We start from the raw sequence: 126804 nt of genomic DNA on the forward strand, positions 1-126804 counted from the left end.
CTTTGTCTGTTCTTGCAATAAGCAATTTATTCCCTTGCCTAAAAATATCCGTTTTGCTCCTGGGAATAAAAATTTGAACATGTGAATCAAAGAAAGTTAAATCTGCAAAACGAATGTTTACAAGTTCATTGAACCTCAAGAAACCTGCAAATGCTAAACTAAACATGCAATAAATTCTAAGATCAGATAAATCGGATGATACACCATAAAGATCGTACAACTTCTTCATAATATCAACAGTGATAGGTTCTTTCTTTGTAATAGGTTTAGATAAAAATTTTCTAGCGCCATCCACCGTAAAAAATAGCAAACTTTTCCTCACAAGGATTTTTTAACAAATGATAATTATGTTTCCAAGAAATGCTGAAAAAATTGGAATTCAAAACAGAAACCGAAGCGTTTTTCTGAACCAAATATGAAATATATAAAACCACAGTACAAACGTCTGCCGGAAGTGCTGAAAATTTGTAATGACAACACCATTCTGTAAACTTCTTGAAGTTTAAATCATACTGTTTATTTGTATTCTCCGATTTACCGGCCCTGACTATCGCTTAAACATCTTCTACTAATGGTGCTCAAACAGGATTGTCAATCTTTATCTTTTGTAAATCCGCCCATTGAGTAGTGGAAGGAGACAACTCCTGTAAAATACAAACATGATCTAATAATGAAACAACAAAATAATAAACCTTACACAAAACAAAATACAATTAATAATATAACTATAAAGTTTATTTAATACAAAATATTCTTTAAACATAGCGTCCACCTGCATATAACAACAATGCACAAAATACACGTAGCGCTATAGATGCATGATAGCGCACCGAAAACATAGAATGACGAAGATATATATAGATGTATGACGTAGCGCATCAAAATACATAGAATAATGGCATAATAAATGCGCAGAAACAATAAGATTGCATCTAATCTCAAAACAACAACATTAAACACAACATTTTTCTCATGGAAAACACTATTCCGCTGGGAACCTCTGACAAAAAATCTAGATGGCTCTTTAAATTCTACACACTCTTTAACAACATCTTTAAAAGTACCGTCATTGTTCACTATTCAAGACCAAAATGGAGAAGAAGTCCATTTCGCTGCGACAAGTACCCCAGTAGCTTTACACGCAATCAAATGGGAATTACTCTACTTATTAATCTTACCGGTAGAACAATCCAATTGTTATCAAACTTCTAATCAAACGAAAATGCATCAATCCCAGTTGACAAACCATCTACAAACTTTGAATAAAATTTCTTTACCTTGAAATTGGAAGAATTTGCAAATAAGTTACACGTAAATGGACCCCACTTCCTGTTAAATAATTTGAAAATTTTACGAGTTAATTTTATCATAATTACGAGAAAAGATCTCGTTATTACGAGTTAATTATCTCGTTATAACGAGAAAAGATCTCGTTATTACGAGTTAATTTTCTCGTAATTACGAGAAAAGATCTCGTTATTACGACTTAATTATCTCGTTATAACGAGAAAAGATCTCGATATTACGAGTTAATTTTCTCGTAATTACGAGAAAAGATCTCGTCATTACGATTTAATTTTCTCGTAATTTCGAGAAACGATCTCGTTATTATGAGAAAAGATCTTTTCAAAATGGCGCATTTCATTATTCTATTCTCTTTATGTCAAGTGTATGAACTACTGCAATGTCTTTTATTATACACATACTTAGCATAATCATCGCTTAGAAGCATAAACAGAATTTGACATAAAATCGGACCAATCAGTTTTAACGAAATTTCAGAAGAAGGAGCAAAGCAGGTTGATTGATGAATTGATTGAACTATTTATTGATTAGAAGGATACATGTAATTTGTTTTCAGACTCCAAAATGTTGATATACAAAATCAATTATTTTCAATATACATATAGGTTGTGTATGAACACAATTACCCTTTTTTTCCAAACAGTCTTTTATCTGAATTTCACATTTGGGAATGGAATAGATATATTAGTGAAATTTGACTTAAAGGACAAAATATATGAATTTTGAATATACTAAAGCAATTTACAATAAAATGTATCTATATGCATAAACATACAAAATTAAATTATTATAATGTTCTTGATGAGTTTTTAAATGCTTGCATTAAAATCATATCATTGAAAAATAGAGAACAGACAATATTTCATCATGCATTCAATTGCATGGATTAAGAAGGAAACTGATACAACATTGTATTTATAGTTTATAAATGTATGATTAGCTTGATTGTTTTCCTTCTCACTTTTGTACTAATGAAATGTCAGTTTTAAATTGCAGGCCACATTTTATGCATCCAGCGACAAACGGTGTTCAAATATTACATCTACATGCATTTTGCAACCGGATGATTTTTAAAACACGATAACAAGAATATGTGGGGGTGGGGTAGATAGCTTTAAAATATTTGTATGTACACTACTTTATATAATTAATTCTGGATGAAGTGGAAATTCACAAGTTGTACCACTTAATTAACTGATATTGGAGAGCGTATTCAAATAATAATGAAAAACTTGAACCATGGCATTAATTCTAAAGGGTTTAATGTGCCATCAAACTCTATATATATAAAATATTTATACCCATTATAAACAATTGTTTGACAAATTTAAAAAAAGAAATAGAAAAAAAAATCTGGGGAAAAACGATTCTCCATCATCGATAGGAGTAGTACCAATATCACAGAGGGTTCTGTGTGTTAATATATTTATTACTCTCAAAGGTCAAAAGAATTCATCATTTTACAATAACGGTATTATGATTCCGGGAGCTTAATATCAGTGAAAACAAGATATTAAACTGTGCACGCACAGGTCGAATTAGATAAAAATCATTTGAAAAGGGGACAATTAAAGTATTGGCGAAACCACGCCTTTTCCACCATCCTTTAGTTCGGAAGTTTTTCTTACAATAGGCTTTATATATAGGCGGAGATCATGGAAAACAATGACCCGCCCCTACGCATGGGTTGGTTGGTTGGTTTTCATCCACTCCGGAGATTTTTTTTTCATACGGTTCAAAAAAGTTAAATTTTGTGCGTTTATGGGATATTTTCTACTTTTTTTTCCTTTTTGTAAACTTTTTCAAACTAAATTATGTCTTTTCCTGCAACTACCAAGCGTACCCCCCTCCCCCGAAAAAAAATTTATCAAACATCCGACATCAAAACATTTGGTGTGTGATTACCCCACTGCAAATAATATTTTACAGAAAAAATGTGGTGTGCAAAGATTGTTTTCATGTTTTGAATGTATATTCACTAATTGTTTTGATAAAAAAAATGTTAGTTCCCTATACGTGTCTACCTCCTCCCCCTCACAACCAGCGAATCCAAATTGGTTAGGGTCATAGAAAAAAAACATTTTTATTGATATCGTTGGGCATCTTAAAATATTTTAAGATATCGTCCTTTAGCCCCTACCTTGAAATAGTTACAGAGTTAATGCCCTTTGAGCAGGACATACTTGTTACCGCCACTCCTCTGAAACTGTAAGAAATAGAAACTTGAAACTTTTACCAATATCTTTAGTACATTCAAAGGGTTCAACAATGTATTTATTCTGAAAGGACCTGAGGCCACCTTATAGTAGTCATTGCCCATGAAAGTATTGAATTTCCACAAAATCACTTACAACGTTTTAACTATCTATCGTAGAGATTTCGCACTACTTGGGATAGGAGCGTCTTCTTGTAAAGTCTCAATAGTTTGCTTGATTGGGCAATATGATATACAATTTGGTCAAACATATATCACATTAGGTTCTGTGCCTTCTCAAGTGTAAATTGTTTTAGAAGTAAAACCATTTATTATGTGCGAAGACGGCAAGCCTCTAGAACAGTCTCTTCTATTGTAAGGATTTCTATTATAGGCTTGTGTACAGAATTTTCACCTGGCAAGCGCATCAGTTTTGTTCAAAGTAAGTGAAAAAAAAATCAGAAGATATAATTTTAACGACATTTTCGACAAACAGTAGGAAATTCTTAAAGCAATGGTTTGAAATAAGAAGAAATTCTCTTAAAAATCACTGATGATGGTTTCCTCTATTTCTTGTACCACATATATCACTGTAAGAATAATTTTTTGCTGTAACTGTATATTTAGTTCAAAGTACAACAACAATGTTTCAAAAACTAAGGTGAAAAGTATAACAACAAAATGCAAATGTTGACTAGATATAGCTGACTTTATCTTCATTGTTTTATACCTGAATAATCACACAACATAATTCAGCAATAAATGTCATACCTTGCTGACCAAATTGTATACCCTATTGAGCATCTAGCAAGATATTCTGTTCCGCACCGTAAACATAAAATAATGATAAGGTGGAAAGACCTCTATTTGTTCGAAAACAATTAGTCTACCAGTCTTAAGAAAGGATTTCTTCCAATGACTTAAATCTATCTGATACGGAAGCTTAAATTGACGATTACAAAGTTTTGATTTATTACCATTAAGATCTCCAATTTGTATAACTCATTTTTGCTATTAATAGATTAATTAGCCTAAAATAAAAATTCCGATTGGAATATTTATGTTGCACTGTTCATAATATTTAAAACAATTGACAGTTCTATACCGAGTTAATGGTAATAAAGCACAAAATATCAAGTGCATTATTTTGTATAGTACATGAAGTATAAATTGGTCATTTTCCGAGGTGGTTATCATGACAATTGTTGCTATTTATGTATTTTTTGCGATTGTCTTTTTTGCCGACTAATAGCCACTTTTATATTGCGCCTTTTAATACAGTTTTAATCAGCTACTTGTATATCATTACTTGCTGTTTTTAATTTCGTTTTTTAAAGATAATTAATCATGAAGAAAGGACTTAAGGTAACTCCATATCTATAAAATGATGGGTTCAAAGTTAAAAACTAAACTTTTTTTTAACTTATTGGACTTGAATTTCATCAATAAATAAATAAAATATATATGTATCCATACTATTTACGATGTAAGGTAATAAAAACCAAAGACTGAAATTATCATCTGAAAATCACACTTTTTTTGTTTAAAAATTATATATAAGTGGATGGATACTTGTTTGTCTATTTAAATTTTATTGCTTACTATGCCAGAAAACTAAAATTAATTTAAAAAAAAGAAAAAAATTGTTTACACTAGAAAAATTATAGCATTTAGATATATCACTTAGAGAAAAGTAGAAAAGAGTTATTTCCCTTTGTAATTATTGAATTATGTCCAATATAAGGATGAAAACGCTTATTAGATATCTCCAAGTAAACAATGATTTGAGTTTTTGATGTGCACCTATAATAACATAGAAATTACAAATCTACTTGCAAGAATTTTTATGAATTCATGGTTTATGTAAAATGTATGACGTCACAGGAGGGTGGATTAACTTTAAAGGAAACCTTAAATACGATGGTTGTTTGTGAATTATTGAGTCAACCCAAGTCCCTTTCAAATTGACAAACTATTGTAAACATCGAACAGATTGAAACAAAAAATTGAACAAAGTAATTGCTAAAAATATGTTATATGAATGACAAAAGCTATGTCATTTCTTTGCTATATTTTTTAGTCGAAAACCAACATATTTTAAAAAATTAAAACGCCATCCCTTAAACAATTTTTAAAATATCTCAATTCATTTGTTTAGAATTTTTGCAATTGTACTGGCATAGTTTACTTAAGTTCCTCAGAAAATGTGTCAACAATCCAAAGTAAGATTTTCAGCTTGCATTATGCAAATGATATGTAGAAGAAATCTAAAGAATATCTTTATGATGTGTTTGAAAAACTAAATTTCACTAATGTGTTCACAAAAACTATTTCAATGTATGTCAAAATGTGCATAATGAATTTCCTCAAAATCAGACAAAAGAATGAGATCAGAATACGTTTGAAATATAGGGAAAAAGAATAAATTGACTTGTTTTTGGCAGGTATGTTTGCCTATTTTACAATATTGGAATAATAATTCGTCTGAATAATTAATCAAAACTGTCTACATTTAATCATTCTTAAATTACATTCCGATAGTTTTTCTATAAACTAAAGATGAATATGGTGTATGAAAACTTTTACATCTTTAAAATGCTATCATTAAAGCCAACAACGACTCCGCCACGTCCATAATGTGATCAGATACCAAATACACAGCTAGATGAAATACCTATTAATTCAATATATAGAGAAAATTGAATTAAATAACGACACATCAATTTTTCTAAAATATATAGATAACTAGACACTTGTTGCAAAAGCAACAAAAAGGTCTTCCGTTTTGATATACATGTATCAATTTAACTGTAAGACATTGCTTCTCTCACATAGAAAAAGAAGTGGATATGATAATTATTGTGAATGATATATCCAGACGTTACTTACATGTAAAACAACGAGAATGAAAAAAAAATCAATTTTTGAAGTACTTTCTGTGACGACCGGAAGCAACGCCGATCTAAACAAAAATGTTAACCATTTGTACAATCATAAGTTAATCCTTCCTCAGAGTTTGGTTGTTCACGTCTCTGCCAAATCTAAGATCTCTTTGAAACAATAGTTTTTGTCTCGGGACCGGAAACAGACAAACGGAAGTGATTAATAAAAACAGAAGCTGGTATTTCTCGTACATTTACTTAGCGTACATCACTGTTTATCAGGCTGGATGAAACACCCAATAAAATCAGTTAAACTTGTTAAAAACATGATTTGTTTGAACCCTTCCGGTAACCGGTTCTTAAAGTTGACAGAATTAAACCCATTAAACACATCCCCAATCAAATTTTTATTAATCAAGAGAGCTTCGTGTCTGAATCACTTACAGTGACAAAAATCTCGCGGACATCAAATTTGTAAAGATGAAAGTTACACAGATATATTTGAGATTTCTCACCGGAAGTAAAATTTATTTGCTAATTTAACATTATATAGATGACATATGTAAGATTATATACTGATATTTTCTTTTTATGTAAAATGAATAATATTTGAAAAAAAACCCAAATTTTTAAAGTGCTTCCGGTGACGACCGGAAGTTACGCCGAACAATACATTATAGTGTAAACACATGTACATACATACTTCTATCACCCCACAAAGTTTGATTATTCAAGTCATCACCGTTTTTAAGATCTCTAGGAATCAAGGTTTTTTGTTTCGGGACAGGAAACGGACAAACGGAAGTGTTTGATGAAAATGAAAGTTAGTATTTCTTAACCATTACACAACAGGACTTTATTGGCTATCAATTTGTCTTACATTGTCAAACAAAAACAGTTAAACTCTTAACCACCTTGAATTGTTTGAACTCTTCGGATGTGGACCGGAAGTGACGGTTGACAAAATGAGAGCGGTTAAACACATCTTCTATCAAATGTCTACCAGCCATGTAAGCTTTGTGTCTTGGTCACTTACAGTTTATGAGATCTCGCTGTAATAATAGTTGTTTTAAAAAGAGTACCTGAGATATTTGAGATATCTCACCGGAAGTATTTTTTTTTTGTTTATTAATCATCGGATAGATGACATATGAAAGCGCTTATACTTATATTTCAATTTTGTGTTAAAGAAATAAAATGTGTAAAAACATAATTTTTGAAGTGCTTCCGGTGACGACCGGAAGTTACGACGAACACAACAAAATAGTTTAAACACATCTACAACTATAGGTCTATCATCCCTCAAAGTTTGGATGTTCAAGTCTTTATCGTTTCTGAGATCTCATTGTCCATAGCTTTTTGTTGCGGGACAGGAAACGGACGACAGGAAGTGAATTTTGAAAAAATGAAAAAAAACTCCTTTAGATTTTATTGTTCCCTATCAGTCCTAAAAAATTCAAGAAAATCCATCCATGCATCTCTGAGAAATCGGGTTAAACTTTTAAAAAACTTGATTTGTTTGAACTCTTCCTGTGTGGACCGGAAGTGACGGTCGACAAAATAAAAACGGTTAAACACATCTTCTATCAAATGTCTATCATCCCTGTAAGTTTCGTGTCTTGATCACTTACAGTTTCTGAGATCTCGGGGTTCAAACAATTATTTTAAAAAAGGCTTCATGAGATATTTGAGATATCTCACCGGAAGTAGAATTTTTATGTTTATTAATCATTGGATAGATGACATATGTAAGCATGTATACTTATACTTCAATTCTCCGAGAAATACATTAAATGCGTAAAAGCATAATTTTTCAAGAGCTTCTGGTGACGACCGGAAGTTACGACGAACAAAACAAAAATGTTTAAACACATCTACAACTATAGGTCTATCATCCCTCAAAGTTTGGAGGTTCAAGTCTTTATCGTTTCTGAGATCTCATTGTCCATAGCTTTTTGTCGCGGGACAGGAAACGGACGACAGGAAGTGAATTTTGACAAAATGAAAAAAACGCCTAGAGATATTATCATTTTCTATCAGTCCTGAAAATTTCAAGAAAATCTATCCAGCCATCTCTGAGAAATCTTGTGGACAAAAAACGGACAAAAAAAAAAAATAATAATAATAATAAGAAACATTACAATCACTATAAGGTCTTCCGTTGGAAACGGAAGACCTTAATAATGATGAATAAAATAATCTTTAACTCGATATCAATACCGAACACACATCAACTTTCTGTATAAATCAATATAATATTGTACTCAGAGGCGCTTATTGCGTTTTGAAACTTCTAATGTGATTAAAAGGTATCATTCTTGGATGTCCGATTAAAGACAAAAGAAACGACATCGAATACAATAACGTTACTAGTATAAGATTGTATAGGTTTATTTTTCAAACTAAGACACATGTTTTAAACATTGTTGCTCGTGTTTTTCACGGAGACGAGTCGTTTTTCAACAGTTTCACTTCAGTTATCTCTCTTGTCGCAAGGTTTATCTGTTTACTCTTAGCCATCACAACCCTGTAACTAAACGTTGGTTTTGATGAGTATTTTATATATATACTGCAATACCAAATAGGTTGCTTTAGTCAATACGTGGATTACATTTTGTTTACTTTACGACTTATCATTGTAACTTACGCTTGATCCTGGATGGTAACAATAACACTTGAGTTTGGATCACGTTTGTAAGATTGATTAATTCTTGCATTCACTTCTCTCGAATATTGATTCCAATGTCCGTTGTCATCTTTCCAGAGCCACTGATTTATTGTACATGGATAAGTTGGCCCATCGGTATCAATATCTGATGGTTTGTTACTCACTATGTCATTTCTGAAATACTTTCCCTTGGCTACATGTAGTATAGGCTTCTTTGTCATTTCAACAGTTTTATCATTCGATGATTTTGACGCTAAATCCTGATCTGTATAACGAGATTGATTGAATGTGAATTAAAATCTTTACAATTCCTAATTAAAATGTTACCAGAGAATATAGACATTTATAAGCATACTGACAATTACCGGTACACCGGAATTCTAATTGATTTTTATTATGTAAACCAATTTAACAAAGCAAAATCTATGTCATTTCTTGTGTTTTTTTTAACATAAGGTATAACGTAGTTTTTTCCTAAAAAATATTAGGCAGAAAATTGATAATTTTCCGTGGTTATTGTGTCTTTCTCTCTTTATCGAATACTGTATCAAAGCATATTGCATTTTTCATAGTTCAACACGTATTTCTAAATCTTTATCTATGACTAATGAGTAACATAATTTTTTTTTTTACGTTTTACGAATTTTAGTAAAAGCTAAACCCTGTGAATACTGCAACTACATGTATTACAAAAATATCCGTTTGTTTCTTTAAGTTAAACGTTTTATTGTGTGTATCCAAAAAGCTTTTGTTTGCTTTCCTTATCATACCAATATAGATGATAAAGGAATAAATCATTATTTTTAAAGTCTTTTTAGAAATAAATACGGGTTCATCACTTGATCAAATCATTCATCATAAATCTGATCGCGCACTTAACCACTTTAATATAACGTTGTTATATTAGATTCATACCCCCTTTCGTACATGCTTCAGTTTCAACAGAAGAATTCAGCGCAGCTTTCTTGAGATGATACCTTGTGACTTCTGGGGAGAATGGATCACTACAAGTCCATTTGAAAAAACAAAATATTGAAGCAGGAAAACATGTGTTTGAAACGCTTAATAGTTAATTAACTATGATTTCAATAAAATGATAAAATATATTTGCCAAAGTTTTAGATCAAAGAAGCCATAATTTCCAAATCTATATGTCCCTCTTCTTCCATTTTCCCACTGCACCTAGATGGGAAAAGAGTACTAGGCATTTGATGGATGGGTTGAAAGGTTTATATAATGGAGGAAACATTTTAAATATCACATTCATTTTAAGAATGAAACTTTTATGTAAAACTACTGAACAGTACACTGTGCTCTGCTTTAAGTAATCAATTATCTAAAGTTATCTTGGATGTGGAGTTGATTCACCCCAATCGTTGATATGTTTTGCTTGTTCGTTATATTGATCATGATAATTTCCAATCAATCATTATTTCATAAATTTTGATATGTCTATGCTTAATTAGAAAGCGGTTTTTTTTCAGTTCATAAAGTTTTTAATTGTTTAGTCTTCTTCAGCAACATGTTAAAACAAAGAAATCTTGCAGGATTTGCGAATAAGAAACCTTGGAATTAAATTACTTTTTTATGTTTGTTTTGAAAACAATCTTACAATGACTATCCCATCACTCCCAACACGAAGAACTGATCCGATGTTTCCGGTACCACCGTCCTGGTCATTCCAAACCCAATCCGGACCTAATAAAACACATGTCACTAGCTGCTTTTATTAAATCTATTGAGATCTCGTTTAATTAAAAAAAAAACAAATAATTTCGTATTCGATATTTTTCTAAACAAAACCATAAACTTTAAATCACACCATGTAGATATTCGATATAATTGCTATTGTTTAAAAGATCAAAGTGGTTATATTTCGCGATATGGAACAAGAAAGATACGACATGTATCTGTATTTGTTTAGAGTAGTTAGATTTCCAATATAATCTTTGATTTACAACTTTGGGATAGGTTTACATGTACCTCTTGTGACATTGCAGCCTGTTGCAATCAGTTCATCATTTAAAATCCGTGGTTCGTTGCAGACCTGTACATCAAATTTGTCCGTCTTTAAATCTGCTGACCCATATCTATACTTATGTATAGAGCCTGTGTCCCATTCGACGTTTAACCATCCATCTTTTGAATCAACGGTATAGAAAAAAGACGAGTAGATTCTCACAAAAAGCTAGAGTTTATAAAGATATTGAAATACAATTTACCGAAAAAAATATTTAAAAAATATTCATTTTTTTTTATTTGTACAGAAAATACATATATGCATTAGTCAGATGGATACCAAGGGCTTCAAACATAGACACGTACTTTGATATATGGTAGTGAAACCCTTCGATTTGTGAGACCAGATAAAAACACATGAGCATGAATTATGTTTGTGAATTTACGGAAATGTAAACTGTGTAATATGTGGTTATCTATGTATATAGATATTGAATATTCACTCTAATTTTAAGAGGCAAATTCGTTAGATACTTCAAACCACTATGTAAATTATCAGTAAAAGAAGGGATTTTGAATTTTTATTTGATAAACACAAACTGGTGTAAAGTGTACATATAATATTGTTCTTTCCTGAAATCATGATATATTGTAATTTTTTTTCTACATATGTACATTTGTGTGGTACTATTGATACGTAAATATCAAGAACGGGACGTTATTATATGCTTGTTTGTAAAGAATAAATAAATGGGAAAACATTAAATGCATTAATAAACATTAAAATTTATTAATTAAAATAATTCGACGAGTCTTCAAAGTTTTTATATAACACTGTGCCGGATAATTACATGTATGCCAGTGCCAAGGTGGCATTTTTGCACCCGCTTAAGCTGCAGATATCGAAAAATTCAAATATGCCATATGATAGACCATTGCTTAAAGAGTTAACAACCACCTTTGTTATCAGTGTATCTCACCTGTAAGGTAAGATATTTACCTTTCAAAAATAAATTCCTATAGGAAAATAATTTTTCCGATAGGAAAATCAATATTCCTATAGGTAATTTGAAATTTCCTATCGGAATACAAGAGCTTCCTATAGGAATTTCAATTCCGATAGGATTTGATAATATCCGATAGGAAAACTTAATATCCTATAGGAAAACTACATGTCTGAATCAAATTCCTACAGGAATTACCATTCTCCTACAGGAAATATAATTCCTACAGGACTTTTAAAAAATCCTAGATAGTCAATATTTCCTGTAGGAGAGTCAATTCTCCTATGGGAATTATCATTTTCCGATGGAATATTAATTTTTAAAGGTAAATATCTCACCTGTCAGGTGAAACACACTAAAATCAAAAGTGGTTATATACTCTCTAGACAATGGTCTATCATTTGGTATACATGGATTTTCCGAAACTGCATCTTAAGCGGGTGCAAAAATGCCACCTTGGCACTGGCATAATTATCCAGCACAGTGTTATATACAGATAAAGATGTAATATTGTTCATTATTTACAGACCCATGTTTAAAGTTTTAATAGTATCAATTATGTACAAATCTAAAATCATTTACGTTAGTTAAATCAACAAATGAAATAACTTGTACCTCTCTTGGAATGTCCTATCACCGTTCCAGGACCGAACTTATCTTGATCAGGATATCTCCAGTCTCGACCACGTTTGACTCGGGAACCTAGGGAGGGCATTCGTGGGTCTCTTTCCTCATAAGCATCTTTTTCTTCTAAAGTGTTTTCATCTATCGGTTGGTACAAGAACTTTTTGGAGCAAATTTCATATATGTGATTCTACAATGATTACAATGCACTTATAAAGATATAGTGAACAGGACATAATTAACATTGTGACATAATCATATACATATTTCACACAATCCAAACATGGCCATAAGCTAAGGCTCAAATTGAAAATATTTTATATTGAGTTGAATATAATCAGTTAAGCCTGTATAAATTCTTCACATTTTGCACTGTGACTGCAGCAACTATTCTCATTTTTTTAATATTTGACTATGTTTTGATATTCAAAAGTACATAGTATCAGGCAAAATATCTACAGGCAAACAGTTGATTAATAGAAGGATAGTTTATAAATTGATTTTCACTTACAAGGTCCATCTCGGTAAACACTTTTTCCGGAAATGTACACACAAGTGACGTCAGAATTCTCTCTCGGTCATTACCGTCATTCTCCATTGTAAACGACAAGTTCGAAGCAATTTTCTACATAAAAAGGGAAGTTCATCAATCAAACAAACTTCTATACTCAAATGTTTAAATTACATCTAGATGTATTTGACAATGGCTAAGTAAAGTAAATGAAATATGTAACGACCTGTAAATGTAGGAAACAAAATTTAATCTTTTTCATAAAAATTGCAATGTAGTTGTTGAGACCATTTTATGATATTCGAAAACAAAAATACATAGTTTCAATAAAAAGAGATTAAATTTCATTTTTGTGTCTTCTACGGCCATATTTATTTTAACTAGAGGTACTGTGAGCAAGCTCACAATTGATACCCCCCGCTAAGAAAAAAATCATAACGCGTGTATTTTTGCTATTATAGAAAATATTGGATGAATCTATTTCACTGTCCATTTTCTATAAATAACAACTGCTTTATTTTTTAAAACAGTTAATTTTTAGCTTCTAATATTTCCATTAATACAAGACATGACACAGACAGAATTTAGCTTTTTTGAAACACTGACCTTGAACTTTCTCAATTGACCTTGGGTCAAGGTCATGACACACCCTTAGGTCATAAGCAATCTTTGTGTGAAGTAAGAACTTACAATGTTTCCCCATAAGAAAGATATGGACCAGACACGAATTTTGCATTTTTTCTGCCAGTGACCTTGAACTTGCCCAAATGACCTTGGGTCAAGGTCATGACACACCCTTAGGTCATAAGCAATCTTTGTGTGAAGTAAGAACTTACAATGTTTCCCTATAAGAAAGATATGGACCGGACACGAATTTTGCACTTTTTCTGCCAGTGACCTTGAACTTGCCCGAATGACCTTGGGTCAAGGTCATGACACACTCTTAGGTCATAAGCAATCTTTGTGTGAAGTAAGAACTTCCAATGTTTCTCCATAAGAAAGATATGGACCGGACACAAATTTTGCACTTTTTCTGCCAGTGACCTTGACCTTGCCCAAATGACCTTGGGTCAAGGTCATGACACACCCTTAGGTCATAAGCAATCTTTGTGTGAAGTAAGAACTTCCAATGTTTCCCCATAAGAAAGATATGGACAGGACACGATTGCACAGACAGACGGACAGACAGACAGAAAGACAGACAGACGGACAGACGGACGGACGGACAAGGTGATTCCTATATATCCCCCCAAACTTTGTTTGCGGGGGGTATAATTAACTAATTTTATACAGCTAAATGTACATATCTGACAGAAAATATCTTACGGTATTCAGAGAGTATTTAGCAAATTGTTTAGATTCTCTGAAATTGATCATCTTTCCTCCTCGTGACTGGGCACTGATGAATTCTAACAATCTCTGAAAATATATACATAAAATGATAAATATATGAATGCATATAACTAAAAGTAATTGATCATAAATTTATCCTTAATACAAATAAGTAAGATTACCAGATCAGGTTTCCTTCCTACCGGAATACAAAATATTGGATGTTTTTTTCCTATGTGCCTTGTAATTTCTAATAAATGAGACGCATCCTGTCAAATTGAAAATCTATTTTTATATTCAGTACAAGGTAAAATTGTATACATTGTACACGTACCCGTCCAATTGCTTAATCTACTTATTAGCATCGTATGAACATTAGATACAGGGTACTTTAGAATTTTAATTGTTCATGGAGGACCAATGTACGTGGCTTTGTTGGGTAACCCTTGTCCACGAATCTACATTCCAGGGGACGTTTATAATAGCAATTGTTAGATATTCATTAAAATTATTCCTAATACACTACATGTGCTAACGAAGTTACGTCCAAACAAAGCAGGAAAAGCATGCCTTCTCACGAACATTGACCCTCACGAATAAAAATAAATGATTGGAACGCTGTGAAATCAATTTGGCAATATCAATTTATCATATATACTCTTTCCGTTTCATTTGAAGGACAGTCATCAGAAATCGACTCTGTGAAATCTGTTGGCCTTCCATCTGATATGAGAATTATTCTTGGGTGAATATGAAAACTTCCCATTACGTACGAATGACCTGAAACATATTCATTCTTTATAAAAAAGTTATATTATGACATAATTTCAGACAAAACATACTAAATATTCAATGACACCCACTGACATCACGTTTCAAACTTTCAAGGGACAGGTACATAGCAACTGTTAATGGTGAAGGCCCTCCAATTTCAACATTGTCTGAAAAAAAATCTCTAGGTTAACCTATTGTTTGTTAAAGGAGTATTAAGGAATATTTGAGAACATTATTGATAAAAACTTATTTGTTTGCATCAAACAAATACGCATTATATTATGTTTGGAGTTACTTTAGAAGAATTCTCTTTCCTAGTAGATGTACTAACACACAAGATAGAATGAATGGATGAATGGAAGAATTAATCATATGAAACTGTATACAATATGTTAGAATCCATTTATGTTCTATCTTTTTGTCCGAAATATATGTAAGTAAAACTAAACAGCGTATACCAAAGGCTTGTTTGATATCTTCGTTATGGTTAGAATAATAACGATGAAATTCTGTATGCCGTCCACATGTTATAACTGCTACGTTTTCGTCAATATTTTGATGGTTTGCATACTCTAAAATATGTAATAAGATACGTTTAGGTAGTATATGTAACAAAATTCATCGACCCCCCCCCCACCACCCCCATATATATCCAAGAACCGCAAACTAAGGATTAAGTACCATCAAGTATGTCCGTAAACGCTTCCTTCATTTGTCTGAAACCTTCCTCCCCGAGACTGGAGGATGTATCTAAAATGAAGATATTACATGGACCTCTGCCATGTTGATGACGCAATCTAGAGTCTAATGCGCATAAAAGAAAATAAGTCCATATATTAGTTTTATAACTTGAATAATTGTCTCGTACAATAACGCTTAGCAGAAACGACGTTTATATATGAAAACTCACTTTCTCTGGCTGCAATAGACGACCGAGTCCTACACATCTCTTCTGCTCTTTTAATACCTGATTCCATCTTAAATTCTCATTGCATGTATCAAACAATTGAATGGTCAGATGATTTTAAACGAAAGCTACATTATTGTATAATTACAAGGTTTCCAATTTTTTTCACAACAGGAAGGACAACAGGAAGCGGAACTGTGCAAGAAAATATTTTGTACAATTTTATCCCGAAATGTCGAGGTTTTTAAAATAATTTTGTATCCAAAGTTAAATTAGATGACTCATTTTGTTTTCAACGATGCCATCTTTGACAAGAGTCAGAAATTTTATAATGCTGTTTTATGTAAAACGAAAGTGCATTTTACATTATGTGTTTTAAGTATGTTAATACATTACAAATTACAACTTCCTTGTATCAGACAAATTTCCTGATTTAGTTCAAGTGTATAATATTCAGATAGATAGATAGACAGACAGATAGATTAAGAAATAGGTAGATAGATAGATAAAGAGAGAGATAAAGAGAAATAATAGAGAAAGAATACAGAGAAAGAGAGGATAGAGACACTAAGAAGAGAAAGAAAAAGAGAGAATAGATAAAAAACATTCACATACAGGATAAAGGATGATAAAATTATTCTGAATGATGTTTGGTACGTTACTTACATGTACATAACTTGTTACAGTCACCTGTCATTAGCGGAAATTGCTATGTACATGTTGTCATTTGTGCTGATTTCTATGTTCATAATGTGTTTATTTACCCCTTTGACTCAAATTGGACTCTGCATGTCGATCAACACATTTATAACTCGCACATTTATTTACAAATCTAGGGTTTATGTGAAGCTACGTTCTAATGGTTTTTGTGTTTTTTTTGCACTAGGTGTGTTCGATGAATAGGAAAATAGTTTTTCGTTATTTTTGTTTTCATTATAATGTACTATTTTTAAAATATCCTTATTCTCTTAATATACAAACATTGACAAGACATTTTTTACATGTATTTCTTTGATGTTATTATGTTCAATTGTAAACAAAAATAATTTTAACCTTTCACTGTTGTCGTCTTTGCAAAATTAAAACATCTAGCATCATGTTTGCTTATTGATAGTCTTAAACAAAATGGACTTTGAAGTTGTAAACATTATGTATTTCATAGTGTTTAAATTATATACACTTACCATAATATCTAAATATTTACTCAATATTTTTATTATATTAAAGTAGTCCGAGTATCGCACTACGTCATAATACGGATTTTCCAATATTGGTTCGACTTTCACAAAGCGTTTTAGATACCCGGTATTGAATTTGCTCTACATCGCTGTTGTAAACAATTGCAATAATAAGCAATTAGAGCGGTAATATATTTATTCTATGAGAAATAGAAATAGTTAATGTTGAGAAACTTGATTCTGTTAAAGTAAAATGGAAAACGGAGTTTCTTATTAACCACGATCTCAGGGATGCTTATATCTTCTTTGTTTTGACCCCCGCCCCCGAAATTTTATTTTTCTTTTACTAAAACTGGTATAAATTTAGAGACAGAAGCTATTTCGAATTTAATCAATCGTCAATTAATTAATGTTTAAATGATATCTAACATTGTTGACAGATCTAGGCAAAAAACTGTAGCAAAATGTGATTTTTACGGATTTTTTCGGCAGGGTCTACTTGGTTTAGAGTTTATAGCGTGAAAAGTAATCCGTCAACATATAATTTATTTTACCAAATCTTTTTTCTAAGATGTCAATCTATAGAATAAACACCATGAATTCAAGTTTGAGTCAATAAAATAGTAAAACAAAACTGCCCAACGCGATACTAGCATCGTATTTTTGTATTTCATTTTGATACATCAGGTCCATAAAGCGTACTTACTTACAAAAATTTGCGCAAAAGTATTGATGAAATATGGCTTAACTAAATATCTATACTCTATTTTGTATGTTCAGTTCTAATTTTCCCAAAATTGGTAATTATGTTTTAGGAAAAACGGACGTCTGGCAAATTATATAATTGTCAATAATTTTCGCAAGGGGGTACACCCGTCTGAGAGGTGATAACAAACAAACTAGAATGTAAACATGCATATTTTCTTTTGTATATGTATTGCTAGAATGTATATTTATCATTTAAAGCTAAGCTTTTAATGATTGAGCCCATTAAGTGCCGAGTATAGGACTACCTTAAGTAAACGATAGGCAAATTTGGAATTCAAAATTTATTATGCATGTTTCTATTGGGTGTTAATTTTAAACCGGCAAAGTGTCTCCATTAACTTGACTTCAAACACTTCTGACATGATACATCCTAACCTCAAGGACCAAAAACACTTAAAAATTAATAAATAAAAGCAATAACTAACCACCCTCCCCTGATAATAAGTAAAATAATCTAACGATTCTGTCCATGGAAATCATAATTTTGTTTATCTTGCCGTTGATATGTCTAATTTTCACGTATTCCCGGAGTAGCTAAGAACAATGTAGCGATCTTGACAAGTTGCAAAATAAGACGAGCCTTTACACTTTTCACTTCCAGTTTAAGTTGACTTTAGGATTGTTTTGCGTTGCCGACAAAAATAAAGTGCATTTTGTAGCAGAGATAAATTATCTTTAAATCACTTTTTGTAGAGATTGCCATATATTTACAATAATGTCGAAGACGAAATGAACAGTAAATTATAAATGAGAACATCAAATTCTTCGTGGGGACGTAATGTCGTTAAGAACAAGTTCTATTATTTAAATTAATACAAAACCAATGTATATACGTTCGAGGGGATGTACATTTCGTGTTACCCACGAAAGTCATGAACAGTAGTTTCCCGCGAACAATGATAATCCCACAGTATTAGATTTAAATCTGTAGAAATTTTAGGCTGTTTTCACAGACTTGCATAATATTAATTCATTTTGAATAGCCCAAAAGGAATGATAATTTATACTTACTACTGCTTTTTGAATGAGACAACAACAGTTGATCTTGGATAACGTTCTTAACATTTGTTAATCCTTTTATTTTCCGCCTTTGGAAATAGATGTAAGTTTTTTCCATTATCTTTCTACCACCATTGTTTTATTGTATGTTCAAAAGTCGGGCGATCTTTATCGATACAAGTTCATTTTTTCAAGGCTTTGTCATTTTAAAGTATTTTTTCCTTTTAATTTATAACGGGAAGAATTTGTCTTTTTGACGTTTGATGTTTTCTCACATTAAACCCATGTTTTTTTTTTTTTAGAAACTTTACGTGTTTTCGAAGCCTATTTACGTAAAGAAATGATTCAATTTCATAAATCGATAATATGTTCGATAAATAATAAAATTTAAAGTTGAACAGTTAAATATCAATTCTATGTAAGAATCAAAATTCGGTGGCCGCGCGAAAGTCACAGATTTTTTTCATACTTTACAATTTGACAGACTTTGATAAGTAAAACAAGCCTAACACCATGGATTATTTGTTATGTGGTTTTGTTATACTTTCATGTTAAATACTGAAATCTGATTGGTTAAGACGCAGTTAATAATATTTACTATTACCCTCAGCGTTAGCAACGCACTTGGCAACGGGTAACATTAAAAAATGTTACATGCACGAAAATTATGCGCGTACGGTTCGCTGTAGAATTCACGTTAATCCTATATAAAAGCAGTAAAATGTTCTTAAAATTTTTAAAAAAGACATTCAGTATAACAAAATAAATAGTGCCTGTTTGGGAGGATAACAGTTGAAATTGACACCCCTCGAAAACCATTGTCAACCTCCGCTTCGCGTCGGTTGACAATGGTTTTCTCGGGGTGTCAATTTCAACTGTTACCCTCCCAAACAGGCACTATTTATATACTGTTGCCATGGTAAGAGAAAGAGTAAAGTTGTAAAAATGGCAATCCAATGCTAATTTGAGATGATTTTGTAAGTGATATGCACAACTTATGCTTCCCAGGGTTAAATATATTATTGGAAAATTTGTAATTTTACAAAACTTTTTATAGAGAAACGCATATTTAAAACTGAGACCAGATGCCATGGTAATGAGGTGAACAATTTTAAAATGGTTATTTTTCACATGTCAAGTTAAATTTCCATAGCAATGGTACTTTTTTGCATAAAAAAGCCTTTTGTGGTATATGATAAGAATAAAGGCATATCTGTACAAATTTCAACGAAAACAAATGCTAAAAAATTAAAAATCTGGAGTTTCAGCTGATTAAAATCATCTTAAATTTTTCAGTTGTTCCCATTTCTTGTAACCATAGCAACGGGTGTCAATTTTCGTATATAAAATATTTATTGAACAGACATTGAAAGGCTGTTAAAATTTCGGCTTATTAAAATTTGTAAAATTCCGATTTCAATTTTTTTTTAACGATTTCCATGGTAACATTTGAGAGTATTCGTTTCTTAATTAATTTCTTCATTAAAATTAGAATTGACAATAGGAGAAAGGTTGCTTTCTGTTTTGATACATATTTGTTTTGCCATGTTTATGATTTTGTTTATATTATTGGACAAAACCTTTTAAAATGCCTTTAAAGTAGGAAAGTTTTGCTATTTTTCCATCTTTAGCCTCGGTTACCATGGCAACGGTTACCCCAAGCAATTTTAAATGTATTTTTGCGTTTTACACCTAGGTGTGTCTATGTATAAAATATAAATAAAATTGGTGACTATCCGTGGCCAGACCCTTATGTAAATCATTGATTCTTACATTGAATTGATATTGAATAATTTACAGCGTATTCATGATCAAAATATGCTAATCTAAAAAAATGAAAAAAAATATAGTAAAATACATTTCATTCATCAAAGAAACACAAATTATTATAAATGATCTAGAATACAACAAAATGGACCTAAAGAGGAAAAAATGATATTTATGAAATGAAAAAAAACTTTAGCGATTAGTGTGTGTGTGTGTGTGTTTTAAAAATCGCAATGCTACAGTATATTCATTTGTTGAAAGCGGACCACAATATGTTTAAACATTTTTTTTTTTTGCCACTTCTTTAAACAATATTCAATAAAATAAAGGAGTCAAAATTAATGTTTAAACAATATCAAATGAAACGAAAGTAAAATGTTTCATTTCCTTCATATTTTCATTAAAGAGAAGGTACAGCTGAAAACAAATGTGTGAATAACTTCAGATTTACCTATTGTATCATTAGGATATAAGAATTAACGTTTATTGTGACAGGTGAAGTACAAAGAAATTCCTTTCACATACCTTAATAATGTGATTATGAGCTTCCATAAATTTAAGGGTCGTACATACAGGAATAGTCTTAAATCGATTATTTGTGCCATGTGACAGTAATTGATAATTGGTAATTTATAAATAAACCATACCTTATATCAAGCAGGAAAAATATCTTTTTAACAAGAATAGAATTCCTGGGTCCCCCGCCGGTCAAGCAGTATACTAGTATCAAGTCTATCGACCAAGGCTGATTTAGGAACTTGACCAAGGTAATAGTGGTATAAACATTTGGTATAAATTTAATGAAAATCCGTCAAAATTTGTAGGCATGAGAGCGCTTACAAGGTCATTTTTGGATAAAACGTCGGGGGCCAAAATTACTCTTGTATAAATAGTTTGATTTTACAATATCTGGCTTTAGTGTGACCACATATTAGATAAAAGTTTTTGCTCTAAATCACATGAGTGTAAAGTCTGAAAACTAATTTGTAAGAAGTCTCTTTTAATCTCATCTACTGATGAAGATTGTTGAGCAAAAAAAGGCGAACAAATCAATAAAAAAGCAAGTATAACACTTATTTCAAATTTCTCTTAAACCACGCTTCTTGGATTTAATACTGTTGAATTTGTTGGCTTTTGTTCACGGACTTGACCCGTGTTTTAGGAGTTTTATCTGGAAAACATTTTTTGTCGTCAGATTTATCACTAAGTTTTTTGCCATCACAACCCTGTAACTAAATGTTAAACATGATAAATACCTTGCGTATTATAACAACAAGTAACATTAACATAAGCATTATTTTGCTCTAATGAATTTTAAAGTTTACCAAATCAAATAACATTTAAGACTTACGACTGGTTTTGGATTGAGACAACAACAGTTGATTTTGGATAACGTTCGTAACATTTGTTTATCCTTTTATTTTCCTCTTTTGGAAATGGAAGCCATTTTCCTTCACCGTCTTTCCACCACCACTGTTTTATTGCAGGTGTAAATATTGGGCCATCTATTTCAATATCAGCTGATTTGTCCAAGGCTTTATTATTCTTGAAGTATCTTCCTTTTATAACAGGAAGAATTGGGCTATCTAACAAGTCAACGTTTGGCGTTTTCTCACATTCCACACGCGGTTTAGAGGAGAAACTTGATGGTTTTTCAAAATCTATTCCCGTACAAAAAAGGAGTCAACTTTACATTGCATATCAATAAAATGTTTTATGTCTGATAAATGGAGGACATCATTTGGATCAAATTCAACTAATAATTTACAAGATATACAAGAATATTCTATTTCATAAAAAAACCCACGAAAACCCTCCAAAACCAACAAACGAAGCCGCATTTCTAAAATTGCAAAGACTGACACATAACCTTTATTGACTGAAAAAAATCACGAAGCGGACCCAGAGAATACCTTTTTAATAAAAATGAAACAAAAACAAATCGCATAATTATTAAATTCAAAATATTTTTAGATCGAATGCAGACCTCAATATGTTTAAAGTATGATACTGATTATAGCAGGTAAATTCATTGAAATACGTTTATAGTTTTTATCATTAAATAAAAATTAAAATCAATATACTTTATGTTTAATCGAACCATCCACAAACAAATGAAATTTTTACTGAACATCTTACCCTCTGTGGCATCCGATCGAGCCTCTCTAATGTGATTAGATACAGTTTTCCGCATTTGATCTTTGAGATGTTTCATAGCCTCCGGCGAGAATGGGTCACTGCCAAAAAAAACCAACACTGCCAATGACAACAACTTAGCAACCTACCGATGGGGTAAAAGTTATAAAAAAAATAATCACACATACATAAATTACTTTGAAAATTGGACTATGGTCTTTATAACAGGATGAATTAACTCATAAAAATCCGACGTTTAAGATGCAGTGTGCGATTTTAAAACAAAATCATTTATCATTAAAATTGAAGAAATAAGAAAAAAACATGTTTTTAGTATAATGTATTTCGTTTTTATTCCTGGAAAAATCGGTTCTTTTAGGTTTATTGATGTGTATTTTGTGAAAAACCTAGATACCAATAATACATCAAATTCACAAAAATGAGCTTAGTAAAGCTTAACAGTCGATAATCTAGGATTAGTTGTCTCTTATAGTTAACGACGCTAATCTATATTTTAACATGTAAAACATGATAGTTAACGCAATAATCTATGTTTCAGAAGTTTAAACTAGTTTAGCACTAAAAACAATCATTTGCAATTGCAAGACATAGCTCATGTTATAAATACGATTTGTGAACAACAGTTAACAATGTTGATTAATTTTGTTTCACGAATTAAAAAGAAAATATTCAAAAACTTTTCACAAAAGTTCACGAATGCTAATTAGTATTTACAGATTCCAATCTATATTTATCAGCAAACTATATTTATGACGTTCAATTAATTACAGACAGACAAATTTATATTAGCAATTGTTAACTGTAATTCCCATCCGTTGAATATGGTTTATGAAAACAATAGTAAAGGAATGGTTTAAGTATAGTTCTGCGATTAGTAAACTACGTTTACGGTCAATAAACATTGTTTTTCACCTGTAAAACAGTGAACATATGTTAAGTTCATTTTGTGATTTGGCATGCCATATCTATTTAGCACTACAATGTAACACCAGCCCAGATAGCAAGCTTATATTGGCCCAGTGTTGGCCCGATGTTATCATTTATGTGGGCCCAATGTCGGAAAATAACATCGGCCCAATGTAATTTTGCTCATCGGCGCAGCATTGCACCAACACGCTGGCGTGACGTTGGCCCACTGTCAGCAGATTGACAGTTTTAATGTTGGTCCAATGTTGGGGCAACGATTTATTCCAACCAATATTCCCCAAACTTTGTCCTTATAAAACAATCTCACAAAGATTAACAGTAAGTCTAATCTTTATTGTTTTCTCACAGAAATATAATTAATATTCAAATTTTCAATTTTTTTTGATAGTCAATCTATATACTTTCACATCCCTTCAATCTTCTTTATTTGTTTTCTTTACTCCTATATTCATCCTCTTTCCCAATCAGATGAAGAACGAATCACAATAAATGCGTTTGGTCACTATCTTTAGTTCACTTCCAGTTTAGTTCTCTAGTTCTGACCTCGTTGATAATTTCAAAAGCCGGTTTTCGCAAAATGCTGCTGTAAATTAAAAAAATAATCATATAAAATGGAAAAAATAAATTGATATTGACATATTAAATTGAAATTGACATAAATAGAATTGCATTTACATTAAAAGTAATAATGCAGAAAAAATCCTCAATATATAACGGTTTAAAAAAATGTAATACATTATTGTGTCTTATTAGTTTTCAATCCAACAATAAATTTGTTTGCGGGAAGGGGGCCTATTTTACTGTGCAAAGTTTTGATATGTGTATCAGAATTTTTTTGCAATGTTACTGCTTTTTTACTGTTGGGGGGGGGGTCTGTTTATATCCAACCTTCTTTAGATCTGTGCAAGACCCACAGCTTCTGATCTAATATTATCAGCATATATCATGCCGATGATTTATCATAAAAACAAACGACAGAAGTATTTATTAAAGCTGCATTGAGGACAATTATATCAGTTTGCCCTAACATATTCTGATCATCTCACATCAATGATAAAAAATTGTGTCTTTAATTCCTACCCTAAATATTGAATATGGCCTATCATAATATTAAATTCAGTTACCTTAGATGTTTCTTAACTTGAGCCGATAAACTGCATGGTTCTATTCATCTTTACAAATAATATAGGAGACAGCCATGTCACCGAGTTTGAGCATTAACAGGAGGATGTCTGTACTACAAGGAAATTGCCATTAATTTGCTTTCGAATTTTCATTTCAAAGTTTTAAGAACATTATTGTATAATAATCATCCATATATAATAACAATCTGTAAAAGAACATCTGCATACTTACATTATTCCTGCAGGCACTGGCAGCCATGATGATAGCATAAGATCAAGTTACTCTGATGGATTTGTCAAAAATGACATCACAGTTCTATTGGCGGTAATGTTTCATTTACGAGTGCAGAAAAGTTACTATGCATTGATACTGCATTTCATTCAAAGTGTAGACAAGTAAAATGCTTCATGATGGTCACACATAATACTGTATAGTCATGTACATAAACAACTAAAATTCTAAATCTGAAATTAATTCAAATACATTTATATTTATAGTAACCATTATTTATTTATTTAAAATGTATTCAATATAATATAAATCTAAATTAATCTAAAGATTTTTAATTATAAAAGACTTTTAGTCAATAGTTTTTTTTCAAAGACACGCCAGTTTTAAAATTATATACTTTGTTCATCTGTAAAATAATCATGTATATAAAAATTCAAAACACATTTTAGTCTGTCGGCCCGACTTCGGTGCAGTGTATACGCGCCCACCGAGATCAATTTGATATTGGCCCAACGTTGGTACAATGTTTATGTACCAATGTTGGATGAACTACGTTGGTCCAATATTGGAACGATGCCAATGCACCAACAGTGATAAATACAAGGTTGGTCCAATGTTGGTCCTATGTCGTTCTACCAACAGCGATATGTAGCCAACCTTACAACCATAAGCCAACGTTGGGCCTACGTAAGCTTGCTATCTGGGAGGGCGTGTTTTAAAACCACTTAAAATGAATTCAGTTATGAGTTATTTGTATTGCTCTCTTTGCTTGATACTTTTTAGCATTAGGGGTAATATCTAGGGGGAGGGATAATATTTTACAGAAATATATACATTATTTCAAGGTCAAAGCATCCATCACGTCCAAATCTGTATTGTTTTATCAATCCATGCGGCCATCGCACCTACAATTAAAAAAAATTTGCAGTGACGAACATGCAATTATTAGCCATAGTAGTGAGCTTCGTTGAAATTTTAAAAGAAAATACAAAAGCCTCCAATTTGGTGACTGTTAACTCATATCATTTTAAAATCAATGCAACTGCCAAGAACATGTCATCAGGAATTAGATGTGTATATGCTTAAAGATAAAGCGCTCAAAAATATGTTTTCACATTTTATTGTATCATAAATTTTGATTATAGTGAGAAAGCATGAAAAAGTTATGAACAGGAGAAAACACTGCTTTACAATGCGAGACAAGGGTTGTTCCGGCTGATAAAAAAGATAAATGTTTTTATCAAGAAAATTAAGTGAGACCTTGGTACATGTAAATGTACTATATCATATATAATTAATATTAGGTCATATTTGTAAATCTTTTTTCATATTTTTTAACATTATCTGTATCATAATACATACAAGTACTGCTCCAAAGCTTTGAAATACCAAAACTGAACCAATATTTCCTGCACCTTCATCCTGATTTCCCCAAATCCAGTCTTTCCCTAGAAAATATTTTGATCAATAACAGATTTGCAAGTCTATTTTTGTAACGAAAAAACATACGCTGCTCAAAATATAAAAAAAATGATATGGGGGTGGGGGTAAGGCACAGCAAGCTAAAGACTGTTTAATACATCTTTTTGTCACATTCCAACAATGTTCCTAGCCATTAATTATGTAGGCGTATGCCTCTGCCTATTCCCATACACTTTTAGAAAAAATATTTATCTTGATAAACTGTTAGCAAGTTGTTTGAAAGTGTGATAAAGAGTGCGTTTGTAAATTAAATTGTTTTTTTTGTAAAAATTGACACTTAACATTGTTTTCAATGTTAATTCTGTATCATGAATTTCTTGTGCATAGTTTGGCATTTGCCGATACAAAACAAAAGGTAAATATTTTGTAAAAGTCATTATTGACTATTTGTTCAGAGGATATAAAAATGCCCAAGAAGAAAGGTGTATCCTTTATGTTTCTGTAAACACGATGCAAATTGTGTTTTCAATTTCATATAAAATAGATCAGTGACAAATTTCAAAGTTGTTCCCTTATCCGAAGAATAAAATATAGGATCTTTATAAAGGCATATCATATGCTCTAGGCCTTATCTTTAATTGCATTTATCACCATATTGTGATAAATGCTTTTAAATTTAATGTAGGAGGGACAACTCGTGCATGCTTGTTCGCAGCCAAGTGTTTTTGAGACAATGAACTTGATATGCATTGCACTTATAAAACAAGCCTCCAATAAAACTGATTCTTCATAGTCAATCTGCAAATTAAACTAGCCGGACGTCATCTTGATTGTTTTCCAAGTATCTTTACAATCAGCTGTGCATCGAACTAGAGTCATATCCATTTGAGCGTGACGAACTGCAACTATTAAATCGTTTTACATTCGGCCGAGAATACGTGGCTTATATATTACATATTTTTTAAAGTTTCAATTATTTCAAGTATATGAATGGGTTATCCCTAACTTGCATTCATTATTTATATTATAGAATTATATTTTTGGAAACTGGAAAATACTCATAACTATACCTTATCAAGAGTCCTTTTTTTGTCAATTAAACATCTGGTACCTTAAAGTAATGGCAGCTTTATGTTGTATGTAGAATTATTTGATTTCTCAAATCATAAACGTAAAATTTAGATTGATTCAACTTTTTGTTGCGTTTGAAGTTTTAACGATCAATTCAGTTATGATCTTAGAAGTGAAATGATATGCCATTGCTTATGATAAATTTCAAAAACAGTTCGACACTTTTGCAAGTAAAATGTCAATTTGATGTAATTTTTAAATATCTTTTATCGTCGTGTTGAACTACGCGTACAAATGACATCGCGTTCATGCAGTTTAACGACGTTATATAATGATTAAGGATTTGTTATGTTGCAAAGAAGCGACATGGACCTCCTACATGTATTACTAGTATCTTTAAATGGATTTTAAAATTTCATATCATTTCTTCTGTGCAGTAGAATGAGATTCGTCTTATTTATTCCAATGCTTAATTATAAGCAAGACATTTTAAATTGGCATCCAAAATTTGACTGTCATTCGTTGAGTTATAAGCGAGTTACAGAGCTTATAATTGCTTGCCATGTACACAAAGGTTTTGTTTTCATTTTGAATGTTAGAGTAAAAAATCCAGTTTCAGAGGTAAAATTGTAGTGTTTAATGTTAGGAAATGTTTACTTATGCTTAAAATGTATAAGAAGATAGACAAATCAGCTTGAAAAAGATTTTTGCCGGTGTATTGAACCTATGTAAAATAAAATTGAGACACGAGCCTTCTTTACATGACGAATAATTACAAGCCCTGTATCTTGCTTATAATTCAATGAAAGACTCTCAAATTTCTTTTGATAATTAAAGATACATTTCAAAAGCATTGTTAATAACAAAAACAGAAAAATAGAATTTGTCCCGAATCGTGACCATGCCCGTTTAGGATTATCAGCAAGAATTTAAAATGAGTTAACCGACATACATTTGCATGTTAATTATAAATTCTATCAAATTGGCGACATTGTGTTAATCGACATTATTGAAACGGCATCTCAAACAACCGCACAGACCAAAGGAAATTAAAAAGAAATTCAGAGCTTAAAGTCAAATAAATGTAGCTGAAAGTGTTTTTGGTAAAGTTATCTGATTAGCAGTAAACCTGCGAGCTTCCTCAACCATGTACATTGTAGAGACATTTTCAAAACATTTTAAAATTTCTATTTCATTTAAAGAAAAAAATCTTTGATCGAATCATGTATGAAAGATTTTACCCCTGGTGACAAGGCAGCCTGTACCAATCAATTCGTTGAACAAAACACGTGGTTCACAGCATAGCTCTACATCGTATTTATCCGATGGTGTACCCGTAGTTCCAAATCTATAAGGCCGCCTTGATCCAGTATCCCATTCTACAATCAGCCACTCCTCTATAGAATATAAAAACGACTTATATATATATATATATACAATGTAGCATCGAAATTAACATTTCACACATGTTTAGAAATAGAGGATGATGTTTGTCTCCTTGAAAATTTAAAACATAAAGTCTACATTGCATTTAATAACAAATGTAATCGTAACTAGATCTCGTTACGAGTAACGAGTAGGTCTTCCGTCCGTTTTTGTTTTAAGTGATACGATGAAATATCGATATTTTCTGCCAAATCTGAGATCCTGGTAAAACAAGGTATTTTGTCTCGAGACACGAAAAGGACGAACCGTAAGTGATTTATGAAAATAAAAGCTAGTAGTTCTTGTACATTTGCCTAGTGTATAACATTGTTTATCATGCTTGATGAAACACCCCAAAAAATCTGTTAAATTTGTAAAAAACATGAATTGTTTTAACCCTTCCGGTGAGTACTGGAAGTGACGGTTGACAAAATAAAACCCATTAAACACATATTCAATCAATTGTCTATCATATATAAAAGTTTCACGTCTCAATCACTTACAGTGACTTAAATCTCGTGGGTATAAAATTTGTAAAAAGGATAGCTACATAAGATATTTGATATAACTAACTGAATTAAGAATGTTTGCTTATTTAACATTGTATAGTTAACATATATTAGATCGTGTACTGATATATTCACTCCATGTAAAATAAACTAAGGCAAAACATTTTTTTAAGTGCTTCCGGTGACTACCGAAAGTAACGACGAATCAAACAAATTAATGTTCACACAGATACATACTTAGGGCTATTATCCAACAAAGTTTGGTTGTTCAAGTCGTCACCGTTTTTGAGATCTCGTGGAGTCATTGTTTTTTGTCTCTTGATAGGAAATGGACAAACGGAAATGCTCAGTGAAATAAAAGTTAGTATTTCCTGAACATTTGACAACTGTACTTTATTGTTTATCAATGTTACTTAAGTTGTCAAAGAAAAACAGTAAAGCTTTCAAACAGCTTGATTTGTTTGAACTTTTCCGGTGAGGACTGGAAGTGACAGTTGACAAAATGAAAGCGGTTAAACACATTTTCTATCAAACGTCTATCATCTATCTAAATTCGTGTATTAATCGCTCTACTTTCGGAGATCCTATGGGTAAAACATTTATTTAAAAAAGGTTATCCGAGATAGTTGAGATATTTTACCGGAAGTAGAATTGTTTTGTTTATTTAACAATAGATAGATGACATATGTAAGGTTTAATACGAATACTTTAATTCTATACGAAATAAATTAAGTGCTTCCGGTTATGACGAACAAAACAAAATAGTTTAAAGACATCTACAAGTGTATGTCTATAATCCTACAAAGTCTGAATGCACAAGTCTTTATAATTTTGAGATCTCAATGTCACAAGCTTTATGTTGCAGGACAGTAAATGGACGATAGCAAGTCACCCTTGGAAGAAATGAAATAAATTCCTGAAGATATAATTTTTATCTATCACTCCTGCATATTTCAAGAAAATCTATCGAGCCATCTCTGAGAAATCTTGTTGACAAGAATGGGGAACAAAATTTGTACCCAATTTTCGAGCCATAGTGAGCTCTTAAGAAAGGCAAAACAAAAACAATAGGCTCAATAAAGAGTTTCAAAACTTTACATAAATAGAAGAAACCCTTTAAAAATTATCCTCCTTAAAGCATTAAATAGACTCTTGATGCAGTATCCTATAATAACATTATTTTTCTTTTAATTGATATTAGACTACAATGTACATTGACCTTATTAATTTATAATATCCTTTCATTTAATTTTACTTTATTTAAAGATTTCTCAAAACCATGTTATGTAAAAGTTCTGTTATGCATTTATTATATATACTGTAAACTAAACAATCGTGACGATTTTCCTGGTTCCTCTGTATTTTTTGGTATACAAATATTATTCCTAGGATGAGCGGGCAAATGTTTAAATACAATTTCTAGTATTTCCTTATGCATCCTTCATATTGTATTGAAACTTGATGCCATTATTTAGCCCTTAATGAAGGCTTTCTTTTTGAGAAACGTGCCAGTCGTTTGAGAAACAGACCAATGCAGTAACGTTTAACAATTAAAAACTATAACCAATAATTGAATGTGTAATAAAGATAATGTTATGTACAAAATTTACCCATTTTAGAGTGCCCAATAACGGTACCAGGACCATAGTTATCCTGATTCTCATAACGCCAGTCTCGTCCTCGTTTTACCCTTGAACCCAATGGAGGCATATGAGGGTTTTTTTCCTCAAAGAGAACTTCCGTATCAGTACCGACCTCCTCTTTCTCATCAGGTGGCAAAAATGATGATTTTCTTGAACATAACTCAAGTATGTCCTTCTAAATGTAAACAACTGATTCCAGTTTTAATAAAATTTTATACATCTCGGCTTAATGAAATATGTTTAAAATTGTTTTTTCGGGGAAAGTATCTAAAAATAATGGTTTGAAGCTTTTAATTCAACGAACATACCTGATCTTTTTCTGTAAACACTCTGTCGGGAAACGTACACACAAGGGACATCATAACTCTTTCTTGGTCATCACCATCATTCTCCACAGCAAAAGACAACATCGACGCCGTTCTCTGTGTTATAAATATGTAACAAAAAAGTTAAAAAAGCTCAATAAATATGATAAACAAGCAATTGCTTCAATGACCTTGACAAATGAAGGTTATTAGAACACAACTGATTTTTGTCAGTACATATAGGAGCATACGTTTGCCAAAAGTGAAGTTCAATCCTTATCTCTGTAATGTTTTCAAAAGTAACAGAAGCATTTAAAGAAATGAGACACAATGGACAGTCTGTGATCTAGTGAAAATTAAATATTTGAACTTAGTTAAAAAACAGACACTTATCATCATTCACATAGATTTATATTGTGAAATTCAATAATTCATACACACAAGAGCCATCAAACCGACAATCTTTAGGTCAAGGATGTTCAAAAGACTTTATGTTTTTAACAATTATCTTAGCTAAATGAAAGAAACTTCTATAAAAGCAAAATTAGGTTTGAAAAAATTAATCGTCTTACTATATTTTGTGAATATTTGGCGAATTGTGCAGCATCGTCTGAATGAACTATCTTTCCTCCTCGTGACTCGGCACTTATAGTTTCTAATGTTGTCTAAAATAAAAGATTTAATTCACTTTCTAAAATTCATTTATATTATTTAGGGTACTCAGTATATAATGACTACATGTTGTACCTGATAAATATAAAAGTATGGTTCACTATTCTTAAAGAGAATATCATTTTAAGCTGTCCTCAAATAAAGATATTCCATCAAAAGGATTTTTTAAAATTTTGATTGTCCAATTAATTGCACCTTTAATTTACACGGAAGTATATGTATTTATATGGATAACGTATTATATTATATATTATATGGATTAGTATTTATATGGATAACGCCTGTCTCATTAAGATATTGTAGTAATTTGATATTCATACAAATCTCTTGGTAGATATATGCAAAACTTTCTCTTGTTACCAAAATATGAAGTAAGATTGGTCATTTACCGCAAATATTTGTCAAAATTAATTCTTTTCATTAAGGAACGATGACTCTTTCAAAAACTTTCAAGTTGAAATTGACCGACTTTTTATATATTATCAGTCACGTAAGTTGGGTTTACATCCCTTGCATTGTTATCAACCAATTTTATTTAACTAATTTAAAATGATTCAAAATTGTTAAATATCCCTTCATTTTACATTGAACAAATATAATACTGATAGAATTATCTAAAAGAAACATGCACGAAAAATACGGTACAATATCAGGGTCTCTTCCCACAGGAATGCAAAATATTGGATGTGTCCTGCCTATTTTTCTCGTCAACTGCATCAAAAAATTTATGTGCTGTCAAAAAAATGTAATACTTTAGAATAGGAAATTAAATTCTATCGTAACTTCATTTCTTTCTATATAACATGATAGAAAATGATTTCAAAACATCAACATTGTCAGATGACTGTATATAGAATATAGTACTATGTCATTGTTTTAACATAAGTATTGTCTGCCGAACTGGCTAAATCGTACAGACATTTAGTGAAAAAAGTCGACATTTCTACCATAACAAGACTTCCAATTAATTTTGATTTTTTTTGGTTAAAACAAGAGTAAAATGAATATATATATATATATATATATATATATATATATATATATATATATATATATATATGAAACACGTTATATTAAAGTTTAATTTTTTATAATTTAAAGAAAAATATGTTTTTACTGATTGAAAGAGCTCACATAAGTTTAAAAGCGAAATTTTACTAAAATGAATATAAATGTTACTCGTTCAGTGTTATTGTGCGGAGACTCTTCACCGTAACGATCCGATTCAATAAAATTCGTAAAGTCAGTTGGTCTTCCATCCGAAATAAGAATTATTCTTGGATAAACCTCATAAGCCCCCATTTTATATGTATGACCTGATTTTAAAACAAAACTTGATGAACATTTTAGAAACACCATATAACACTTATTTTGTTATGAATTTTATTAGTTATAGAATTTTGCAATGTTTTTCGGCATTTTTTTAAAATTTCAAAATACCGGCACCATCTTGAACACATCCAATTGAAAGGAAAAATGCCGCTGTTAGAGGAGACGGTCCACCAAACTCAACGTCATCTAAACATTAACTTTGACGTTAAAAATGTTGATCTTTTTTACAAACTGAACTTTATTACATTATTTTTCACTTTCACATAATGATACTTAAATTTGATTATGTTTTCTAAGATGTTTATTTCCCTTATTTTAAATGAAGATACATTGTATTTTAATTTAAAACAATTTTAACCTTTCGTCACGTATTGGCAAATGATAAAAACTGCATTTATAAGTAACATATGTATTAAAACTTTATGAAAAGAACAAAACAGACCTAGAGAATGTTTTATATCATCATAATTGTTGGAATAATACCGATGAACCTTCGTTTGTAGTCCACAGACAATAACTGCGACGTTCTCATCAACGTCTAAATGCTTTGCAAACTCTGAATTTGAGAGTAAAATAATATTGTTCTATCCTGTTTAAAATTAAATGACACAGATAATGACAATAAAACTGTAGATGGCATTTCATTGTTTTTTCATCTTTATAAAGAAATTTGAAATTACCATCAATTATGGTAGAAAACGTTTTTCTCATCTGTATAAATCCTTCTATTCCCAGACTCAAAGATGTATCTAATATGAAAACATTACAAGGACCTTTTCCATGCTGATAACGCACTTGACGGTCTGTAAACATTAACATGGACAGAAAAGCATTTCGATTTTCAAAATTGGTTTTTATTTCAAAGTCTCAATTATTTGACAACTTGTTAGTTACTTTTTTCCGCTTCGAAGGCTGCTTGAGCGCTCCAGTAGCTCTGTGCATTGTCAAGATCGTCTGCCATTTATATTTCTATAAATTAAGTGACATATAAATTAGAATATGATAGAATATAGAATATATTTTCAAACAATCGCCTTGTGGAGCATGACAAATTAGAAACACTGAAATCAAAATTTCTTGGAAAAATTGAAGAAGTGCTCACCAAGCATAAGATTCCTCCACAGCTGATTATTAATTTCTATTAAAGCTATTACCCGTCAGCCGATGGACAATGGCCAATAAATGGTGCGACAAAACAAACATCGTTGGCTTGGAAGACAAACGTGAAATCACATGTAAGAAATAATTGCACATTAAAAATCAAATAATAAACTTTTTTTTTACTACAAAGGCATTCTTTAAAATACCCCTTTCAAATGCCGATTTATTCTATGTTTAAGAACGTACATCTCCCGGAAGATTTAATATCAAGTAACAATTTTCACCAAGTCGTAAACATTTCTATGGTCAAATTTTTAATAATCAGACGTCAAAGTTCAATGAATTAAATATACCAAAATAATATAAAATATACAAAATAAATAAAAAATTACAAACTTAAATAATTTATAAAAATCATTTATGAATTTTAAATATTTTTGTAAGATTTTTGTTTTTGTAAGTTGTATAAATTGATATGAAACAAAAATATGTGCCTATGATGTCTGTTTGCCTGTTTGTATGATTAAGCATTTTTTTTTCACAATATTATACTTTAGAAGGTTAAAATGCACTTTTATATGTATATTTTTAAACAACCATGCATTAATTTGAAATACTTACAATAGAAATGAAAACTAACATGAAGAAGAACAATTAAATTATAAAAAATTACTTGTATATATAGTAAGTTTTAGTTGTCACTTTAAAATAATCGACATTGTTTTTAAAAAGTAAAGGTCGAAAGTGTAAGGTAAATTGTTGCCACCATCTCAAAATGGACGTCAATTTATTGTCAAAAGTAAATATCACACCTTTGTTAGACTTGTTGGTTTAAAAATTCGACCATCGATCATGCCCAGAGATCACTTAGATTTTCTAATTAAATTATTTCTAAAAGCGGCGTTAATATATCCGAACATTCGCATTGTGTATGTCAATATGTATAACAATTGATACATGTATTTGAGTGCTTTTTATGCTATTAGCGCAGATAATAATTGGCAAAAATTGAAAACGTAAAAATTAAATTCTACATATTTAGCTTTATGACTCGGATTCGCAAAAAATAAACGATGTACATGCAAAGACTTTCAGATTTACGATAAATCAATTATATTATATATACGAGGGTTGTTAGAAAAATTCGCGGACAAGTTCGATTATCAGCGGACTATTTGCATGCTACCATCAAAACTTTTTATATTGAATCTTGACGTATTTTCTAACAAATATGTAAAGATTTTTATTTATTTTAAATGCGCCTTAAAATATATACAGATTAATTATTTTGATAAGATATGCTTCAAGGAGCATGTCAGTTTTTAATTGTTTTATATGCTGTACGCATTTACCCTTATTATGAAAATGTACAGTTTAAGCGTATAAAAATAAACAATATTTCATATGAGATCACAATAAGTTATGAAGGTCATTTTGTTAAAGTTTCAATTAAATTGAATAATTTCTGACCGTTTTATCGCCAAATATGGACGACAAGCGCTCGAAAAATGAGTCAAAAACGTTAACGTAAATGGACACCTTGGAGCACCGGGGCGTCATTAAATTCTGTGAGCACGCAGAAAAATCTCAGATGGAGACCAAAAGGTTCTTAGATTTTTATAGGACAAAAAATTACAATTGGAACCACAATTGGAATTGAAGGTTTGAAAATGGAAATACCGATATCTTGACCTCTTGCAGCACCCCGACCCCCCCCCCCCCCCTTTCATACAGCCCGGATCTTGCACCTATGAATTTCGCTTTATATGCTTATTGGAAGTCGAAACTGCGTGGACAGAGCTTTTCGGACCTAAATGATCTCCGATATGACAAAAAAGACATTATACAAAAATTTGACAAATAATGGTGGGATATGCGTTTTATAAATGGGTTAATGGCATGAAAAGTGTGTGAACTAAAAGATGTTTACTTTGAAAACGAGTGACAGATTTAATTTGCCTTTCAGTTGTTTGACGTCCCCAGACGTCGTGGTAATATGAAATGGTGCTCCGTAAATCCAATTGATGCAAAATAAAATTGTTGTATCTTTTGAAAACAACTACAAATTCAGATGATTTTTTGCATACTTATTTTCATATGATAGTAATTTAATAAAACATACGTCATCCTATATAGTACACAGTAATTTTGCCGTTAATCACTTTGTCCGCGAACTTTTTTAACAACCCTCGTAAATACACCAAGAACAGTGTAGAACTTTTCATATACATCAGGCCCAGGGACCACACCGCCAACCAGATCACCTGATAACTCTAATCAAAGCAGCTAACTATTATCAAAGTTGCTATATAAAATAAAAAACAAATACCTAAGCCAGTGTTGTTTCAGTGGATAACATGTCATCTATTAAGAATCAGGAGGCTTTCATACGCAACTAGAAGTACTGTGAGCAAGCTAAAAAAATAATACCCCCTGCTAAGAAAATATATCAAGAAGCCCATGGGTCACATCGGTCACCAAAGCAAGAATGGATATGGTAAACTGATAATGAGCGATTTTTTTTCACAAATTAGATTGTATTACGTAAATTACACATTGCTGAATGTAAAAAATCAAAGTATTTTGGTGCGATTTATTGAGAATGGAACAAAAGAATACTGGGAGAATTGTAAGTTTAATCAATAATTCGCTAAAAGGTACTGTAAACCAACTTTTATTCGCGTGCGAGAAATTTTCGCGAGGTTCGCAAGAGCCTCGTCGTCGCGAACCAGTCTTCACCGTATGGTTGTTATAACAAAATACGGGTCTGGATAAGGCTTGGTCACGAACATTAGTCGTCGCGAACCAGATTATTGGATGTAAATCGCAAAATAAAGTCGCCGCAAATAAATGTTGGTTTACAGTATGTAAATTTCCTTTTAGGCTTTCCTCAGTCGTTTATATGATATAAAAATCTGACTAAAACAACATCACCCCGTATATATTGAACTTCAAATTTGACAGATATCGATAGTATATGCAATGCTTAAATTGAAACGTGCTGCTAGAATCCAGTGTTGTGTGTGTTTTGATGCAACATACCGTTTTCCATGCTAACTGATTAAAATTTCGGAAGATTTTTTGAAGAACCGAATGAATAACTACTTAATTAAGGAGAATATAAAATTCTAGCAGTAGTTTTGATAAAACTGAGATGTTTTGCCTTCATTTGATATGTTTATTGTTTTCTGAAAACCGCAGGGTAGTGTTATTTATTCTCATTTTTATGTTAACGAATATACGTAAGCTATTTATAGCTTACATGTGATAATTCACCAATGTCGCAGTGATGTACTACCAGATTTTATTGCATTTACATTTATTTGAAAGGGATAATTATACTAATTTTTTTTAGTTAAACAGGTATGTAATCTCGCGGTTTTGAATATAACAATTAGAATAAGACGCTAAATTCGCCATATCCTTCCTTAACACCCCCGCTCGGAGTCAAAATACAAAATATCTGATCAATGTAGTATGATACATATAGATTCTGTATAAATAAAAATTCATTTTCACCTTGGATATTCTTATGTTTATAATCAAGTCCCTTTTCTAACAGGATCATTTTATAGTCATAGCACATGTCGAGCATCGCAATTTTCAACAAGATCCTGTTGTATATATATTGGATTTAAACTTACATTAAACTCCTAACCCCTAGTAAGGCCCAAGAAACGTTAAAGGACCAAAGTCTAAACTATTTTCAAGAATCATCAATTTTTCAAAATGCTTGCAAACATGTACAAGTAAAACCATATTTTATAACATATCAGTCTTTGTAAATTAAAATGTTTTCCATTGTAAAATTTGATCCCCAATGTGGCCTCACCGTACGTCTTCCTTAAAATATTGAATTAAACGAATAGAATTTATGCCACCTTAAGTTGCTTTTACTAAAGCTACAATTTTTGGCAAATGGTTTTATGAAGAAGATTTAAAAGATTTTTCGATATATATTTGTATGTAACCTCCCCCCCCCCCCCCACAGTCGTGTCCCCATCTTACCCCCGGAGATTTTGATTTGAATAAACTTGAATCTACCCAGTCCCTACCTGAGAATACTTCCACACAAGTTTCAGCTTTCTTGGCCAATCAGAGTTTTGAGAAGAAGATTTTTAAATATTTTTTTCTAGGTATTCTGGTGTAAAGATAACTACTGTACCGATCAGACTCAACCTAACATCACAGGAAACCCCAACCAAAACCCGTGTTTACTTTTAGGTTTTTTTTTTGGGGGGGGGGGGGATTTACTACGGGTTTACTTTTTGAAAATTTGTGTCCAGTTGAGGTTTACATTGGGACCACTCGGGGTTTACTTTAGGTTTGCTTTTTGGAACCTCTTAAAACATTGAAATGTGATGTAGACCCGTCTTTTATCTAAGTATCTAACTGCTGTTATTCCTACACCTTGTATGTTCCAAATATACATGTAGCGTCTGCCTAAGCGATCTACTTCTGATCGGGGAAAACTCTCTCGGTTTACTTTGGATTTACCCTGGGTTAACTTGAGTTTACTCTGGGTTCGCTCTAGTAAACCCAAAGTAAACCCTAAGGTAACCCCGGAAGTCAACTCAACGTTTAGTTGGAGTTTACTTTTTGTAAGGTTGGTTTAGATCGGTACAGTATTTTAAAATACAATCCCCATTGTGGCCAAAATCTATCCCCGGGGGTCATAATTTTGAATCAACATAAACTGTGTTTAACATAAGTTTAAGCTTTCCTGGGTGATTAGTTTCTAAGAAGAAGATTTTTCTTGAAGATTTAGTCTATATATTACTATGTAAAAATTCGACCTCCATTGTAGCCCTATCCCGTCCTCGGGGGTCATGATTTTCACAACTTTGAATTCACACTAGCTGTGGATGTTTCCATATAACACGCTCTCTGCCATATTTGGTTGAAATTGGTCAAGTGGTTCTTGAGAAGATGTTGAAAATGTGATATACAGACGGACCGACGGACCACAGACAAAATGTGATAAGAAAAGCTCACTTAAGTTTTCAGTTCAGGTGAGCTAATAACTCAAGTATTTATTTTGGAAAGTAAAGGATGGTTTTTTTTTTATAGTGACATTGAACTTGCACAAATTTTAGCTTCTTAGCTTCTTATTATTTTCCATTACAAGATTTGGCTTAGAAAGGAATTGTCCATTTTTTAAAATAAGGACAATGAACGTACACAACTGAACCTTACAACATCCTCAGGTCATAAGCAATTTTTATGTGAAGTAGGAATTTCCAATTTTTCTCCATAAGAAAGGCATAAAGCAAACACTAATTAAGAACTCTTTCTTCTTTTAATGACCTTAAACTTGCCCCAAATATCTTGGCTCAAAATCATAACACACTAGCAGGTATTAAGCAATCTATGTGTGCGGAAAGAACTTCCAACATTTTTCCATAACAGAGGTATAGACAGAACTCGAATTTGTACTTTTCCTTCAAGTGACCTTAAACTTGCTCAAATGATCTTGGGACAAAATCCGAGACACACCTTCATGTCATAAGCAATCTTTGTGTGTATTATAAGAAAGATATCGACCGGACACGATTCCTTTACTAATTCAATGTGAAATTGATTGTTTCTTTCTGCGAAGTGCACAAATAAATTAATAAAACCAAAATGAGTACTCTTGTTTAACTGTGAGAAGAAGTTTATGATGTCTGGTACCATGTAATCAGCTGCAATAAGCAGATCGAGACCGAATATGACATTTTGCCCTTGCTACTTTCACTTTCGGATTCCACTGTTTGTTACAATTGAGATTAAATTTAATAAAGTGCGTAAAATGTGTTGCATTTATGTCAAGTTTCATAAAAGGGGGGGGGGGGGGTGACATCGACGCCTTTGTAGTACAGTCGATGTGTTTTTCCGAGCTCTGCCGGAAAGGTCCGAGAAGTTGTGATTGTGTTTGTTAATATATTTGGGGATCTTGATCACGATTTTTATTGACTTCTATATTGAGAAAAATATATCTGCTTTATTTTATATTTTTAATCTACATGTATCAATATATTTATTTGAAAGAGATTATTACACTTAAAATCTATTATTCAAAATCTAATAAACAATATTATGCCTTGTTTCCTCACACCCCCTCTTATTTAGGTCAACTTATCAAAAGTTTACACATAGAGAGCTACTAGCTATTTGCCTCATTTGATTGCCTTCTATATAGAATTTTATGTTTCAACATTGTTTTCCCGCCCGAAATACTTCTGGCAGACACTGTAAAAAGTATTATATTTAGCATGTACGATTTTTTTTTAGCAGAAACAATGGTTAAAGCATTACACCTAACATATAATATGGTTGAATTTCTCTCTTCTATAGTATGTCCTTGTTAAGGATATTTTTTATATCAAAGGCTATTTGGTTCTTTAGAGGAAGATTTTTAACCACCTTACCCTTCTTTACTTGTCCCAATTATCTCCCCTATAAAGGGAACTTAGTTTTTCATTTGAACAAACTTAAAAGCTCTTCAATCAAGGATGCTTTTTTGTACAGTTTAGTTTAAATTTGCCCAATGTTTATTGCACAGAATATAAAAACGTGAAACAATCACGACAACGACAAGAACGGTTCCGACAAAAAACGACCAAATTTTGATTAGAAAGGCCTTAGTGTCTGGTGATTTAACAAATTTATCTTAATTAGAACGTTGGGTATTTTCACTGTTATTTTCATTAAAACATTGTGTACATGTACATTTAACAAATATTTTAACAAAAGCTTGTGGCATTTCTCTATTCAATTTAATTGTAAGCATAATCATTATAAATGTCTAAAACAAACAAAATTACTTACTGTGAATATTCGACAGCTATATAATTAAACACAATGTAAAATGCATTTTCACTTTCAAACCAATAAATTCATTTAATGAAAAAAACCCAGAAATTAGTTATAACTATATGGATACACACAAGCTAAGTTCCTTGTTCTTATAATACAGAGTTTCCTTTCTATTTTACAATATTTTGTATTCAAATTTTAAATAAGGAAACAATGGATAAATCTGTAAGCTAGGAAAAAACGGAAATGATAGAGCTGAATATATATACTTCATTTTAGAAAAGATTTACAAATAAAAATGAATGTCCGTGTCTGCATTATATCATCTGTAGTCATTTAATTGTTCATAGAAATTATTGACATCCACAATACATTGTATGTTTTCTCTATTTAGAGCGAAGTTTGATTGTTATTCATACATGCAGGACAATACAGAAATCAGCACAATCCGCACATGACTTAGCTGTCGGCATAAGAAAAATGTTCTCATAGAACTTAACAAAAAACTGTTTTAGATGCATGGATGTCATCTTTGGACTATTCCTTACTCTCCGTAGATTATATCTTGATCGGACCAAACTAAAGCTAGATTGGCAGCATGCACTTCACAGACATGTACGAACTGACCTGACTTCCAAGTAGACTGTAGTTATTATGGCAACCTTAAAACATAAATGGTTCATTCTCTCTTTGTAACATTTAAATTGCTAGTGCCCTCAGATTCTAGCCAACTTGTATGTTCGCATTTTGCATTGCATTGTTTCGGTTTCATTTAGTCCTGTACCACATGACGTGGATAGCATACAAGCGTTTTGTTCTTGCAAGAATGTCCCACTACATGTTTTAAAATAAATCAGATGCATGCCATAACACCCTCTCATACTTTTTCGGCAGAGCTAAGATGTTTTGTCAGAATTACCCGAGGTTTTGCATTTGTTGACTTAAAACAACAACATGATAATTAAATTATTAACATACACGTTTTATATGCAGAAATAATGTTTTAATTTGGTATGGTCCTTTGCAAAAATTTTGTAAAATTTAATTGCATGTATTTGCCTTGCCTTATATAAACATGTAGAGAACCTAATATGTTTGGGCATTCTCAATATTTTTTTTTTCAATTTAATTTTGCTTAAATCATACTTCTTGTTTTACTTTCTTGTGAAATATTTTCATGCCTTCAAATAATTTCGACACAATGAAAATAAAAACAAAAATATGTCAATGATATCGAAAAACCTTTTATTAAGGTAAATTGTGCTGGCTTCCTAATTATTTAAAAGATAATTTTGTTTAAAATAATAACAATTATTTACACATGTTTATTTTAAAAACAATTATGTAGATTTAAAGGTATATAAACAAATAAAATGCTTTCATTTAGTGATTCATTAGGTTATAAAGGAATCGCAGAAAAAAAAACATAATCCGCTTTCGCGGGTTATGTATTACTAGTATTTGTTGTATGTTTTAACTAAACACCAAAGATACAACTGCATATGTTTGTTATGGTTCGGTTTTTTGAACATTTTCCGTTCCAGATTTGTTTCCTTATTTTTGTATGTTTTCGCCCGAGTTAAAGTCCTTTTGTTGAAACTTTAATTTATAAATCAACATCTAAGGAATATATACCTTTTTAAAATTTGAAGAAAAGAAAATTGTGTGCTGATGCAACATTTTCGCTAAACTGTTCATAAATTAAAAAAAAGAAATCGACTCGTTTCCATCTTTCTTTCTCGCTGCATCTCAATTTGCAAATTGGATTTGTCATCTAATCATATAATCAAAAAAGTTTTTTAAAATTTATAAATTTAGATGTCATTAATCAACAAATAATATGTTTTCTGTTCTATGAATCTAGCTCATTTCTCACTAATTTCACTTCGAACATCTCCCTTATCTTCAGGTTAATCTGTACTAGTTTTGCCATTACCACTCTGTAACTAAAACAGTTTCAAAAATTACGAACATGATTTCAATTCATTGTAGTCATTGTTACAAAAAATGAAATTGCAACATATTTACGATATTGATAAAAAAGTATTTTAAAGATGGCCTTCATAAAATTTTTAACTGTCTGTTTTATTGTTTACATTACTGAATTTAGAAAATGAGGAAACACTAAGTAAATGGTGTAATAAATGACGTCATTTCCATTTTTAAACATTTTACCATATTATTCTAAAATATGAGCTTTTTCCTTACAATAGCAGTTAGTTTTAGTTTCATATGCCAAAAATGTACGTGTACTTAGTATGGACAATATATTGTTGTTCGATATAAAAAATAGTTGTAAAAAACTTATTAACATTTAAGGATATCTTCCTTACAATTACATTTGCCCAATTAGTAGTAACCAAAATATATCTAGACATATTACAATGATTATATTACGTTTCAAAAATTAATAGTTATTAAAGTGTGAACCTGATTAGAAACAAAGAAAACAAGGAGTTTAAAATCAATTTCCATTTCCTGTGTAAATAATTAATAATGATATATAATTAATAATTATATATAATTAATCCATTCTGAACTTAAACTTAATTTTAGGATTTAAAGCTTCACAGTTAAAAATAAAGAAAAAATAAACTTATCCGAAAATTACCAAAATTGAAAAAGATTTACTGACGGATAGACGAAAATGCACCACGAACGACAATAATCTCCTATGGTTTCACCAGAAGGGAGGATGTAACTCCTTTATGTTCCTTCAACATCACAATTTAATTTTGGAAGAGGTCAAATTAATTTTAGAAACATTTTTTCTTTTGAAAACGGAATTATTAATCTTTAATCTCGAATATGCTCAGCATAATCGTCTTTCTTTGATGGTTGACAGAAAGTTTTTGAATTGACAATTTTTTTAGTTGTGATACTTCCATTTTGTCATTTGATTGTTCAAGCATCATTAAATAGTATGTTATTTTCATTTTCTTATCACGTGTATTTCTTTTATAGGTTTCGATAAAGGATAATTTCTTCTCCAGTGTCTTTCTTAAAGCCAATTTACCGCAAAAGAGAAAATCAGCGTTTTAACTTACTGTTCCTCCTTGATCGTGACGATAACAGTTGACTTTGGGTCACGGCTGTAATATTTGTCAACTCGGTTATTCATTTCTCTCGGAAATGGATTCCAATTTCCTTTGTCATCTTTCCAAAACCACTGATTCATTGATCTTGAAAAACTCTGTCCATCTGTCTCTATGTCAGCGGGTAAATTGTCATTTTTGAAGTATTTTCCTTTTCTAATATGCAACACAGGCTTTGTTTCTTGGTTAGCGAACGTCAACTTTTTCACTGATTCTACATCACCATATTCTGCAAACCCCTCGTCATCAACATCTGTGAAAAAAAGTTAATTATGCGTCTTCATATATCAGCTTCATCTAGCTAAGTTGTTTTGTTAACATTCTTAATACCTTTGGTAGCTCCGAATTCATTTTCACCAGGGCAATGTAAAGCAGCTCTACGCATTTGATCTTTTAGAAACTTGATGGTCTTGGGCGATAAAGGATCACTGCAAAGATGAAATATGAAATATACTGTTTATATTTTCTTAAAATGATTCAAGCGTGTTTGATGTGAGGTCGTTTTTTAATATATATATATATATATATATATATATATATATATATATATATATATATATATATATATATAAAACTTAAATAAATGAAAACACAAAGATCGAGTAAAACATAAGCGCTTTCATTTTCTTCAGATGTTTTACAATGCTGATATAGAGTATTGTAAAACATCTGAAGAAAATGAAAGCGCTTATGTTTTACTCGATCTTTGTGTTTTCATTTATTTAAGTTTTATATATATTTCACCGACCACTGAGGTTTTTCTTGGATTTATATATATATATATATATATATATATATATATATATATATATATATATATATATATATATATATATATTCTGATTATTATTGCTTTAGTTAATCAATAAATCTAAAGAATGAATTACTTTTTGATGGTTCAAATCAGAAATTGTCACAAAATGTCATAAAACCAAAATAACGGGTAGAGGTCACTCCTTTTGTAGTATCTCCCTTGAATGCCAAGAAAGTGGGCATTGGAATTTTTTAGAGTTATAAAGCAGATGTTAAGGTTGATATATGATTTTTTTTTATTAAATTTCATTGAGAATTTTTAATGTGCCATCACCTTTTGTTTAAATCTAGAATCAAACACTACAATATTGGAAGTGCTGATTTTAGCAATATTTTGATGAAATTATGATATTGCTATTCAAAAAAAAAAAAATAAAAATTAGAAGACATCTTAATGTTAAAGTATTGAAAAAGCAGAAAAATTCATTGGCAAATAATTTTACACTGCAACGCCGTGTTCCCCCTTAAAGATAAAAGTAACGATAAAAATAACATTCAAGTTGAATTGATAGAAAAAGGAACAGAAAGGTGACTGCGACTATATCAAAGATTCAACATTACCAAAGCTGAACCTCAAATCTTCCCTGATGTCCAAATCTGTAGAGGTGTCGATTAGTTAAAGTGTTTTGCCAACGTACCTAGGGTATCAGTGAAAATGGTGGTCAAATAATTACGTATTATTGATAACTGCAATCTGTTTTAAAAACGAATATCAATCAGATTCATTTTTATTTGTTTTATCCGACTACTGCCGGTATATTATGTTAATATTCGCTGTATAAAAGGAATATTTTCCCAATGATTTAGAAAAGGAAAAAGTAGGTATAAAGAAAACACAATAAAAATGTTTGTGTTCAGATTCAAATCTTTACCCCCCTTCCCCGTTTTAAAACATTTTTATTATACGAAATTTTTTGTCATTTTATAGACGAATTGATACATTTTTCTTTTTTTAAAAAGTATCTCAATTTTACGCAATGAAAGTATTTGAAGTTAGTAATTTAAATCTATTTTCTCAATTCTAAATTTATTATGCATTTTAATATCCTTAAAATATTAGAAACAATAAAGTGCAGCTTTGAATTAGCAAGATTGTCAGTTTTGAATGAACACATATGTATTAGAATATTTTGGTTATTGAATTCGTCCCTGTACCCCAAAAAATAAAAATAAATAAATAAATACAAAAATAAATAGACAAATAAATGAGTAAATTAATTGCGGGAAAAATTGATCTTTATGGTGTCATATTTGCATTTGGATGAAAATGAAACGTAAGAAACACATTCACATGTAAACTAGTTAATGAACATGAACGTTTTAATATAATGTTTATTTTAAGGGACCGAATAAGTAAGTTCCTTATTTTATTTAGTTCCTTGAAAACCATCTGCAAACATCAAGCAATGATATATTTTCTAAAATTGTGTTGCAAACGTGCTGTAACCGATAAGACATGTTTTGCAGGAATATTGAAGGTTGAACTCTATTTATTTTACAACGATTGATAAACAAGTTCTACAACTTTTATAAATATCTTTTGTTGGCACAGATAACTATCTTTCGTTGACACGGATAAATATCTTTCGTTGGCACGGATGTTAACGCAGGGGGTCATTGATGTGGGAGGAAGCCGTAATGCTAGAAGAAAAACCCACGTGTCAAAGCGGGCGACCACCATACCCTTTCACATACAACCATTGTCGATCTCGGGTTGCAGCTGTGATAAGCGAGTGTATTGTCCACCACGCTACTTGGACACCAAAGAAATATGCAAGAATATTAATCTCTACTTTTAAAACTAGTCGATATCAAAAAAGCGAAACAATCCCTAACTTCGATTAATTGCTATAGTAAACGATTTATCGCACAATTATTCTTATTTTAGCCATACAAAAAACCCCCGAAAACAAAAGCAAAGACAACAAAAAAAGAAAACCCTAAAAAATTTCTTCCAATTTTGCCAATCTATGAAGCTTACCTCATATAGGTCAAAACAGATTTGCTTAAGAAAATCTTCAGCACAATTTATGTTTCACACTACATGTAATGTCTTCTCAATAATATTTTTGTGGTGTTTTTTTTTTTGTTTTGTTTGAATGTTGCGAATTTTGCATGAATATTTTGTAACATGAAGCGATATACAAAATAAATTGCTTAAAACCTGTAAACTTAGCATCTCCATTAATTATTGAAATTCCATCTTCAACTGAAAAAAGTTTGTCTTTTTCTCATGTTTTGCAAAAGCCTTACTAATCAATACATACAAGGACTCCTCCACTGTCTCTGACTGAAATCACTGATCCGACATTTCCAACACCTCCATCTTGATCATGCCAACTCCAATCAGGACCTGAATGAAAATACAGTATGATAAAGTAAAAATACTTTTTTAATTTAAACACAGATATGTATCAACGTTCATTCATGCCTCTTGTCACCAGACAGCCAGTCGCAATTAACTGGTTTTCCAATAGTCTTGGTTCATCGCACACCTTTACGTCATATTTGTCTTTTTCGGTTCGATTGGATCCGTATCTATATTGGTGAATTGTTGACGAATCCATGTCCCATTCTACTTTTAACCAACCGCCTTTAAAACTCAAAAAAAAAAAAATGAAATAAATTCTTTTTTTTTTATAAATACTGCACGAATATATATAGATTCTTATAACATACTAGTATTATAAAATGTAATGGCTGTATGTCACGGAATCACAACTCATTATAAACTTAAACGATTGTTAAGTATATTAGATTTTTCAATTTGCCTTTTTTAGAATGTCCCACGACTGTACCAGGACCAAATCTATCTTGGTTCCCCCATTGCCAGTCACGCCCACGTCTGACCCTGGAACCTAGAGGAGGCATATTGGGATCCCGTTCGTTAAAGAGATCTTCTTCATCCTCAATTTCTTCCAATATACCTTCCATTGAACAATACAAAGGCTTTCTGGAGCATATTTCAAAGATATCATCCTAAAAAAATAAAACTAGTTTTCACTTATCATAACTACATTCATTTACACATATTCCACATTTTTGGCAGCTTTCCCTTGCATCTACTTAATAATATCAACCAAATGAACTCAAGCTTCATTTCATAAATGCCCCAATATAACATGTACATTATGCTATTATTCGACGTTTAAATGCATTGTGACGTCGCGTATATATTAAATGTTTCGTTCACGCCATGACGCGCAAATTTTAATGCTGAAATGTATAGTAGAAGAATATAGTCCGTGGTCGTTTATTGTGAAACTACTTTTATGAAAAACAATATACATTAGAGTATTGCTAGATATAAATCAAAGTACTGAAGTATTGAAAGCCGGGCTCTTTTGGCGTGTCTTTATGCATATTGTGTAGTAAAGACTGAAAATCTCTCTCTCTTTCTCTCTCTCTCTCTCATGCTTTTAATGTCGGCAAAGCGTCAGAGAGCGACCAAATTTTTTAAGCGAAAAAACAAAAAAATATGTCTGTCTAGTAGAAATTAAAAAGTTCAATAGTTGCTGCCTTGAATTTTGCAACAAGCATTATAAATTAAATCCCCATTTCTTCATCACGCAGCAAAGTAGTTCATAGAAATTCATGCGCATTGTATGTCCAAAAGACAGTCTTGTTTTTAAAACAGGTTTTTATTAAAAAACTAAAGAAGATAGACAATTCTCTCGAAATTAAAAAAAAAGAAAAGAAACAAAATGCCAACACCTTTGACAAAACGTGGCTCTTTGTGTAACTATTTGGTATAGCGGAAGCTTTTACTCTGAAGCTGTTTGGTTTTTTGTTTACTTTTGAAGTTGTGCTATTCATAGTAACATTAGCGATATGCCTGCCTATAGCAAGGACTCTGCTTTCAGCGGAGCCCGACAAAAAACAAAAAAAACCAACGTCAATATATCAATAATTTCTTCCTTTTTAGCAGAAGGTGATAATCGACAAAGACAGACACTTAAAATGAAAGAAAACACCAAACAAGATGCCAGTGGGCTAAATCGCTCACTTAAACAACGGCTCTTGTTTTTGTAATGAAATTTACAAATATGAAACTCTTCTAAAATGTTATAAAAATTGCATATATTCGAAGATTTGACTATACATAAAAACAAAATATAAAAAGAAGTCTACGTTTAGGATATCATGCCCTAAAATCTTATATGCACCAATTGACTAATTTTATATTATCTTAAGCCTCAAAATATTAAATATAACAATTTTGGAAAATTAACTATTAAAGATAATAGAAAGTGAAAGAAGGTAACTGTGATCTTGATATGATCACATGATCGGCATGAAGATAAAAAAGCTTGTAAACATGGCATTATATTTTTTTGAGGAAACTAAAAAAAAAATTCCTTACATATTCAATGCAGAATACAAATCCCTTTTGAAGCTACAGTATTGGTCCTGGGGTCGTCGATTTGATTATTAAGATTTTACACTAACTGATGATTCTTGCATAGTTATACTCAGTTTGTCTCTCTGTTCCTCTGTTGAACTTTCAAACACTCAGTATTAAGAGATGGGGTAAGGTGGCTCACGGTTTTAACTATCTAAAATCTACACCATCTTATGATGCTTGTATAATAATCTCACAAATTGGAGTATTGTTGTCCTGGAGAAGAAGACTTTACTGAGTTTCCCTTTATATTTCTATGTTGAGTTTTGTATTCCTCTTTGAGCTTCAATATTGGTCTACGGGTCATGGTTTAAAAAAAATTAAATTGCCCTACATTTTCATAATTTAGAATTTCACTTCCATAAGAATGATCTCTGCCAAGTTTGGTAAAATTTGAACAAGTTGCTCTACAAAACATGTCTAAGATGTGAATAGTTTATAGATACATGTAGACGGATGGAGAAATGTACAGACGAAAAACAGATGATCAGTAAAGCTCGCTTAAACCTTCGGTTCAGATGAGGAAAAGAGTAAACATGTGGCAACAGTGACGCTATACTGCAATTCGATGACGTAACAAAGGGACAAATCTGTAAATAACATTTTTAGAAATAAAACATAACGAACATAAATGGATTTTTAATGCCTGAAAAGTGGGTGTATTTTAAAAAAACTAAGGGAATAAAAATAAGGAAACCCAAAATACATGTAAACTTTAAATTGCAGATAAGTAACTAAACTAAGTATTGCTTTTTGTGTCTTTTTTTATCGTTCTAGATGTTAAGTATTAATATGAAAATAAAATAAACTCGCAATCATTTTCACAGTTTTTATAACATTTCCTCCTTTTAGGGTAAAAAAGTTAATGTTGACAATTTTAATGAAGATGAAACTGTAACCTAAGTGTTAACACAAAAGTTATAAAAACGCTCAGCTAAAAAAAAATATTACTATTTTAAATATAAATCGAATTTTATCCGATTTATTAATGAGGTTAGCTATAAAGGTACTATTTAATACAGGAAGTTCGCTCATTTTGTGTGGTTTGTTGGAAAGTATCTCTGTTCATCAAGGATTATTCAACACGTTAAACTTATTTGTTAAAATTGTATCAACGTATATTTACATCAATACCCCGCGTATGATTGATTGTTACTATTTTTGAATGTTGTTAAGGCCGAATCTAAATATTCAGAAAACAACGAAGCCAAAAAGTTTAATGCTGCACCAGTCTCCGATTTCTCGAGTCAGTTGAGATTTTGCTCAAATTGTATTTATCAAAAAATATTCCCACAATTCTTAACCGAGTTGAATTTTTTTCTTAGCTGAGTCAAACATTTTTATTGTCGCAACAACAATTTTGTCAAGGGAGATAACTGCCCCTTGTTTAATTTTCAAAACAAAACTATTTATAAATCCTCCACAAAATATTGCATATACGTTGATTATTGAGTGAGATAGATCTTATATATGATCAATATAACAAATACTTTAACACTGTATTAATGATTTTTTGTCGTATTCACATTTGATATTTGACTCAAGTGTGTTATGGACGTAACTTAAGTTTTATCTCAAATTAAGTAAACAATATAACTAAGACTTTTATATCCCCGCTACGAAGGAGAAGGGGTACACTGTTTTACCCTTATGTGTCTGTCTGTTTGTCTGTCTGTCTATCCGTCTGTCTGTCTGTCCGTGACAAAAATTCTGTCCCATTTTTTCTCAGCAACTATTCATAGCAGATGCTTGATATTTTACAATGTAAAACACTATTTGTTTAGGCATACCTTATTGTGGGATATACTTCCTGTTAAATGACGCCTTTGTTTATTTTTAGCCTAAATTTTCGAACAAATTTTCGTCAAAGATTTCTCAGCAACTATTAATTGCAGATGCCTGATTTTAAAACACCCTGTTTGTTTAGGCATGCTATAGAGTGGGATATATTTTTGTACCAATCGAATGTCAAATCTTGATAAGGTCAAGATCTAGTAAATGAAAGATGCCTACAGGTTTATGAATTTCAAGACAAACAAAAAATATTTCCGGCCATAACATTTTCCCCCCATATCATGAAAATCCTAATTCGTGGGGGAGGGGGTGGGGGCTACTGAACCCTCTATTCTGCTATGTCTCTAATGGTTAGGTCTAACTTAGCAAAAAAAGTTGGGGGGGGGGGGGGGTTAAGATGAGAGTTTTGTGCAGAGAGAAAATAAATGAACTTGAAGAACATAAAAAAAATAAGACCTGGTCCATCTCCGTAAACTCACTCTCCGGAAAAGTGCACACAAGTGATGTCATGATTCTTTCTCTATCATTGCCATCATTCTTCATTGTAAATGATAACATTGAAACTGTCCTCTGTTCAATGGAATAAAAAATATTTTGGAAATTTTTAAATGGAGCATACACATAATATAGGACAAATTAAAAAAAATCAATTTATACAAATGAATGTCTTAATAATTGTGTTAATGATATTAATACAAACTAAACCGAAGGATCTTTAAAAGTGAAATCCAAACATGATTTTCACAAGTCGTACAAAAAAACTTCAACATAACATTATTTAAAAATAATATTTTGGTATGTTACCATATTTTTAGAATATCTAGCAAACTGTCTTGCTTGATCCGAATTGATGATTTTTCCCCCTCTTGACTGAGCGCTTAAAAATTCTAATGTTATCTGTAATAAAGAATGAAAAGTAAATTATTATGTCTTTCAGATATCCAGATAAGCAGTACAAGAGCAGGTATAATTGATTCAATTAATATACCAAGTCAGGGTTCTCTCCAACTGGGATACAAAATATTGGATGAAATCTCCCCAACGATCGGGTCACTTGAAGCAAAATATTGCTATTCTGTGTGAAAACAATATTATGTAAAAAAACGTTTTGATTGAAAGTGATGATTACAATTTGGAACAAACCTGATGCGACCTTAACTATTAAAGTAACAATGCCTAGAAATTTACTTCAAAGTCGATATTTAACGAAAAAAAGTGTTGACTCAGTGTTTTATCTGAAAGGTGAATGATAGTAAAAGTAAAAAACATGATGAAATACAGCATTATTTTTTACTTATTTAAAAGGCGTGATCGCGGTTCCTTCTTTTAATTTTACTTTTCAAATTCTAATATTTACAAGGGTTAAATATAGTATATACAATGGTCTGACAAAATGTTAGCATTTGTTTTCCATTTGTAAGAGATATACAGAGCTCAAATTTTTATGCCCTCCGAAGAAGAAGGGAAGGCATATTGGTTCGCTGCTGTCTGTCTATCGGCATGTCGGTCGGTCGGTTGAACATATTGAAATGAAATTTGATGTACAGCTTCATCATGATATTAATATCTAGGTCAAGTTTGATATTGTGTACGATCGAGCTATTTTTGACAGAGTTATGCCCCTTGGACGTTGAAAAAAATGGAATTATTTGCAGTTTCCGCTCATGTTCTTCGCAGAGGATGAACATATTAAAATGAAATTAATTATTTGCAGTTTCCGTTCATTTTTTTTATTAGAAGATACACATATTGAAATTAAATTTAGTTGACAGAGTTATCAAGATAATATCTACGCCACATTTTATTTTGGGTATGATCGAGCAATTTTATACAGAGTAATGCCCCTTGGACGTAAAAAAAATTCAAATTATTTGCAGTTTCCGTTTATTTTCTTTGCAGATGTTTTAATTATTTGCTGTTTCCATTCATTTTCTTCACACATGTTTCAAAAGGAGAGGACATAAGTGTTTTACAAACATCTTTTGTTTTTATCATATAAACCAGTCTCGTGCCATGTTTTTTTTCACATTTCAATTGCAGAATACAAAATTCGTTATTTATGCATGACATTTAGCGATTTTTTTAAAACAGCAAATTTAAAGCCACATTCCCCCCCCCCCAAAAAAAAACCAAAAAAAAAAAAACAACCCAAAACAACCCAAAACAAAATGCTAAAACCCGAATGTGAATCGAATACAGTACTTCATGAGTTTCCACTTCAGGTAAAATTTCGGAATCAATATCTGTTAAATCCGTTTGTTTTCCGTTCGAAATGAGAACTAGTCTTGGGCGAACGTGAAAATCTCCCATTATCCGTGAATAACCTGAAAGTATTATATATTTTTTGCAGAAACTCAAGTGGGAAAAAATGTTTAAGTTGATCGACAGAAATTTTTTAAAATAAAGCAAACTACAATATATAATGAATGTAAAGTAAACACAATTCTAAATATAACAAAAGTGTTGAAAACCTGTGATTTCGCCGAGTCCACCTTGCGAAATTAAAAAGGCCGTAGCTAAGGGGCATGGACCCCCAAGCTCAACTTCATCTGAAAACGTCAGTACATTTTCAGCATTAAAATAACTAGACATTTCAGTGATCATGATCTTAACAAACATTGACTTAAATTATTGTCCTCAATGTATTTTATATACCGATATGTTTCGATTAAAAGAAATCACACTTAAAAGAAAGTCTAATAGATATTTGTTTATAATTAATCAATTCATTTTATTACACAATAACTACTACATCAGACCAACATACCTAGACAAAGTTTGATTTCTTTGTACTGGTTAGAATAGTAGCGTAGAAACTTGGTTTGTCGCCCGAACACAATAACTGCCACATTCTCTTCAATGTCTGGATGTTTAGAGTATTCTAAACAAACAAACAAACAAACAATGATAACAATTACAGACATGTTGTCCTTGGATTAACAAACTTCTGTCTGTCATAATAATTCTGCAACTAGCAGTTTGTAACAAAGAAGTGTAAACATTTTTTTATAACTTCAAGTGAACGTTTTGACATGATTTAAAAACAAAACATAAAATGATCACGATCACGAGTTTTCGTTGTAATGATAGATACAGAATAAAAATATTACAATTTCAATTTTGTATTTATATGCAAGTGAAATGTGCATGAACGATCAATGATATTTTTTTTTTGTTTAAATAATAAATCATTTTATATGCTTGTTTTTCGAAGAACACTTTAATCATTACATTGATTCAAACAACATACATTACCATCAACAATAGCAATAAACGTTTCCTTCAATTGTGTAAAACCTTGTTCGCCAAGACTAGATGATGTATCCAAGATAAAGATATTGTAAGGACCTTTGCCATGCTGGTACTGCAGTTTTCTAACTTCAAAGGTATTGCAGTTTTTTTCAAATTAAGAAAAAAAATTGTGACAAATCTTACAAAATATAATTTCATGAATGATTTATAACGACCATGACATTACATACTATTTTGAGCATCATCTGCTGCTTGCTCCAACAAAACGTCACGGCAATTTTTATAACCTACTGCCATCTATATTCATAAAAAATGTTAAGAATTGAGAACATTTACATGTAACAGGATATTTATAAAAATGGTTTTAAAAATCGAAGAAGCTGTTTGGTTAACGGAAATTCCCACAACGCGGATAAGTTGGGATAGGACTGTACATATCCAATTTATTAAACTCAATCCAAATCGAATGGTGATTAAATAGATGTACATGTTATTTTCAGAAAATTTATCACAATTATTTAGGCATATTACGCACAAACAGAGGAATGAAGAGTGTCTGATATTAGTTTATTGTTTAAAGAACATAGATTAACATACTTCCTTCGAATAACAAATACCAACTACGGTTTAAAAGTTTTGAAAGACAGACAAACGGACATATTGGACAAAAACAATTTGTCCCCAATAATAGGGGCACCGACATAAAACTAAAATAAATGTTCACTTACAGTTTTCACATCATGTTGAAAGAATTGCATTTACTTTTCTATATTAATTTATATGTTTGTGAATTATATTTCCTTGTTCTTATATCAACATTTCCTGTTACAGAACTGTCACAAATTTACGAATGAATAATACAATATATGTCTGTAACGCGCTTTTTTATTCACTTAATTAAAATGTTTAAACTTTTATGATACACCTTTTAATGAGGACATACATGTAATCGTTTGAGCTGAATCGAAGGATCAATCAACATGACGTAACTATAAAACTTTGTAAAAATTGTATTTATGAAGCAAAGTTTTCTTAAATTCTGTTCTTGATTATAGAGATTTGAGTTATAAGAAAATTCATTGGCTGTAGAAAATAAAATTGTATAAATGTACGTTTGTTGTTTATAGATCGAGCGTAAATCGTCCAACCCAGTTTATACTTGCATTTAATAAAGCTATTGAATTAATTCTTACATAATATATTTAAGTAACATTTTCAGACAAAAGTTTAGAATCTGAATTTTAAGGAGAGTAGGCAGACAACATATTAGCAATAAGATTTCATATGATTTTTAAGCTTTAAGGTATACGTTTACTCAGAATGAAAAAAAAAATCCTATGATGATAATGAAAAACCATCTATTGTGTGTTAAATACCTATCATGGTAGTGTTCACTTTTAAAAAATTAGGTCAATGACCTACTTTTTGAGTTAATGGCCTTGATTATCTAAAAAAGAAAGAAAAAAAATCCCTATACATTTTACACTATGAATGAGATTTTCTTAATTGTGAAAATAATATAAATTACTAAACTCTTTTAAAAATGAAATACAGTTTATGAATGGCAGTGACACTAAACAGACCCAAAGCATTAAGTTTAATAGATATTCCAGTCCGAATTTCCTCTATCAGTTTTCAAATCCCTTTCCATTTTTGATTCAATCTAACAAAGAAGATGAATAATGATAATACTTAAACATTTATAGCATTAAACTAAGTATATTGTATTTACTCTGCAGGCTTTAAACTTATATGAGGTCAATGATCAAAATTTTGAGATATGGTTTCTTTATCGTTTTTAAGCATTTTAAAAATATTTTTAGTGTGTGCCATTCGATTATCTAAATGAAAAAGTGAGATATGACCAACAGAAAATATGCAAAATTATGCTGACTAACAAATAAAATCTTAACTTTGAATATTACAGTACTGCCAAAAATATTTTAGTGAAAAACAAAATCTTAAAATTTTAGTTCGAATTTCCTCTGTGTTGCTAAAAGTCCAAATTTTTTTTAGCGTAATTCCATAATATAGTAAACATATCGAATGGTATGTCAATAATAATTCATTTCATAAATACTTTTAGAGTTTAGAACAGATTTTACTCATGACATTGAAATTTTATAACAAATCCGAATTTAAGAACTCAAACCCTGAGTTGTAAACTGATTAGAAGAACAAAAAGGTAGAACATTGCATCCTTTTTTCTAACTTGTCCTCGATGGTAAAACCCTCATCCACCATAACTCCATCGCCTTCTTCCATGAGGTCTATAAGATTGGTGCGCTCAATTATCTGTCGGTCTGAATTTCTTCCACCAAAGCCCTCTATAACAATGGAAATTACACCAGAAGGAGTGATTCATGAAAGAAATTTTAAAGTACTATGATGCTTTTAATGTGAAAATGACTTATTCTGATTAACTAAACTGCTGGATCTTTGAATAGAAATTTCAGTACAATCAAGTATAACTCTCAAATTAGAAAAAAATATGTAAGACTTGAACGCATATTTCTCTAAATAACATCCCGAGATGGAAAGGGATTCACATTCTTTAGTTTCTTGTAGAGTAGGCAAACCCAGGTGGAAAAATATTGAGAGAATGCATCCACGGACACACCAAACCGCTCTGCCATGTCATAAACACACTCCAACCTAATGTAATATTTTTTCAAAAATCTATGACAGACATGTCAGAGTTATGATTCTTGTAAATGAATATCAATAATGATTGTTCATGATTAATTCAGATTCGTTCCCAGTAATTATGTGTCACCTTCAGTCTCACAATGGTTGCTAAGAATTGGTCAACTGGGTCAAGAGCCATGAATCGCCTAGATCTATTCCTCTCATCAGGGGTTAATAAACTACCACACCATTAACCATTTTCTCACATTTAGGTGCCAGGTAGCTGGAATTTCGATTGTTCATTAGGAACATACGATACTTATATGTAAAAGAGAAAATCATGTGCTATAAAATTATGAAATTCCAAATTTTTCTTATTTTCTCCAACGACAAAAAAAAATTAAGATTAAGGAAACATACTTAAACAGCCACAAAAAAAAAACCCAGCAAAGCTTGGAAGTCCTGTATAGAACATTGTCATGGTCATGGCATCATCATCTTTGATCTTTGAAACAGACCATTTGTTGTCTGCATCCGTCTTAGTTCCAACTTTAGTCTCATTTTCTCCTGTAAAAGAGGATCTGTGTCACACTGTACACCTGTAACTATTGATCAAAAATTCATTTAATATATATATTCTATGGTACATGTTGTACTTGTCAACGAGTTGTTCTACAGTATTATGGTCATGGTTCCTGGCATGGAGTCCGAGAATACGCATTAAATATTTTGAAATGCGAAAGAATGATCACTTATAAATTTAGATGAAGTGAAAAGGAAAGGCAACGCAGGTGGATGCTAAGTGGGGGAAAATGGCGGACAAATTCGTCCTTAGGTAAAGAATGTTTCACACTAAGTAACCATGAAGAAAGTTTTTATACAAAGTAAATTTACACCCTATATTTAATTCCAGGAAGATTCGGCATACCTTGATTAAAACACTAACGGTAACACTTGATAATGAAAACAGTTTCTTAAATATTTATACATTCTTCGATGTTTGACATTACATCATCCCATTATCTATATATATATATATATAGACATCGTTGTTCCCTGGTTAAAGAATTTCAAAGCACTTCAAAGTTACACGAATTTATAAGATATACTAGACCTTGATTTGTCACTTCGAAGGTATTTGTGCGCATGCGCGTAAAGCAGTCCTGCAGTTATCGTGAAGGAGTTTATAGAAATATAAGCATCGTTTAAGGTTATCTTTCTAAAACGTTAAAACAATTCAGCCAGCGGAATATTAAATTTAGAGCAAAAGTGAATACACAATCTATTAGAGTACAAGATAAACAGTTTCCAGAACAATAATAATATACGGTTGTACCTTTAATTTGCACCTTCATCTTTTAAGGCCGTAACGTGCGAGTACCCATTATTGCCGAGTACCCATTATTGCCGATTGTTATAAAAACAGCAAGATTTCCGCTATCTATTCGTAGTTTTCAGTTACAAACCAAAATAAATAAATATTAGAATTTTTAAGACACTATAAGAGTTCGGAATGAAGAAAATCTACTTCAAACAGTTTGGAACTCACCTTAACAAAGGTAAGCCTATGAAAACGTATATCAGCTGTATCCGTGCGATGACACATGCCACTGAATCTTTGACTTGTAATCCACTTTAATGACAGGGCATTTTTGTTTAGGTCCAAATTCGAAGAATATTTACCTCCGTGTTATGATATTTGACAAAAATACGCAAGATACAATTCCTACTAAACAATATTTAAGAAAGAAAACCGAGCGTCTGCTTGCTTGTAAGACGCCATTTTGTTTGCAACCTGAGGCGGATCAAAGATTTATCAACACGCACCTGCGGTGTAAATCAGAAGCGTTGCTATTAACTTTCACACACATTATTTCTTTTACTGGATACACTAAAACTCATATCTAAAAAGCTTTTAATAAATAAACAATGCATTTCTTTAATTTTTAATCATTCGTCCCAAGACATGTGAAGCACCTGTTCGCCCGTTTGTGTGCATGTGGCCGCAAAGACATTTAAAAGAATATTGCTTATAATATGATTGAATTGCGTGTATGATATACTTTTTTATGTTATATTCTTACATTTTATCTTATATTAATAGATTCTTCTAAAAACTTGACCTTTTTACCGATTAATTACTGGAAAATAACGAAAAGATATGAGCGGCAATAATGGGTACTCGTACTTCCGGTAAATCGAAGGTCATGGTCAGGGTTTAATTTTAGCCAGAAGTAAGTCGATATTGATGAAAATAAAATAAAAATTATTCCTCAAATTAAATAAATGATCAGTGCAGAGATTTGCCTAGAAATTTTTACATGACAGCTTACTTGAAGAGAGTAATAGAGAAAAATAGTGTATTTTTCGGCAATAATGGGTACTCGCACGTAAGGTGATAAGACAAATGTGTAGCGGTGTACATACAGTGTATGGCTGCACATTTAATTATTACTTAAACTTGTAACTTTGCAAAGATTGCTCTCTGAATTTTTCATTTATGAAAGTTCAAAGGAATGAAAACAAATTTCTTACGGAGATTCATAATGGGAAATGTTTACATCTTTTCTCCATTTGGAAGAACTCGGGATACCTCGCACAATATTTCAACTTATCATCCGGGCTTATTAATGGCTGATGCAATGCAAAATTCCCGTAGACCTTCTATTTTTGGATGTGTATTGAAACCCGAAGCGGTAGAGGGGGCGTTTCAAAACAGATAATCTGGACATTTTTCATATTAGCGGATGAACGTAGTTTGAGCACAAAGGTATTTACTATCATTGAAATATCAAGCAAAAAGTGGTGGAAGCAAAAACTCGGGATAGAGTATAGTGGATGAACGTAGATTTAGCCCAAAGGTATTTATGATTATCGAAAAATCAAGCCAAAAGTGGTGGAAGCAAAAACTCGGGACAGAGTATCAGAAACTGATCATTTCGAGCTGACAAAAAATAAAGTCATGTACACCATCATCAAAAATGTATTTACGGTTATACTGAAATTTACACAAAAGCATATCTTTCATCTTTTTGAAAATCATGTGCATTCAAATTTGAATTAATGAAAATGCACCCAAGTTTTGAAACAAATATGCTTTAAATTAAAAATTTGATCAATTAATGTCAAGGGTCATTTTTTCTCGTCGTGGATCTGGCTCAAATAAACCATGCATCGGACATAAATGTATTTGAATGAACGATTATCTATCAAAATTAATATAGAATGAAGTGCGCATTCCTTTATACCTGGAATGCATGCTAAGATAAAAATGTATAAAAATATATTCAATTGATACAAAAATTTCTCATCCTACCACTAAAATTCGAGTTTTACGGATGCAGCATTTTCAATCCAAAGTTCCTGTGGGTGCTGGCACGATAAAGACCCCCCCCCCCCCCGACTAATATTAATCTGCCTGAGCAATATAAGAAATATGTAAATAAACTATAAATTTCTCAATCAAATATTTTAATCATTAATATCTACAATATCCCGCCCTATTATGGAGTGTGCGCTTTCTATTAACCCTAACAGCTATCACAAGCTAATACAATTACCAAAATCAAGTCTCAAAAGCCTTATTCAGGCACATAAAACCTATCCTAATACCACAGGAGTTCGAATTGTTATCAATAAAGCCGAAAAACTTACTTTATTGACTGACCCATGACCTATGCGAAAGCATAGCGAACAGAAATGCAACGCGTTTTTGGGAAAATCCGTCATTTCGCCTAGACACGCCGCTTTTTTAGTATCAATCGTCAATATTCATGTCCAACATCGTTTCTATATTGAAATATGCCTTTTAACCCCTCTCGAATGCTGTCAATACCCACTTTCTTCGATTTCCTACTCACTTTTATTTTACCGAGAAGCCATTACGTGACGTCACATTCACTGCGAACAGATTATTATAAAAGACGTGTCGTAGCGCATTGAAAATTCCGGAAAAGAAAAATGTAGGACGCTCGAGAAGAAGCCTTCCGAAGAGCAGTCCAGGGGCACAGTTTTTTATTGACTGGACAATGTGGCATAGGAAAAACTCATTTGCTGAGGTACATATGTATATAACTTTCAAAGGTGATGGTGGTGGGTGGGGGATTATGCAATTCATTTAATACTTGTACGTTACGGTGAAAATATGGATCTTTGATAATTCCCGCGAAAATGTGTCTACATTTTGACAAGTGAAATGGTGCATAACGTTTTAAGTCATGTATTAATTATTATCTGTTTAGCATTTAAGAAATGTCATAGCAATAATAAATAGAAAATCATACAGACAAATAAATATAAAAAATATAGAAAGAAATTAAGTACACAAAACACCATTCCATATTTTCTGTGCATTCAGTAAATAAATATGATTTATGTGGAAATCACAGAAATTATTCCGATTAGAATTAAATTTAGGTTGTAATTTCATTATTATGAAGAAATTTAAGGCTTGAATATAATTCTACATTATAATCACAAAAAAGAAAAACAATTGATCAGATCCAATCCTCCATGACAAGTAATAAAAATAAATTTGATAATGGAGTAATGAGTCAAATGAAAGATTTTGTAAAAAATATACTTTATTTACCATGGCATAAATTTAACCTGAATATTATATGGATTAGATTTTATATTTTTGTGTAAATAAGAATATATATAAGTTTATGGTCATGGAGTGTGGTGTAAATGAAATATATTTAATTAACACTTACTAATACATAGAGATTAGCTCCTCACAATCGAATCTCCCTCCTCAAAGCTCTCTGGGATTTATTTCTAGTAATATTCAGTGGACAGGGTGTAGTTGAAGTGAAGAAGGATGCCTTATTGGTGGAATTGGATTTATTGGCCACAGTACACTGTCCAAGAATAATTGCAGTGTTAGATGGTCCGTACTGTGCCAAAGTTGGATTGTTATTCAGTCCATTCCTTACTCCACGCTGCTGCCCAAATAAATTTTCCACAATATCGGAATTTAGAAAACCAGGGTTTATGCTATGTTTCCCATTGAGCATATTCTTGCAAAGGGATATAAATCCCATGAGTGCGGAGTCGAAGTCTGTTCGAGTCTCCAGAGTCATCAAATTTTTGGATGGGACAAGCATAACTGATTTCTTCACAGCATTTTCCCATGACTTGAAATAGTTGAGAACTGTATGCAGTGTTTCAAATCTACTGTCTTCCTGTGATGAAATAGGTCTGTTTCTGGAACAGAAAATGTCCACTATCTGTGAGGTCATTTCCAACAGTTCAATACTGCTAGCAAGATTGTCTGGGTTTTTCAGTGTCGATTGATATGATTTCATTAAATACAACATATCCTTATTTAGAACCTCGATTGCCAGTTTGTTTCTTATTTTCGTAGCTGGAGTAAGGTTGATATGCTCTTCTGTCAGTTTCCGATGAATGGAGAAGCCACTTTAAAAATTGAAACGGTAACATGCTTCCCAATGGTCCCATGTGATACATTTGCCATTCTGAACCAAATAGCGACCAGTACTTGTCTTGTTCTGTATCTTACTGGCTTCCAAATTATTGCGAATTTTTTTTAAGACATGCATGACATCTTGAATGAAGCATATGCCATGCTCCCTGAAGTAAATATCCCTAAAAATCCAGTTAGAGTTCTTTGGCGTCTGTGGGAAAAGCATGGTGGCAAATGAGCGATTTGTCGATGCACCATCGGTCATGACATAGTCAACTGTTACATTCATGTCACCCAGGAGATCAACATTTCCAGAATGTTGTGTACCGTTGATGAGCTGTAGCCGGATTGGCACCAAAGTACACAACTGGCCACCTAAAGTAAAGAATAAATATTGTACATGTATATTGTATATCAAAACTTATTTTCATCCAAAATAAAGTAGGACTACTAATAAATGAAGAAATTGAACTATCTTAATCTGCTGCAGTTCTCTACATTTTTTCCCTACTTTATAAATTTATTCCTGACCTTAAATATATACACAGTAGATATTAATTGCCTACACATATACTCTTGTAATTACTGAATTGCTATTTAAGAAATATCATACTAGTAGTGTCTAATGTTACAACAACAAACTTTAAATTTAGATAATCATGATAAAAATTAATAATTTCTTTCAAGGCATAGGAATTGTTTCACGACTTATTTCATATTAAATTAATAACATATCAGTACCTGAAGCCAGTAAATCCATGGAAGATGAACTGGAGCGCATGAGTTGATAGCTGGACTTTCTTCTGTCCATCAGAAATGATGCTGATATTATTGTTGGTAGTGTCCATATCAACGTATCCCACCAATTTCAAGGTATCACCAGTCTTTGTTATTATTAAGTCATCTTGTATAGTCATTTCATCAATGACTATGCCTCCATGGCAACCACATTCTTAAATGTTTTGTTTCTCCATTTCTTTCTTCATCCAGGTCAAGTTTGCTTCATTGAAACTGGGAATCTGCTTAACAGAGTTTTTGTAGTTTTGTAATAATCTTTTGCATGGAAGTTGAAGAAAGTTGGACTTTTTCAGATCCTCATATGCTTGAGGAGAGCGTATGTAAAGGGTGAGACAGAGACTAATAACTTTAGGGTCCCACCTTCTTTGGTGTATTTCCAACTCCTTGTTACAGTTTTGTAATTGAGACTTTAACAAGACTACAAATTCTTCTGGTAGATCACATTTCGACACATAGTTCAAGATCTTCTCCATATCTTCGTGATCCTCTTCATCAAGGGTTATAACTGTGTCCTTTACCTGATCCTTCTGTTCACATGAGATTTCAAACATTGAAGACTTTGTCACTTTCCCTGTGTCTCTCTCTGGCTCTGTCTCAAAACAGGGACGTTAATTCTCTTTATTTTCTGCCTCGCTGTTCACTTCAAGTTTTCTCTTTTTCTCTCTTCTCTTCCTTGCATGATGCAGTTCATGACAAGATGTACAAGCAGTGTTCCTAGTTGCAAGCCAGTCCACTATTTGCTTGCAGAACTTGGACCTCATCACTACTTTGTAACTATTGTCATATGTAGTGGACATCTTCTCTTCACAAAACGACTTGGGAAAATATTCATTGTCTCTAGAACAACCCCAACACAATCTGATATTTGAAACAAGGTGTATAATCCCTTCCACATTGGACTGCACTATGGGAATGGGAAAGTCTGACGACAACTTCACTTTATTTAATTCGATTGTAAAGTCATTTTTTTCAAAGGTAACCAAACAATACTGCTGAATATTGTCAGTCAAAACTGGCATAGGACACTTAAATGTTAGGTTTGGTTCTAAGCTCTGAATTTTGCATACAGAAGGTATATTTACAGTGTCACAGATGTTTGTTGTACGAGGACCAAGATTTTTGAATAACACTCTCTTTTCTCCTCCAGTGCAAACATGCATTGGCTGTATGTCAAATAGTCTCGTAATCAGTTTACTCAGCACATCCATACTTGGCGGAGTGGCTCCATTTGCTTTCCTCAAAAACTCTCTCCAGGCATTGTAAACATCATGCAATGCAATGAATAAATTTCCGTCAGGTTTGGATTCTAAATTTAGTGATAACCTGTGAGATGAAATGACAGCATATTAAGATACTATCTTTATTTTTTTTGTAGTAGGTTAGTGCATAAAAATACAATGAAATAGATATTGACTGTAGTACGAGTCACAGGACTGTTGGAGAACTTATAGTCTTAGTTAAATTTTATTTCTATCAAATGAGGATATCAAACAGACATTTCATTTTTTTCAGTGTCAGTGGCTGTGACATTTCACCTAAATACGTAAAATAATTTAGACCAAAAAATCAAACAACTGTAAATAGCATTTGAATATAAAATATTGGTAAAATGCCCCCTCAAATGTTTAAATTTATGCTATTATTCTAGTACATACATCTGTTTTAATACTTGTAATATTTTTTCTTGCAGAAGAATTATTAAAGAGATCAGGCAGAAGAGACATCACTGCTGTAACAGCAAGTACGGGGATGGCTAGCCTGCAGCTAGGAGTGGGGGGCACCACTCTACATCATTGGTCTGGAATCCTAGATGGCCGTTATTCCCACCAAACTCTAGGAGAACTCTTCGATGGGGATGACCGATTTGCAGATGCCAAGAAAAGAATTCTTGAAACACAATGTTTAGTTATTGATGAAATTAGCATGGTGTCTGCCCGTACATTTGATATGATAGAATTTGTGTGCCGCCATGTGAGGAGATGTGATCAAGTGTTTGGTGGAATGCAGGTTTGTTCATTATTTATAAAATAAATTATATCGATAACTTTTCTAGAGCAAGATGTTTTTGTTTCTTTTATTGTAAGGATTAAAAATTCTTAGAGGTTGTTAGCTAACAATTATAAACTGGTTGTGTAAGTTTAATATATATATATATATATATATATATATATATATATATATATATATATATATATATATATATATATATATATACTAGACTTCGACCCGTTCGTACACGGGTTGACATTGCATATCGGACATTTACGAAATAGGTACATCGACACACCTTATTATTGACATTTACATAACAAAGCTATAAGCCTACAATAAACGCTATTAATTTTAGTACACTTTCCTTAGTTTGAATAATCTAACTGTGTCTCGGGAAAGGCCCTCACCACAGTTAGAAAGCCTCCCTTATACCCGTAATGTAGCAGAAAAGTGCAGAATCACTCCGGAACGATTTTGGAGAAAGTTAATGAAGTTGCCTTGAAAATAAAATTCAAATTCATCACAACAAACCTTTTTGAGACTGCAAATACCTTTAAACCAAACATTGTAATCCATAGAATGCAAGAATTCAACACCTTTTCACCAACGTACACGTATTTTCTTTGTAAAACTGGGTCCGTAGGACATTATTCATTTTAACGATAAAACATATTCTATCCTCACTCTCCTAACAAATATAATGTAACTTTTTTGCATGAAATCAAATATTTTTTGTCACCACGAAGACAAAAGTAAGTACTTAGTTGAAATGTATATTTGTTATTTTATACTTTCTCTCATAATAAATCATTAATATATATGAACAGAATATATAGCAAAAGTCCAATGAAAATTTACCCGTATTTGTATTTCTTCAATTGTGAAAACATAAACCGTTAGCATGAATGTATTGCGCAAGCGTAAGATTGTAAAATCCAAAAAATCCAGGTGATTTCCGGAATTGTTTGAGGAATTTTCGTTGATTATTAATTAGCGAAGCTTAACTGAGAAAAAAAAATGGTAATCTTCAAGTACCAATGATTTTAAAATATATAAAACAAAAGACAGTATTCTCCCGATTTCTCGGTATTAAAGACCAAAAATTCGAGTCTATTATTTTAATATAGTAATATATATATATATATATATATATATATATATATATATATATATATATATATATATATATATATATATATATATATATATATATAAACAGTAATTTAATGAAAAAAAAATTGAAATACGGTTAGCAAATACTCTGTTTTACACTGACAGGTCATAGGCTGTGGGGATTTCAAGCAATTACCTCCGGTCCCCATCTTCCGATATGAGGATGATGGAAGTTATTGCTTCCAAAGCAACAAATTCCACATGACATCTCCTCATCATATCAATCTTTTGGAGGTAAGAAAATTTAAAAAAAAAAGCAAATAATGTAATATGTACATGCAATTGTGGCAATCTTGCATTGTGCCAAGGTATTAGTTAGAAACTCCATCAAGTTACTTACACCTGGCATAGTTAAGAATTACTGCATGTATTGTCAATATTAAGATCACCTGGATTTTAAACCATATTTCAGGTTCTTCGCCAGAGTGAATTCAACCTCATTAAAGCTGTGAATAAATTGTGTGATGGAAGGCCCTCTCAAGAGACAATCCAGTTTTTGAGAAGTTTGGACAGACCATTAGATGCTACACCTGAAGATATTACGAGATTGTATGGGACACATTTCGATACATGTGTTGTCAACCAGGATATGCTGGAACAGATGGATGGAGAAATGGTTTCCTACAAGGCCAAAGATAAAGGTACTAAGCAAAGCCTAAATCATAATAAATTGTTGTGTAAGGGTAATCTAGTTTGTTCAAATAAAGAGCTAAATGATCTCTTTAATGGTAGATATACAATACATTATTTTTCTCTTTTATTAAAACAAATATCATAATAAAGAAACATGTACATCATATATTCAATATATTCATTCACAAATAATTTCCTAAATTAGTAAACATATTATTATTAGATCTAAATTTCTTCGCATATTTCAAAATATCATTTTGTAAACAAAGATTATATTTTAGTTTTTGTATAAGGTTTCTTTCTGACATAATTTCATTATCAAATCTACATTTCATTTTATATTTGTAGATTGTAAAACATACAAAAGATATAAGATTGTTCAACATAACTGTATGAATATTATTATCTTTATAAAAACCTAGGACTATAGTTTTCCATGTTATTGTGAGATGCAAAAAAGTCCCTACTCGTTTCCATATTTTGTTTACCATTTCGCAACTAAATAACAAATGTTGTGCATCTTCGACTAATTTACATGCATCACATAGTGGAGATACATTTTCATTCCACTTGCTTACTGCCAAATTATTGTTTACAATACAATGCAGTAACTTATAATTAAATTCTGCAATATTATTTTCATACATTTGTTTAATTTTAGAAAAATAAATATTTTCCCAGTTGAAATCTGTTGTTTCAAGATCAAAAAGCTTTCCCCACATAGATTCATACAATGGGTACAGAAATTTTGAATTTACTAGTATAGAATAACAAAAACTGCTTTTTAAAGAATGAATTGACAATTGTACATTGTTTTTAAACAAAAAATAATAATTACAAGTATTTTTTACATGTTTTGCATTTGAAAAGTTAAGTAGTTTTATACATTCCTTCATTGCTTGCTTAAGCATTACATATTCACAAAAAATGTTATTTCTCTTTCTCAATAAATTCATAAAATAAGAAATATCATAGATCTCTCCATTCTCATCAAAAATGTCTTTAACATAAAGAATACCATTTTTTATCCAATTTACAAAACAAATAGTTTGTCCTTTATATTTGAACAATGAATTACACCATATAAATTCTGTCAGAATTTCATCTCTTTTTAAATTACAATATTTCTTCTCTTTTTTACATAAATAAAAAGTAGAGAAGACTTCACAATAAAAAACAGGCAAACGTAGTATTTTACAAATTTTGGTATCTGTCATTTTGATAATTTCAAATACGGATATATTCATTTCGTGTAACATGTCATTCAAGCTATCATATGTTATACTACATTTATTTGTTATTCTTTTAATCCATGACGCTTTAGCCGCTAAAAATTTACTTTCGATATCCACAATATTGATCCCTCCTTTTTCAATTTTCCCAATCAGTGTATTTCTTTTTATTCTATCTCTTTTTTTCCAAATAAAGTTAAATATCATCTTTGAAACATTTTTAAAATATTCTGGCTTTGGGTTTTGAAGAATAAATGCATTATATACCAATTTTGAAATTGCTAGTGTATTTATGATCGTACATTTTCCGAAGATTGTTAAATTTTGTTTTTTCCACACACTTAAGATTTATAGATAATTTTTCTAGTTTACTCGTCCAGTTTTTGTTATAACATTCATCTTTATCATGACCAAGATAGATTCCAAGGGATTTAATACTATTACGATTTATTTTGACGCCTTCAATAACAGTTTCGGTTTCATATGTTTTAATAAATTTGCCGGTTAATATACACTCAGTTTTTTCAATATTTAAATTTGGACCAGCTACTTTACTGAATTGTTGTATAGTCTCTAGTGCATTTTTTAAAGAATTTGGTTCTTTTACCATATTTGTGCAATCATCCGCATGTTGTACTACTTTGTATTCCCTATCAATATTTTCATTGAATTTAAGTCCATGTATCTCATGATTTTTCATTATTTGAATTGCTAGAATTTCCACTACGAAAATAAACAGTAAAGCAGACACAGGACAACCTTGTCTTATTCCTCTTTCCATTTCACAAGATTTTGAAATCCACCCATTATTTTTTATCTTAAAGATAGGTTTATTGTATAGTAGTTTAATCATATCAATGAATTTATCACCAAATTTGAATTTTTCTAATGTTTTAAACATAAAATTATACTCCACAGAGTCAAAAGCTTTCTCAAAATCAAGGAAGAGCAAAATGCCATCTAAATTGTTATCCATGTAATACTCAAATATGTCTAATATAAAGCGCGCATTTTCGCCAATATATCTTCCCTTTATATATGCACTTTGTTCACGGCCGATAACTCTGTTTGCAACTTTTTGTAAACGATTAGCCAGAACTTGTGTAAATATTTTGTAGTCAACATTTGTAAGACTTATAGGTCTATAATTTTTCAAACGATCTTTATCATCCTTTTTATGTATTAACGAGATAATAGCATTCCTCTGTGAAAATGGCAGTGTGCCTTTCTCAATACTTTTTATTAGAGAGGCAAAGTATGTATGTTTTATTTCTTCCCAAAAATATTTATAAAATTCTACTGGTAGACCATCTTGTCCAGGAGATTTATTTTCTTTCATATTATTTAAAGCTCTTTGACATTCTTCTATAGACGGAGTTTTATCACAATTTTCCTGTTCTTCGATTGTTAACGTTTGACATTGAATATCGGACAGATAGGTATCAATATCATTATCAGGAATATGTTTACTAGCATACAACGAATTGTAAAAAGTATATAGGCATTTAATTATATTATCATTATCTGTATGAACTGTGTCATTCTCATCACGAATCTGATTAATATTATTATTAGACTGATGCTTCTTTTCTAGATTATAAAAGTACGATGTGCTTTTTTCGCCCTTTTCTATCCAAGTAGCCCTTGACCTAATATATGCCCCTTTGCATTTTTCTGTATAATACATATCAATTTCTCTCTCTAGAAGACGTTTATAATTCATATTTATTTCATTGGAAGGTTTTAATTCAATTAACTTAATCTGTGCTTCAATAAAATTTACACGTTTTTTTCTAAGCCTAGCAATCCTTTTCGAATAATTTAAAATGAAATCTTTTATCAACATTTTAAGATACTCCCACTTTGTAATTGGGTCATGCATATCATTCATATTTTGGAGTTCGTCTTTTATGTAAGACTTTAATAATGTGCAAAAATTATCATCGGTCAGTAAGGAAGTATTAAATTTCCAGTATCCACTTCCTCTAGTATTTTCAATTGTATTTAGTTCAAAGATAATTCCTAAATGATCACTAAAACGTGTATTGTCTAATTTGGGTGCTTGACGTAGATAGATACTATTTAACGGATAACATAGATTGGCTGCTGTAAAAACAAAGTCGATTCTAGTTTTTGGTATATTTTCTCTATTACACCAGGTTAGACCATCATTACTAGCTTTTCCATTTTTTAGCCATGCGTCATTCAACGCAAAATGTTTCAAGAGTTTTCTTAAAAAAGTAACACTCTTGTCACTACAATTTTCAACCTGACAGTTAAAGTCACCACATAATATTAATCCATCTGTATTCAAAGTATATTTGTCAATCCAGGCTTGTAAGCGTTTAAAAAACTCTGTTCTTTCTTTTTCAGAATTAGGTGCATACACATTTACAAGACTAAACACCTTTTCGTTAATTTTAACATTAATCAAAAGCTTTCTACCATTTACGGACTGATGATAGTTAATGATATCAACATTAAAATTTTTTCTAAATAAAATTGACACACCTCTACTGAAGACAGAGTCAGAGAGAGCGTGATATTTTTCACCGAACCACCGTGAGTTATAGATATGTTCATTTTCCTTGACAAAGTGAGTTTCTTGTTAAAATATAATGTCGAACTGTGCATCTTTTAACCAATCAAATAAAGTTATTCTTTTTTGATAAGTGTTCAAGCCTCTAGCATTTAAAGAAAATAAAGTTAAAGGTTTAGTGTTCATTAGCATCTATAATGGTTGTTGTTGATTGGATCACTTACTAAGCTATGTTTTAGCGCCTTTCTTGCCTGCATCTTTCCTTGCTTCCCTGATAAACCTATCCAGGTTAGTTTGGTTGTCTTCGTTTGGGTTTCCTTTCCTTAGCACTGACACACTCCGAAGCCTTCTACCACACTTAGCAGCCGCCGCCTTTTTCACAATGAGTCCTAGCTTGTTATCCCCAGGCCACTTTGACGGATTGGTGCCTTTAGTGCCAGTAACATCTAGCCCCGTTCCCCAAAAGGTGTCAAACGTTGCTTCCGCAAAAACAGACTTTGGATCGGCTATCTCCAACTTCGCGCGAAAATCTTTCACCTGGTCGGCTTTAAGCATAATAACCTCTTCCATGACAGTTTCCCTCTCCTCATTCTTCCCCACTGGATCCTTCACTGTGTGACCAATCCGTTTGGCCTCTAGAGCTGTGGAGGACTCCCTGATCTTTTGCACAGCATCCATATCTCCCGATCTTATCGCTTTTGTAAACTGGTATGCGTGTTCAGCAGAATGGTGAACTTCGCCGAAGGCTTTGATTTCACAGGGGTAATGTATACAATACATTATACTAAATAAACAAAAACGTTTGGTGTTCAGATCTTCTTGAAAACAACAATATTTAATCATATGAAAATGAAGCATCCTTGGTAAATACAGATTCATATTTGATCAATCTAATGCCCCATGCAGTGTTGAAGGTTGGGCCATAATGTAGAAATTTTTTTTATTAGAATTAAGAGGGAAATAAAAATCAATTCTCAATCATTTAGGGTCATTATGAATTTATAACTTAGGTGGCCCATTTGATTACATTTCAATATTTTTCAAGTGACATGCTTAAAATGTGTTAAATGTTTTACAACCATCTGAGACCCGATGATATCTATACATATTAACATTAACTTGTACAATTTCAGGGGATGTCAGAAGATTGCTTGAATTGGTTGCTCCTAAAACCCTGCTACTGAAGAAAGGTGCAAAAGTAATTTTGATAAAGAACATAGAAGATGGGCTATTTAATGGGATGACTGGGACTGTTCATCATTTAGAGAGGGGAAGTCCTCCAGTAGTAAACTTTAGCGTCAACTTAGTCACAGTATCCAAGACCACATTTAAAGTATATGACAGTAGACAACAGAAGACTTTAGGCAGTCGTGAACAGATTCCTCTAATTTTAGCTTTTGCACTTACCGTTCATCGTGCTCAGGGACAGACATTGCACCACGTTGAAGTTGACTGTTATTCGTTTTTTGCCCCTGGGCAAATGGGTGTTGCGATTGGACGAGTTGTGACAACAAGTGGTTTACGCATCCTTAACTTCAATCAAAAGGCAGCAAGCACTAAACATCCGGATTTAGTTTATGAATTTTATGATAGACAATTAATGGATTTTAGAGATGACTTACTTTGTTGCAACCAAAGACCACTTTCATTACAATCTTCAGAAGTCCTTTGCTGATAAACCCACCCATTCCTCCCATACAGACCAAACTTTTGAAGAGGATTTGCCAGGTCCCTCAAAACTGAAAATTACAGCTGAATTTTCCCAGCTAGAAGCACCTTGGAATATTCATGACTTTGTATATGAAATGGGAAATGTACCTTACATTGTCAACATACCTAAGGACTTTTTTTCATCAAGTTTGATGTTAGATCATATCAATTTCTTGTACTTTAAGATCAAGGAAATCATCAATGACCAACCAAAATCACCGCAACAAAGGACACAGTCATTCACCAAACTGAATAGTTTTGTTCTAAGCGATCAGCATTTGATGTCTGTGGAGAAACTTTTTCAACAATGTGTGACTAATATGGAAAAAAAGTTGTCAACAAAATTAGCATACTGGCTAATGGACAAAGAGATTGAAAAGAGGGCAAGGGATATAGTACAGAAACAAAAAATGGAAGCAGGGCAGCTAGAAATAACTTCTACGTTATCTTCGGTAGCCAAAGGGAAGATTCGGTATCTTGCTGGTGCCTGTATACAAAGAGTCAACAAGCGAATTAAAGCATCTGTGTTAAGATAAGTCGGCAAGTGCGGCAAAAAGAGTAGAACACTACGTAAACTTAATACAAGAAACAGGCCATGTTAAAGAGTTTCCGTGTTAGTGAGCAAGACGTTGATACAAGTGAAGACACCATGAATGAGATTCAGTATAAACAAGGCCCCTCTCATGGACTCACTATTGTTAGTGAGCCAGTGTATAATTTTTTTGTAATGTTAAACCAAGTCACCAAAAAAGTCTGAGTGCAAAACATTTTCATTTATATTATGAAGATTTGCATACAAAATGTAGGGATGCTGTAAATTCAGACAACACATTAATTGATACTTGGATTTCACTGTTTCAAAATGTTAATCTTGGTGCTGATTCTGAAATAGAAGATGAACTCTTTTAAACACTTATCATGGAACTTTTTAGAGATGTCACAGAACATTTTGTTCGAATTGCCTTTGTTGATGCTCTGCGTCATTTTAAAACAACTGTGCCGCGAAAAAAGAAACAAACCTTACGAACAAAGGTACAAGCTTTGGGTGACAGAGATATATCAGCTGCCAAAGCAAAGAAAACAAAAGTTGACGAAGCAGCGCAAGAAAAAGTCTTCATATGCAAGATATGTGAGGCTGAATGTGAATGGGAACCAGCTGAGACAAAGAACGAAAGTTTAGCTTGTGACAAATGTAATGGCTGGTTTCATTACAAATGCGCGAATATCAAAGGAACTGAGGCATTCCTAAAGAAATCTGCCTCATCATGGTTTTGTACAGGCTGCAGCAAAAAGGGGAAAGGGAAAGGAAAGGGCAAATCTAAATCATCAAAGTAAAACTGGTTGATAATAATAAATGCTTGAATATTATCATTGGCATTGGAAAGGTGTTTACTAAAGAAATGCATTTGAATGCATTTAAATTACTACATGTAGTTGACATGCTCAGCAGTCATACAACAGAAGCAGAATGGGTCTTTATTGAGCACTTGTCAGAACAAGTGACATGAGTTTATAATTTAGTAGAATTGAGTTGTTATGGCTATTTTCCACTTGGGATATGAACCTGTGACACAAAGGTCAGAGACCTGTTTTATAAAAGAACTTTAGATTAAAAAAGTACATTTTGTTTTCTCAGGATTCATCAAAACCACATCTTGATACTTAATTACCACAAGTTTTTATATAACAGTGTCCTGAAGCTCCTTAACCACTACTTAAATTATGTTGATGTACTTAAGGAATAAGGCATCGTTCTTTGAGTATTATGAGGTGATAATTTCGGTCGGGGCGTGATCAAATCCAATAAAGCCCGAAGGGCTTTATGATAGATTTGATCACGCCCCGACTGAAATTATCACCTCATAATATTCAAAGAATGATTCCTTATTACTTTTATTTATATAATTTTAAGCCATCGTACGATTAAATATTTAAATATAAATAAGCAAATCCCGCTGTCGCCTCAATTTGGCGTCATTTGAAGTTATGGGTTATATAGTAAAAATCAATACGTAGTATTATCACAGGCAAAGACACTGGGAAATGTAAATATTATTAGATATTTGCTAAAACTGCATTTTTATAAGAACTGACAAGTTTATACAGTATTATGTCTGTCATATCACACACAACAATGTAATCTCCCAGTATATCAGTTCATTCAAAACAATTAAAGCACTGTAAGAAATGATTTACTGAAAAATCTGTGATTTTTGAGGGGTCAAATTTTCATGGTTAGATGAAAAACTATAGGTTAATTACTTATTAAACTTTTTTTCATAGATCTATAAAGGATTGTTAAGTTATTATATATGGGACAATTCACATTTCATGTAGAAAATCATAGGTCTCTTCGTACATTAAAAATTAATAAAATTTACCCCTAATAAAGATTTGGAATTTCATAGTACTTTAGTTATGAAGCTATACATTGTATGGAGGCAGAATTATGTGAAATTTGATTTGGCATGCATTATTCATTATTAATTTTACATTATTTTCTGTGATGCTTTACATTATCACCAACTTACCAAAGCGCAACAGTAAAGTTGTTGGACATGACGAAGTTTCTCAATTCAAAATTTCGCGCACTTGCAACTGAAATTATTGCCCTTTGTTTTTGAACTCGACATGGTTTCTTGTCGTAAAAAAATTAATCGGGGATATTAAATATTAAAATTTATTTCATTTAATTATAAAAAGAAATATAAACACAATAATTGACAACCTTTATTTTTTTAATCAAAGACAAACCAATGTGTTTCTGTTCTGTTCGCAGTAAATGTGACGTCACGTCACGCAATGGCTTCTCGGTAAAACAAAAGTGTGTGGGAAATCGAAGAAAGTGGGTATTGACAGCATTCGAGAGGTGTTAAAAGGCATATTTCAGTATAGAAACGATGTTGGACATGAATGTTGACGATTGATACTAAAAAAGCGGCGTGTCAAGGCGAAATAGCGGATTTTCCCCAAAACGCGTACCATTCCTGTTCGCTATGCTTACGCATAGCTCATGGGTCAGTCAATAAAGTAAGTTTTTTGGCTTTATTGATAAAAATTCAAACTCCTGTGCTAATACCAAGGGTTTGTCCTTACCTATTACGAAGTGAACACCTTCAGCTTCAGACTGCAACTGCCTAACAACCTCCGTTGTAGCCGCTTATATACTATCATAACCCACGTGATCAACGAGGAGCGAAAGGGAGTAATAAACCGGAAGCGCTTATTACTCAGCTCCAGTAAACAGAATGGGATAAATGATCTCGATTCCGACATTTGTTTCACTTTAAACAGAAGCAGAAGTCTAAAATTTTGACTGTAATTAAATAAAAGAATTTACAGTTAAACAAATCTTAATATTAATTAAATTAATTCCCCAAGCCTTTGAATTTTCGAATAAAAATAATAATAAAATTTTGTTATTTTTAATCTCTACTGTATTGTTGTTCGATGCTTGGTTAATATTGTTCGATCCATGGCGAATATCGCTAAATGCTTCATTAACTTTCTTTATTTTCTGTTTTCACAAGTTCACTAAATTTGTTTAACGATTTAGCAAAGGAAAATCCTGACACTTTGAAAAGAAGATATTTGTTTATGTTCGGACTATAATTGATGCATGATAAAATAAAGGTCCAATGGTGTCCGATGCATATTGAAACACCCTATATTCATACAAGAACATGTATAGTTTTTAAACTGGATCGTTAGGATTTCAGTATCGTCAAGTTCAGTATGAATCGCATTGAATTTCCTTAAGAAATAGAGGAGGAAAAATAAATGGATGGAAATATATAAAATGATATATAAAACGAAACACAAAGAAGTTACTTTGACTAAATATACCGTATGTTTTACACAAATAAAAATAATGCATTACAGGTCATCCAATATTATCTGTGACACAAAGCATGTCATTGATTTTATGACAGTAGTTGCTTAGAAAATACAGTAGTTTCCCCTTATACCATGTATATTTAAAGGTATATGTTGAGTATTTTTAGTGAATAACAATGATAAGATCTGATTATTTGCATCATTTCTTTACTTAAAGATAAGACTTTCACACAAATTACACTTTATAAGTCGATTGCATAACAAAGATACAAGAAATCAAAAAAATTTTTTTTTCTTTATTTTTTACCGGAACAGTAAAAAATACAAAAGATTTGAATAACCCCGTCTTAAATGGGTCATGGGACAACCATCTTCGTCTATCAACAACATTGGCGACGACGAGAAAGATAGGTATGCCGTTAAGTTTGACAGATTTGGCAATGAAAAAAGAGACAGACTTACAAAGATAGGAACAAAGCGAATATTGTCATCGGAGACTGTAGATTAATGGAATAGGGATGAAAGCCGAATTAAAATAAGTTTTCATCATGAAGTTGTAGGGGTTTTGCTAGTCAGGTTCGTGCTCCATGTGTTCCGTGTCTTTACTTTATAAGTTATAAACCATTTTTGTTTTGTTTAGAGGAATTTCGAATTAAAATAAATAAACACTCTCAATACATGCATTCCTTTGGGAGAGGGGTATTTACTCTGTTTACCGTGTCGATGATGCTAAAATCGTGTTTCATCTCTATTTCACATAATTAACAATTTATATCGTTCTACATTCATGAATTTCGGAATAATAATGCTTCGGGTATGATATGATATCAGAATTATCTAATTTAAGACATGAAAAACTTGATTCTTATTTGTAAACAAACTGTTCTTCCATCGTGTTTTCTATGCTATGTTTTCCCGCATTAATGCGCAGTGGCCTAACAAATGGCGGATCACATTAATATTCATCAGACGTGTAGCAAAGTTTAGAGACAAATAACTAAAGACAGAACATGTTTTATGGGCATAGAGTTTGTGAAACGTCTAATTATAAGAAGCATTAAGTATATTTTTACTCAACTTTATGTGAAAAATTTTACTCCAAAATACGCCACATATACCTTTAAATATATCTATCTAAAATAAAAGAAGTAAATAATTATTTAATTCTCGAATCTCTACTCTTCTGCACAAGACAGGATTTTGAGACCTTCATAACTTCATGCATGCATTTAAAAGAAAACTAATTAAAACGAAGTCAAATATTATATTCATGATTTATGTATATGTTGTTAAACGATTACATGTAAATTAGAATGGAACGTTTACATGTTTAACAAGTCAAAATTTTGGTTGTGTACGCTGTGTTCCCATTGTATCTAAAGTCTTAGTTTAGAAACACCGTTTTTCATAACACTGAATAGAACATTGAAAAACAAGTAATGTATTTATCAAATAATCACTGGCCAATACTTTTTGCGAAAATAGTTTAAGACTTTTGATGCAAATAGTATCAATATATATTGAAGCACGCAATCAGATATTGTCACTCTAATCTAAAAACAAAACTACGTTTCCACGAATTTTACATCGAACACTTCTCTGGTCTTTATGTTAATCTGTATGTTCTTTGCCATCACAACTCTGTAACTGAAACACATGATAATATTTACTCGTGGTTGATATTGTCCTAGTTATTTATCATAATTACTTATGCCCTTACAAACAAAAGAAAAATTATTTATAGGTTTTGTATACACTTCACAAGAACTTCTAATTGTTCATCCTGAATATATCATAATTTGAAAACTATGATATAAAAAAATATGAAATGTTCTCAACAATAGCACAAATAACATGAAACAATATTGATTAAAATTTTAAGAAAAAGTCTCAAATTAAATATGCCCAAAGTTTTCCGAACGATCATTGAGGAAAAACAAAAACAAAAAAAATCGCATAAAGTTGGCAGTAATATAGAGCACGCGATAAAAACACTTATTTAGTTTGAGGTTTCGTCATGGGTTATTGATTTGAATTAGTAATGTTTTAATTTACATGTATTTGTGCTATTGTTAAGAAGACATTTAAAATGTTGTAAAATTTCAAATATTTCATTACATAATTTTTAAATCATTCTCTTTTTAGGTTCAACTCTTAAAAGTTTTTGTTAAGTGCACAGAACAGAAAAAACTTAATGCTTTCATTAGACAGTAATACCCGCACTAAGTGTTTGCCCCTAAATAACACTGTTGTGTACCAGTTTTAGTTAAAATGAAGGCCACAAGCAATTTCCGGTAATATTTGAAAATTATAATTTTCATAAAAGATGAGATCCCATCCCATAATGAGCAGTCCGTTATGTACAATTCGGGGTTGAACCATTTGCTTGTGAATTTTAAGGTAATCAATAATCTTAACATTTCATGTCATAGAAAGTATGGTCTGTATAGTTATTACAAATATAAATAAATTAAGCCACCGCCCTGTGATTGCCGGCTTTAGATTTGCTTCTGTGTGCCAACATCACCGTGACACATTTCGATATTTAAGTGAATAAAAGTGCGTTTTAATCAAAATTCTTTCACGGTGACGTTTAGGAATTTAAAAATTTTACAATACATGCTTTTGACAATTTTTTTTTATTTTTAAACATTTTGTTTATCTTTATAATCAATTTTTTTTTTTCAAAATCTTATTGAGAATCTAGAGAAATATATCATTAAAAAATGAAATTTGTTACTGTACATGTAAGAAGACTCTGAATCTTTAGAACTGGACGTTTGATTGGGGTGGGGTGGTGGAGGATTTAATCTAACCATTTACTGTTATTAGTTTTATTTGAATATTAGTTATTGATTCCCAGATAGAAAATAAGATTAAGTCTTCTGATCATATCTCAATTGATCAATTGTCAATTATGCAAAGTGTAATATGATTTTTCTAAAGAAAAACATTTTTTACCGGTAAAACTTTTAAGACCCCAAAATCTATTTTGATTTTAATGATCATTCGACAGTTAAAAAGAGTGTAAATGTTAAGGTTTTTTTGTTTAATATAAGGAAAAATAAATTCAAAGTTTTAATTTTAAGAAAAAAATCATTTTAATTACAGTTAAAGGAGGGATACATGGGCGGATCCAGATTTTTTTTCAGGGAAGGAGGGGGGGGGGGGGCGACATTTTTTTGCATTTGCCAGGGGGGTTCGGAGCATATTTTTTGCAATTTTATAATGTATTATAATAAATTTGAATTTTTAATGCTACTTTTTGATTCCCTTGATAACATTTTTATTTTTAAAACCTTATTGCACATCTATAGAACAGCCCCAACCATATCCCAAGTTACGAATGTCATTTTATTGTTCTTGAATCTAAGTTTTTTAGGAGTGATAAACGTCAATTATCTGGTACCTTTTGACTCCCTTGATTCCAATTTTTAAAACCTGATTGCATATATATAGGACAGCCCCAATCATATCCAAAGAGATGAAATAGCCACTCCAAATGTTGTAAGAGGAGTTCTGGGAACCATACTCCTTTTTTCAAGAAAAACGTAATTGTTGTTGTCCACCGATCCCAATAATAAAGACAATTCTAAAACCTAGTCACATTTCAAATGACATCTCCAATCATATTCTAAAAGATCATTTGGCTACTTCCAAAAAAATAAACGTTTTTGAAACCTGATTTTATGTACAAAGACCTCATTTTTCAGCCAAAAAATGACCCTCAGGACATAATTGAAATTTCCGAAACAAACCAAAACATATTCCAAGATATGATTCGTCTATTGTTGAAAATATAAGAGGAGTTCGAGGAAAAAGCTTTTTGATAAAAAACGTCATTTTTAACCAATTAATTGGCCTCCAAGAACTACCAGAGAACTTTTGAAACCTTTTTACTAAACAACATGACACCCCAAATCAAGCTTCAAGAGTTTAGTTTGCTGGTAGTTTGAAAAAGTAGAACGTGACAGACGGTCGGACGGACGGAACAGGGTAACACCAAAGAAAGTGCGGGTATAATAACATATATTCCTACTTACAACTGATCATGTATCGTGACAACAACAGTTGATTTGGGGTCACGTTTGTGGTATTTGTTCACTCTGTTATTCATTTCTCTTGAATATGCATTCCATTTCCCATTTTCATCCTTCCAGAACCATTGGTTTTTTGTACCCGGAGATTGGGGCCCATCTGTCTCAATATCTGCAGGTTGCTCAACCAATTTGTCATTTTTAAAGTATTTCCCCTTTGTTACATATAATACAGGTTTCCTTTTGGATTCCAAATGATGATCATTGTTAAAACCAGACACATCTTTTAAAACTAGAGAAGAATAAAAACAAACTTGCAGGAAATGGACAATGTTATACCTCATTTTGCACTATTATCAAACAGGAACTAGAGTTCAAATTGTTTTTGTAAACATTGGCACGATTACCTCTTCCAATTCCAGGTTCACTTTCTTTCGCATAATTTAACGCAGCTTTTTGCATTTGAACTTTAAGAAAATCGACACTTTCTTTTGAAAATGGATCACTGCAATTAAAAGGAAAATTAGCTATATTGTAAATATATAATTATTGTTTGGAATATAACACTTATCATTCTACATGGAGATAATTAGGTCAACATTATGAAATTAGAGTGGATTTACATGTATATATTTTATTAACTATAGATGTTTTTTGGTGGGACAAAGGTTTGGCGAATTAGGTACACAAGATATATCATTAATGTTGGCAGATAAAATTTTGGTGAATCTATTTCCCTTGTAAAAATCAATTGTCAGTTTATTCTAAAATTCTATATACATAAACTTAGGCATATATAATCTTATATCAAAATAACAAGACAGTTAAATTTGATGTCCGGTCCTGGTTACACACATTGAATATTTCAAACAGAATTATATAAATAGTACTTATTATATCTCTATTAACAATCAATTAGTAATACGTTTAATTATTACTGAAGAAGCCATAAATCAGACAGTTATCTGCTCTTGAGTCAATCATGATACTCCGAAAAAAAGACATGCTAACACCCCTGTAACTGGAACTAATTATCAGCTGAAGGGAGAAAAGTGAAATGGTGTTTAAACAATTAACTTCTTATCTATTGTAATGATTGGTTTATATTAAAATTTCTTTATTTTGTATTGATTTTTTTTTTGGGGGGGGGGGGTGGGGGTGGTGGTAGAAAGTGTTCAGTTACAGAGTATTTGTATTGAGTAAGTCTTCTGAAGAAAGTAGAGGTACTATACTGTATCTGTGAAGTCAATATGGAAGCCGTATATGACAACAAAATATATGGACAATGTAGTACAATACATGTAGATACTATACAAATAAAAATGTATTTCCTCTTGTATATTCTTATGTTTATAATCAAAACATTAAAATGTTTTCCTTTGTACAATTGGATCCCAGAATGGCCCCATCCGACTCCTAAAGATTTCGATTTGAACAAACAAACAAGAGTTGCTCTCACTAAAGTTACAGCTTTTCTAGGAAAATGTTTTCTAGAAAAAAGATTTAAAATAATTTCTAAATATATTCCTATGTAAAAATTAGAGCCCCGTTGTGACCCCATCCTACCCCCGGTGATCATGATTTAAATAAACTTGAATTTTCACTACATGACGATGCTTTAACACAAGTTTTAGCTTTCCTGGCTCAATGGTTCTTGAGAAGAATATTTTTAAAGATTTACTCTATATATTTCTATGTAAAAACTCGACCACCCATTGTGGCCTCACCCTACCACCGAGGGTAATGAGTACACAACTTATAATATACACTACCTAAGTATACTTCCACGTAAGTTTCAGTTTTCCTTTCCCAAAGGTTTTTGAGATTTTTTTTTGAAAATTTACTCTATATACTCCTATGTAAAAGTTCGACCATCCAATGTGGGCCCACCTTGCCCCTGGGGGTCATGATTTTCACAACTTTGAATCTACATTACCTGCGGATGCTTCCATACAAGTTTCAGCTTTCCTGGCCAAATGGTTCCTGATAAGAAGATTTTTGAAAATTTCTCGAAAATTTTCATTATTTCCTAATTATTTACCTTTGTAAAAGAGTGTAGTCCTTAATTTTTACAACTTTGAATCCTCTTAGCCTAAGAATGTTTTGTGCCAAGTTTGGTTGAAATTGGTCAAGTGGTTCTTGAGATGATGTTGAAAATGTGAAAAGTTTCAGACGGACGGACGAGAGACAAAATTTGAACAGAATAGCTTTCAGCTCAAGTGAGCTTATAAAAAATACCAGGTTGATGAATTGATATGAATTAAAGCTATGGTGAAAAGGTTTCATGTTTTTAACAACATGCTTAAGGGTTCAACAATTTTGGAAGCAGTTCAACAAAAAAATATTGGAGGGAGGATTCTTAATATATATATATATATATATATATATATATATATATATATATATATATATATATATATATATATATATATATATATATATATATATATGATATTATTTTGTAAGTTAGAAGCTTCCTAGTTTAAAAAATATGGTCTGTAGAGAGGAAACATTCTACAGACGACTATTTTGCTGTTGTGGTTATTGCACAAAGCGATCTTTCGTTGAATCGTGTAATAGCACTTTTATTTGCAAATTCACATACTTGGCTAAATTCGCGAAGCAATTTGCTGCTCTTTTTTTAAGAAAATCATTACAAGAATGGCATTTTTTATGTGACATGTACAAAGTTTGATTTCATTTTTCTAATCTCTATTGCTTAATAAAATATACTAGGATTAAAATTTAAGACTGTTTTGGATACATATCTGCAAATAAATGTTGCTGTTCATAGATACAGATAAGACAATAAAAATCACATATTGACTACCAATATCAAAATTATATCACCATAGTTCAAGATCCATTTTCCCTTCATATCCAAATCTATACTGCTTTTGACCGCGTTGCCATCGGACCTGGACAATTACAAACATATCCAAAGTGATCATAATTACATATAATATAATTCTTATATCAGTTTCAAGTTTGTTGACTGAGTTCATTAATGCTGCTTGATGGAGTGTACATGTTCTCTGCACACATTGAGCCTCTATAGCATTTAACAAAATATCAAAAACTAAACATTTTTTGCATTAGATTTAAAGGCAAATGTAATGCAATAGTTAAAGTTCAATTTTAATCGTCACAGACAAGGATATACATGTATATTAATTTGCAATCCTATTTAAAGAATTCTGCTTTTTGTTAATATAGTGCATTTGATCTTTTATTGGGAGGTTTTTGAAAAGTGTCTTAACACTTACAGTTTATCACTTAACAGAGTGTAATAGCAAACATTGAAAGACTATTTATTTTTACGCTTACACCATGATATCCAAGTAAGAACGAATATCATACCTGAACCATTCCGTTTTCGGCGACTTGAAAAACTGATCCAATATTCCCGGCACCACCATCTTGGTCACCATACTTCCAATCAGGACCTACATTTAATAATAAAAATGTAGAGCAAATATCGATAGTATATAATTGCTCCTTAAATATCAAGAATATTAATAGTTTATCTTATACCTCTTGTGACAAGACAGCCTAGTGAAATTAATTGGTTATCCAAAATTCTCGGTTCATCGCAGACCATTATATCATATATATCTTTTGCTCTACTGTTAGATCCGTATCTGTAGTGGAATGAATTGCCTGGATTTCTGTCCCATTCTATATGCAACCAGCCAGCTATAACGATTGAATTAGTAAATGGCATTGTCTAATCATTAGAAAAATCAAAATTTCGTAACGTATACATGTAGTCATAAATTCTTTCGACGCATCAGTCGAATTATTGTATACATGTTTTGGATTTTCATTAAGAATGTTTAATACGATTTAACACTTTGTACATGTACAATGTATGCACATTTTAATTGAAAATGTCTCTTCTTTGAATTTTATTGGTTATTCTATTCATTGTGAAATATAAAACAATAACGTACTAAAAACAAAAACAGATTAACATTAAATGCCATGTAATCAAGAAATCCTAATTATTAATTGCCAACATTTTTTTTAGTACTTTTTGCTTACAAACCGGTACTTCTCCGACTAAGTCAAAATCGTTAAACAAAATAAACGTTGCATCCCTACTAATAATTATTAACATTTTTAGATAAAGTAATGCAAAATGTTCCTTGCGATATCATCATTTTAACATTTAAACTGTAATGTGTACCATTTTTAGAATGTCCTATGACTGTACCAGGACCATACTTATCCTGATCACCCCACTGCCAGTCGCGTCCTCGTTTTACTCTGGAACCCAAAGGAGGCATATTGGGATCTCTTTCTTTATAAAGCTCCTGTTCATCTTCAATTTCTTTTAATAAATCTGCATATGAACAGTACAAAGGCTTCCTCGAGCATATCTCAAATATGTCGTCCTGAAAGTAATAATAATAATAATAAATTTATCCATAATAATTCAATGCCTAATTAACTGAAAAAAAGTTAAGAAATCTACATCCATTGGGTTGATCATGTGTTGAATAGCAGTTATACACTCTGTAACACCATAATAATAACTGAAGTTATGTTCACGCATGGATTGACTAAGAAACATAAAATTCAAAAAGCTAAAGAATCATTGCCGAAACCACGCCAACTTGATCACGGAAAGATGACAGCTTTTATACATTAAAAATAATTCAAGATCTGCTACATCCCTTTCTCTCGAAACCATTTTCCCGAAGGATTTCATATGAGAATTAATGTAAATGCATGGGAGAGGGATTCCTCCCTATTTGTTGAATCATTTACACTTTACTGACGGGATATTCTCTTTAAACTGGTATATTTTCTTGCATTTTGGGTTCTTCTATTTGCAAGGGAATACTGTTTTGGTATGTTTCTTTTTTCATGATGTTTTTTTCTTAATGATTTTCGGCACACGTTTTTTTTTTTAGAAACGATTCAACTGTTTGGCATGAAATATTTAAATCTGATTGAAATTGATCTGGACAGTATTGTCGAAATGTATCCGTATGTTACACAATACGGGGTTTAAAAGGGAAGGAACCGGGTGGCTTATTATTTGAACCTATATTATAAAAATGGGAATGTCTTTGAAAAAATAACATTACACCATAAGATGTTCTAAACAATATGCCACCTTTTAATTTACTATGATAGCAAAACCGCCCTAATAAGAGAAAGGTAAGCCCCTTCTGCAGAAATAATTTTTGTCAACTCTTCACTCTGTTTCTGCTTTGTTTGATTTTAAAATGATGAACTAAAAACATTGTTGAATCGAAAATTGGTCATTTAATGCCAAAATGACGGTAAACTTTATCATATAAACAAATTATATACAACATGTAAAAAAATATCAAAAACAATGCTTCATACATAAGGTTAGCCCCTTGTGCAGAAATTTTTGATATGATGATTTTGATTCCTGGAGATATCCCCCATTTTTGGTTATTGTTTGTGTTTACAATACATACACTGTCAATTAATATATATATACTGTTAAGTAATGTTGAAGCATAGTGCATGTCAGCTTGCTCACTTTTTCTTTGATTGGTACATACACATCTTGTAGGGTTTGTGTGTTACAACCTAAATACTATTTTTGTTTTAAAAAGTAATATTTTTTAATGGGGGTGATATGCATTCAATGAAAATGAAAGAAAAAATGAGGTGTATAAGCACACAACTACAATATGTTAATGAAATACTGTAGTATAATTGTTGTTATGCAATATAATAAACCATTTATTATATAAAAGTCCTTGGTAAAGGAAATTACCATACAAAACATTTCAATATCATTACTTCCTAGCTGTAGGAAATATTTTCAGTATTGTGAACAAGAAATGTGGAACTATTTGAAATTGTGTTGTTTCAATGGGGAAGAAACCATTTACAATTGAAATACATAAAACGTAGTTTTGCAATGAAGGTTGAAACCATGCGGAAACCTCAATGAATTTTAAGGAAGCTTTGGATTCGTGGTCAGCATAAGTTTTTGCATTCAGGAAATTTATATATTTATCTAAGAAGTCTATAGGTCATGTTTTCCTTGTCATTAAAGGGGCTTAGACACACTTTGACTTAAAATTTTCAAATTTTATTTTTCCTTTTACAATTTTTACATTGAAAAATATAGAAGTTTATAATATCAAGTCAAAATTTGAAAGTCAAACATCAAATTATAGGCAAGATACGGAGTTCATAATTCTTTGTTCGAATATTGTCATTTTTACATATGTGATGTATTGGCGAAAGTTTCAATCAGATGTAACTTTCTTTTGTTGATAATCGTATTTATGAGATATTGAGTTAGTTTGAATTGTTTTTACGTGTCATTTTGTCCAAGAAATGGTAATTCTCTTACATTTCATTTTTTGTAAACAACTATAAGACTAGAGCTTTGTTTACATAACAATCAATTCTTACCTCTGTATCTCGTTTGTAACCTAACTTTAACATTCAATATTTTGGTCAATAATTTAAAATGCACCAGTGAACCAGTTTATACATAAAATAATAAAAAAAATTTTTTTGATCTCAAATCGCGTCCAAGTCCCTTTTAACAGTAAATTACAATTTTAGGATCTCTTTTTCTTATAAATACATCATAAATTTAGGATCAAAATGGGTAATACCAGATCCATCTGCGAAAACTCGCTGTCCGGAAACTTGCACACCAATGACGTCATAATTCTTTCTTTGTCGTTGCCATCATTCTCAATTGTAAACGACAACTTTGAAGCTGTTATCTTTAGTTAAAAAGGTAATTCATTAGTATGTAACATTCGTGTTTTCTTGAAGTCCTGTGAACTTATCTATCTATTCAAAACTCAGATTTGTAGGATAATTAAAAAATATAATCAACAGTTTCTAATGAAGAATATTCATATTATAAACTCATATTTAAATACGAGGGCTGTCCAAAAAGTTCGCGGACAATCGCGTTTTTGTCCTTGTAAACGGGTTCATATATGCATATTGTATACCAAAATATTTGTCATAAAATTCCAAATCAGATTAAAGTGGTTTTGAATGTTTTCATGAAAATTAAACTTAAATTTTACTGTATTAAAGTGTCGCAAAAAGCACGAACGGTCCAGTGTCAAAATTGTTTAAACTTCGAGATTGAGATTTAAGATCTGAATATTAACAGTATATTAAAAACAGGTCAAAACGTCAAAATATTCAACTGTGACGTAGTCAGAATTTTGTACGTCATTTTCATACGTCATTTAAAGCCGTTTTCAATTGAGCAGAGGATATTTCAAGGAGTTTACGGCAAGAACATGTCTTTGAAAACGCCAGAAAAAGCGACGTCGGTGGATCGCATGGAACAGCGCGCCATCATTAAATTCTGTGTAGAATCGGGGAAAACACCTATCGAAACGAAACAAATGATGGAGAACACAAAAAGGCATCGACACATATCAAGATCACTAGTCTACAAGTGGCACAAACGATTTTCGAATGGAGTTTGCGATTTAAAAGACGCTGAAAGAAGTGGAAGGCCTTTGATTTGTGACGATATAACGAAATCCCGCATTCTTGACATTGTCATGAAAGACAGACGTCTGACGTTACGAGAAGTCGCGTCAATAAGTGATGTTAGCAAATCTTCGGTTTTAAATGTCCTCACTGAAGACTTCTGTATGAGGCGTGTTTGTGCAAGATGGGTGCCCAGACTTTTATCCGATAAGCACAAAAAAGACGAATGCAGACAAGTAAGGCATTCATACAGAATTTCAAGAGAAGAGGAGAGAAGTGACTTGACAGAATCATTACTACGGACGAGACTTGGCTGCATCATTTTGATCCAGAAACAAAAACAGAATCCAGCATTTGGAAACACCGGGGTTCTCCAGCGCCGAAAAAGGCAAAGGTTGCGAAATCCGTGGGTAAACAAAATTGCTGATCGGCACGGAATGATTTTGGTCCACGCTGTATCCTCCGGTCAGACGGTGAATGCTGCATACTACTCCAAGGTAGAGAACTACCCATTCCATCACATTTAAATTGTAATTACAGATTTAAAAACATCCATTTCGCTACATTTAGCATATCGTAATTCATTAATTTAATACCCTGACATTCTAATCTTAATTTTTATTTATTTAATTACTATATATGATTAAATTCACATATTCTAAAGCCACATACAGTGTACCAAACGAAACATTGGTTTTATTTATTACAGGTGTTACGCCGCGACTTAGTTAAGGCAATTTAGAAAAAACGCCCTGCCATGGCTGTGGACCTTGGAAATATCATCCTACACCAAGATAATGCACCTGCACATACGGCATCTTCCACGTGTCTGGAAATCGAACTCCTAGGATTCGATCTTCTTGAACACCCGCCATACAGTCCGGATCTTGCTCCGATGGATTTTGCAATTTTTCCCTTCATCAAATCACAGCTAAGAAGAGTAAGATTTGAGGATTCTGATGAACTTAAATATGCAACTAGAACCATTGTATCTAAAATCGACAGTAAATGGTATTCGGATATGTTCGATTCATGGCTAAGAAGGTGTGAGAAGTGTTTGCAGTGCAAAGGTGACTACGTTGAAAAGTAACAGAAACCAACGTGCTACGTACGACGTTATAAAAATGTCGTGTAACCGTCAGACTGGGCCGTGCGGCCTGTACAGGCAATGTTTTTGTAGTGATAACTACATTATAAGAATGTACATTGCTCTGATTTTTATACACATGCATTATTATAGTCTATATTAAAATATTTTAATACTTTCCTAAATATAGCGTCGTTATTTAGAATGAAATTAAATGTGTCCACGAACTGTTTGGACAACCCTCGTATAGGTGATAGATAAAAATATTAAATTATTTTAAAATTGCATTTTTTATGATATTCTATCAAACTATCAAATACCACTAAATCAGAATAAAAGCAACAGATTTTGATATTCTTATAACAAATTTGTTACCATATTTTTTGAGTATTTAGCAAATTGTCTTGCTTCGCTAACATGCACGATCTTTCCACCTTGTGACTGGGCACTTAGAAAATCCAATGTTGTCTAATAAAATAGATAAAAGATATCAGCTATTAATATTTCGTACATATTGGTTTAACCTCACAATTTCAGTTATATTAAAAAGGTAAATGACTGTACTAAATCAGGATTCTGTCCGACAGGAATACAAAATATTGGATGTATTCTCCCCACGTTTTGTGTTTGTTGAAGTAATCGATGCTTATCCTTTTAAGAAAGAATGGAATTCAATATAGTTGCCATTCGTTTTGTTTCTGTTTACAAAACTATAAAGTTAGATATAGTATTTATTTTAAAATGAACATTAATTATCAGTATTGTATTAAAATCAACTGATAGTGTCGATACTTCGTCGGTTTCCATTTGAGGACACAAATCAACATCTATGATTGAAAAATCAGTTGGTCTGCCGACCGAAATGAGAATTATTCTTGGGCGAACGTAAAAATCCCCCAATTTACATTCTAGATCTACAAAGAGAATTAATTTGTAAAACTTAACATGTTTAAGAAAGCTTAGCATTCAAATCAAAACGTGAGAATTATTCTGAAATGGAAATTCAAAGCATATCATTTTTTTTGGTTTGGTATGAGAGAAGTATTGAGAGCAGTCTTACTTGTGCCATTTCCAAGTCCACCTTGAGATAATATAAATGCTGCCGTTAAAGGACATGGTCCTCCAATCTCAACATTGTCTGAAATCGAAGACAAACTTTGCTGTAAACTGTAAATAATGAAATTGTTACATGTAGACATGTTATAAATTTACTGTTTTAATTTTACAGAATCTCAAAAGAAACGGAGTTAACATAAATGCTTATGTAAAGAAAATAGAGCTTACCTTCTTATTTACATATTGTTCGTTTATACCCCTAATGCTATCAGGTTTAAAAAATACCTAGACAATGTTTGATATCTTCGTATTGGTTGGAATAGTAGCGTAGAAACTTAGTTTGACGTCCACATACAATTACTGCCACATTCTCATCAATATCTGGATGTTGAGAGTACTCTAAATATTTGCAAAAAATAATCACAATGTGACTGATTTTGTCTATGAATATAATAACAGGTGATTGTTGTTTAAGAAAGTCTATAACGCTAAAAAGCAGTTAGGATACAATAAAATGTTTTTATGAATTAATCAGGGACAAATATATTAAGTAAAATATGCACTTAAAAAGAAAATATCATCAGGCAATAATGTCCTTTCAGTTTTTAAATATATCATAAAACTCTGATACAGCATATTCGTCTTTAACATGTACCACGGAATTTGTCTGCATATAGACGATGTTTCGATACAAGTGTTAATAGACATATGAAATATCAGAATCGTAAAACAACAGACCGTAATAAGGTACTTTACATTTTATGAGGCATACTAGCAGTTCCTGGAATTTCAATGAAATATTTTCTAGGTAAGATTCAGTTTAAAAAAAAACCTCAGATGATACATTACCATCAATTATAGCAGTAAACGCTTCCTTCAGCTGCGCAAAACCTTCCTTCTCGATAAAAGAAGATGTATCTATTATGAAGATATTGTAGGGGCCTTTCCCTTGTTGATTCCGCAACTCATGATCTAATAAACATCAATACTTGGTAAAGAAGCTTAGTTCTCAGAATGCATTTGATGTTGTTGGTCAGCTTACAGTATACTAATGCAAAAAAAAATATTTGATTGATTATATGATAATATATTTAAATAGTACTCACGAACTCGAGCTTCGAACTTCGCTTGCTCCCTCCAAAATTCTTGTGATTCTCTAAATCCTACTGCCATCTATATAAATGGTCAGAAAATTAAACTTAAGCATACTATCTATTACATTGTGTTTCTTTCCGGTAGAGGAAGATGCACATCACCATACAGCCATGTACTAGATAATGATTTTAAAAGCACTTCCGTCCTGAAAGATACTTGGTTCGAGCGTATTTACGATTCCTAACATTTTCTTCCTTGTTTTTTATTTAAAACTAAATGATTTGCTTTATATTGGATTAAAATAATAGATATTACGGTTTCAGGCTCTGTTTGTACATGAATACATAACTTACTAGTAGGGGTGTCAAATTAACACGTTTCGCTAGTCGATTAATCGAAGGTTTAGTAGAGTACTCGTTGAGTTAATTGAAACTGTGTCCTTTTTCAATAAAATGTTTCTAGTTTCACAAACACGGTATCTTTAAACAAAAAAATGAAAAACTAATAATTTCATTAAATAAATTAATGTATTTTAAATGAATTTAGAAATGAATTTTATAATTTTTCTATTGATCGACGTATCAAAGAAAAAATTGACCGGCAAAACTTCATCAATAAATATCAAATGATTACAAAATAATATAGTCCTAATATTCGTTTGCAATGTCCTAGATCTTTTCCTTTTTTCTTATTACGCATAACTGAGCTATGTATCATCTAAGGCAAATCAAAGATGTCTTTTTCAGACTCTTATCATCAATTAAATGTTAATAATTGTATAAACAAACGCCTTATTAATACAAATGAATGTTATTATTAATTATAGAAATATCTGATTAAAATTTTATCGGAACGTATATTATACATAAAAGAAACATCCAATAATAATAATCTCTACAATAACATAATTGAATGCGTAAGTAGATTTGTTCAAAACTATAATTTGATTTACAAATCTTTAACACCAAAACTAGTCGCTGGTTTGCAAATATCTATGGTTATGATCTACACATTTAGAACACCAATGTAAAGACTGTAACTTACAGACCTAAAATGCCAAGAAAATAAAGCTGTTGTTTTATTCTTTACTCCAAAACTTGCTGTGTTAAGAAAACAAGATGTTTTGAATTGTATAATATCACATGTGAAACGGGAAATCGACGAAGAAATTTTTAATTAATGATTGGTGACCAAGCGATTGTCGAGTATAACAAAACTCGTTAATATACCTATACTGACTAGACTAAGTGAAGTTTTATTGTTGGTGCGATTGTTGTATATAGTGTTTGTTTAAAGCTAATGGCAAGGACTTTATAAACGTTATTGTACAAAGTTATCATAAATAAGTTTGTAAATCATTTACATTGTTACATCTTTTGTCCAATGATTGCTATTCGTTATAACCGAAAGGTGAATTGAGATACTTTAATTTGATCAATCGCGCATTAAAAATTATTATCAGAGATTCTCTTTCTCTCTCTCTCAGGCACTTACATTTGTTAGCAGGAATAGTTACTAGCACTATTCCATTACTTGTTATACTGTGCTCTAGGGACAAATAGGTTACCTGCACAGATTTTCTTTGTGATGTCGATATTTTTTTTAAAAAATTCATTTCCTTCATTCCATTTTCACTGTATAATAAAACTCCCTGAAGAAAACTAGTGTATAACAAGAGGTTCAAATGCCATTCAATGTCTAGTAGATTGAGAACTATGGACCAAATAAATAAATTCGTATGGCACGAATTATGATTTATATCTTATTATAGGATTCAATATCATATTATTAAATTTCATTTTGCAAAATTGTATGATAAGTTATTCTTGTTATTGTATCATATCATACCATTTAAAGGTCAAACCCTAAGAAAATACACACAGGACATTGGTCAACTAAAACACTAATGCATGATAATATTAAACTATAAACTATGATGCTGTTGCATGTGATGCATGTGATAAAAATTGTTTTATTAATTTTGAAGCGCATAATTGTTTCACTTCTTTTCTGATTCAGATGCATCCACATAGATTTTTTGTATTTCTTACTAAAATCTATGGTAATTAATACATGCATGACCCGACATAAATTTACCCGATCCGGTTCAGACACAAAAATATATACATTAAACTGCTTTTAGGCGCAATGTTTAGCTTTGACTTTGTAAATAAAAACTTTAATTGAATAATAAAATTTAGAAAAATTACAAAATTAACCACTGTATTATTTGTCCTTTTTGGTATCTGTTCGTGTATTAATCTTTTTAATTATGGCTACATCAAAGCACGGACTTGTATGGACTGACCCCGGGCATTCAAGGAGTTGTGGTTACGATAATTACCTCCCACATAAGTGGAACATTAAGTGTTCCTTATGTGTAACATTCTAATCAGCAATGAGAGTAATTTACTTACTAATCACGGATAACTGATGAAATAGTAAAACGGAAGATGTAAATATAATAAACAGTAAAACGCTCCCTTTGGTGCTCTATTCGGGTATATGTATACCCGCATAGAACACCCAGAATAGCATATCATTTAGAATACTCGGTATTATATGCTCGTTTAAACTGTTTAATATACATCTTTTTTAAAAATCATACCTTTGTAATATGTCAAAATTGACTTATTTTTAACAAAATTCTGCATGTTTTCAATCACGTATAACATAACAGAATACTATTAATTGCCGTGTTTCGAAATCACGCAAACAAACCTAACAGTATTAATATTAACTCTTTATTGTGTATATTGTTCTGAATGAATTAATATAATTATCTATTCCATAAGTTTCTCTTAAAAGCATCTTCTACAAAATATATAGCGGTCTGTAATCTAAGGGTGTGATGTCTATGGAAAATCGCCTTCTTTCGCCAATTTAACATCAGAGTAATCTCTTGTTGTCAGGTTTATCTGTATATTCTTTGCCATCACAACCCTGTAACTGTATCAAATACATTATTAGCATTCATTTATATTAATATTTATATATTAAATCTTTAAAAAAAAATGCACCACAGAAGAATTCTAATTAACATACGTCTGATCCTTGATCATGACAACAACTGTTGATTTCGGATCACGTTTGTAACATTTATTTATTTTGGAATTTGCTTCCTTCGAGTGCGGATTCCATATTCCTTCACTATCTCTCCACCACCACTGATTGACTGTTGAAAAATTTGGGCCATCTGTTTCAATATCCGGTGTTCGAATAGTCTCTTTTATACTATTTTTGAAGTACTTCCCTTTTGTGACTTGTAAGATACTAGTTGGCCTTACGGTTGAATCCACTGAAGTGGGCGCTGCAGCTTCCTCATTTTTATCATTTGAGAGACAATGTGTATTCTCAAACTCTATGATAAGGAAGGATGAATTTCTAAATTGTCTGAAAGTTTGATCTCTAACCACATTATTAATAGTTTATCTTGATTTTTGTACTGTATATTTAGATTAAAAGTAATGAATGAAATGCGATAAACTAATTAGAGTGTTAAAAAGTTAGATTGCTCACTAGATGATGAAAACTATTGTCTTTATTAATCACGGTTGGATAACATAAGTAAGAAGAGTATTGTCCGCGGTATGCTTATGTGAAAAGATGGTTGATTAGCCTCAAGATTTGCATCATATTCAATTTATAAGTTTATATTTTAAATGAGCATGGTTTTTGGAAAAGTGAAATTTAAATAAAACAAAAGAGCTTGTATAGGATTTATCGCCCCTGTGTCTGTTTCTATGTTTAATTATGAAATGTTGGTTAATATGGTATGATATATGGTATGATAATGCAATTATTTGTACAATAAATACTTATGTGCGCGACTAACAGATTTTCTGCTCGAATGGTATCTTATGTATAATCTTCAAATAAATGTTAAATTCATGAGCTAAATAGTTGAACCAAAGTCTACAAATTAAAGTTGTTGATTGTTTAGCAGATGTGATTTTGTATTTTTTTGTATGATACTTACATTATATAACAACAGTATCGCAGAAATTAAGTATTAGCGTACAAAAAAAGAACCAATAGTAAATACTTGTAAATTCATATAAAAACAGTTCAGTAGCTAAATAGATATTCAGGTATAGATACCTTCCTCACTAGATACATTGGTTCCTCCAGGATATTTTTCTTCAACTGATAACATTGAAGTTTTAAGAAATCTGACGCTTTCCGGTGAAAATGGATCACTACAGAATTTGTTTTTTGTTTTAATTCCATATAAAGTCAGAATACAAAACAATGGTGACTATTCTAAAACAACGTTATATTTACAAAGATGAATATTTGACCCCATTAAAGCGATTTATTTATACTTAACAATTTTTAGTCAAAATGGATATTTTTTTTTACTTGAAAACAATCATCTTCAAAAACTTTAGTTCATGAAAGGATGGTGCCCTGTATTAATATTTTTTCGACTTCAAATTGCGTCATGGCATTCTTAGCTTTTTCTTTAAAGAAAATAAATTGTATAGCGTAGAAACAGGATTACCAAAGTTGTAGATCAATCTTATCGTCGTATCCATATCTATATTGGTGACAACTGCCATGTTTCCAATATACCTAAGAAATATGAATTGAGATGTGGGAATGAGTGAACACTTGAACAACATTTATGTAATAGTTTAAAGAGCCATACAGGAATTAAACGATTTAAAAATGATTAAAAATTGCTATATTTAAAAAAACAATAATTTATTGTACATTTAATTTTAGTTTAAAATGTATATAGTTTAGAAAAACAAGCTTGAATCAACGACCCCGTATTTATCAAAGATTGACTTTATTTCCTTTACATACAAAATATACCATTTTTACAAAAAAAAAAATAAAAGCAAAACCCACCGTTCTTTCGTTGGTCGCCGATTGTAATACATAGAAACTAGTAAATTTTATTATCATTTTTATGATTTAGAGGGGGGATTGGTCAAAATCAGAATTACATTTTCTGACAACCAAATTTATTTTTAAATCTAAAGTTATTTCCCTGTGTAGGGAAAGTTTTGCATTTATATGTAAACGTTACATTTATTCTTGAAAATTTTACGTTGCAGATTTTTTTGGCGACGATTTCGCGCTATTACTCGCAAGTAACTTGTTTTTTGAGCTACAAATATGAGTTTCTATCGTGTTTTTTTTGTTCTATCTTGTTTCCATTTACCACAAAGTGCCATTTTTGGTTTTTTGGTTGGTTGCTAATTTTGAGTCATTAAACAAAAATATGTAAGAATATTGATTGTCGGTTAATTTATAAAATTGATGTCTTAAAAATACCATGCCTTATTCTAATTTTTATATTGGGTTTTAAGAGTTTAAATGTATATTTGAAATATTACTATTGATTTATTATTTTATTTTGTTTATAAATTGTGTATTGATAAGGAAATAGAGATAGTGTATCTTTTTTTATTTGTCTTCGCTAGCCAAGGGTTTTCGGTCCGCTTTGCTCCCCATAAACCCTTGGCGGATTTCATTATGAAAACTCGGTGACAAGCTCCGCTTTATGATTGGCTGCAGCTGCGAGTAGCTGATCCAATCACAGTGGATGTACATATAAACTTTAAAAGAAAACAAATGTGGGATCTTTGGTAAAACATTCGGCGCTTTTAATAAGTTGAGACACAAGTTATCGAGTACAGTGCTTCTCCAACGATGGTCAAACCAGATCGCTTTAAAACCTACATGTATCTATTTTACTGGGATTGAACATGTCGTTCTACAAACTTGTCAAGGCTTGCGTGATCAGCATGGGAAGTAAACACGGCAAATGTAGAAGTTGCCTATCCCGTTAGTATATATACGTCCCTGCTTTTGGTTATTGCTTTTAAAAATTCAATGATCTTTGTTTTATTTAATTTCTTTGGTCCGCAATATTCACGACAGCGATACCTGGTTTTATGGCATGAAAGCTTTCATATACATGTAAATCGGCGACTTTCTCACTCAGGTCCTTACAGAACACGATGAATAAAACATTCTGTGCTTTCCCTTCGTTATTACTTAATTCGTATTTAACATGTTTAATAGCATCGTTAATTATGTTCCGACATTCGGTAGTCAGCATGTTTTTAAGTTGTATTAATACCGTAGTGTGTATATAACCCGTTGTTTAATTCGATTAAAAATGTGAATATGCAAGGGGCGCAACTCAAGTTGCTCGCTAGATAGCGCCACCACATCACCGAGTTTTCGTAATGAAATCCGCTAAGGGTTTACGGGGAGCAAAGTAGACCGAAAACCCTTGGATAGCGAAGATGGTCTTAATCCGAAGATATGCATTTACTACGTTTTGCAGAATTTTAAAAGTAAACCTCTGCTTAGTTTTGCAAACACAATTTATCAAAAGAGAAAGTATAACATGAATGTATAACTAAGCCCCCAAAAATAATAAAACAGAGACGTTTGCAAACTGCGTACAAGAACCACTCCATTATCATCTACTCTAAGAACTGTTCCAATGCTTTTAGCACCACCATCTTGGTTACCCCATTCCCAATCCGGTCCTTAAATAAATGAAATATATAAATAAAAACAATATTTCAGATAGACTCAACATTGCAGAATATCTATTTATAAAATATATTCTAAATATGTTCATTGCAAATCAGTATGGTGAAGATTCTTTTAATTAACGTCTAGTAAGTATGGTAAGTATGCTAGTAAGTATGTAATTTAGTTAGTAGGTATATGTAGAAAGTAAGTAAATTAGTAAAAAGGTGGTTAAGCGCTATATATATATATATATATATATATATATATATATATATATATATATTTTTCAGAGAATTCGGTCGCATGTCCAACACTTTCCGAAAATCACGCATATTTTTCGAATTCCTGTAAAATTCTTAACAAAGTTTTGCAAAATTTTACGGCTACAACGTTAAGGAATTCAAATGAAACGAATATACAAAATAGCGAAGTAATGTTTGGTCATGTAGAGTTAAATAATGACGAAGTTCAACACTTTTATAGCAAATTTCTTTACAGTTTAAAAGGTTGCACTGTCATTTAACGTAATAGTTTGAATTAATTTATATTCAAATAAATTCTTCAATTTAGAATCCGTTCATTAAAAGTATCAGAAGAATGTATTTTCATTTGAAAGCCCAATTAGAACAAAATGTAGTCTGGTGAAAAAAAAAATGTATAAATAGTGAATTGCTATAGTTATTACTAATTCGTTATACGGACTTAACGAATTATGGATATAACGAAGTAAATCCATTGGTCCCTATGACTTTGCTAATACCGATTTTTACTCTTATACGAAAAACAGTAGCCGTTTATTTATAGTTTTTTGGTTGGTTTTGTTGTTGTACCAGATTTTGATTTGTTTGTTTCGATCCCATATTATTTATTTTTTTGTCATAACGAAAGGACTTTTTGTTGATTGCATGACAGTTATTATCAAGCATAAAGCAAAGTTACAAAAACTGGGACTCAACTTGTTTAAATCGTTTATATTATTTATAGATATAATAACAAAGGCATCATCATTTTAATTAAAATCCGTTTTTTTATTCTCTTTTAGGAGGCTCACACATTCTGATCAATTAAATTAATATAGAATTTTTAAAATTGAAAGTACATTATTTTAGAGAATTTTAACGTTTTTTATATCATGAATTTTTATGTTTTAATGTAATAATATAATCACAGATATATTCACATTATTATTCCGTAATGTTTATAAACAAATCTACAATAAATTGATTACTTTTTTGATATTTTAAAAACAGAAAGTATGTATAAGCAAAAAGGCATTATCCCATATAGAAATGCTTTTTATTGTTGTATCTCTCATTAATGCCCCAACAAGTGGTCAATGGTCATATATTTCAAATGTCATAGAGCAAATATTAGCGTTGATATATGAAGCTTTTAAGAAAATATATTTAAGTATTTTAAGAGCTATCACACTCTGTTCAAATTTAGAATCAAAAACACCAAAATTTAGTCTTGATCGATTTAATTAATATTTTCATAAATAACGATATCACTGTGTAAAACGCTTAAGGCATGTATTATGATTGATTTTTGAATCTATTTCTGAAATTATAAAATAAAATAAGCAATTCCATTAAATAATTACTGAAAACCTCAAAATAATGCCGGAAAAGGGGAGTGTTTCATATAAAAATATCTCCCTTGTCAAACAAAAAATTAAAGTGTCAGCGAAAATAATATTTGTTAAAGAAGACATTTTACTGTTGATATATTAGAAAGAGGGAAAATACATCTAAGAATTCATTGACAGATTCATTGACAAAATTAATACTTTTACACTGCACCGTTTTGATCCCCTTAATTAAGGTGGAATGCTAGACCAACATTTTATTTTATGGATCGTTAGAGTATTATTTCTGAAGCAAGATAGCGTTGTTTAAAGTAGAATATATGGCCTTAATTTTTTGTATGATTTTTTGGTATTTTTTACGAAAAAGTGGAAAATATGTTTTGGTTACAAGTAATGCATTGAAGAGTTTAAAATTTGATATGAATAAATGCATTATATAAACTAGACTTTGACCCGTACGTGCATGGGATGACATTGCATATCAGACATTTACGAAATAGGTACATCGACACACCTTATTATTGACACTTACATAACAAAGCTATAAGCCTACAATAATGCTATTAATTTCACTAGACTTTCCTTAGTTTGAATTATCTAACTGTGTCTCGGGAAAGGCCCTCACCACAGTTTGAATGCCTCTCTTATACCCGTAATTAGAAGGATATTGAAGAATCGCTCAGGAATAATTTTGGAGAAAGTTAATGAAGTTGTCGTGAAAATAACAGTCAAATTCATCACAACAAACCTTTCTGAGACTGCAAATACCTTTCAACTAAAAGAGTCAATCAAAAGAATGGAAGAATTCAACACCAACGTACACGTATTTTCTTTATAAAACTGGGTCCGTTGGACATTATTCATTTTTACGATAAAACCTATTCTATCTTCACTCTCCTAACAAATATAATGTAACTTTTATGCATGTAATCAAATGTTTTTTGTCATCACGAAAACAAAAGTAAGTACTTAACGTTAGTTGAAATGTATATTTGTATTTTATACTTTCTCTCATAAGAAATCATTAATATTTTTGCACTGAATATATAGCAAAAGTCCAATGAAAATTCACCGGTATTTGTATTATCATTTCTACGTTTATTCATGCAGATGTGATAATGTGGAAACATAAACTAAAGATCCCGTTAGCGTGAATTTATTGCGCAAGCGCAAGATTGTAAAATCCAAAAAATCCAGGCGATTTTCGGGAATATTTGAGGAATTTTCGTTGATTATTAATTAGCAAAGCTTAACTGAGAAAAAAAAACAAATTGGGAATCTTCAAGTACCAATAATGTTTAAAATATATAAAACAAAAGACAGTATTTTCCCGATTTTTCGGTATTAAAGACCATAAATTCGAGTCTATTTTTTCAATATAGTAGTATAGATATCTAATAAACCCTGACCAGTAAAGTCAACCAAACGTTTAATTTTTTTAAAATAAACTATTATTTATGAAAAAAGAAAAACATCTTTTGTTCACATTTTTCAAACCTATGGATAAAATCTTTTAAAGAGACGTGTCTTATGGAGAAAAAAATATAAGGCATTCACTTTTTGAATAGAAATTGAATTAAATTGACGAAATTTTAGAAATATTGCTAATTTCAAAAAATTTTGGTCGATCCCGATTAGAAACAAACTAATTCCATAAAATGATTCTAAATTGCAGCACAGGATGAATGACCATCTTTTGAATGAATGACCAGTTCTCCTTAAAGATAGCTTAAAGATGCTTAAAGGTAGTTTAAAGACGATCTTTTAGCCACCTTTAAGCTATATGTGTTGCTTAAAGATGGCTTAAAGAAAGCGTAAAGATGGCTTAAAGGCAGCTTAAAGACTTTCTTTAAGCCACCTTTAAGCAACCTTTAAGGACAACTTATAGGTCCTTAATGTCCAAACTTCTTTAAGTCATCTTAAAGCTACCTTTAAGCCAACTTTAAGCCTTAAAAAAATCGTTTAATGCAATATTGTGCGTAATTTACCAACAAAATATATTAACTATAAGATAATGATAGAAAAAGTGTTATAAACGGTTTTTGTTCTAGAAAATAAAATGAAAAAAAAAATAATCAACACGCCCAAGACGAGGATTGAACCCAGGACCTTCGTTTACCAGCATCACCTCACTTCCTCTGCGCCACGGCAACTTATATAATTATGGAGGTTTTTATATCCTATATATATCAGTGGATGTAAATCAATGTATTCAATGTGTATTTTTTACTTGAAAAGATTTTGATTTCCATTCAAAAGTGTAACTATCAATTATATTTAATTTTTAAATCACATGCATGCATATATTTAGAATGAAATACGAAACTTGATCTTCAGTGAAAAAAAAAATTATATTATACCTTAATGGAAACGGTTGGGCTTATTTAGTAAATAAATTTAAACCGAGTAGATAAACGTTCATCTAATTCATAGTTAAATGAAATGCAAGGATGAAGATGAAATCATTTCTTTTATTAAATGCATTGAAACGTTTAGGGTATTAGTTCTACGCAATTTTCCCGGTTTTCATGATCACGGCGCCTTTCCAGTATGTTTAAACATTTAATTGTATACATGATTTATAGACTATCAATTCTATAACAAACAATATTACCAATTACGGGTGAGGTATTAACTGCATGTGGCAATTGCAAATGATGTATACATATACTTGTACATACAATTGTATGATGTGCCAGGATGGGTATGTGACATATTTACTCTTATACATATATTTAAACAAAGCAGTAATATCCTGCCCGATATAACAAAGGCAGTTGAGAGTCTTTTCATCTTTAACATGTATCTAGCAGATCTAGAATTAGACCTAGAAATAATTAAAATTGAAAAAAAAAAATGCATACCTTCAACCGATTAATAAATTAAATCATACAGTTTTGGTTCATTATCTTTATTTTGTTTAATAATCGGATGAACTAAGAGAGAGAGAGAGAGAGAGAGAGAGAGAGAGAGAGAGAGAGAGAGAGAGAGAGAGAGAGAGAGAGAGAGAGAGAGATTTGTTTCACCGATTAATTTATAATAGGAAACAGACATACTTAAGGTGGCAGGGGACAGTTTTTTTGATCCAATTCATTGTAGCCAAGGGATGCATGTCTTTGGAACTCTGTAACTAGAGTTTCCTCAGTTCCCATTCAGCACTAATACCTTTAATTCACTCTTTATAAGGCCAATCACCAATTTCTGAAGAAAATTGCTAATCAAAACCTGTAAAATTCTCTACATACTGGTTTTTATGAGATTTTGACCCTTTCATATTTTGCTAATTTTTCATGATTTTTCAGCTTTTTAGACCTCCCCCAGCTAATTCCCTGCAGAGGGTTGACCTTCCGTACCGCGTGCATGCTGCACTATCACATGTCAGAAACTTACCGGTGTATAGTTTACAATGTCCCATCCACCTACTTTTCGTGTTATTTTACCTCCCGTCTGTAACTTGCAATTTCACTGTGTAAAGTCAGCACAACAGTCAAAGCCGCAGGTTTCGCATTTTACTTCTGATTCTCATGTACCTAACATAAGGGGCCTACATATTGCATATTAATTTCAACAAGAGACACCCCTCTAACGAATGATATTCATTAAAAATCATTTCATGAATTTTAGCAACACTCATAAGCCTTCAAGTACAGCAACTCTCAATTTTACAAAAATATTGACGGGTACTTTATTCGAAACTGTCCCTTGCTACCTTTAACATACACTCACATTCTCTGAAAAGTCATCTTGTCTTAAAATCACAAAGCTTATGCTATTCTGAAAAAAAGTACACCACATTTTGCCAATTCCATTGAGGTTTAAGAAAAATATGATAGCACAGATTCACAGGGCTCTCCATAAATAAAGCATCTTTACCTAATCTTTTAGAGGTCAACTGTTGATCAACCTCCTTAAATAAGAAACCTTATTGAATACTTCATGCATCTGCTTGATATTATCATGATTAAAGCATCACATCACTTAGAAATCCCTTTACATGTATACCCTCCCCCTATCTTTTGATTTTCACAAGAAGCATTAGTTTGAACACTTTAACCTAATATTATGAAACTTGTGGCAGTTTCCTTGAGTCATTTCTTACACATATTTGAAAACAACCATCACTGATATTTAAAATTGATCTTTTTTGGTAAATGGATGATTTGTAGCATTTTTATTCACAAAAAGTCATGTCGCCCTACATGTGATTTCTTGTTTTCATGAAAAACTAAGCCTATAATCATATTTAGTGGATATCTTATATATTCTGGTTTCTAGTCTCCTTTTAACTTTGCTAAATTAGTAAGACCTACAAGTGTGACATGTGCGTTTAATTAAAATGAAATTCAAACACACCGGGGTACCTGGGGAGGGATGAGAATTCCATGAAAAAGGTTCAAATTTTACATGTTTTTCTACATTTTTGATGCATATATACAATAAAAGGGTAAACATATGTTGTTTTTCGTTCATTTCAAGAGTAATCATCATAGCAGATGTTATTTCAAGGTCAAATGTACAGTTACATATCCTACATGTAATGGTAATGGAGTCCATTGGAAAGAGGGGGTGGCTTTTTCAATTCTGTAAATACATCTAAAATACCATTTTTTGATAGGAAGGAGCAAAAACTTGAGTTTTTTGACATATGGTATACTTTGATAACTGCATTTGTCTACATGTAAAGTTCATTTGAAATAAAAATATGCTGTTTTAAAAAAATTGGGTGATATAAGTCAGGTGGACTAATGTTATTTCATAAAATCAGACAGCAAAATGGCTGCAAATTCATGAATTTAATGATTTAATTGATAAAAACTGTTTTAAAGTATTTATTCTTATCTCAGTAATTAACTTAAGCCTATTAATTGTCATCAGGATAGGAAATGCCTACTCTCTAAGCCAATTTACTCTAGTGGTGGTCATTCTACACATTTAAGAGGGAGTTACTCCCCTTGAATATTTTAGCTAATAAATGATGTTATGACATCTATAGCGAAGAAAATCATCCATTTTCACAAAATGTATTACGTATGGTACAAAATCCACTCAAAATTACACTTAAAGGAGAAATATGAAAATACCATGTAGTCTTGAAGGTGGCAGGGGACAGTTTTTTTGATCCAATTCATTGTAGCCAAGGGATGCATGTCTTTGGAACTCTGTAACTAGAGTTTCCTCAGTTCCCATTCAGCACTAATACCTTTAATTCACTCTTTATAAGGCCAATCACCAGTTTCTGAAGAAAATTGCTAATCAAAACCTGTAAAATTCTCTACATACTGGTTTTTATGAGATTTTGACCCTTTCATATTTTGCTAATTTTTCATGATTTTTCAGCTTTTTAGACCTCCCCCAGCTAATTCCCTGCAGAGGGTTGACCTTCCGTACCGCGTGCATGCTGCACTATCACATGTCAGAAACTTACCGGTGTATAGTTTACAATGTCCCATCCACCTACTTTTCGTGTTATTTTACCTCCCGTCTGTAACTTGCAATTTCACTGTGTAAAGTCAGCACAACAGTCAAAGCCGCAGGTTTCGCATTTTACTTCTGATTCTCATGTACCTAACATAAGGGGCCTACATATTGCATATCAATTTCAACAAGAGACACCCCTCTAACGAATGATATTCATTAAAAATCATCTCATGAATTTAAGCAACACTCATAAGCCTTCAAGTACAGCAACTCTCAATTTTACAAAAATATTGACGGGTACTTTATTCGAAACTGTCCCTTGCTACCTAAATATAATTTCATGCACAAATTTAGATGCAGAGGCTGCGCTCACCCTTACAATAATTTTGAATAATTTTGAAACAAAAATTTTTTTTATTAAGAATTGTATAACGGCAATCTGTGTCCATCGGAGCGTTGTTGATGATAGCGATATGTGTTTAATGGAGCGACAATTAAAACCGCCTGGAACACCCCCCCCCCCTTCCTTGGAAATTATATCATCACTCAGATCACCCCCTCCTCTCCTTATAAAAGAGCTTTTGCATTTAATATATGTTTTTATTGTTCAGTTTGATCAAACTTGACTTAAAGGGAACTTAAAGATGGTTTAAAGACAACTTAAAGGGAGCGTTTAAAAGTAGCTTAAAGGTGGCTTAAAGGTGGCTTAAAGATTGTATTTCCCTTAAGCCACCTTTACGCCACATTTAAGCCTCCTTTAAGGACTTGCTTAAAGATTGTTTTTCGCCCTGTGCAGAAAATTGAAAATCAACCACATTTATTCATTTGCAGATAAGCAATCAATTGAATTTTTAATTGTTCTCCTAATAAACAGACTATATAACAACCAAACATCCTAGTTTTGGGTGAAATTGTTATATATTTGAATTTTCTATAATCAAGGACCAGTTTTATTTCGATGGGGTGTGGTTCAATTTTCAAAATTTGCCATATCTCTAAAATTTCGCCAATTTGATTCAATTTCTTTTTTAAAAATGATTGCCTTACAAATCCTTTCTATAAAACACGTTTCTTTTGAAATTTTATCCATAGGTTTGAAAAATATTGTTAAGACATTTTTTTATACTTGAATAATCTTTTTTTTATTCAATTAAGGTAAACCGCCTTATTGACATTACTGGACATGATTTATTAAATATTTATATTATGCGTTTAATCAAATCAAATTTTAAACTATACAGTGCGTCACTTGCAACCAAAACAGATTTTTGGATTTTTTCGTAAAAAATACCAAAAATACATATGAAAAATGAAGGGCATATATCTTTCTTTGAACAACGCAATTAAGCATTAGAAATGATACTCTAATAATCCATAATATAAAAGTTTGGTGTAGCATTCTACCTCAGTTTAAAAAAATGGTTTATATCAACAACAAGACATAACAAAACGTACATCAACTACTATAATCAAGATAACAATAATATTGGATCTTAAAACGAACCATAATATTATCGTATGTATGTACCTCGAGTGACTAAACAACCCGGAGCAATGAGTTCACCTTCCAGTATTCTAGGTTCATCGCAAATCATAACATCATATTTATCATTTTCGTAAGGGTTAGATCCGTATCTGTATGGATATATGGCCTTATTTTTGTCCCATGCTATCCTCAACCAGCCGACTATTGTAATCCAAATAATAAAATAATTTATATATTAGACTTGAGTATACATTGTTTTATTAATTAATCAAAACATCATTCTTATGGCACTGTAAGAAATTCAAAAAGAGCACAAAACTTATATGACATAGGATTGTTGTAACTGTACAACGTTCCAATTATTGAGTTAACTGAACGTTTACCATCTTTAGAATGTCCAACAACTGTTCCAGGACCAAACATATCTTGGTCACCCCACTGCCAATCACGTCCTCTTTTAACCCTTGAACCCAACGGGGGCATACGGAGATCTCTTTCAATATAGAGCTCCTGATCATCTTCAATCTCCTTGATTATAACATCCATCGAGCAAAACAAAGGCTTCCTCATACACAAATCAATGATGTCATTCTATAAGTATAGGAGTGCAATTTTTTTTTCGTTTATGAAAACATTTATTATGTAAAAGTGAATTATTTTTTATTCGAGAAGTAGCATATCATGCTACAAATCTAAAAGATAGATATATAGATAGATAGATAGATAGATAGATAGATAGATAGATAGATAGATAGATAGATAGATAGATAGATAGATAGATATCTGTGGTTAATGCATTAAACCTGATCCAATTCCGAAAACACTCTGTGCGGACACGTGCACACCAATGACGTCAGAATTCTTTCTCTGTCTTCGCCGTCATATTTTATGGTAAACGATAGCATTGCAGCTGTTTTCTGTCATTATATTTAGTTTTTGTGATATTAATTTTTAAGTGAAAAACAAATATGATTATTTAATGATTGGAAATCATATGAATATGAATGAAGTTTTTTATTAAATAAAGTTTAAAGGATGTCAAAATTGATCATTGCAATATCAAAACTGAAAAAAAAAATTCACTGAAGGGTTGATCTTTACATTCTTCAAATTCAAGGTATGTAAATTGTTTTAGGGAGTATGATGCAATTATTTATATTGCAAACATCTGATAAAGTAAACCAAATAATCAAGCTTATACATTTTTTATTTTTCTTTACACACTCTTAATGCTTGAACACGTACTGTTGCACGTCAAAGCGTAAATCACTGCTCTGCAAGTCATAGGATAGAAACTTGCCGAAACTTGTACATTTTAAAAAGCATTCAATTGTCAAATATTGTACAATTTCAAAATTTTAATCAAATTTGATTAATTTACACCAAGTTTTCATTAAAAAATTCAAATAATGTACATAAGGAAGACTTAATATTTCGATTTTCACTGAAAACATTTGTTCAAAATACTACCAGATTCTGTGAACATTTTGCAAGCTGCCTCGCTTTGTCCGGATAGACCACCTTTCCTCCCCGTGACTGGCCACTAAGAAACTCTAATGTACTCTAAAATATACGTGATATATAATTATTTATTCAAATAAAAAATTAATTTATCTATGCTTCGTCCCAAAACAGATATGTAGCACATTTTCCAACAGTTCTTGATATTCATAGATATTTCGGTTCATACGATCTTTATTCAACAGAAGGAACAAATCCCACGATTTCACCTTTGAAACACCCCCTGCAGCCCGAAGGTTTAAATACACGGCTAAAAATAAAAAAAGTCTGGTGGGATTTTGCATTGCAAACGATTTGAAAGTACCGAAGATCATTAATTAAAAAATGTGCAAAAAGATGTTAAGGAAGGGGTCTGATCAGCTGGTTTTCGACTTGTAAAAAGTAAATTTGATTAAATGTTCATTAAAGATTAGGTTTACTCAGGAACAAAAAGCCATCCACTAATAGGAACGTAAAAATACATTTTAGCCCTCTAAAGGTGTTATTTTTTCTATTTCGAATAACAAGGTCAATATCCTACTTTTTATGCTAGTGACCTTTGAATGTTTTCTGAAATTTTTTTCAAAATTGTTCAACCTTTCCAATGTTTTCTTTATTTACTAAAAAAATAATAAAACAATATGTTGATTGGAAAATGATACATTACGAATAGCTTTACTAATTTTATATTTCAAGAAATAGTTTTAAGCTCATATTTTAAGTTTAATTTAGTCCAAATTTCCTCTGTCAATTTTCAAAATTCCACCCATTTTGATCGAGTTTTACCGAAAACTGACCAATAAGAGCTCCAAACCATTGATTGCCTAGAACTGTTTTATTGTCTGTATTCTGTTGACAATTATATTATATAAAGTTAATCATCAAGTTTTCGAGATATATCTGGAATTGATTTAATGTATTTGAAAGATTTTGTTTCCAATCGCGTGTTAGCAAGTAATATAAAATTATACAGAGATAATTTAACCATAAAATATGCAAAATGATAAAAAAAAACCCACATAGAAACTTAACTTTTGCAATTATATTGCTACAGAAAGTTTTTCAGAGAAAATAAGAAAATTAAAAAAATTATTCAAATTTCCTCTGTTTCAATACTATTCTACCTTTGTGATTAGATGATTAGATGTATAGGTTTCAGAGTTTGTTGTAAAAATGTGATTAGCCATCAAATTTCATTTCTAAACGTTTTTGTTGTGCTTAATCTTACAATAGATTTATGTGAAAAAATCCCTTAAGGGTGTTGGTTTACTCAGGGTTTGAGTTCCCAAATTTGGATTGTTATAAAGTTCAATGTAATGAGTAAAATTTTTTCTGAACAAAAAAAGTATTAATGAAATGAATTATTATTGACAAAACATTCAACATTTTTACTTTATTATGGAATTAGGCTCAAACAAAAATAGACCTTTAGCCAAAGAGAGGAAATACTGACAACATTTTGCAGATTTTGTTTTCCACGTTGACATTTTCGGCAGTACTCTAATATTAAAAGTTAAGGTTCTATATTTTTGACTATTTAATTTGTCATTTTTTTATGGTTTTGCCTCACTAATTCATTAAAATAAGCGTATGGCACAAATTGCAAAACTATTGAAAAATGCTTAAAAACGATAAAAGACACTAAATTTTGATCATTGACCTCACATAAATTTATGTCAATAGAATAAGGTCAATGAAAGTAGTTCGATACTATAAATGTTTTTGTGTTATCATCATTCAATTTTTTGTAAAATTGGATGAAAAATGTGTAGGGATTTGAAAACTAATAGAGGAAAATCGGACTGGAATACAATGTATTTCTTAAACTTGTTGCTTAAATCTTTATGCTTTGCACCTATGAAATGCCACTACCATTCATAAACTGTATTTCGTTTTTTAAAGTGTTTCATTCATTGTCTTAATTTACAATTAAGACAATTTCAATTGTAGGGTAAAATTGTATGGGATTTTTCTTGATTTTTCAAAAATTATTCAATGGCCATTAACTCAAAAATAGGTCATTGACCTACTTTTTTGAAAGTAAAAAAATAACAGTAAAATCAAAGGTCTATAACATACAATAGATGGTTTTTCATTATAATCAGTGGATTTTTTTTTTCATTCTGAGTAAACTTAATCCTTAAATCGGATTTTCTCTCTTATAAAAATGGTCAATATATTAATTTTTCTCTTAATTTAATTCTTTATTTAAGGTCTTCATAATATGCTCACATCAGAAGTATTTTATTATTGGAAGCATAGAAAAATAATCATAATATCTTCAAATTTAAAAAAAAAAGACAATATTGAGATGGTGACATAGTGGGCAATATGATGAAAATATTTCAGAGAATTTTGCTTTGACCTTGACCTTTAACTTCGAAATTTTCCACCTGGCATAGAACTTCTAATTTAATCTCACTAGCGTTTACATACAGGCGTTTTGTTCAATCGGAACAGATAAACCAAATGGGAAATAATCTATGGTCTAGAACTAATTATAAAGAGATCTTTACATTGACTTGGTTCAATGTCACTGCACGCCATTGACCAAAAAGCTGTGTTTAAGTAAAGTATTAGCCAAAAAGGACTAAGTGAAGAGTATATATACATTTGCGATTAGTGTTGTTAATTTTTTTAATATATATTACCGGACACTGTGACTTTTTATTTTATTTGGATATATATATATATATATATATATATATATATATATATATATATATATATATATATATATATATATACTCTTAAAAAGGATTTTTGTTTGATTTGATATGACCTTGACACTTAATCTGCAAATATCATACAAAATCACTGCCTGCCCTTAAATCAAAGGCACTATGTGAGTGAAGTATGGGCCAGATTGAAGAAAAGGGAGAGAAAATATGCTCCAGACATGGATTGTTCATATAATTCTGCTATGCCCTTCACTTTTGACCTTAAAAATTGGTTCAAGGTCACTACACACCCGATTTATAAGCTTTATATATTTAAAGTATGAGCCAAATAGGGCTAAGTAGTACGATACGGTACGATATGACCTTGACCCTTGATCTACAAACTTTATTCAAGATCATTGCACACCCTGACACAGACACTTTGTGAGTGACGTATGAGCTAGATTGGACCAAGGGGAGAGAAGATATGCTCCGGACAAAGATTTTCTTTTTTAATATTTCTGCAATGACCTTAACCTTAGACCTAGAAACTTGGTTCAAGGTCACTGCAAATCCTTTAAAAAAAGGTACTCTGTGAGTGAAGTATGAGCCAGAATTGGCCAAAGGGAAAATGATATGTTCCGGACAAGCCCTCTCGGACAGAAGGACGGAAAGACGGACGGACAGGTGGACGGACAGACTACTATTATTACTATCGCAGAGCAGGGCCCTTATTAAAGGAAATACGGGCTATGCAATATCAATTTTAGTTTGATATTTATTTCAATTTAATAGTATCAGCTGATAGGCATTATGCTATTCTATCATTTCAATAAAGAAAACAATTTTATATCTTAAACAAATGCCTACATAATTGCAGACAACTGCATTTATTTTTATCACCCTTCACGTTGAGAATAAATAGTGGCGTTGATTTAACCTTAAGCGGAAACAAGATGGTCAAATTTGATAAACTGGTACAATTACTTGGTTATATGATCTGTTTTTGTTAGAATTTCATGGATTTCTTAACATAAAAGTATGTCTGAAAACAAGATGACTACTTCCTTAATATATACAACCCATTAAAAATATCCCAAATATATATTTTTCTTCCTGTGAATTTTTCAGGTTTAAAACAAATAACTTGTCAATGAAGAAATCCTAAAGATTTTAATCTTTCATCGATATTAAGTACTTTATTATCAAAAAATCGTCTTAAATTGACAGAAACAGTACATTAGGACAGACTATTAATTAATAATACTTTTACCAAAGCAGGATTCCCTCCAACAGGAACACAAAAAATTGGATTAACTCTTCCAATGCCTCCTGTCACTTTTATCAAGTGGGTCATTCCCTGGTTAAATATTTAATATTTAATATTTAAATTTTAAAATTAGAAAAAAGGCTTCATTGTTTTAAAGGTGTCAAAAGTTTTGCCAGAGATCTAAATAAAGGTCATTTCCTAGCACAACCAAGACAGTGGTTATAGTGCGCTTGCATTTCACGGGACGGGTGTTACGCTTTAATAAAAAACTTTATTAGCAGTACAATGTATTGGCAATACTTCACTACTTCCCGTCAAAGGAGGGGAATCAGAATCAATATCTATATAATCTGTTGGCCTTCCATTCGAAATGAGAATAATTCTTTGGTGAACGTGAAAATCGCCAATGGATCGTGAATAATCTACAAATATCATTTAATTGATATGTTATTTTGAGTTTGAAAAATTAGAAATAGTTCTGATGTAAATATACATTCATTTAAAGTGAGATTTGAAAGTGAATATGAATAAGAAAAAATTCATGCTTGCTTTTATGCCAAATATAACAAATAAACTGCGTATACGTTTGAAATTTCCAAGAACTCCACGTAATAACAAAAACGCTGCTGATAGAGGGCAAGGTCCCCCAAACTCAACGTCATCTGAAATTGACGACATAGAATGATTTAGAAAAAAAATGAAATGGTATGTATGGTTTGAAAATGAAAGACGATTTGTTAATACATTAAAAGATTAGTTTATCAGTCATACCAATTTTTTGAAATTACAAAACTGATCCTCATAAAGGGAAAAAATACCTAGACAACGTTTGATATTTTGGTATTGGTTAGAATAATGACGTAGAAACTTAGTATGTCGTCCACAAACAATGACAGCTACGTTCTCGTCAATGTCAGGATGGTTTGAATATTCTAAAATTAGGTCCAAGTCATCAACAAATGGGTATTTACTATATCAATGCATTTTATCTTCAAAATACATATAATTACAAACTGATAAGTGTACAATTAGAATTATGATGCATATAAATATTACCGATCAATAAATATATTAGAACATTTACATTAATTTAACCTTAGCATGTAAAATATATTTTCGAACTATTTAGGAAGGCGATATATTTCAGAATTAGAATTTTGAGTCTGTTGAAAAGAGAAAATTATATCGTTTAACTAGCAACCATTTTGATTGCCTTAAAATTACGAATATGTTACCATCAATTATAGTTGTAAACGTTTCCTTTAATTGTATGGACCCTTCTTCCCCGAGAAATGAAGATGTATCCAGTATGAAGATATTAAAAGGACCCTTTCCATGTTGATAACGCAATTCATGACCTTTTAAATAAAGTAGGTCAATTAAAAAGTAATTATTTTGTGAAGCATACAACTGTTGCAAATCTGTACCTTAAGCATTTAATTTAATTTGCTAAACGGCTTGGTATCTTTTAATCAAGATTAATCTCACGGAAAAGTGCAATCGAGAAAAAGAGACCGTCCATGACTCTGCATTTAGTATTATATGCAAAACGTTTCTTAGAGTCATAATTAGGTTTCTTTGCACGCAAAGCAATATCAACAGTTCTGAGAATCTATTCATTAATAGATCAGATGTTAGCTTTTTGTCAACTTGACATTTCCTTGACATAAAAACTAGAGTAGAAATCCGCATAATGTATTGTATTATGATTAAACTATGACATCAACTTGATCGACTTGTTTTTCTATGTTCATTTTTATGTTTGTTTTACTATAAACCTGATTTTAAACTAACATCAAAACTAAATTAAAATCAATTTCAAACTTTATTTATTAGCAAATATGTAGTCATAACATGGATACTAACAAATCTGAGCTTCAAATCTAGCTTGCTCTGTCCAGAGATCATGTGATCTTTGAAAACTAAGTGCCATCTACAAAGATATTCATAATTGATTTAACATTTAAATATTCATAAAAACAAATTAAGTTTTCTTAGAATTGTTTCAGAAAAATATTCATCGATTCATCGTTCATCGTGTATAAATAATATGTAAAAACTTACTTTAGCTAGTCGTGTGTTTAATACCTCAAAACTCTCTTTCTGGTTAAAAAATAGCAGGAACAGATATCTCGCTAGGAAATAGTTTTTTATTTCCTTGTTTGAAATATACATTTGTCCGGAAATATTTTTTAATGCATGTACATTTTAATACTTTGCTAATTATTATAACAGACTCAACGATCTAATAAATCCATACAAAACACATTTAGGTATTTATTGTTCGACATTTCATATTTCATAATATTTACCCCCAAAAAAATTTTATGAAATTTTTGAAATGGTTTACAGTTTGCTATTGTCATTTTTCATCAAAGATTCTAGTAACCCATTTCTTAATATTAAAATCAAAGAAACAAATGCGTTATTTTTGACAAAAAGATGGGGGGGGGAGAGAAGAAAAACAGTACAAAAAGGAACTGGATATTGACATGATTGAAGTAGACTGTAGAAAAGAGGCAAAATATTTCCCGATCACTTTGACTTGCAAGCCTGCTAGGAGAGAAACACATAAACATTTTTGGAATAAGGAGAACACGAATGATATTTACGTGCTGAAAAATATTCGGAACTAAAACCAACTACTCAAAGCACCCGAACACATCCTACTGAAGAAAGTTTTTGTTCGATAATTTTCCTTTGTAAACCTAAAAAAATATTTATTACCATTTTTGTTAAACATTAAACCGTTATTAAGTTTTTTTCATAATTGTATCAAAATCAGAATACCAGAAAAGAATTTTTACAGTTTGATATTTAATATGAATGAAATGTAAATAGTGTGACTCTTTTCATTATAGAATAATAGTCTTCTTTTTCTACGAGTTCTTTTGAGGATTTAAAATTTGTTTTCTTACGGTAGTACATGTCCAAAAAAAGTTATTAAACGTGAAAACTAATAATTGGCCATGCGACTGTCATGGAGCACAAAAAGACGTCAGAACGATTGCCTTGCAGGTGACCTACGACGCGAATGTTTTTACCGCCGTTCGCAAGGCATATACATATGGGGCACGATAATTGTAAGACGAAAGTACAGTGCCTACTAATATCGCACGTTGCAAACAAAGTTGTCCCTGTTCATTTGAAAAAAAACCTTAAAAATGACTAAAACGGGAACCTGGGACAAAATTAGGATATGATTTTCTAAAGATAAATCGAAATAACATACTTAATGGGATATACAATATAAGTTTTAATTCAACATCAATTTTCGTGTACAAGGGTTTATCCCACATACTATTTAAAAAATGGTAAGACAACAAAGTAGCTTTTTCAATTGCACTTCTTAAATAAGTATGTAAAGTGCGTTTAAGCAATACAGTTTCCATACTACCATATACATTTTAGTGATATTATTTATCAGAACACATGTCAGAAAAGAGGATTCCCAATTTTAAAAGCAATTTACAAATTTGAAATATCATTTGAAGGAAAGAATAAACATGGCTTTGTACACAATTTCCAACGCTTAGAAGTCCGTATTTTTTTTTTCACTTCAAAAGTTTTTCAATACAGACGCATCTTGCTAGTAAATGAATTTGACATCCCACAACAAAATTTTGACAGGGGAGAAACAATTTGAAAACCTATTATTCAAGGGGTCACTAATTTCTGAACGACAATTAAGAATGGAGCTATGAACCATAATGTTAACATTTTCGCTTGTACTTAATGCATTTAGTAGACTATACAATTCTATAAACGTTTGTTTCTAATACGAGAGTAGTTTTATCAAACGTTGAAATAATTAGAAGCAAATTTCATTAACAAGAAAAAATGGTGCGCATCTTTTGAAGCCAAAGAACTTAACAAAAATGATTTGAAACATTTGTTAATTCGTCTTTAAACCCATCACAACTTATCAGTTTTTTCTCTCATGGATTTCACACTATCGGTGTTTCTTATCATGTCAGCTGCCTTTTCTGCTATCATGATTGTAGCAGCGTTTGTATTTCCAGAAATTATGTTTCGCATGACAGATGCATCAACGACACGTACGTTCTTAGTTCCTCTCAATCTGAAAAAATTGTCAACTTTAGAAATGCATTGACTTATATTGGTTATATGCGTATGCAAAATTAAACTTCTTCTATCAGTCATCGTAAAAGGTTGATGCAACATATCGTATTTGTAATCTAAACCAGCTTACAGTATACGTTAAATGATTTTCCTCTGCTCAACAAATTATTCTAATGATATTATTTTGATGAGGTTAATAACATTTTAATTTCTTGATTAATAAAAACTTTTATTGAATTATTTGTTGTGGCTTTCAACTTCTATGAAACTTAAATTTTGTATTTGACTGTTTAGCTTAAATGAATTATGATATTTTAAATTCCCAATATATGGTAAAACAAACGTGTACCTTTAGAAGGGCTTAATGTAAAATTATGTTATATTACTTATAACTAGTTAAATAACAAATGAAGTTACATCTTTTAAAACATGTGAACTTGATTTGTTTCCTAATGATTTCTGATTTCTAAGATTATAAATAAGCTCAGGTAAAATACCTGAGTTCTGGATCTACTACAGCCGTTGAGTCATCTTTAGACCCCATTCTACACGTAGATGTTGGATGATACATTGTATAAGTGTATTGTCTGATTCTACAAATCCAATAATCGTCGGAGTTAGGTTTGTGACTTTCGCATTGCGGGGCATACAACTCCAGCGGATCCTGGGAAGAGGCACCAATCTTTTTAAAAGTTACCGTGTCGCCCAACTTCAATACCTCTCGTATCCCTTCAAGCAAAATACATTTTGATAGATCTTTCTGATTTTGAAATATACTTCATATTAAAATGTCAATTTAAAATAATAAACACATGTATCGAAAACACAATAAAACAATTCAAACACTCAAGTATTTACCGTTCATTAATGTTTCTATGTCATCTGGATGGTCAAGGTAGTTTGGGTTAATGATCGGTGGATCAAAGGGGTCAGCACTTTTAAGACTTATCGTACCTCTACTCTTTGGGTGGAGTAGAATCGAAAATATAGTAAAGGTCTCAATGTTTCTGTCTATATTTTGCTGATACTCCTTTTTCTTGCCCTCTTTCATCTAGTGAAAGAAAAATTGGCACAATAATGTTTAGAAAATATTAAAAATATATATTGTTGATTTTAAAGACCTAGAGGTTAATATTGATACTTATGTCAGAGTTCCCATCGACTTTTCAGATATCAGCAGGCTTGGGGTAATGTTAAATGTAATAGTAATGTATTGCAATACATTACATGTTTTAAAGTAATGCAAGTAATGTGTAATGCCACAAATTTAGCATTGTAAATAATAGTAATAAAATGCATTACTTTCCAAAATCTAGTGTGCTGCTTGCATTACGAGGCATAACTATGCTTATTTATATATGATCAAGTTTTAAATTGTAACGAATTGAAAAACTGAAATTGTATTTTAAAGAAGAAAGAGAGATTCCTGAGAAAGAAATGTTTTACTTGTATGACTAAAATAAAAAATTACAAACCCATTTCTGACCCTAACCCTGAGTGTTGTTATTAAGAGTTTAAAATTATTTGAAAAATTTACCCCATTTTCGTCGTTGTGCATTCAATAAAGTTTTAACTGTGAAGAATATGAACAACAACAAAGCTCTCAGGATAATCAGAGTATCAAACCAGCCATTGTTTTAAAAGGTGCTTAACATCTCAATCCTCTCTCTTAGGTGTGTTTCAATTGAATAGAGGGCAGACATTCACCTTTAAAAGCAAAAATAAATACACTGTTTAAACATGATCTCTGGAAGCTTGAAAATCACTTCCAATATTATAACCCATCTCTCTCTCTCTCTCTCTCTCTCTCTCTCTCTCTCTTTCTCTCTCTTGCATATATATATATAACTCTGTGTGTGTGTGTGTGTGTGTGTGTGTGTGTGTGTGTGTGTGTGTGTGTGTGTGTGTGTGTGTGTGTGTCTTCAGAACATTATTAGATTATTAGGACTGATAGAAAATACAAGATTCATGTACATGTATTTTTTCGTTTATTGCCTGAACACGTAATATTTCCTGTTTAGATGAATATTGCAAAACGGTATTTTTCAGTTGCAGCTTACTTTGCTGTTTATAAAGAGCTCTTGGAAGATTTTCAAACCCAACAGGATGCAGCAATAAGATGAAACCTTTGAAACTTTGAAAGTGCAACAGCATTCGTGTATAAGTCATTAAATTTGAATCTGCTAGTGAACATGACCTGTAGATATATTAAAGTGTGTTTTATATTTGAAATAGATAGATTTACTGTTTTTAAACTTATTGTTGACGTTTGACAAAGTAATGATAATGGCAATGCATTACTTTACTCATGTAATTGTAGTTTTATTCATTACTTCAAGAAAATTAAGTAATAATAATGGTATTTTAATGCCCATATTCATAAAGTAATGGTAATGTTATACATTATTTTACAATGTAATTTACCCCAAGCCTGAATATCTGATATTTAAGCTAACGATTTGAGTTTTAAATTGACTTACATATATGAATGCATAGTAGCATATGGCTTCCACATACCTTTTTATCAATATTATAAGAATTTAAAAATACATCTGCATCTTCAGGATGAAACGAAAAGGTGAGAAAATGAAGTTGGATTTCTGGAGGAATGCTTCTGTTGCTCCCAAGAAAAGCGGTTCCTTCAGCATGCGTTTTACTCAATGAACCTAATTAACACGACAAGAAAATATTATTATCTATTAATCAGTTACTTGTTTTCAAATTTCATCTTTGATAAATATATTTGTTATAATAAAACTATCGGTAAACTATTGATAATGAATTACCCGTTCCGAATAACAAATATTTCAGGATATTCATAGGCGATGCAAGTTTGGCCTGGGTGGCAACACGAGACGTATTATCATGAAATTCTAATAACGTCATCACATGATCCTGCAAATTCTTTCCTACCGGAAGATCAACAACAACTGGAATCTAATTAAAAAATACATTACAGACTTACGTCACGTAAAGTTTTTGTACACATCATATTTGCACAAAATTGACGTTATGTCTTTGTCGGTTTTTTCTCGTGGTTGTTATATTTTGGTCATTAGTTACTTTTTATAATATAACTTTTTTCAATTAATGTCAATGGTTCTATTGTATAATACCCCCAATGATTTGAGGTGTTCTTTTGGTCCAATTCCTGAAAGCATTAGTATTCTTGGGGAGTTAACAGCTCCGGCGGAAACGATAACTTCTTTGTTAGCCATTATCTCATGCTTTATGTTGTTGCGAACAAACGATACACCTGTGGCTCTCTTGTCTTTTATAATGATCTGTACAGGTAGAATAAAATCAAAGATTAATATTCTAAAAATTGTGGTATGATTGTATCGTATTATGTACATCAAATTGTCTCATTTAATTAAATGTTTTAATTTCTATTACTGTGTCCGTTACAATTATTATACTTATAACCGACGGACGATTTTTTTTAACAAAAAACATCTTATTTTTGTTTATAGTTTGATATGATTCGTTATTAAACACAACTTCTGAAGTAAAATGTATAATTTATAAGTTAATACAGGTTTTTTTTTTACCTTGGTGACATATGAATTTAGAGAGACATGTAGGTTGTTACGTCCCATAACAGGTCTAAGGTATGCCTTGGCGGTACTACTTCGCTCACCGTTCTGAGCTGTTTCCTGTGACGGACAATAACCTAGAAAACATTTAAAAGAAATGGTCAGAGTTAAAAGATGCGTTTAGAAAGCGAAAAAGGAAAAACTTTAATTTAAAGATACAGTTCAATACCTGACAAAATGCAAATACCTAAATTAATGTACAAATAATAATGTTTTTCAGTTTGAATAAAACGTAACCCTTCTTTTACTTTTTTAACAAATCGCATACTATTACTCAAATTCTACCCAAAAATAATTGAATTATTATTTACCCCGTATTCACTTCTTTAAAGTAGATTTCGTAATTTCGGTTGAACTTCGAGGTAGAAAACGTAAGATTTTTTCATGTTTGCGAAAAGATAGAAAGTGTGCGAGTTGGCATACTTTTACACATCCATTTTTAAATTTAAAAATCTTGAAAAATAGTAATGGATATTTCTTTCCATGAGTATATCGTCTTTCTACTATTCAATGTTTTTTGTACAATTTGGATGTTTATGGGCTTTATGGACTTATATTAGTAATATTAAGCAGGTTGACCTACAGACTAAAACACAAAATAGTCCGTTCTGACTTGGAGTTTTGGCAAAACTCATAGTTTGTATGCATTCACCATCGTAGCACAAACCTATTTGTGATCTTCCGTTGCAGTCTATGGTAGGGTAGCCGAGCTCTTCCATTGCCCGTGCGTAAACCTCTTTGTTGAGAGGTGTAGCAGTTCCATCACTGACAGACAGATATCCTTCTCTACCATGATAGTCTAACATAAATATATCAAGCGTATCTTATCCATAATTTGCTCATATTGGTTAGTTTAGTGGGATAAAATCTATTAAATATATATAATCATAATTGAATCAAATTGTTCATAAATTCAGCGGAGCAAATAAAAAAAGCTGTACACGTAAACAAAATAAATACCTGAATTTTGGAGTTCAGGTATTTTTTATATTTTCTGATTTTATGAAATATGGAAGAACATCTTTGTAACTCCAACCAACACATCCCTCGGTAGACCAACCGTCATAGTCATGACGACTGCCGCGTACATACTGCAGGTAATTTAGACTACTAGAACCTCCAAGAACCCGTCCTCGTGGCCAAGCAGACCTCTGTTGCAAAACAAAACATTAGGTGTTTAATTGTCAGTTATTGTATCTTTGTGTGACGTTATATCTTTAAGAAAAATATTTTTTTTTCTTATACATGTAACGTTTAAATTTTTTCCTTAAATTATTTTTTTTCAAAGTACGATAATTGCGGGACCAAGTCAGCGCACTCTGAGTTTTTTTTTCAAAGTGCAATGCATCACAGTACACATTTACATAGGGTAATTTATTGTCAATTAATACAAAATATACATTCTTTATTGTTACTGGGTGTTATTGACATTCCTCTCAATCAGTACAGTTGTATTACGAATAACTTCAAGCTTCGACTATCTTAAGGTCATAGTGAAAACTGATAACAGAAACTACCCAAGAAATAATAAGAATGTTGCACAAACCAAAGTGACTATCAATTTTAAACAAAAAGTTTTATAAACAAATAAGACAAAATGACTTTTTATAGTACATGTACTACATAGTGTATACAAACTATTTGAAGGTCGATATTATATTGCTTATGGGAGAAAACACAAAATCAATTTATTCGTGCACTCTTTTTTAATTGAAAAAAGATGTTATGTGAAATTTTTGTTTAGAATCGAGGTTTGTTTCATGAAAAGTGTGTTTAACTTTATACTTCATTTTCATTATTAAAGATAATGGTAACTAACTAATTTGTCAACTCCCTTATAATTAAATATTGAGACCAGATATGTAATATAAGGAAACCTTGACATTGATTTATATATGACAAATGACATCATTACAATTATATGTCTTATATTTCTTCTTTTCTTTTCAGAATGGTACGTGAGAAAAACACACACATTGCATGTTTAAACATTTGAGTATATTTGCTGTTTATTCATTTATTATATTTTTTGGTGTTTTTTTTTTTTATCATTTAACTATTTTTCAAAAAATTAAAATCAAAAGATGTCAAAAGACTTTTACATACATGATGTCGTTTAAAGGTCAATATTATGATCAAATATAAATTTCACGGATAGTTTGCTAATAAAAATCCAACAGGTTTACATTTCTTTGGATTTTTTTAAATACATGCAATATACATTATTGTTACGTGCTTGATCACGCAGGGCTAAACATGCTTTCTTTTGTGGTACGGATTTGAACTGCCAGTCTTGTTTAGACAGAGGTAGTGTAGGTGAAGCAACCGGAATACTGATGTTTGGATTTTCCTGTTCTGAGCCCCCAGCTTCTAAAATGAGGACTGAAACATTTTGATCTTCGGAAAGTCTATTGGCCAGAACACACCCCGCTGAACCTGCACCTACTGTAATTAAACCACAGAATCATCGATATATCCAACATATAAATCATTAAAAAACAACAATGGAATCCAATACATTCAAAAATTAAAATGAATATATCAGATGTCTACTTACTTATGATATAATCATACGATGAGTTGAGTGAAATGATACCATCTTGATTATAATTAGAAGAGTTCTTTTTAAAATGCATAATCAGTACTGCAACGATTAAAGCAATGACAGATCCTTTTAAAATGCCCATTTTTTATTTCTATAAGAAGAAAACAAAAGTTAATCATTAATAGTGATATTTTGACATTTCAAAGAAGAGCTTTCATTTTATATGAACTCATTTCAGACTGACTGGAGAATAGATTGACTGCAATAAAACCTCTTCGTTTAGCGCTATTTTTATTTTATTTAATAGTTGTTTTACTATTGTTGACTGCACATCACATTTATTTCCTTTTATATAAAAATGACTTAATATGCCAACAGTTGTTAAAGTAATTTTTTCATTCAGATTTTTTAACGCTGAAGATAATTATAATAGGTCAAAAACATGGGTTAAAATATATAACATATAAGTGTTACCACTTAATAACAATAAATTTTATATTATAAAAGATATTGTGAGTAAGATAACATACACGATTTAAAATGTTAAAAAAATATAAATTATCGTCTCAGGGGTAATTTAGAACTTTATATTTGAAAAATATCACGCAGCTGATGCCATTCTGCCATAGACCAAATTTTTTTTTGCATTGGGTGTGTGTGCTTCATTTTGTATTCGGGCACTGTCGTAACGTAAATTCAAATCATAGACCTCTTTATCAAATAATTGAGTGGGCTTGGTTAATGTAAACGCTTAATTCGCCTAATCAATACAACATCATACCTCTTCCGGTTATGTAAATCTCAAGAGGTATCTATTTATAAATAGTTATAAAATTAAAAAAAAAGAAATAATTACTTCATTTGTTTTCTTTCATGAGTGTTGTGTTGCTTTGTCTTAGGCTAAATAATGTAAAACAACATGATCTATCATTCAATGTCTAAGTATAGTTTGTTTCGAAGTTAATATTTGACAATTAACAACTAAAAAACCCACAGTGAATAAGAAAGAAGTATTCAGATTATAACATTAAGTATGTTACCTATAAGCCCTTCGCTGGTGTTAATGCCTTCTTATCCAATGACATATATACGTGTAGTTGACGGGCATTTTCAAGGATGCGAATATTTCACAAATAGGATATCCATTGTTTACATTTAGGGTTATATATAGTGATAAACTAAATTTATTTTCACAAATATCCATTTATTTTCTAATAATTTTAATGCATATCATCTAGTGCCTTCCAATGTTCCTTACCTTAAAGTGCATATGTATGGTCTTTGAGCTCTAGCAAATAATATGTTATGAATACGCAAGTTGGTATTTAAAGGTTGATTGTTTTACAGAAATATATTACACCGATGTTTAACGAAACTTAACCCCAGCGACAGCGGGGCTGTTATTCTATGCTCTGCGATTTCAAATCATAATGAAAGGACCTACAAACTAAATGTACCCGTATTATAATTATAAGTGAACAAGGCAACGTGGGACACATAATGACTCCTACCAAGTATTATGTTTCACAGACGACAGAGTAGCTTGCATCTGAGAAATAGACTATGAATCAAGATTTTGCCAGTCATTATAACCCATTAACTGAGTGGTTTTGATTAATAGATATACCCGGTATCTTGTGCGAGACTTCTAAATTGATTTCTATTTTAAAAAAAGAGAAAAAATTGATATAAGTTTGCGACAATATCTTTTCAGTAGACACTCATTATGTAAGTATTGTATATGATATAGTTTTATGGTATATATGTACTAGCTGAATTTATGGAGGGCGAAGTGATAAAAAACGTAATAAAAGAGTTTTCCTGATACATTTTTGCACGCCATCTAGCCTTAATTCAGGGCATGATTGTTGGCTTTGCATCGTTAATCATTTGTTTGCATCTGTGTCTGTTGATTCGGTTGCATCAACGTCTTTTTTACCCTTTTCGCCGCCCACATGAATTATGTATGTTTGTTGGGCGTCATCATTTCCTTAATGGAAACTATGTTTCATTTTACAACAGTTTTTACAAACATCAAAAGTTGACAATAATCATGCATACATACCTAACTAGCAACGAAGGATTAAAATATTGAAAAGTAGGGCCGCATCGTGCACTTTACTGTATGTATTATGTGTTTTATTTTTACCAAAACGGGTCCGAAATAACATTTTTATTGATACTGAGGGAGATACATGAAGATTCATTCTCCTGAGAATCGTCAAAATTCCCGAGAGAACGACCGGGAGAAAGATGAAAGGCGGGATCTGTATACTGTAAAAGTGTATTTTTTACGCTGGTTGTTTAGTACCACTAAAGTTTTCAATGGTCAAACAATACGTGTGGGTATTAAATACGGGGATGCACGATTTACCACTCTTAAGTGTTTATTTTTTAACATACGCGAGGGGGTATTTTACGCGATTTTAAGCTTACCCCGTAACTAGTGTAAATTTCCTCCACACGTAAAAACTGCTTTTACAGTATCTCTCTCACAACCATTCAATATTTTTCCCAATCGACGCACCTTTATAAAGAATAAATCAGGTTATGATAGTTCAATTTTTAGGGTATCCGATCCATATAATAGGACTTAATTTTTTAATCTTGAATATATATCATGTATTAAATACTTTGATATCAATTTGAAGCATCTTAGACTAAAAAAAAATTACTAACAGAAATTTTCAAAAAGGACTATATGATTTGAGCCTAAAAAAGGCTCGGCCCCTTAAAATGAACATCATCATTTGACTGTAAATCTTTGTTTCCGTTGTACAAATATACATGTGAAGATTTTTCATTATTTCAATTTTGATTCAAATGCCCACAATTTAGACAGATGACATCATAAAGTTGCCTTTTCCCGCCATTTTCGCATTTTTAGCATTAAACGACTTGCTTTAAGCAGTTTTCTTTCAGAAAGCATTGACCACATGCTTGAACAAACAAAATATTTTCATTGAAAATGTATCTATCCAAGACTAATAAGTGACAAAAGAAATTTCTTAATCAAAGCTGCGCTCTATATTTCCAATTTGAAAAACGATAAGAAATTTTTTTGACTGATTTTGATTGAATTATAAAAATAGCGTCACTTCTGACATCATATACTGCCAGTGAGTGTAAATAAATCAAATAAATAGGTGAAAGATTATCTTATATCAACTCTTCCTAAAATAACGTAACAATTTAATGTATATCTGTAACACTTTCAAAAATGACAAATTATGGGGGCCAAATTTGACTCATATCATATATAGTCCTTTTATAACAAAGGCAGTACGTTTTTAATGAAGGTCCATAAAGTCTATTGGGACAAGCACATTTTTGAAAATGAAAAAGTCAATACTAAGAATATCAATTATAAATGCTTTGGTGAAAAGATTTATTTGATCATTAGGATTAGAAAAAAAATACTGAAAATTTTTATACCGGATAGATGTTTTGAATTGATGTTTATAAATTGAAACAAAAGGGAAGGGGGGAGGGGCTCTTGAAAATTTTTCTAAATTTTCTAATTTTATTAAAAAATTATTGAGGAAAATGGAAATCGGTTATTCTTGTATATATTCAAACTCCATGGATATAATATTCAATAAATACATAAAACACAAGTCAAATAATCATATTCAAAAGAAATAATTGATTTCTTTATTTATGGCGCATGCGACGAACTCCGTTTTGGAAGTATTTTTACTCTTCAGAAATCTCTTCCTTTTACTCCGTTTTTGGAGTCCGCCCAGACTGTCTATGGGATACCAATAAGTCCCAAGGGGTATCAAGAGTTATGCATTTTTATGATTTTGGTATCCTTGGGATTCCTTGAGGTTCGTTTGAGTATCTTTGGAGTTTCTTGGGGGTTTGTTTGGGTATCTTTTGGGTTTCATGGGGTACTTAGGATGTCTCAGAGATACGAATGTGTCCCCAATATGTTTTAAATTTGTATTATTCGGGTATCATTGGGGATCCATGGGGTTCCTTGGTGTTAGAAAACGCCCACGAAAAATATACCTTCCCCGGTAGACACGAGTTTTTACCCCTATCACATGACTCTCTAGACTAATCAGGTGACACGTTAAATAGAATAATTATAATTAAGTATAATAAAATGACACGTTTTCATATTAAAGCAATTGCTTGGTAGTATTTCCTTGTAAAATATTTCAGCATTACCATTCTTAAGGTTAGTATCTCTATGTGCCTAATCTTCATTAACGGGCAGCTACCTTCTAAGTAAGAAACCTATTGTATACATGTTTGTCATGGTGCTAATCCAAATCGTATCTATTCTACTATATTAGAATTATAGACTCGAATTTTTTAGCTTTAATACGGATAAATCGCGAGAGTACTCTCTTTTGTTTTATATATTTTAAACATCATTGGTACTTGGAGATTACAAATTTGATTTTATTTTTTCTCAATCAAGCTTTGCTATTTTATAATCAACAAAACTTCCTCAAAAAATTCAGGAAATCATCTGGATT

At 31.3% G+C, this 126804-nt stretch overlaps 6 protein-coding genes, 1 long non-coding RNA gene and 1 pseudogene across 9 annotated transcripts; 1 reads left to right on the top strand and 7 right to left on the bottom strand.

Moving 5' to 3' along the window:
- Window positions 1-8583: 8583 nt before the first annotated feature.
- On the bottom strand, window positions 8584-19823 carry LOC128177147 (uncharacterized). 3 transcript variants are annotated; one of them, XM_052843727.1, is made up of 15 exons: window positions 16164-19823; window positions 15935-16057; window positions 15712-15825; window positions 15343-15420; window positions 15138-15259; window positions 14662-14748; window positions 14474-14566; window positions 13148-13261; window positions 12628-12826; window positions 11033-11188; window positions 10662-10747; window positions 10161-10231; window positions 9965-10053; window positions 9029-9314; window positions 8584-8908 (listed from the first exon to the last, which is right to left on the bottom strand). In XM_052843727.1, exons 1-15 carry the CDS (start codon window positions 16228-16230, stop codon window positions 8821-8823), a joined length of 1773 nt encoding a protein of 590 aa, XP_052699687.1. In that variant the 5' UTR covers window positions 16231-19823; the 3' UTR covers window positions 8584-8820. The 3 variants fall into 3 exon arrangements, with proteins under 3 accessions (XP_052699687.1, XP_052699686.1, XP_052699688.1); XM_052843726.1 differs by having other exon boundaries at window positions 8585-8914; window positions 16164-19820; XM_052843728.1 differs by lacking the exons at window positions 15343-15420; window positions 15712-15825; window positions 15935-16057 and having other exon boundaries at window positions 8585-8914; window positions 16164-19820.
- Window positions 19824-20025: 202 nt separating this feature from the next.
- LOC128176196 (uncharacterized) lies at window positions 20026-34568 on the bottom strand. The gene is made up of 14 exons (XM_052842341.1): window positions 34372-34568; window positions 34134-34247; window positions 33800-33877; window positions 33539-33675; window positions 33005-33091; window positions 32260-32352; window positions 31691-31804; window positions 31350-31557; window positions 29047-29202; window positions 26675-26760; window positions 26147-26217; window positions 23012-23109; window positions 22224-22533; window positions 20026-22104 (listed from the first exon to the last, which is right to left on the bottom strand). The coding sequence occupies exons 1-14, from the start codon at window positions 34508-34510 to the stop codon at window positions 22011-22013; spliced, it is 1785 nt and encodes a 594-aa protein (XP_052698301.1). The 5' UTR covers window positions 34511-34568; the 3' UTR covers window positions 20026-22010.
- On the bottom strand, window positions 24375-25429 carry LOC128176198 (uncharacterized). Its single transcript, XR_008242753.1, has 3 exons — window positions 25313-25429; window positions 25081-25193; window positions 24375-24539 (listed from the first exon to the last, which is right to left on the bottom strand). It is a non-coding gene; the product is annotated as an uncharacterized LOC128176198 (long non-coding RNA).
- A 225-nt stretch (window positions 34569-34793) lies between the features above and the next one.
- On the bottom strand, window positions 34794-55738 carry LOC128176194 (uncharacterized). Its single transcript, XM_052842338.1, has 17 exons — window positions 55675-55738; window positions 55177-55243; window positions 54950-55072; window positions 54462-54575; window positions 54166-54243; window positions 53897-54018; window positions 52683-52769; window positions 52499-52591; window positions 52151-52264; window positions 48270-48477; window positions 47930-48091; window positions 47766-47851; window positions 46060-46136; window positions 45016-45113; window positions 44638-44938; window positions 41603-43536; window positions 34794-34900 (listed from the first exon to the last, which is right to left on the bottom strand). Exons 1-16 carry the CDS (start codon window positions 55702-55704, stop codon window positions 43443-43445), a joined length of 1854 nt encoding a protein of 617 aa, XP_052698298.1. The 5' UTR covers window positions 55705-55738; the 3' UTR covers window positions 34794-34900; window positions 41603-43442.
- Window positions 55739-65610: 9872 nt separating this feature from the next.
- On the top strand, window positions 65611-74266 carry LOC128176197 (uncharacterized; annotated as a pseudogene).
- Window positions 74267-78198: 3932 nt separating this feature from the next.
- LOC128176195 (uncharacterized) lies at window positions 78199-91900 on the bottom strand. The gene is made up of 15 exons (XM_052842339.1): window positions 91676-91900; window positions 91419-91541; window positions 90855-90968; window positions 90574-90651; window positions 90306-90427; window positions 90078-90164; window positions 89889-89981; window positions 87577-87690; window positions 85143-85350; window positions 84488-84649; window positions 84314-84399; window positions 83804-83871; window positions 81361-81458; window positions 80960-81245; window positions 78199-78563 (listed from the first exon to the last, which is right to left on the bottom strand). The coding sequence occupies exons 1-15, from the start codon at window positions 91740-91742 to the stop codon at window positions 78482-78484; spliced, it is 1788 nt and encodes a 595-aa protein (XP_052698299.1). The 5' UTR covers window positions 91743-91900; the 3' UTR covers window positions 78199-78481.
- A 2519-nt stretch (window positions 91901-94419) lies between these two features.
- Window positions 94420-114265, bottom strand: LOC128176193 (uncharacterized). The gene is made up of 16 exons (XM_052842337.1): window positions 114155-114265; window positions 113957-114023; window positions 113326-113448; window positions 112909-113022; window positions 112675-112752; window positions 112391-112512; window positions 112094-112180; window positions 108131-108223; window positions 107464-107577; window positions 107044-107251; window positions 106703-106861; window positions 98094-98179; window positions 96169-96239; window positions 95766-95863; window positions 94710-95025; window positions 94420-94613 (listed from the first exon to the last, which is right to left on the bottom strand). The coding sequence occupies exons 1-16, from the start codon at window positions 114263-114265 to the stop codon at window positions 94520-94522; spliced, it is 1941 nt and encodes a 646-aa protein (XP_052698297.1). The 3' UTR covers window positions 94420-94519.
- Window positions 114266-115519: 1254 nt separating this feature from the next.
- Window positions 115520-122405, bottom strand: LOC128177177 (L-sorbose 1-dehydrogenase-like). Its single transcript, XM_052843766.1, is given in 12 exon segments — window positions 115520-116171; window positions 116671-116902; window positions 117032-117224; window positions 118691-118839; window positions 118960-119110; window positions 119290-119457; window positions 119725-119846; window positions 120437-120568; window positions 120730-120754; window positions 120756-120920; window positions 121991-122214; window positions 122327-122405. Coding segments are annotated over 12 exon segments (1806 nt in total). The 3' UTR covers window positions 115520-116005.
- Window positions 122406-126804: the final 4399 nt, after the last annotated feature.

This window comes from Crassostrea angulata, chromosome 3 (assembly GCF_025612915.1).
Source record: "Crassostrea angulata isolate pt1a10 chromosome 3, ASM2561291v2, whole genome shotgun sequence".
Lineage (NCBI taxonomy): Eukaryota > Metazoa > Mollusca > Bivalvia > Ostreida > Ostreidae > Magallana > Magallana angulata.

What these genes read in the sequence shown, in the direction of transcription:
- LOC128177147 (XM_052843726.1), bottom strand. Translation starts at nt 16,230, where the DNA reads ATGGAATCAGGTATTAAAAGAGCAGAAGAGATGTGTAGGACTCGGTCG. An exon ending in CTAAATACTCTCTGAATACC is followed by an intron (nt 13,262 to 14,473) that starts GTAAGATATTTT and finishes CTTTTTATGTAG; the next exon opens with AAAATTGCTTCGAACTTGTC. An exon ending in AGGCTGCAATGTCACAAGAG is followed by an intron (nt 10,748 to 11,032) that starts GTACATGTAAAC and finishes GTGTTTTATTAG; the next exon opens with GTCCGGATTGGGTTTGGAAT.
- LOC128176196 (XM_052842341.1), bottom strand. Translation starts at nt 34,510, where the DNA reads ATGTTAATGTTTACAGACCGTCAAGTGCGTTATCAGCATGGAAAAGGT. An exon ending in TGTTTACAGAAAAAGATCAG is followed by an intron (nt 31,558 to 31,690) that starts GTATGTTCGTTG and finishes GTTTACATTTAG; the next exon opens with AAGGACATACTTGAGTTATG. An exon ending in AGGCTGCCTTGTCACCAGGG is followed by an intron (nt 26,761 to 29,046) that starts GTAAAATCTTTC and finishes AATATTTTCTAG; the next exon opens with GGAAAGACTGGATTTGGGGA.
- LOC128176194 (XM_052842338.1), bottom strand. Translation starts at nt 55,704, where the DNA reads ATGCAATTCTTTCAACATGATGTGAAAACT. An exon ending in AGAAATCAAACTTTGTCTAG is followed by an intron (nt 54,244 to 54,461) that starts GTATGTTGGTCT and finishes TGACGTTTTCAG; the next exon opens with ATGAAGTTGAGCTTGGGGGT. An exon ending in AGATTTGAGGTTCAGCTTTG is followed by an intron (nt 45,114 to 46,059) that starts GTAATGTTGAAT and finishes TCATCTTTGCAG; the next exon opens with TGATCCTTTATCGCCCAAGA.
- LOC128176195 (XM_052842339.1), bottom strand. Translation starts at nt 91,742, where the DNA reads ATGGCAGTAGGATTTAGAGAATCACAAGAATTTTGGAGGGAGCAAGCG. An exon ending in GTTTACTGCTATAATTGATG is followed by an intron (nt 90,969 to 91,418) that starts GTAATGTATCAT and finishes GCAAATATTTAG; the next exon opens with AGTACTCTCAACATCCAGAT. An exon ending in AAAATGGATCTTGAACTATG is followed by an intron (nt 81,459 to 83,803) that starts GTGATATAATTT and finishes TTTTAATTGCAG; the next exon opens with TGATCCATTTTCAAAAGAAA.
- LOC128176193 (XM_052842337.1), bottom strand. Translation starts at nt 114,265, where the DNA reads ATGTATATTTCAAACAAGGAAATAAAAAACTATTTCCTAGCGAGATAT. An exon ending in CAAAATGTTCACAGAATCTG is followed by an intron (nt 107,578 to 108,130) that starts GTAGTATTTTGA and finishes ATATAATGACAG; the next exon opens with AAAACAGCTGCAATGCTATC. An exon ending in CAATGTATCTAGTGAGGAAG is followed by an intron (nt 95,026 to 95,765) that starts GTATCTATACCT and finishes TCCTTATCATAG; the next exon opens with AGTTTGAGAATACACATTGT.